Consider the following 115196-nt stretch of genomic DNA (forward strand, 5'->3'; position numbering starts at 1 on the left):
TGCACATTCATCTTCTGCACATCTATCACTCCAGTGTTTAATTGCTAAATTGTAATTATTTCGCCACTATGGCCTATTTATTGCCTTACCTCCCTAATCTTACTACATTTGCACACACTGTATATAGATTTTTCTATTGTGTTATCGACTGTGCGTTTGTTTATCCCATTTATCCCGTTTGTTAACTCTGTGTTGTTTGTGTCGCACTGCTTTGCTTTATCTTGGCCAGGTCGCAGTTGTAAATAAGAACTTGTTCTCAACTGGTCTACCTGGTTAAATGAAGGTGAAATAAAAAAAAAAATCAAATAATATAAAATAATCTAATGCACTGTGACAATTTCAGACCAAAAAAATACAAAACATTTGTTTTTTTAATAAAGAATAAAAAAAAGCCAGCATATTTTCAAAACAATAACATTGACTATGATTCTGGCCTGCTTAGTACTACCCATGTAATTTTCCAGTGAAATACAATTTTCAGGTACATTGTAACTTAAGTTGCTACAAGAGTCTGTGTGTACAAGGCTAAACAATTCACCTTAAGTCAACTGTGCTGGTTTAAAAACAAGCAACAAAATCATAAATATTAAAAAGAAGGACATAAAAAGGCATAAGGCACCAACCTTTCTCTCCAGGGGCCTTCAGGACTTAAATCAACACATGAATCATCACACATAAAAACCATGAACATATATACATAAGCAGAAGAATAAACCATAAAGGATTCAAATGAAATGAAGGCAGTATAGGCACAACAATAACTTAATATATTTCCATTCCAAAGAAGGTCAAGTTGAAAACAAAAGCTTTGCCAAAGTAAACATTCAATCACTTTCTTCCACTCCCAATGAAATTACATGTCAAAGACCAGCCTGTATTTGGATAAAATGTTCAAAACAGGGAGTAAAACCAAGCTAACCTCACATTGTGTGTACAGACAAACAGTCAAAGACATGAGAATCTATCCCTGCATTGTATCTAGCCTACGTGCTCACAACCCCTGGGTGGATGTCTGAGCAGTAGCTAAGCTAAGAAAAGTTTTCACCGAGGGGCTTTGTCCAATTTAGTCAGGCACACGCTGGAAGCCTTGACTCAAACAGATAAAAACACATGAGTGTGCTTGCATACACAGATGCTCTACACGTCACTGAGGTCAAACATTCGCCAAGTCCATCCAGAGAAGAGAAGTTAATTAAAAAGCTAAAACTTTGAGGTGAAGGCTGGGCTTTGAACATGACAGGGTTGGAGTGTGTGTGTGATACGCAAGTGTTTTATGAGCCACCAAAGGGTTGGGAGCAACAAAAAAAGAAGGATCAAATTAAAAAGAGTGTGCCCTCAATCTGCAAAACCCCAGAAGAAGAAACAAAGAAACCTCAGGCTAAAGCCAAGCCCCATCTTGAAATGCCACAGGGAGATCTCCCCCTCTTACAACCCCCTCCTCCAACAGTCAGTGTATACATGCTCCCCTCCACCCGACCAATTGACGGAAGAGATCTTTCCTTTAATGGCGAGGCTTTGGAGAGGTCACTTTGATCCTTTAGTTTCTCAGGTAGAACGAAGCTACCGGCTGAGCAGGAACAGGAAATGGAAGGTCAATACCAGCTAATGGAGATAGAATCACTGGTGATGTCAACCCTTTAGTAGCTACAACCTCATGTCATGGACTCATTCCCAAATGGAATCCTAATTCCCTATATAGTACACTACTTTTGACCACTGCCCATCCGGCTCTGTTCAAAAGTAGTGCACTATGTACGGAATAGGATGCCATTTGGGACAAAGACCATGTCATGGTGCCTGGTTGTGTACTGGAAAAACCCATCACAGATCACACTGACACACACTGAGTTTCACTCCTGTCAGCTAACACTGGACAATTGAGTAGTGAAAAAACATTGCCTGGTCCGACAAATCCCGGTTCCTATTGCGTCATTCTGATGACAGTCAGGACTATATGGGTGCACCTAATAAACTGGCCACTGAATGTATATGGAATAGGGTGCCATATGGGACACAATCTAGAATGTGCAACCAATGCTAAAGAACAATACACTGTCCTAAATAGATACAAACCTTGAGATGTATTCCTCCGATGTGCTTAAAAGAGTCTTATCACGTCCCATAGTCCTGACAGTATCACTGTACATCCTGCTCACAACATGTGGATATATTCTATCGTCATCTAGAACCATAAACTTGGCAAATTGCTCCCTTTTTGTCATATTGTTGAATCCTTTTCCCTTTCACATCTGTATAACAGTTTGAAAACTAAAATATAATCTGATTTAGGTGCTCAACAGCAACAAGCAATCAGAATGTAACCTTTATGAAAAAGTCATTTGATTACAGGCAATTGTTTTGGAAATGTCATTGAATATGAGGGGTTTGAATTGATGCAACATATGGGCAACATAGTTCAGAATTTTCAAAAGGGATAGAAATATTTCACTAATGAGGGCTGAAATGCCAGACTCATGACGTAAGACAGGTGTTTAAATACATAAAAGCAGAACGACACAAAGTGAACCACTCACATCTGTTGAAACAACATAGTACAGAGAAACCCTTGCCAAATGAACCCTAGTTCTAAAGTTAAGCGGATAATGACAGCAGATTACTGCCATTCCCAGCCTGCGATCATCTGTTGAGATGCTACGACATTATAACACACTCCATATGGAAGTCATATGGAAGTCCTTGGGGTCAGAGCACACAAATGAGCCGGGAATGTTCATTCTTGTGTAGAAGAGTCTGTTTATTGAATTGACAAATTCTCTATAATATATCTATTTCAACTCCTGTTCAATTATTGTCTCACCGAGTCATTTTGAGCCAAAAGGTATTTTCCAGCTCCCCTGTAGCTCTCAGACATACCACTCCCTGCGTGAGATCACAGACCCATCCATGTGGGACACATACTCGCTGTCTGTGCCGTTGTCATAGCAGTCCTCCGGCAGGTAGGGGGAGCCGTTGGTCACAGTGGGAGTGTGAACGAGCGGCCCTTTGGGGTGGTGGATGTTGTTGTGGTTTTCAACAGGGTAGTAGCTGCCCTCCCGGAGGCCCCTGTGGCCATCGCCCCAGTCCTCCTTGTCCTTGATGTCATTGGGGTAAATTATGTCCCCTCCCAGTCCCGGCTTGGGTTTCAGCTCCTGGCTGTCCTTGCAGGTAGAGTTGTGCCCGTCCCCGTAGACCTCCTGCAGCTCGTGGGGCTGGAGCACGTCCAGCTGGGACTCCTTCTGCATGTCGGAGGGGCCCAGGTACTGTTTGGTGTAGTAGTCACCCCTGAAGGTCCTCCGCTGGCGCATGAAGCAAGCTCCGCCCAGGATCAGCAGCAACCCCAGGAGCAGGACCCCGCCCACAGCCCCGCCCACTATGGTACCCAGGCTGCTGTCTGACAGGGAGGCCAGGGTGGGGGATGTGAAGTGGCCGCTCGCTCCTCGCCGCTTGTTGGGGGCCCTGCTGGTGTCACTGGTGTCCAGGAAGAGGGGAGTAGATGTGGAGGAGACTGGTGCCGTGGTGGGGGGAGGATCTGATGGATGGATAGAGAATGGGGGTGAAAGAGAGGGGGTGGGGGGGCAGAGATGATGTTTAATGGAGGGAGGGAATGGCATGACAGAATATATATATTTTTTAATGTCAGTTAATAATCTGTAGGAATCAATGTCTGTAGTATCTGAAGTAGTAGAATCTGATAGAATCTGATAGAATCTGTAGAATCTGATTGGTGACACAGTATAATCATTGAATACAGAACAAATAGAATACACTAATGTTTATAACCTGTTAGAAAATGACAGTTTACAAAGAAGCTTAATTGAAATTCTAACACGTTGTTTTGAAAGAGCATATTAATTAAATAAGTAAAGTGTCTGGACAAACACCAAAGGCTCTGGGCTCTGTAAAAGAGTGAGTGGCTCTGGGCTCTGTAAAGGAGTCAGTGTCTCTGGGCTCTGTAAAAGAGTAAGTGGCTCTGGGCTCTGTAAAGGAGTCAGTGGCTTTGGGCTCTGTAAAGGAGTCAGTAGCTCTGGGCTCTGTAAAAGAGTGAGTGGCTCTGGGCTCTGTAAAGGAGTCAGTGGCTCTGGGCTCTGTAAAAGAGTAAGTGACTCTGGGCTCTGTAAAAGAGTAAGTGACTCTGGGCTCTGTAAAGGAGTCAGTGGCTCTGGGCCTGTAAAGTAGTCAGTGGCTCTGGGCTCTGTTAAAGAGTGAGTGGCTCTGGGCTCTGTAAAGGAGTCAGTGGCTCTGGGCTCTGTAAAGGAGTCAGTGGCTCTGGGCTCTGTAAAAGAGTGAGTGGCTCTGGGCTCTGTAAAAGAGTGAGTGGCTCTGGGCTCTGTTTAGGAGTGAGTGACTCTGGGCTCTGTAAAGGAGTGAGTGACTCTGGGCTCTGTAAAGGAGTGAGTGACTCTGGGCTCTGTAAAGGAGTGAGTGACTCTGGGCTCTGTAAAGGAGTGAGTGACTCTGGGCTCTGTAAAGGAGTGAGTGACTCTGGGCTCTGTAAAGGAGTGAGTGACTCTGGTGGAAAGTAAAGAGAAAATGTGGATTTAAGAGGGGAAGACGAATATGTGTGTGTGTGCGCACGCGTGCATGCGTGTGATTTGTTCTTCCCCTCTCTCTGGGAAGTCATGTGAGAAGATTAAGCAGTGTGTGATCGATGTGAGGTTCCTGCCTCTGATTTGTCCTTCAGTGGCTAGTTACTGTGATGACACCCAGAACCAAAGAAGACAGCCAATAGAGACACAGAGACAGACAAAGAGAGACAGACAGAGAGACAGAGAGCGGATTACTGTGTCTGAATATTGACCTCCCTTCAGGACAAAAAGCAGCCTGTATCTCTAGAGACACATGAAGAGCCTGACTACAAAGACACACTGAAAGCTGCACTAGGACCGCATTGTATCTCCAATTAACACTGGAATCTAAGCTGCACTAGGACCTCATTGTATCTCCAATTAACACTGGAATCTAAGCTGCACTAGGAACTGCTTTGTATCTCCCCTTAATACTGGAGTCTAAGCTGCACTAGGACAGCTTTGTATCTCTCCTTAACACTGGAGTCTTAGCTACGACTGATCAAATGCAATCAGGATGGCAGCAAGCATAGCCTTCAGCTAATTACATCATGGCTGCAATTTACCTGACTGAGTGAGAATCTAACTAACCTGCAATTATAAAGCAGTGACTAAGGGACCAGTGATAATCTAAAGGGGGGAGAAGGGGGAGGGGAGAGGCAGCTCAAGGTCAGTGAGCTGATATATAACGCCTCCCCCTTAGCCTTAAGACAACCATCCCCAACCTCCACAGCTGGACCTCCTCATATCAAATCAAATCTGATTTTTCACATGCTTTGTAAACAACAGTGAAATGCTTACTTACAGGTCCTTCCCAACAATTCAGAGAGGACAAATGGATAATAGAAAAATAATAATATGAGGAATAAATACACAATGAGTAACGATAACTTGGCTATGTACCCAGGGTACCATTATCGAGTCGATGTGTACGAGGTCATAGGAAATGATGCCGAAAATATTATGTACAAAAAAAAAGTTTACGTAAAAAAACACACAAAATAGCAGAATTGGTGAGGAGCCCGTAAGACAGCAGCAATCCACTGCAGTGCCATCTCATCCTGGTAGCTAGAGAGGGACATGGTGTATGATGGGGAGCACTGAGCACAATATAGGCTCCAATAGGCACAATATACAGTGCATTCGGAGAGTATTCAGACTCCTTGACTTTTTCCACATTTTGTTACGTTAAAGCCTTCTAAAATGTATTAAATAAGAAAATCCTCATAAATCTACACACAAAGCGAAAACAGGTTTAGACATTTTTGCTAAATTATTACAAATAAAAACTGAAATGCCTTATTTACTTAAGTATTCAGACACCTTGCTATGAGACTCGAAATTGAGCTCAGGTGCATCCTGTTTCCATTGATCATCCTTGAGATGTTTCTTCAATTTGATTGGAATCCTCCTGTGGTAAATTCAATTGATTGGACATGATTTGGAAAGGCACACACACCTGTCTTTACAAGGTCCCACAGTAGACAGTGCATGTCAGAGCAAAAACCAAGCCATGAGGTCAAAGGAATTGTCCATAGAGCGTCGAGACACAGATCTGGGGAAGGGTACAGAAAAATGTCTGCAGCATAGAAGGTCCCCCATAACACAGTAGCCTCCATTCTTATATGGAAGAAGTTTGGAACCACCAAGACTCTTCCTAGAGCTGGCCGCCCAGCCAAACTGAACAATAGGGGGAGAAGGGCCTTGGTCAGAGAGGTGACCAAGAACCCGATAGTCACTATGACAGAGCTCCAGAGTTCCTCTGTGGAGATGAGGAAACCTTCCAGAAGGACAACCATCTCTGTAGCACTTCCATACGGAAGCCACTCCTCAGTAAAAGGCACATGACAGACCGCTTGGAGTTTGCCAAAAGGCACCTTAAAGACTCTCAGACCATGAGAAACAAGATTCTCTGGTCTGATGAAACCAAGATTGAACTCCTTGGCCTGAATGCCAAGCATCACATCTGGAGAAAACCTGGCACCATCCCTACGGTGAAGCATGGTGGTGGCAGCATCATGCTGTGGGGATGTTTTTCAGCGGCAGGGACTGGAAGACTAGTCAGGATCTAGGGAAAGATGAATGGAGCAATGTACAGAGACATCATTGATGAAAACCTGTTCTAGAGCGCTCAGGATCTCAGACTGGGCCGAAGGTTCACCTTCCAACAGGACAACGACCCTAAGCACACAGCCAAGACAACACAGCAGTGGCTTTGGGACAAGTCTCTGAATGTCCTTGAGTGGCCCAGCCAGACCCCGGACTTGAACCCAATCTAACATCTCTGGAGAGACCTGAAAATAGCTGTACATCGACGCTCCCCATCGACGCTCCCCATCTAACCTCACAGAGATTGAGTGGATCTGCAGAGAAGAAGGGGAGAAACTCCCCAAACACAGTTGTGCCAAGCGTGTAGCGTCATACCCACAAAGAATCGAGGCTGTAATCTCTGCCAAAGGTGCTTCAACAAAGTACTGAGTAAAGGGTCTACTTATGTACATTTGTTATTTAAGTTTATTTTTAATACATTAGTAAAAATGTCTAAAAACGAGTATTTCCTTTGTCATTATGGGGTATTGTGTGTATATTGATGAGGAAAAAAACAAGTTAATACATTTTAGAATAAGGCTGTAACATAACAAAATGTGGAAAAAGTCAAATGGTGTAAATACTTTCGAATGCACAATACACCTTCCATGGTCAAAGGTAGTGCACTGTATAGGCAATAGGGTGCCATTTGGGACACAGTCAATGAGATGCTGCTGGTGGGGAGAAACACTTGCAGCGCAATGCAGGGCACTGTGAAAACATCACAGTGTATCCGAGACAGCTACGAAGGAGAAGGGCGGGGGATGATACAACATGCTCTGCCTGCCTGCCTGCTACTGTGGCTTAGGCCTAGATGCATCCATGTCCACAGGGGCTTAGAGTGAGAGAAGCGGCATATGCCGGACTCCTCCATGTTGTTGGCTTGGAGAGGCTAGATAATTGCTCAGTGCAAGTCCTTCCTGGACAGCGTGTCAAGCAAGCTTTAGACCACGTCCCAAATGGCACCCTGTAACCTTTATCGTGCACTACTTTTGACCAAGGTCCATAGGGCTTTGGTCAAAAGTAGTGCACTATATAGCGAATATGGTATAATTTGGGGAGCACTCTTAGTTTTCGAGTGAACCAGGCCAACTCACAGATGGAGCGTGGTGTAATCATAACAACATACAGGAACTCAAGTCCTTTTGTTCACCTGACCTAGAATTCCTTACAATCAACTGCCACCCATGTTATCTCCCTAGAGAATTCTCATTGGTTATTGTCACAGCCGTGTATATCCCCCCTCAAGCAGATGCCACGACGGCCCTAAAGGAACTTCACTGGACTCTATGTAAGCTGGAAACCATATATAATGAGGTTGCATTTATTGTAGCTGGGGATTTTAACAAAGCAAATTTGAGAACAAGGCTACCTAAAGTCTATCAGCATATTGACTGTAGCACTCGAGTGGACAATACACTGGCTATGCATACATGGCCCTCCCCCGCCCTCCCTTCGGCAAATCCGACCACAACTCCATTTTGCTCCTACTGTCCTATAGGCAGAAACTCAAACAGGATGTGCCCGTGACTAGAACCATTCAACGCTGGTCTGACCAATCGGAATCCACGCGAAAGATTGTTTTGATCATGCAGACTGGGAAATATTCCTCAGAGAATAACAACGATTTATACGCTGACTCAGCGAGTAAGTTTATGAGGAAGTGCATTGGAGATGTTGTACCCACTGTGACTATTAAAACCTACCCTAACCAGAAACCGTGGATAGATCGCGGCATTCACGCAAAACTGAAAGCACAAACCACCGCATTTAACCATGGAAAGAGGACTGGGAATACGGCTGAATATAAACAGTGTAGTTATTCCCTCCGCAAGGCAATCAAACAAGAGAAAGGTCAGTAAAGGGACAAAGTGGAGTCACAATTCAACAGCTCAGACATGAGACATATGTGGCAGAGTCTACAGGCAATCACGGACACCGACGTCTTGCTTCTAGACAAACTAAACACATTTTTTCCCCGCTTTGAGTATAATACAGTGCCACCGACACGGCCCAAGGACCGTGGCCGACGTGAGACACTTAAACGTGTAGACCCTCGCAAGGCTGCTGGCCCAGACAGCATCCCTAGCCGCGTCCTCAGAGCATGCGCAGACCAGCTGGCAGGTGTGTTTACGGACATATTCAATCGCTTCTTCCCCCAGTCTGCTTCAAGATGGCCACCATTGTTCCTGTACCCAAGAAGACAAAGATAACTGAACTAAATTACCATTGCCCCATAGCACTCACTTCTGTCATTATGAAATGCTTTAAGAGACTAGTCAAGGATCATATCACCTCTACCTTACCTGCCACCCTAGACCCATTTCAGTTTGCATAACGCCCCAACAGGTCCACAAACGATGCAATCGCCATCACACTGCCCTATCCCATCAAGACAAGAGGAATACTTACATAAGAACGCTGTTCATTGACTACAGCTCAGCATTCAACCCCATAGTACCCTCTAAGCTCGCGGCCCTGGGTCTCATCCCCGCCCTGTGCAATTGGGTCCTGGACTTTCTATCGGGCCGCCCCCAGGTGGTGACGGTAGGAAACAACATCTCCACTTCGCTGATCCTCAACACTGGGGCCCCACAAGGGTGCGTGCTCAGCCCCCTCCTGTACTCTCACCTATGACTGCGTGGCCATGCACGCCTCCAACTCAAATCATAAAGTTTGCAGGCGACACCACAGTAGTGGGCTTGAATATCAACAGCGACGAGAAAGCCTACAGGGAGACAGCCACTCGGAGTGTGGTGTCAGAAAACAATCTCTCACTCAACGTCAACAAAAAGGAGTTGATCGTGGACTTCAGGAAACAGCAGAGGGGAAAAAAAACAATGTACATCAACGGGACAGTAGTGGAGAAGGTGGAAAGTTTTAAGTTCCTCGGCGTACACATCACGGACAAACTGAAATGGTACACACACACAGACAGTTTGGTGAAGGCGCAACAGCGCCTCTTCAACCACAGGAGGCTGAAGAAATTTGTCTTGTCACCTAAAACTGTCAAACTTTTACAGATGCACAATTAACAGCATACAGTCGTGGCCAAAAGTTTGAGAATGACACAAATATAAATGTTCACAAAGTCTGCTGCCTCAGTTTGTATGATGGCAATTTGCATATACTCCAGAATGTTATGAAGAGTGATCAGATGAATTGCAATTAATTGCAAAGTCCCTCTTTGCCATGCAATGGACTGAATCCCTAAAAAACATTTCCATTGCATTTCAGCCCTGCCACAAAAGGACCAGCTGACATCATGTCAGTGATTCTCTAGTTAACACAGGTGTGAGTGTTGACGAGGGCTGGAGATCACTCTTGTCATGCTGATTGCGTTTGAATAACTGACTGGAAGCTTCAAAAGGAGGGTAGTGCTTGGAATCATTGTCCTTCCTCTGTCAACCATGGTTACCTGCAAGGAAACACATGCAGTCATCATTGCTTTGCACATAAAGGGCTTCACAGGCAAGGATATTGCTGACAGTAAGATTGCACCTAAATCAACCATTTATCGGATCATCAAGAACTTCAAGGAGAGCGGTTCAATTGTTGTGAAGAAGGCTTCAGGGCGCCCAAGAAAGTCCAGCAAGCACCAGGACTGTCTCCTAAAGTTGATTCAGCTGCGGGATCGGGGCATCACCAGTACAGAGCTTGCTCAGGAATAGCAGCAGGCAGGTGTTAGTGCATCTGCACGCACAGGTAGGCGAAGACTTTTGGAGGATGGCCTGGTATCAAGAAGGGCAGCAAAGAAGCCACTTCTCTCCAGGAAAAACATCAGGGACAGACTGTTATTTTGCAAAAGGTACAGGGTACAGACTGCTGAGGACTGGGGTAAAGTCATTTTCTCTGATGAATCCCCTTTCCGATTGTTTGCGGCATCGGCATCCGGAAAAAAACTTGAGAACTTGTGGTCAATCCTCAAGAGGCGGGTAGACAAACAAAAACCAACAAATTCTGACAAACTCCAAGCATTGATTATGCAAGAATGGGCTGCCATCAGTCAGAATGTGGCCCAGAAGTTAATTCACAGCATGCCAGGGCGGATTGCAGAGGTCTTGAAAAAGAAGGGTCAACACTGCAATTATTGACTCTGCATCAACTTCATGTAATTGTCAATAAAAGCCTTTGACACTTATGAAATGTTTGTAATTATACTTCAGTATTCCATAGTAGAATCTGACAAACATATCTAAAGACACTGAAGCAGCAAACTTTGTAGAAATTAATATTTCTGTCATTCTAAAAACTTTTGGCCACAACTGTACTGTCGGGCTGTATCACCGCCTGGTACGGCAACTGCACCACCCTCAACCGCAAGGCTCTTCAGAGGGTGGTGCGGTCTGCACAACGCATCACCGGGTGCAAACTACCTAGTCACTTGAAATAATGCCACTTGAATAATGTTTACATCTCTTACACTACTCATCTCATATGTAGATACTGTATCTTATTGCATCTTGCCTATGCCGCTCGGTCATCGCTCATCCATATATTTACAGTGCCTTGCGAAAGTATTCGGCCCCCTTGAACTTTGCGACCTTTTGCCACATTTCAGGCTTCAAACATAAAGATATAAAACTGTATTTTTTTGTGAAGAATCAACAACAAGTGGGACACAATCATGAAGTGGAACGACATTTATTGGATATTTCAAACTTTTTTAACAAATCAAAAACTGAAAAATTGGGCGTGCAAAATTATTCAGCCCCCTTAAGTTAATACTTTGTAGCGCCACCTTTTGCTGCGATTACAGCTGTAAGTCGCTTGGGGTATGTCTCTATCAGTTTTGCACATCGAGAGACTGACATTTTTTCCCATTCCTCCTTGCAAAACAGCTCAAGATCAGTGAGGTTGGATGGAGAGCATTTGTGAACAGCAGTTTTCAGTTCTTTCCACAGATTCTCGATTGGATTCAGGTCTGGACTTTGACTTGGCCATTCTAACACCTGGATATGTTTATTTTTGAACCATTCCATTGTAGATTTTGCTTTATGTTTTGGATCATTGTCTTGTTGGAAGACAAATCTCCGTCCCAGTCTCAGGTCTTTTGCAGACTCCATCAGGTTTTCTTCCAGAATGGTCCTGTATTTGGCTCCATCCATCTTCCCATCAATTTTAACCATCTTCCCTGTCCCTGCAGAAGAAAAGCAGGCCCAAACCATGATGCTGCCACCACCATGTATGACAGTGGGGATGGTGTGTTCAGGGTGATGAGCTATGTTGCTTTTACGCCAAACATAACGTTTTGCATTGTTGCCAAAAAGTTCAATTTTGGTTTCATCTGACCAGAGCACCTTCTTCCACATGTTTGGTGTGCCTCCCAGGTGGCTTGTGGCAAACTTTAAACAACACTTTTTATGGATATCTTTAAGAAATGGTTTTCTTCTTGCCACTCTTCCATAAAGGCCAGATTTGTGCAATATACGACTGATTGTTGTCCTATGGACAGAGTCTCCCACCTCAGCTGTAGATCTCTGCAGTTCATCCAGAGTGATCATGGGCCTCTTGGCTGCATCTCTGATCAGTCTTCTCCTTGTATGAGCTGAAAGTTTAGAGGGACGGCCAGGTCTTGGTAGATTTGCAGTGGTCTGATACTCCTTCCATTTCAATATTATCGCTTGCACAGTGCTCCTTGGGATGTTTAAAGCTTGGGAAATCTTTTTGTATCCAAATCCGGCTTTAAACTTCTTCACAACAGTATCTCGGACCTGCCTGGTGTGTTCCTTGTTCTTCATGATGCTCTCTGCACTTTTAACGGACCTCTGAGACTATCACAGTGCAGGTGCATTTATACGGAGACTTGATTACACACAGGTGGATTGTATTTATCATCATTAGTCATTTAGGTCAACATTGGATCATTCAGAGATCCTCACTGAACTTCTGGAGAGAGTTTGCTGCACTGAAAGTAAAGGGGCTGAATAATTTTGCACGCCCAATTTTTCAGTTTTTGATTTGTTAAAAAAGTTTGAAATATCCAATAAATGTCGTTCCACTTCATGATTGTGTCCCACTTGTTGTTGATTCTTCACAAAAAATACAGTTTTATATCTTTATGTTTGAAGCCTGAAATGTGGCAAAAGGTCGCAAAGTTCAAGGGGGCCGAAAACCTTCGCAAGGCACTGTATATGTACATATTCTTATTCCATCCCTTTAGATTTGTGTGTATTAGGTAGTTGTTGTGGAATTGTTAGATATTACTGCACTGTCGGCACGAGAAGCACACGCATTTTGCTACACTCACATTAACATCTGTTAACTATGTGTATGTGACCAATACAATTTGATTTGACCGCCTGCTTTAGCTCCTCCAGCCTGCTCTCCCGCTCTCCTCTCAGTGAGAAACCAGAGAGATTGTATGCCTTGGATGAATGTGTCTAAGAGTAGCAGTCATTATGTTTGGATATAGATTAGAAGAAAGAGGAAAATGGGGAGCACAGTTCTCATGCTCCATACCTAAAGAATAATAGAGGAGCCAAACGTAAAGAGAGGAGAGGAGAGGGAGACAAGAGGAGGGAGAGGAGGACGGATGGGGAAGCTGCTGGCTGTGTGTTCTCCAAGCAGTGTTCCCTTACATCAGAACAGCCCAGTACCGTAGCCAAGTGAGGCCAAATTTATAAAAACTATGTTTCGAGAGCTTTGGGGGGGAAATCCTCTGTCTGTTTCGCGAGTCAGACATGAATTAATGTGTATTAAATTAAAGTAAATATAATTAGTAATCTCTTGATGAGAGAATGGAAACTCCATGCAGCTCTTACAGCAGAGCATGGAGCACACATCCTATTTTATGAGGAGGGAATATACTAGAGTCTGTTACTGTATCTGTATGCAATTCATTGTGTCCAACCCTGACAAATAACCTTGGACAACAAACAAGATAAACAAAAAAGGGCTAAATGTCTGCACACTGTGGTCCCATTGACAAGCAGGCATATTGTTACATATTAGTGCATACTGTGTTCCCAAAAACAAACAGCGTGAAACACTACCTCTCTTATCACAGATATCTAATGTTGTCATAACCACAATAGTTTGAACCTTTGGTGCTGATAGTGTGTGTTTATGCTGCTCTTTTCTCCTCTGGTGTCATGGTGGGAGAACTCTGTTTGAAGGGTTTAACGAAGGCCATACTCTCTCACCTTGTATCCAGACGTGAACGTCATGACTGCGTGGACCGATGTCGTTGTACACCTCACACCTGTACAGTCCAGAGTCATTTCTCTCCAGAGGACGAGTGAAACGAAAAGTGTTGTTCACTATATCCACACCGTCAGGCATCGGCCCATCCAATCTGTAAAGAAAGGAGATCATATACAAACACAGGGATACAAACATTATCTGGATATTACTAGCCAGCAATGATCACAGTAGTCGTGCGTCCAAAATGGCACCCTATTCCCATTATAGAGCACTACTTTTGACCACTACTTTTGACCAAAGGGTGCTATTTGTGATGCGGTTTGTGTATAGCATGTTGTGGGGTGTAGTGGGTGGGTAAGCTGCTAGCTAGAGGACCCTGACCTGGTCCAGGAGAAGTGGTGGGCAGGTGGGTTTGCTTTGGCTCCACAGTCCAGCTTCACATTCTCCTGACCAATAAACCAGTTCTGATCATATCCCACCACCGTCACCTCAGGAGCAACTGGAAAAGAAGCACAGTATCTATGAAAATAACTTTATTCTTTATTCTACAATCTTATTATTCTTTATTATTATTATTATTATTATTATTATTATTATTATTATTAGTTACTTACTGTAGCTACTTTGTAATAAAGTAGACTAGGGTACATACCATATAGGCCTATTGTACAAGATACACTATGATCAGGATCCTTTAATAACACAATATTCTTTCTATACAAAACACGAAATTCATTTAAAAGAAAATACCCTAGAGTGCATTGTACATTCTACACAATAGCCAATGTGACCTCTAGCAGTACAGTGATGACAAATGAGCTTTCCCCCCAGGAGGAAAAAGCAAGCAATATACAAACAAAACAAGTGATAATCAAAATGAAAAGCAGAATTGAAGAATTCTACTGCACAGAGGTTTTGTTGGCTGTGTGAAACCTAGAAAACAATCAACGCATGAGAGAGAGAGAGAGAGAGAGAGAGAGAGAGAGAGAGAGAGAGAGAGAGAGAGAGAGAGAGAGAGAGAGAGACAGAGAGACAGAGAGACAGAGAGACAGAGAGACAGAGAGACAGACAGACAGAGCCTACCTCAGACAGGTCAGAGCGTGGAGATATAGGGGTAATAATCCACTCTCTCCAGCAGCTCACAACCAGCCACTACCAGAGCTATTACAGATACCACTGGCTGTACTGTAATAACTGTAAACAATGACTCTGGTATCCAATTTCCCCTTTTTGATTTCTCTGGAGAGTGAGCAGGCAAAACGTATTACAGTACACGGTCGGGAAGGGAACAAGACGTTATCAGTGTGTCATGTTGACCTTTGCACTCTGTTCATGGTGAAATTGTGCTTCTTTGGCACTTAAAATCCCCTGCCTCTGCATTTGACACAATGTATTGAGCTACAAACCTTTCTCTTCCTAACCTCGGCTTTCTGCATCTCCACCCTTCTGCCCCCACCTCTCTTCCACCTGCTGCTGCTGAGGCTTGATCAATATTTCATACAACGCCTTCATTAGCTTGCACTCACATAGTTCAAAATAGATACTACCCACTATTCACAAGTTCAGCTTGCCAAGGAAGCATGCATCAATGATTATAAAATGAAGATGACTCCTTAATGGCCCTTTTATGAGCAAAAGGGGGAAGACAGGGAGTCAGTCCGTTCTCTGTGCAAACTGTACTGTAAATCAGGCTAGCAGTATGACTTCACTGATACATGTGGCAGTTGTCTAAATGTTTATGTAGTCAGAGAGAATATGCTGAAACAACATGAGCAGCAGCTGTCGCTGACAGACACCAGAGGCAAGACAGATCATCAACACAAAGCCCACCTATCAGCACAACAACCACTCTCAAGCAAAACACAAAGATAGCTAGCTATCCCTCTCCTTGTAATGGTGGCATCCATCTCTATATACAAACCATGAAAAAGCTGATCTAGTTGTTCTATTTCAATGACCCTACTGCTCTGCTGTCCTGTACGACCTGGTCCCCCACAACACTCACACTGCACATTGAGCACGTAGGGTATCCTGAACTCAGTCTGCAGGGCCGGGTGGCGCACCACGCAGGTGAGGGTGTGGCCCTGGGAGTGTTTTCGTGGCTCCAACACATAATGCACCTGGGTGGTGGAGGCGACATTTAGTTAGACGTGTAAATATTTAAGCATGTTTAAAGAGTGTCAGTGTGAGCTCTGCATGTCTGCTTCATGATCTCTCTCTTTCTCATATATATATATATATATATATATATATACACATACATACATACATACATACATACATACATACATACACATATATATATATATATATTCCCCCCCAAGAGGAGGGTGATTGTGTGTGAGACCATGGCTGTGTCCCAAATGGAACCCTATTCCCTATATATTTGGCTTTTGCCTAGAGCCCAAGGGCAAAACTGACCAAAACTGGTCTTTGTCAAAAGTAGTGCACTATATAGGAAATGGGCTGACATTTGGAACACAATATGTCGGTACTGTGGTGTGTTGTCAAAGCAGGAGCTCTTTTCTGTTTGTACCTGGGTGGAATAGGTGCCGTTGGGCTCGTCCTGCGTCTGGACCTCAGAGCGGCCAAACAGCTCAGTCTCCCAGGACACCTCGGCTGCAGGCCGGCCGCGCTCCGCTATGCAGGTGGCCGCCACCGACTCATTACCACCATCCACCAGGGCCATTGAGCCGGCAGAGACGTAAACCTTGGGCTCCACTAAGGGAAAGAGAGAGATGAGAACACTAGAATGTTCCCAATGTTGCAATTCATTTCGCAGCATTGGCGATATACATACAGACAACAACAACAAATTGAGAGGGAGAGGAGAGACAGTGAGACACAAAGAGAAAAAGAAAACAAGCGAGAGAGAGAAAAGGGCATGCAGAGAGATAACAAAACAGAATGGAGAATAGATTACAAAATGAGTATTGATATTTTGTATATGAAGATGAATAAATAATGTGCAACATAAAACAGGGACGGAGATGTGGACAGACAGGAGGAAGTGGCCACGGTACACACACGCTGCTGCCAGACACAGATTGATTTCCTGCATTTTACAGATATCTATTAAAAAATGATGAGCCAAGCAATCTGAAACTATATCAGCACTTTGGAGGGAACTCAACTATTTGTATTGTTATTGTGCTGGAGATGTTTGCGAGAGATGTTTGTGAAAGCAATATTATTGTGCAGCATCGACCAAGACATCTCTATTAGAGTGACTTTTGGAGCATCTCCATCAAGCTGTTTGAACTCCATTCCCTTCCTCCTAAACCAAAACAATGGATTTTGTGTTGTAAATGCTGTACTTTGAAACTGCTCCTACTACTCATGGCTTGCTAATATGGTTCATAATGACCTGGAAAACAGTTTAACACAGACCAATGTCAGACATAATACTTAGTGCTGTTGTGTGTCTCTGTTTCATTGTGTGGTGTCCTGTCCTGAGCTGGGGAGGTGGGTTGCTGTTAATGTGTGCTGATATTCAGTGCTTTAGAACCACGTGAAAGGAAAGTGACCGCTGTGATATAGCACTCGACCTGTTCCACAAAGCACTACTTGAACTCTTCTAGTGCACCGACAGACATACTAAATATTAGACACCTCTCACAATCACTAACTGTCAATGCTGACAGCCAGTAGGGGTTTCACTAGGGATTAATATTTCCTACTAAGCTTCAATACCGGGAAAAATGTATATTTATCCTGAGAGTCCCGGGAAATACCGCAAAAATCGGAAGTGCCCATTTAAAGTGTTTAAAACCAAGATATGGTCACTATGACAAAGTTCTCTCCAAATAAGAGCAAATTAAACTGATGATATTTAGTAATGATAGAGTAACTATCTTTGATCGCCAATTACGTTGTGAATTGCGAAACAGGCCGCTTATAAATTATGAGCGTTATCATGTTCCTCAATAGCCTAGGCTCTAGGACAGGAGAAGACTACATTTTCCTCATGCCTCTCTGAATTGTTAACAGACTTCATGTCTGTGACAGAGATACCCATGTAGTGAACTGTGTATATAGGCCTATCAAATTTGTGACTGTCTGAAGAGTCACAATGACTGCTCAAAGAGACACGTTCTTGGATAGTCTATACTGTAGGTGTTTCCTGTATTTTTGTTTCGTGTGCAGTGTGTCAATTATGTGTGCATTTTGAATTTATGGCGACTTTGTGTGAAGTAAATACGCTAGGACTAAAGGCGTCCATGCAACAATCTGTTTGGATAATGTGTAATTAAATGTTTTTGCTAAATTGATGCTACGCATGTTGTGTATTTGTGGAATTGCAATAGTGCAGGAAGGTGAGGGAAAGAGGCTGGAAAGCGCTATTCCACTTCACAAATTGGCTCTAGTGGTTAAATCTATGATTCAGGGAGCAGCCAGGCTGCCTTTCTTTTCCATCATTACTCATCTGAATCTATTGCCTGGCTACCCAGACACCTTGCTTCAGCCAAACGCTATGCCACACCCTCTGACGTTAGTTTCTTCTCTGCAATGAATCTGGATCTGAGACCTCCCAAACCCTTCACTGAATGTGAACACATTTGGGGGAGTTTGACTGGTCCAGAAACCAATGGGTTGGGCTAGAGCCAGAACACACGTGGATAAAGCGGTGGTTTTAAAATTTTACATTGGCTTTGATACTCAGATTGGTTAGAGACGACTTCGTTTTGTTCAAAGCCCCGGACGTGTTAATTTGGAGAGGCTGTCGGAGAGGGATGTGGGTCAGATTTATCTCGTTGAGTGCAGAGGATAATGACTTTACGTCAGACAGGCAGAGAGCAGGCAGTGGGAGCCGTGTCGGCCCCGTCCCATTAGGCTCTGATGAACACCTAGGGCTGGGCGGTATACCATATTTTACGATATACCGGTATTGATGCAAGGACTGGTTCAGATTTTTACTTTACCTTCTATAAAAATTATTTTAATGTTTGGTTTGTTAAATGTGATACGCCGTGTGTAACATCAATTTTCATAGTTTACTTTGCTACTTGAATCATCTCTCTCTGCTCTCTCTCTCCATGCCGCTTTCCACACAGACCAAGCTTTGCCCCATCCCTCAAGGAGTGCATTTATTGTTCCTCAAATGCGAGACAGACACTTGCGTTCAGTCTGCATAATCAATACAGCATATGCAACAATGTTGATGAAAACGATGCTGTTTTCACAATGCTTCCTTATATAAATCCACTAGCGTTCTATAATTACACTATTAGATTGTGTTTCTTAAATCTACAAATAGCTAGTTTGTCTTTTTTTAGCAAGTTGGGCCTAAATCTTGTTAGCCTCTAATGCTAATCGCTAGTTAGCTAGCTGGCTAATAAATGTACTGAGTCAGAACAAATGTAATTAGCTATACATACATACAGCCTGATAATACTAGTGATGGTGTAGATATAAATCAGCATGTTGTTTGTGTAACAGTATCTAAATCAAAGAGGAATATTCAAATGAATATGAATATGTTAGCTATATCAAATAGCTGTTACCAATTTATTTTGCATTAGATGGAGTTTACCACCTGCTTTGGGCTGCATGAAGTAGCTTAGAGAAAACGTTCAATAGTAGCCAAAGATTATAGGGTCCCCTAGGAAACGCTTCTAAACACTTTTGTTCCTACCCTGTCACAATAACTCCTCCCTGGCATTTTTATACATTGAATACAGTGTTGTTTGACATGACAAAGTGCCCACTATTAGATTATAACTATATAATTAGTGTAATCGTTGTATTTCCATGACTACAACAGTTCACCCAAGGGTTTTGCTCTAAATCGCAAGTCAAATAGCAATTGCAACATTTGTGTCATGCCCTGACCATAGAGAGCCTTTTATTCTCTATGTTGGTTAGGTCGGGGTGTGACTAGGGTGGGTTATCTAGGTTATTATATGTCTATGTTGGCCTGGTATGGTTCCCAATCAGAGGCAGCTGTTTATCGTTGTCTCTGATTGGGGATCATATTTAGGAAGCCTTTTCCCACTGGCTTTTTGTGGGATCTTGTTTTCGTGTAGTTGCTGTTGAGCACTGCATTTACTTCACTGCTTCATTTGTTCTGTATGGTTTTGGTGAGTTTAATTTATTAAAAGCTGGTCATACTCTGAATGATCGGCTATGAAAAGCCAACTGACATTTACTCCTGAGGTACTGACCTTTACTCCTGAGGTACTGACCTGTTGCACCAACTGTGATTATTATTATTTGATGCTGCTGGTCATCTGTGAACGTTTGAACATCTTGGCCATGTAATGTTATAATCTCCACCTGGCACAGCCAGAAGACGACTGGCCACCCCTCAAAGCCTGCTTCCTCTCTAGGTTTCTTCCTAGGTTCCTGCCTTTCTAGGGAGTTTTTCCTAGCCAGTGTGCTTCTACATCTGCATTGCTTGCTGTTAGGGGTTTAAGGCATGGGTTTCTGTAAAATACATTTGATTGATTGATGTCATGAACAGTGAGCTATGCAGAGAGATCTGGGCCGGAGTAAAAGAACGCTTATGGTTTGATGATATAATAATAACTCAGAAAGTGAAAGTGGAGCTGGGCCAGACTGTGGAGTTTGCCACAATGTCAGGCCTAGTAGCATCAGTTGGCATCTTCATTAATGCAGCTTTTTTAAGTGTTGTCTTGGTAACGCTTAGAAATCTTAGCAGAAACTCAGTTTCTTAGAAAACTGCAGGTTTCTCACTTCCTCACCAGCAATACAAATCCCAAACAAAAGGTAATTCTAATTTTCAGAGTTTCGGTGGTGGTGTATTATTCCTTTTCCATTGTTTACAGGTGGGGGCTTGGGGCTGAAGTAGCAAAGCTCCTCCTACCATTAAAACGTAACCCTGTGCCTTTTGTGTGGTTAGGAGGAAGGGGGTGGTAGAGAAAGGGGGGGGTCCTACTTATTCTTACAACCGTCAGAGTCCTGCAAAATGTTGTAAGAAAGGGAAGCATTTTTTTTTTTTTACTGCTATGAGCTTTTGGTTTTTATAACAGTGATTATTCTCAGAAGCGGAGAGTACCCACTCACAGTGTTAACAAATAAAACACCCCCAATAAACAACAACACAGTTAAGGAAGGCTGTGGAAGCCCAGGCTCAGTCCCAAATTACACTATTCCCCATGGGTCCTGGTCAAAAGGAGTGCACTAGAGAATAGGGTGCCATTTGGGAATCAAACAGAGTAAAGGTAGATGTGGGCTAATGGAAGGCTGTGGAGGCCCAGACACTGAGTCGAGTCAGGCAGCGTCCTGTCACAGCAGTACTTAATGTAGCCCTCATTAGTCATCCGAGTCTCAAAATGTCACCCTACTCCCTATATTGTGCCCTACTTTCACCAGTCAAAAGCAGTGAACTAAATAGGGAATAGGGTGCTATTTGGGACTTTGGTCTCAAGAGAGATACACATGAAGCCTGGCTGCAGCTTTCATCACTGTCCACAATCCAATCAACCATTATAGGGGTGGAAACATGCTGACCGCATAACAATCTTTAAGTTCACTTTCCACTTTCAGTAAGGTGCTACTTTAATGTTTCCAGACGAATTGGAACCTTTACGTGTGGATTTGTTTATATTAAGTCAGTAAATCTATGAGGCATTTGGCTCCTACAGTAATAGCTGTATGAATATTTATCAAGGACAAGTCTAAATTGACCTCCGATTATTCATGGGACAGTGAGAAGATTTTCTGAGAAAGGACATTCAGGTAAAATGGAGCTGGTGCTGTATTCTTCATGGTGGATGCCAAGTGTCTGAGTCCCAAATGGCACCCTATTCCCCATTTAGAGCACTCCTTTTGACCAGGGCCCATTGTGGCTGCATCCAAAATTTCCCCCTATTTCCTCTATAGTGCACCACTTTTGACCAGGGCCGACCAGTCTAAAGAGTTCCACGTACCGAGTATATTGACGGTGATGGATGCCTGCGTGTTTCCCAACGGGAAAGTCGCAACTTTACACGTGTAAGACCCAATGTCCTGAAAACCCACGCCTTCCAGGACGATGGTGGCATCGTGCACGGAGGGGTTCATGAAGGACAGGCGCCTGGCGTAGTCTGGGGAGATGGAGATGCCAAACTGGGGGTTGAAGACGGCCAGGGTGATGGTGCCTGAGGGCAGGCGACGCTCCCAGGAGCTCTGGGTGAGGCTGAGGTTGGTGCCCACCTCCACCCTGCAGCCCAGAGTAATGTTCTTCCCCAGCACAGCACTCACCCTCTCTGGGACCAGTACCGCATTACTACTCACACCTATAGACAGGGGGAAGGGGAGGGACACAGTCAGCTAGATATAAACAAACACGGTTACAGGAGAGATCCATGTTGTTGAGAACAGTCATAAAAAGAAAGACTGTAATCAGTCAAAAAGGAGAACAGCATAGTCTTACTTATTTTCAACTTTTATTACACTTTTTTTATTCCTCTTTCATGCTTTTATTCAGAAACAATCACCCCTTCCAAACCATAGAAACCAAACCGCCTTGATGAGATCTGCCTACATTATGAAACATACTATATCACGTCAATTCCCTCTCATGTTACTCTTCCTATGGGAATGGGCTGACCTGACTTCTTTCTGGAACAACTAGTTGTGCTGTATGTTTGTGATATTAAGATGGTATTTCAACAGTTTAGCAAGGGCTGGGATTTAAGCTTTTTAGGGGGTTCATCAGGGAAAGGTGTCAGGGTCTGGAACCCCTCAGTGTGTGAATTCAGCCTCCCTGTTCACCACATAACGTTCTCACTGTCCCTGCTGCTAATTGTTAGAGCACCTTGCCATATAATGTCAAAGCATTAACAAGAAAAAATAACTTATGGAAGGAGATTAAACATAACAAGCAATTTTATGTTTTTTTTCCCCTGTTTTTGAAAGTCCCTTTCATCTGTGTCTATGCACACCACATATTTATTTGGAAGTTATTTTCAGCTTGCTGTAACATGTAAACGTGGGATTTTCATGGGGGCTGGCTGGCTGGTTTGGATGCTGTGATTGAGTAAAGGTGCAGAAGGCCAATGGAGAGAGGATGAGCACTTGATTATGGCACAATGCTGTCAACAGTGGGAATCAGCCGCTTCAATGGACAGAAATTAGGCAATGAAGCCCTACATGATTCAACAGTATTGTGTCTCTCTACTTTTTGTTTTCCTTTGCTTGGAATGTAGAAGTTTAATGATACAAGCCTACTAGGCTTATTTGATTTATAGTAGATAAGACACTAGTCTGTCTAGGGGGTGTACTTGTACATCAAGTTACAGAAACATGAGATACCGGTAGGCGCCTCCTGCCCTACAGCAGGCCTACTTCTTACTAGATAGGACTAACGCCTCGTGCTGAATGTTTGCAATAACTAGCTAGTCTAACCATCAAAAAAAAATTGAGCAACACATGCCTAATGTAACATTTAGAAACACCACAGGCAGCAAAATCTGAATGCATCACTAGCCTACAACTTAATGAGGGAATATGAATTTGAAATACATGTTAAATTACTGGTTAGTCCTATATCTAGAATCATGGGCAAAATCTATTCCAAAAAGGAAAAGACCCGAGTCAAATGTCTCTAAACATAATAACACCAATGAGTTATTGATACCCACATATATATTTAAACATTAAGTTTATATGAACTTTTACAACCCGGTCGTCTGGATTGAATTGTTGGGGGCACCCCTCGTTGTAAATCTTGCACTAGCCTTGATGTTTTTACATGAACTGAATGCCATTCAAAACATTCAGTGTAAGGTCTAAGTTTTCTTAACACAATTTTAAAAGTTATATTTGGGAGATCTAAATTTCCACCTACAAATGTGTGTGGAGTAACCTAATAAAAGTGGCTGGTACTTTGGGATCCTTGGCATGAATATGAGTGGTAAACCACAGCTATGCTATCCTGGCTAAGAGGGAATATAGGCTCTTCTTCTCCCGCAATTTCAGGGATCATGTACATGCAGACGCACACACACACGCGATATCTTTCCACTATAAAAACTGCGGGTGAATGTGCGAGCAATCTGTGCATGTGTGTATGATTATTTGTTATTCTTTAATTATTTGTTATTCTTATCTCTTACTTTTTGGGGGCATTTTCTTAAAACTGCTTTGTTGGTTAAGGGCTTGTAAGTAAGCATTTCACTGTAAGATCTACCTGTTGTATTCAGCATTTCACTGTAAGATCTACCTGTTGTATTCGGCGCAAGTGACATATATTATTTTATTTTATTCAGGTATTTTGTTTAGAGGATATTTTCTTACCTTTACTTTATTTAACTAGGCAAGTCAGTTAAGAACAAATTCTTATTTACAATGACGGCCTACCCCGGACGACGCTGGCCCAATTGTACTCCCTATCATGTGATGCAGCCTGGATTCGAATCAGGGACTGCAGTGATGCCTCTTGCACTGAGATGCAGTGCCTTAGCCCGCTGTGCCACCCGGGAGCAAATGTGAATATGTGAATCATATAGCAAGCCTAGCTGGTGGGGGGGTGGGTTGTAAGAGCTTTCCATGGCCAAATAGTTGTGTGTGGGTGTGTGTGTTGCACCACAATGAGTTGTGTTGTGCTGTGTTTGTTTAGCGTCATTTTGCCGTGATGTCACAGTATCCTCTGTGTGTATTGGTGTGGTTGAGTGCCAGGGTCAGTGTAAGCTACGCAGCCAGACTCCAGTCCACTCAGAACACTGAGCCGGGACAACAGCTGCTCCTGCACTCTGACTATCCCTGGGACCAACGCACCCGGACCACGAAGTGCTTCTACTGGCCTACCAATGTCATGACACAAGTTGTAACAATGTCACACACGCACACACACACGAGCAGGAGCAATACATAACCATGAAAACCGGACCCGGACCACCAAGTGCTTCTACTGGCCTACCTACTATAACAATGTCACACACGCACAGACACAGGAGCAGGAGCAATACATAACCATGAAAAGACAAGCTACTGTAACATGGGAATACATCAGTCAAAACAGACAGGAGGACAGGAGGGTAATAAAAAGAAACGCATTGAAACATACAGCTTTTTCTGTGCAGCAGTAGTAGGAGAGTGAGTACCCTGACATGCTTGGCATGTGTGACAGGCATGTTGATCCAGGCACATGCATGACACACGTCTCAGACTGACTGGGACTGGGCCACTACGCTCCGCTAGGCTAGCAGCATGCCCCACATACTGTACCTGCCACACAGTGCCACCATTCCTACATACATAGCTAGGCTACTACAACAAGCAACCAGCAAGACAGTCAGTGTGTCTATCTGCATCTGGGACTGCCTCCAAAATGGTACACAATTCAATTCCCAATATAGTGCACTACTTTTGACCAGAGCCCTATGTGTCTCGGTGAAAAGTAGTGCACTATTGTAGGAAAAATGTTACATTTGGGACGCCACCGCAGTCCAAGCAAGCATCAAGGCAGTGTGTCTTTCGGTTTCAGCCTCTGGGTCCAGGTCTGTCAAAACACACAGGGGAACTAGACTCAATCTATGTTTGTTTTACAGAACTGCATTTAGGAGGGAGGGGAGAGTTTAGTGCTGCGCCCACCCCCCTCCTCCCACCCCCGCCACCACAGGAGAGGAGACAGATGGCTTCTGCCTGGGACACCAATACTACAGCCAGGAGAGTGTGGCCAGCTAGGCTGTCTCCCAAATGGCACCCTACCCTGTTTATAATGCACTAATTTAGTTTTTGACAAGAGCCCTATGGGCCCTGGTTAAAAGTATTATAGAACAGCTCTAAGCCCGCAATCAATACAAATAATCCAACAATGAAATAGAATATGGAAAAAAACTGGAGGTAAGTAAATGGGAACAGGGCGTTAAACAAAACAAGGCATGCTGTTCCACCAGGGAGGGAGAGAGCCTTTAAAACACAGACAACCCTGCGGACCAGACAGGAGCGGAGGCACTGTAGGCTGCAAGATGAGTTGTATCCCAAATGGCACCCTATGCCCTATGTAGTGCGCTACTTTTGACCAGGGCCCTAGTGGCACTATATAAGGAATAGGGTGCCATTGGGGAACGCATCCATTGTCTTTGTCCAATCCACTGCCTCTCTCTCTATGAAGACACAATCTGTTCACTGTTCTATTCTAGGATAAGGTAGGTAGGCTACTTTCATTTCAGATCTCACTAAAACAAAGCCATTCTCTTTATTTCTAGTCCTAGTTTTTATGCCTTACTTACAGCTGATATTTTAACGCATTCTGCATTTCACTCATTTTGATAATCCTCTGTTGTTTAATGTAGGAAGAGAATAATCACTAGTGATGCACCGATATGATATTTTTGGCCGATATCGATATGCGATATATTCCGTGCCCCCAAAAATGATACCGATATTTAACATTTTAGCGGCCATTCTAGTACAGTTAAATCCTTAACACACACACACGCAGCGGTCTAAGGCACTGCGTCTCAGTGCAGAGGCGCCACTGCAGTCCCTGGTTCGAATCCAGGCTACATCACATCCGGCCGTGATTGGGAGTCCCATTGGGCGGCGCATTATTGGGCCAGCATCGTCCGGGTTTGGCCAGGGTAGGCCATCATTGTAAATAAGAATTTGTTCTTACTGACTTGCCAAGTTAAATAAAGGTTACACACACATACAGACACACACCAAAAAGTTATTCTGCTGGTATTTATGTATGTCCCCATTACCAGTAAAACATAATCAAAACCTATTTCTTTCACTTACTTGCTGTGCTGTTTCATTGTTCATTCGTTCAGTTGTTTCATTCTCAACCAGGATTTCTAAGGAAAGCCGTTTGGGTCTTTGCGTGTCAAAAAATATACTATTTAACAATATTTAACGTGTCAAATAACACTATTTGACAGCTAGCTAGCTCATGGATGCAAACAATGTTCTTCCCCAACACATAGCAAAACGATAATCTGTTTCAGTAGATGTATAGTTAGCTAGCTAACTATATAGCTAGGTGTCATCATCTAAAATAACCCTAATTTATAAGACGGTTCTTATTTGATTAATGGTGGTCGGACCCATTTATTTGAAGCTAGCCACAATAAGGATTAGCCACAACAGTGTACTTTGCGGTTAGCCTTCAAAATAAAAGTATGGCATAATTCTACAATTTGTATTAATTTGCATCACTGTCAATGACATACTTTTATTTTCAAGGCAAACCGCAAGTTCCACTATTGTGCATAATCTTTATTGTAGCTAGTTTCACAACACATAACCCGGTCTGGTCGAGCATCACTAGCCAGATGAAGCTAGCTGGCTGCTTATAACGTTAGCTTTGGACAACAGGGTTAAGTAGCTGGCTACCTATTTATTTTCATGAACTGAAGTTCATTTTCAATTGGCGAACAACAAGTGGCAACCTAGCTAATACTTACTCACAAGGATTCCTAAATCATTGATAAAAATAATGAAAATGACTGCAGTTTCTACTGGTCATTGTTTTCAGGATGGTTGCAATAGTGCTAGCTAGGTACCAAGCTAAAGCTAGCTACCCCAGAAATTGCAGTCAAACAAATGATGCTTTATTACCAATGTGGTATTGAAAACACATCGTTCGTGGCCGGTGTTTACTTGTTTGCAGACTTTTTAGTACAGCCTTGACAGTGATACTGTATATTGTTTGACACGCAAAGACCCAAACGGCGTGCCATAGTATGTATGTCGTGAAGCTAATAGCAGTGACGCTATTACTGTGTAACTCCGGTAGGGCAACATCTGAAAAATAGCGCACTTGGTAGTGTGTACCGGTGCTCGACCAGACGGCGAAAGCCAACATCACCCAAGACAGAGAGCGGTTGATCTTGGCGTTAATGGATTTCACCTTTGGCTCGCTGAAATGTTCTTACTCTTTCAAATGACTGCTCGACTTGTTGACTGCTCGATCCACACAGCAGACATTGTGGGCTAAGTTAGGAATGCTGTGTTACACGTGTAGTGCAACATTTTACGTGGTGTCATTATATCATGTAACTAACTACATTATATTGGTATGCACGTCAGCTTTGACATCGGTTGCACATCGACATTAAACTAGACATCGGCCGATACCGATGTTGGCATTTTTAGCTAATATTGGTCGATTCCCTAATAATCACCTAGCTCTCTTGCCCCCCACCTAAATTGTTGAGTCTATTGGTTTCAATGGAATGTTTTGGAGTTTACAGCCCTGAATTAGCACGACCAAGGAAAAAGACTAGGGGAAGCACTGAAGCCTTCATGCATGGTAGTAGTCCTGGCATCAAATGAACAAGATGACTAAGGGAAAGAGGCCAAACAATCAATTGATGAATGTTATGACTACTAACATATGAGGACTCTCTCAGAGAATAGCCTAAGCCTACTAAAGACAGGATATTACAAAGCGAGGAAACAGAACTAAAATTGATATTAGGCCCCTATATGGATGGAAAACCTGAGAACCCATCAGGCAGGGTAGGAATGAACTCATGAAAAGGATATGCTATGCTGGCCCTTTGAAGTATACTTTCTGTTTGTTTCTCTCCCTCCTGACGCCACTAATTGTGACAAGCTGCTCTGATCGCTGTAATGGTAAATCAAAACCAGTTTGCTTGGCAACCAGCTTAAACATTCCTCACTGGCCACTTGACGAGCCAAAATCCCCCACCCACACAGAGCTGACCCGGCCTCGGCCCTGATTTTCCCCAAAGAACCTACATGTTCCCTGGGTTGTTGTCCTCTCCTCTCCACAGTCTGGTCTGGAGGAAGCAAGAAAGACTCGGCACAGAGACAGAGACCCAAAGCTGCAGTACAAACATGAGCAATGGGATAAACACACCACGTAGATGTGGGTAAACTCCATGAATCGATTAGCATGTGAAGTAACACTCACGCAGGACAGAACTAGATCTAAAGACCTCACAGTTGAGGTATGCAGACAAATTAAATTTGTGCAGGCGGGAGTGAGTTTAGAACAAAAACTATAGGGAACTAATGTGTGATGTGAGGATAAAGAAAGAAATAATAAATAAAGAGTGAGAGAGCAAGAGTGAGAGAGGATGAGTGAGAGAGTGAGAGCGAGGTGAAGGACAGAATTGCTGATTAGACAATACAACGGAAAGGCTATACACAAAAGGAAATAATGGAAGAGTTGGGTTAAGATTTGAGAAGAGGGGGCAACAGAGACGTGGCTTTGGCCAGGCAGTCAGGCAGTGAGTCAGAGTAGAGGAGAACAAGGTCATGGATGTGCATGGAGTCACAGGCAGGGAAGACAATAACAGTGAGAGCTTGGCCAACACATCAGTGAGTCAGCATTAGAGGTGGGGTCAAAAACAGACACCCCAAATAAAACCGGTCAGACACAGATAGACACCCGCACACGAACACACACAGGCTAGGCTAAATGGCAATGTCAGAATTACAACTTGTGTCGTTAAATCCTACAATACGGTTTGTATTTAGAACCCTTGTGATGATGAGTATAGCAGTACAGGAAGAAATTTACCAGTTTGACGTTAGAACATGCCTGCATACATTTTATGATGCGTTAACAGGTTAGACAGCTTCCAGTTGGTGGTACATGCTCTACAAGAGTGTTGAGGGGTGAACACAAGTTGAGCCCTTAAAAGGAGAATCAGTGGCAGAGCACTACCTTCCAAGTCTAACCTGGTTGCCATCATGCAATCCGGACAAAGGCAGGCCAGTTTTGCCTGTTCCAAAAGACAAAGTGCAAACACCATAGAAATAGAATCACTTGAACGTTCCACTCATTCCAATTCTATGGAGAACACAACTAAAATGGGGAACAGTAAGATAAAGATAATTCATGTCATGTGTATGTGTAAAATAAGCCTCTTCCTTCATATACAGTAGGCCTACCCCCATATATATCCTATTAAATTACTAGAGGAGTTTGTCATAAACCGTCAAAGTTCCAGAATGGGGGAAAAATGACATTGGCATTTACAACTTGTCTAAGTCCTATCATCAATTTATTTCAGCCAGTGTATGGCTGTGGATTGAACGCATTGTTTGAATGGAATGTTGGGATATTGGCAGTTACAAAAAAATCATTCCTCTAAAACTGGCTAACAAACATAAAGTATAGGACAGATACATATTTTACACAATATCTTATCACAGCCCTGCCAAGTCATGGTTGACCAACTTCCTGACCAAAATGGCTAACCTTTATCCCATCATAAGGAGGTTCATGTCCATTCAAGTATTTTAATTTCTAATTCTGTCTACCCCCACATTGTTTGCTTTGGGAGACATGTCCTCACATTACTGATGAATGACACACGCCAATAGAGACTGACACATGGAGAAAGTAATCAATTTAAGAACAACAATTAGCAGCCATTGAGCTGAGCTGCTCTACGGTCCTGATTGAATTTGTCCTCCCAAAAATCTGTATGCACACACACACTTCACACTCCCTGAGAGTTGAGTGGAGAGAATCAGAGGGACAGCAGGGTAGGGGAGTACTCAAGTTAGGCGCTCCCTTCACTCACATTAACCTGTGAGGGTACGATGAAACGCAACACAGTTTACAGAAGGCCCACTAGTAAAAAAAAAAGTTGTTTTTTTCAATAGGTTAGCTCAAATGACAGAGAGACCAATTCATTAATTAATTTAGACAAAGAATGTGAGAACTGAGAATGCTCTACTGGCAAATAAATAACTTTTACAACCGGACACCATCTGTCTGGCAGTGAGTTATTAACCAAGGCACAGAGCTCTCACGATTAATCACTAGCTCTGAGAAGCTTACATCCATTTCCAGTATACTCACTCAATTCTTAGAGTACATAATTGGCAGACCGTTGTGTAACAGTTACCACTATGCCAGCTTTTTCAAATACCATCCAATTCCCCCTTTATCTTGTTTCCTTCATTCTACCATTTTCCTATAATTTTTCATGTCCCCCTGACATAGGCCCTACACCAGGCCTAGTGCTGAAACACCAGGTGGTCACAAACAGTCACAATTATTTATTGATGTGAAGGTAAATAATTTGTTTCCACAAACTTGGGAAAGGAAGGAAATGGGACAATACAGAACAACATCTGTTTAAACAAACAATTAACCTACTGTTGGAAGGGTAGAAGGATGCACATTCTAAGATGGTGACATCAGTGCACTGTTGTCAAGGGCATGAATGTGAAGCAAACTGTTCCCATTGATCATCTACACTTAGAATCTGCTTAAATGGCTGACATGCTCTTGGTAAAACCTTCAACTGATGTTTCCAGTTTCCACCACCCTCAAATCTCTCCATGGAATGAGAGGCAGAAACGTGGGAGATATTCACTTATCTCTAAGGGTGGTTTACTGTCATCAGCTCTCTTTGTAATCCTTGCCTCATAAAACATTGCACACTCAGGAGACTCGATGGCCATTGAGTAGGCTTGGGCAGTATACCGCATATACAGTATAATGGGGTATTTGGAAAAGGCCACGGATGGTTTTTCAATACAGTCAAAACTATTTATTTAATGTTTTTCAATAAATGTGATTATTTGTAGCTCCTTTTTAAGGTAAATGTGCAATACGTTAGAGATAAAGCCGATTGCATTCTGAATTTCACATTATGAAGCTTACCGTAGTTCTCCAGAACAGTTGAGCCAGCCACGTGTTTGTTTGTAAATAGCACAACAGGAGACGGCGGGAGCTGGTGAGTCTATAGCATTCTAAATCTATTGGAGTGCCTCTGGTGTGCAGCACACGAAGTGATGAAGTTACACGTGTATGCAAATCACTACTAAATGTTTGCAATGAGATATTTAAGGGATTGTCATGAGATACAACGGGTTACCAACATATTCAAATAATTATATTTTAAAATTATATTAAAAACGTTATTTTGATTAATTTATTCATACTAATTCATCCTTCCACGAGATATAATCCTGACACAAATCTATGGTTGCTACACAAGACGTCTGGTCGCTCGTTCTATCGGTTCGGATGCCAGAGACACAACCCAGTCGTTAAGTATTTTTGTTCTGTATCTATGGACGCGACCCAGTCATTCGTTCTAAATGTTCTATTGCCATTCTGGCAGGCAACATTCATATCCCTTGCTTGATAACTAGCCAACTACGGCTAACTTACAGTCATGTCAAACAGTGCAGCCAGAATAACAGCAAAGTAGCTGCATTTGTTTATTAAGCTGTTTTCTAGTGACATTTATTTGGATACATTCATAAGAATGAGTTAATGATGGGCGATTTCACCTGGCATAGAAAATATGCTCTCTTCGTCAGGACACTGTTGTTCAGGAGTTTTTGTTTAGTTTTTATCTGTTTTCTATAGATTTTTTGTTGTTGTATACAGTGGGGCAAAAAAGTATTTAGTCAGCCACCAATTGTGCAAGTTCTCCCACTTAAAAAGATGAGAGAGGCCTGTAATTTTCATCATAGGTACACTTCAACTATGACAGACAAAATGAGGGAAAAAAATCCAGATAATCACATTGTAGGATTTTTAATGAATTTATTGGCAAATTATGGTAGAAAATAAGTATTTGGTCACCTACAAACAAGCAAGATTTCTGGCTCTCACAGACCTGTAACTTCTTCTTTAAGAGGCTCCTCTGTCCTCCACTTGTTACCTGTATTAATGGCACCTGTTTGAACTTGTTATCAGTATAAAAGACACCTGTCCACAACCTCAAACAGTCACACTCCAAACTCCACTATGGCCAAGACCAAAGAGCTGTCAAAGGACACCAGAAACAAAATTGTAGACCTGCACCAGGCTGGGAAGACTGAATCTGCAATAGGTAAGCAGCTTGGTTTGAATAAATCAACTGTGGGAGCAATTATTAGGAAATGGAAGACATACAAGACCACCAATAATCTCCCTCGATCTGGGGCTCCACGCAAGATCTCACCCCGGGGGGTCAAAATGATCACAAGAACGGTGAGCAAAAATCCCAAAACCACACGGGGGGACCTAGTGAATGACCTGCAGAGAGCTGGGACCAAAGTAACAAAGCCTACCATCAGTAACACACTACGCTGCCAGGGACTCAAATCCTGCAGTGCCAGACGTGTCCCCCTGCTTAAGCCAGTACATGTCCAGGCCCGTCTGAAGTTTGCTAGAGAGCATTTGGATGATCCAGAAGAAGATTGGGAGAATGTCATATGGTCAGAAGAAACCAAAAATAGAACTTTATGGTAAAAACTCAACTTGTCTTGTTTGGAGGACAAAGAATGCTGAGTTGCATCCAATAAAAAACACCATACCTACTGTGAAGCATGGGGGTGGAAACATCATGCTTTGGGGCTGTTTTTTTGCAAAGGGACCAGGACGACTGATCCGTGTAAAGGAAAGAATGAATGGGGCCATGTATTGTGAGATTTTGAGTGAAAACCTCAGCAAGGGCATTGAAGATGAAACATGGCTGGGTCTTTCAGCATGACAATGATCCCAAACACACCGCCCGGGCAACGAAGGAGTGGCTTCGTAGGAAGCATTTCAAGGTCCTGGAGTGGCCTAGCCAGTCTCCAGATCTCAACTCCATAGAAAATCTTTGGAGGGAGTTGAAAGTCCGTGTTGCCCAGCAACAGCCCCAAAACATCACTGCTCTAGAGGAGATCTGCATGGAGGAATGGGCCAAAATACCAGCAACAGTGTGTGAAAACCTTGTGAAGACTTACAAAAAACGTTTGACCTCTGTCATTGCCAACAAAGGGTATATAACAAAGTATTGAGATAAACTTTTGTTATTGACCAAATACTTATTTTCCACCATAATTTGCAAATAAATTCATTAAAAATACTACAATGTGATTTTCTGGATTTTTTCTCCTCATTTTGTCTGTCATAGTTGAAGTGTACCTATGATGAAAATTACAGGCCTCTCTCATCTTTTTAAGTGGGAGAACTTGCACAATTGGTGGCTGACTAAATATTTTTTTGCCCCACTGTATATCCATAAAAATTATGCTGATTAATGATTTTGACTGGCTGAGAAAAGCTGCCTGTCTGTCTTGTCCCGACCCCTACTCGCTACTAAGGGACAGCTGGAGATCGAATTTCAACATTGAAACAATGTTGCAAATGTCAGAGAGACAGACTGCAAGTTTTATACATATCTCCGCTATTGAAAACCAATTGCTAGTCTAAAAGAAATGGGAGATAATGTCTAGATGCTTTTTACAGTGGAGATCAAGATTATAAATTGTCTGGCTGGGCTGATGAGACAGTGGATTGTGCAGTAAAATGGAATAGAGTAAATAGGCATTTCAATGTCATAGATTTAACTGGTGGTAACTGGTGGAATAGACACCAGCTGGAATATGGTTTTAACCAATCAGTGTCCAGGATTAGACCCACCTGACTTATAATGGCTTTCTGCCAGAAGTCAAAGAGCTCTGGAATGGTTGTCTGTACACTTGTCAAGCCCTGTAACACTACCGCACCACACTTGGCCACTCCTGTCTCAAAATGATATCTGCCGAATAATGGACCATAAAAGATTAAAAAACTAAAATCTGTAGCTAGCTAGGCCTAGGTCTCTGACTGAATTTAGTGGACTCTAGTTTAAACAACTAAAAGTACCAGACAAATGGCTCTCAATGGTGGGCTGGTATCCAGATTTTCATACTGGTATACCTTCCTTCTCTTATCCCGGAATTTACGGTATTACCAGATTTATGGTATTAGCACACAAGGGGCCAATAAAAACGCAAGAAAAGCCCATAGGAACAGAATGTGAACAAAATTATAACGTAATCACATAGACACTGTTAGATAAATGCTAACGAGCGAACACTAACAAACTATTTGCAAAGACAGGCAAATCCAGCTCATAAAGTTATACAAGCATATCTAGTAGCTACCAATGTTATTTTCGGTCAGTGCGAACATTTACAAGCGAAGGTGAATCAGAGAAATTGTGCAAATTAACAAAGTTGTGTTGCATGCTTTTCTGATGGAAGAGCAGCCTGTGTACACGGAGCAGAGGGGAGAATAACGGAGTAGAAAAAAACACTAGTAGGAAGCACAGGGGAAAAATGGGACCTGTACAGACAATCAATCCTGGCTTTATTACAGAAATAAATACTCCTCAGTTTCATCAGCTGTCTGGGTAGCTGGTTTCAGACGATACCGCAGATGAAGAAGCCGGATGTGGAGGTCCTGGGCTGGCGTGGTTACACTTGGTCTGCGGTTGTGAGGCCGGTTGGACGTACTGCCAAATTCTATAAAACGACATTGGAGGCGGCTTATGGTAGAGAAATTAACATTAAATTCTTTGACAACAGCTCTGGTGGACATTCCAGCAGTCAGAATCAGAATTGCACGCTCCCTCAAAATGCTCCCTCAACATCTGTGGCATTGTGTTGTGTGACAAAACTGTGGCCTTTTATTGTCCCTAGCACAAGGTGCACCTGTGTGATGATCATGCTGTTTAATCAGCTTCCTGATATGCCACACCTGTCAGGTGGAGGGATTATCTTGGCAAAGAAGAAATGCTCACTAACAGGGATGTAAACAAATGTGTGCACAAAATTGGAGAGAAATAAGCTTTTTCTGCATTCAGAACATTTCTGGGATCTCATGAAACATGGGACTAACACTTTACATGTTGCGTTTATATTTTTGTTCAGTATAGCTATTTGCATGTATTGTCATTTCCAATGTCCTGAAATAACTTTCCACCGGCACGCGTATATAACAACAAATGGCCAACACGCGGTTGATACGGGTGCACAGTTGATGAAACCAATGATGCATACTCCGGTTGTGAAACACTCTCTCAAGCGATCAAAATTGGCTAGGATTCTCCTCTATTCAATACTGACCATGTAATGCTGACAAAGTTTATATTCTTAGAAAAGCCTAATTGACAAGTATGCTGTCAAGATCTCCCCTGAACACTGAATATTTTTACCTTACAAACAGATAAACATCTTAGTTAGCTGCCTTGCCATTTGATCCCTGGTTCATTGAATGAGGGAATTATTTCATAAAGACATGAAAAGTATTTGGTTGTAATTGTAATGTTGCAGGGTGGCCAACCATCCTCCATGATATTCCAGGAGAGCTACTGGGCATGCAGGCTTTTGCTCCAGCCCTGCTTGAACACACCACAATGTAAATAAATCAGCTGCTCAACAGGACCTTGATAAGCTGACTGGTGTTTCTAAGCATGGTTTGATCAAAAGCCTGCACACCCAGTAGCTCTCCAGATGGAGGGTTGATGGACCACATGTGTTTTATACAGTAGCCTATCAGTTCAGTATTTGAATTTGTGTGGGGTTCAGTGCATTCCTTGCTCAAGGCCACAATGGCAGGAGACACTGTATAATACATGAGATTAGAGACCAGTAGCCTTCCATTGTCAATACCAGTGATAATAAGGAATGTTATTTTGTGAAGTGGTTCCTTGAGTCATACAACACAATTTTCAGTCACCTTTTTTGGCCCATGGTGTTACAGACCTTTACTTTTTGGGGAGGACAAGTGACTTGAGTATTCAGACAAGTAAAACATCTGTTCTACTTGTCCAAAGGACAAGTGGCTAAAAAAGTTACTGTCAAGCCCTGCAACACTACCGCACCACACTTGGCCACTCCTGTCTCAAACAGATATCTGCAGAATAATGGACCATAAAAAATTAACCACACTAATGGACTCTAGTGTGGTGCGAAAAAACTAATTCTGATTGGCTGGTCTTGGATCCCAAGTTGGTGGGTCTAGGCCCACCCATGTCTGCCCAGTCGTAAAATCTATAGATTAGGGCCTAATGAATTGACTTAAATTGACTGATTTCCTTATATGAACTGTAACTCAGTAAACTCATTGAAATTGTTGCGTTTATATTTTTGTTCAGTATAGTTATGTCTCTCTTACTCGCTCTCTCCTTTGGCAACGGCACAATGACACACGCAGGTGATGCACACGCTATTACTTTTATTCCCCAGGATGAGCTTTAACTAGGAAAGTAACTCACTAACTAGGAATGAATATCAAAAAATGTGCACACGCAGCTCACTTTGATCTAAATAATCCATCTTGCAACTGCATGATTGAAAGACTGCTCATGCCTGTCAATGCAGGCCTACAATAATTATACTCCGATGCGCTCTGCAGAGATTGGGAGAACAATGTGCAACACATTGCATCCAGAGGACACTGATCCAATTATGATCGGAGTAGCCGAATTGTTTGATAGTGATTTTTGTGTGATTTGTTTTTACTTGTCCATTTGGACAACTTAAATCTATATTATTCTTTTCCACACAAGCGGAAAAGGGTTCATGTCAGCCCTGTGTTTCTATTGCTGCTTTTATGACCATGTCTTTATCTCGGATCATATTTGTGCAATGTGAAAAAGCCATTTGGCCCAACACTAACTGTAGTCTGCCTCCTTTCTTCCATGAATTGTAACTTGGAGAAGGTGTTAGGGTATTTCAGCCAGTTAATTCACGGCAGAAACAATCACATTGTGGAAGACAGGCCTTTCAGAGAGGTACGCTGACTCTTTCAGAACAACATTCCCAGTCAGTCCTCTCCAGGATCCTTGGATGCGTCTCAAATGGCACCCTATTCCCTTTACAGTTCACTACTATTGACCAGGGCAGTAGGGCGCTGGTCAAAAGTAGTGCACTATAGAGAATAGGGTGCCATTTAAGACACTGTCCTTTTCTCCTTGCTCCTTCAGAGCACCACGCCTGACTGCAGCCCCTCTCATCCTGCCACATTTAATTAAAAATCAGCGCTTATACAGAAAATAGAAATCAATAGTGTTAGCGTACAGAGTGTCAGGATGGGTTGCAACCTCTCGACACAGTGGACTATATACTCTCTAGGATTTCTGAAGGACGATGTCTGCCAGTGTCCTTAAGCAATCCGATACATCCCTCCAGTGCTCAGAAGTCTGGGTCGTGTGTTATGATTGGTTACAGGGAGAATGTGGGACACGTTGATGAAAATATGCAGTAACAGGGATATGAGTATAAGCCTAATTCAATTCCTCAAAGAAAACTGTCTAGCCGAATTGTTTGATAGTGATTTTTGTGTGATTTGTTTTTACTTGTCCATTTGGACAACTTAAATCTATATTATTTTTTACCACACAAGCGGAAAAGGGTTCATGTCAGCCCTGTGTTTCTATTGCTGTAGATAGCTTTTAAAGATAATATATATTGTAAGGAAACACTTGACATTTTGGCAGCTCCAAATTAAGACTAAAGAAATGACAGTTAGGGGGAGTGAAAGGAAGGGAAGAACTGAAGAAGGACGACTCGTGGTCTCGTCTCACACTCTGGTGTTTCTCAACCTGTTCTGTGAATGTGAATGAGATGGGCTAATTTGGTAGCTGAGGTGTCAGAGGGTCAGGCTAGGACCTGAGTCTTGCTCCATTAGAACACAAGTGTATTCTTATTTGTAGAACGGCGCCCGAGAAGATGGCTGACGTTTTACATGCTCCTAACCAACTGTGTTATTTTGATCATTTTTATGCATTGTTTGTACCTTCTTTTAAAAATTATTTTGCAAATAATGTTGCTGCTACTGTCTCTTACGGGGAGACAGGTAACCTCGTGGTTAGAAGATTGGGCCAGTAACCAAAAGGTTGCTAGATCGAATCCCCGAGCTGACATGGTAAAAATCTGTCATTTTGCCCCTGAACAAGGCAGTTAACCCACTGTTTCTAGGGTTAACTGGGAACAGTTGGTCAACCCTAGACCGTCATTGTAAATAAGAATTTGTTCTTAACTGACTTGCCTAGTTAACTTCTTATGGCTGGGGGGCAGTATTGAGTAGCTTGGATGAATAAGATGCCTAAAGTAAACGGCCTGCTCCTCAGTCTCAGTTGCTAATATATGCATATTATTATTAGTATAGGATAGAAAACACTCTAAAGTTTCTAAAACTGTTTGAATGATGTCTGTGAGTATAACAGAACTCATATGGCAGGCAAAATCCTGAGTTGAAATCAAAACAGGAAGTGAGAAATCTGAGCTTTGTATGTTTCACCAGAGTCCCCAATGAAATCCCCTTGAGATAGTAATGATGTTGCACTGCCTAGGGGTTCCACTAGATTTCAACCATCAATAGAAATTGTAATGAGACTTCTATGGTGTTGTGGGAGTAAATGATAGCAGAATGCATCAGGTGTCTATCAAGCAGCCATTTTCTGATCACGCTTATTCCTCATGGTACCCACTTGCGTTCCATTGCCCAAGAAGACAAGAAGGAATACTCCGGTTGGAACTTTATTGAAGCTATATGTCAAAAACATCCTAATGATTGATTCTGTAGTTAGTTTGAAATGTTTCTTCAACCTAGAATATAACTTTTTGAAGTTTTTGTCTGATGTAACGCTGACCAGAATGAGCATTTGGATATGTATACCAAACGTGCTAACAAAAGAAGGAATTTGGACATACATAACGGATATTATCGAACAAAACAAACATTTATTGTGGACCTGGGATTCCTGGAGTGCTTTCTGATGTAGATCATCAAAGGTAAGGGAATATTTATCATGTAATTTCTTGTTTATGTTGACGCCATCGTTGTGGCTGTGGTGATTTTTACTTCTGAGCGCAATCTCAGATTATTGCATGGGTTTCTTTTTCCGTAAAGGTTTTTTGAAATCTGACACAGCGGTTGCATTAAGGAGAGGTATATCTATAATTCCATGTGTATAACTTGTATTATCATCTACATTTATGATGAGTATTTCTGTTGAATCAATGTGGCTATACAAAATCACTTGATGTTTTTGGAACTAGTGAATGTAACGCGCCAATGTAAACTCAGATTTGTTGATATGAATATGAACTTTATCAAACAAAACATGCATGTATTGTGTAACATGAAGTCCTATGAGTGTCATCTGATGAAGATTATCAAAGGTTGGTGATTAATTTTATCTCTATTTGTGCTTTTTTTCTCTCTCTCTTTGGCTGGTAAAATTGGCTGTGTATTTAAGTGAGTTGATGGTGACCTAACATATTCGTTTGTGGTGCTTTCCCCGTAAATCCTATTTGAAATCGGACACTGGTGGGATTAACAACAGGACTACCTTGAAAACGATATAAGATACATGTATGTTTGAGGAATTTTAATGATGAGATTTCTGTTCTTTTGAATATGGCGCCCTGTACTTTCAGTGGTTGTTGTCATATCGCTCCCGTTAACGGGATTTCAGCCATAAGAAGTGAAATAAAAGTGAAATAAAGCAAATAGAAATTATGACCGAAAATAACTTCTGGACATCAGAACAGTGATTACTCACTACAAACTGGTAGAAGGTTTTCATTTAACGAGTCCGACGTGAAGGATATACTACTTTCCTGGGAACAGGCCAAAATCCCTGTAATTTGCGTGAAGAGAAGACAGAGAAAAAGGGGGCGGAGGTCGGGCTGCCTTCTGAGAATTCGTAGGCGAGCGAGTAAAACCCCACTGCCATCCGTTCTATTGGAAAATAAAATCGATGACCTACAAGCAAGATTAAACTACCAACGGGACATTAATAACTGTAATATCTTATTTTTCACCGAGTCGTGGCTGAACGACCACATGAACAACACACAGCTGGCAGATTTTACACTGTATCAGCAGGATAGAACAGCAGCCTTTGGTAAGACAAGGGGAAGCGGTCTGTGCATATTTGTAAACAACAGCTGGTGCACGATATCTAAGGAAGTCTCAAGGTTTTGCTTGTCTGAGGTAAAGCATCTCATGATAAGCTGTAGACCACACTATCCACCTAGAGAGTTCTCCTCTATATTTTTCGTAGCTGTCTACATACCACTACAGACATAGGTTGGCACTAAGACCACACTCAATGAGCTGTAAACCGCCATAAGCAAACAGGAAAACACTCATCCAGAGGCGGCGCTCCTAGTGGTCGGGACATTAATGCAGGGAAAGAAAGCTGTTTAATCAAATTTCCACCAGCATGTTAAATGTGCAACCAGAGGGGAATAAATTCTAGACCACCTTTACTCCACACACAGAGATGCATACAAAGCTCTCCCTCACCCTCCATTTGGCAAATCTGACCATAATTCTATCCTCCTGATTCCTGCTTACAAGCAAAAATTAAAGCAGGAAGCACCAGTGACTCAGTCAATAAAAAAGTGGTCAGATGAAGCAGATGCTAAGCTACGGGATTGCTTTGCTAGCACAGACTGGAATATGTTCCGGGATTCTTCTGATGGCATTGAGGAGTACACAACATCAGTCACTGGCCTAATCAATGAATGCATTGATGGCGTCATCACCACAGTGACTGTAAGTACATACCCCTACCCAGAAGCCATGGATTACAGGCAACATCCGCACTGAGCTAAAGGGTACAGCTGCCGCTTTCAAGGAGCGGGACTCTATCCCAGAAGCTTATAAGAAATCCCGCTATGCCCTCTGACGAACCATCAAACAGGAAAAGCATCAATACAGGACTAAGATCGAATCGTACTACACCGGCTCCGACGCTCATCGGATGTGGCAGGGCTTGAAAAATATTACAGACTACAAAGGGAAGCACAGCCGAGAGCTGCCCAGCGACATGAGCCAAATAACTTCTACGCTCGCTTCGAGGCAAGTAACACTGAAACATCCACGAGAGCATCAGCTGTTCCGGACGACTGTGTGATCACGCTCTCCACAGCCAACATGAGTAAGACCTTTAAACAAATCAACATTCACAAGGCCGCAGGGCCAGGACGGAATACCAGGACGTGTACTCCGAGCATGCGCTGATGAACTGGCAAGTGACTTCAATGACATTTTCAACCTCTCACTGTCTGAGTCTGTAATACCAACATGTTTCAAGCAGACCACCATAGTCCATGTGCCCAATAACACTAAGGTAACCTGCCTAAATGACTACCAACCCGTAGCACTCACGTCTGTAGCCATGAAGTGCATTGAAAGGCTGGTCATGGCTCACATCAACACCATTACCAGAAACCCTAGACCCACTCCAATTTGCATACCGCCCTAACAGATCCACAGATGATGCAACCTCTATTACACTCCACTCTGCCCTTTTCCACCTGGACAAAAGGAACACCTACCAACAAACTAACATGGTCCAAGCACACCAAGACAGTCGTGAAGAGGGCACATCAAAACCTATTCCCCCTCAGGAGACTGAAAAGATTTGGAATGGGTCCTCAGACCCTCAAAAGGTTCTACATCGAGAGCATCCTGCCTGACTGGTTGCATCACTGCCTGGTATGGCCACTGCTCAGCCTCCGACCGCAAGGCACTACAGAGGGTAATGCTTACGGCCCAGTACATAACTGGGGCCAAGCTTCCTACCATCCAGGACCTCTATACCATGAGGTGTAAAAGGAAGGCCCTAAAAATTGTCAAAGACTCCAGCCACCCTAGTCATAGACTGTTCTCTCTGCTACCGCATGGCAAGCGGTACCGGAGCTTCTAAACTGCTTCTACCCCCAAGCCATAATACTCCGGAACATCTAATCAAATGGCTACCCAGACTATTTGCATTGCCCACTCCCCCTTCTTTTACACTGCTGTTACTCTGTTATTATCTATGTATAGTCACTTTAATAACTCTACCTACACTACTGTTCAAAAGTTTGGGGTCACTTAGAAATGTCCTTGTTTTTTAAATAAATTGAAATATTAAAATAACATCAAATTGATCAGAAATACAGTGTAGACATTGTTAATGTTGTAAATGACTATTGTAGCTGGAAATGGCAGATTTTTTATGGAAAATCTACATAGGCGTACAGAGGCCCATTATAAGAAACCATCACAAATAACTTTCTTCTGAAACTCGTCAGTCTATTATTGTTCTGAGAAATGAAGGCTATTCCATGCGAGAAATTGCCAAGAAACTGAAGATCTCCTACAACACGGTGTACTGCTCCCTTCACAGAACAGCGCAAACTGGCCCTAACCAGAATAGAAAGAGAAGTGGGATGCCCCGGTGCACAACTGAGCAAGAAGACAAGTACATTAGTGTCTAGTTTGAGAAACAGACGTATCACAAGTCCTCAACTGGCAGCCTTATTAAATAGTACCCGCAAAACACCAGTCTCAGTTGTTTAGCTTTCGTTCTGAAGGTAGGTAAGGAGTCAAGCGCAGGAGAGCAGTGATGTCAATGTAACGTTTCTTTTAAAAGGCAAGTCCCAAAACGGTACAGGTACAATCACCAACAAAACAAACAAGACAATGGGAACTCACAGTACTCACGGAAGGAGAAATAAACCAACGCTCCTTCCTATAAATCACACACGTGAATAAACTGAGGGAAGCCTCCACACGCAACATGAAAATAATCCCACACAAACTAAAGCGGGGAAACAGGGGTAAATATACACACAGGAATTAAAGCTAATTCAAACCAGGTGTGAATGAACCAAAGACAAAATAAACTGAAAAAGAAAAATGGATCTGTGATGGCTAATAGGCCGGTGACGCCGACCGCCGAGCACCACCCGAACAAGGAGAGTAACCACCTTCGGTGGAAGTCGTGACAAACGTCAACAGGCGACTTCGGGGTGCTGGCCTTCTAGGCAGAGTTGCAAAGAAAAAGCCATATCTCAGACTGGCCAATAAAAATAAAATATTAAAATGGGCAAAAGAACACACACTGGACAGAGGAAGTGTCACGACTCCGACCGAAGGTGGCTCCCCTTCCCGTTCGGGTGGCGCTCGGCGGTCGTCGTCGCCGGCCTACTAGCTGCCACTGATTATTTTCTCCCCCTCCTTATGTGTTTATTGAGTACACCTGTTTTGAGTTGGTTATAATTAGTGAGGCTTTATTAGTCAGCAGGCCCACCTGGTTCTTTGTGCGGGATTGATTATTGTAACCCTGGTGTTTGCATTAGATGTACATGTTCGTGTATTTAGTGCTAGACTGTTTTCGTTTCCCTGTGTCTGGGGCATTTGGTTTGAGCACCGGTAAGTGGGGTGACCGTAGATCACCGTGTGTGCATTTTAAAAAAAGCACTTTATTGAACTCTGTTTCCTGCGCCTGATTTCACCCTCACGACACCCAGGACCTTACAGGAAGAATATATATTTTTTTATAAACAGACAAATCTAAGTTTGAGGTGTTCGGATCACAAAGAAGAACATTCGTGAGACGCAGAAAAAAGACGCCATCTGTCAAGCAATGTGGAGGCAATGTGATTTGTAGAGGGTAAAAGGGATCTTGAAAAAGGAAGGCTATCACTCCATTTTGTAATGCCATGTCAGCTGGTATTCTGTCTATAATGGAGTGGCCAGCACAGTCACCATATCTCAACCCTATTGAACTGTTGTGGGAGCAGCTTGACCGTAGGGTATGTAAGAAGTGCCCATTAAGCCAATCCAATTTGTGGGAGGTGCTTCAGGAAGCATGGGGTGAAATCTCTTCAGATTACCTCAACAAATTGGCAACTAGAATGCCAAAGGTCTGCAAGGCTATAATTGCTGCAAATGGAGGATTCTTTGACAAAAGAAAAGTTTGAAGGACACAATTATTATTTCAATTCAAAATCATTATTTATAACCTTGTCAACGTCCTGACTCTATTTCCTATTCATTTTACAATGCATTTCATGTATGCTTTCATGGAAAACACAGACATGTGTAAGTGACTCCAAAGTTTGAACGGTAGTGTACATGTACATATTTCCTCAATTACCCCGACTAACCAGTGCCCCCACACATTTACTCTGTACCGGTACCGCCTGTATATAGCCTTGCTATTGTTATTTTACTGCTGCTCTTTAATTATTTGTTACTTTTATTTCTTATTTCGTTTTTTTTATTTGTTTAAACTGCATTATTAGTTAGAGCTTGTAAGTAAGCATTTCACTGTACGGTCTACCTACACCTGTTGTATTTGGCGCATGTGACAAATAAAATGTTATTTGATTTGTATGACATCCCTGACATGCTTCTGGAAGTGTCGTCATTCCAAAAGGTGTTTAGCTGACCCCGTTACAGGCCCTTCATATTACATACATTGGTGGTAGGCCTACATCTTCCAGTAAATGTACAACTAGTTTCAACACAAAGTATGAGTTCTAAGCCTAATGTGTCAGGCTTAGCCTACACACAGACCATTTTTGGAAGTTGGGTTATGCTTTTCACAATCAGAAACTCAGTTGCTGACGTTACTAAGCCCCCCCCCCAAAAAAAAAAAAATCTCTCACCACTCCAGAGTCAGTCAGACAGCCATGAAATTCTTTGTAATGACATATGAGAGAACCAGTAAATTGAATTGTGTCTATTCACTCAATCTTTGTAGACAAGTGCTTTATGGTTTGTTTTTGATCAATTTACCTGAATCCATAACTGAATCATTCCCAAACATCACATTACAGAGTAGTGACAAGACAAAAGGTATGGTAAGCTGAGCTCTTTTGGGCTGTAATACACAGCTGTTGGCAAACTCATTACAATCCAGACAATCATGCAGGCTTCCATACCACAAACTGAACAACACTATACCAACCAAGCATCTCCCACCCACTACGCGCTGTGTCTCTGAATGCATCCCAAATGGCAAACAATTTTTCCTATATAGTGCACTATTTTTGACCAGAGCCACATGGGCCCTCGTCAAAAGTAGTGCACTATAGGGTTAGGGTACCATTTGGGATGCAGACTCTCTGACAATTCTCAATTGTAAATCCAGCAGTGAACCATGCCTAGAAACACACGACAGACGGATGACACTCCAGGGGACAGTATACTATCTGAGCTAACAAGGGTTGGGCACTTGATTTCCTTCCAAAATTCACACAAAGTCTCCTTTGAAGGACTAGGTACTTTCTCTGGTTCACAAACTAAGTTTAAAAATCACAACCTCAACCTGATGCACAATTACACAGACAGAAATAGACTGAAATACATCAAGCCAGAGTCTTAGGGGGATAGGTGGGGACTCACTGTCTGGGAGACAGTGGCCTATACAAATCCCAGCAGTTGGTAATTAGTTCATGTGAGAAAAAAAAACTCATCCACATCCTCAACTAAATAATGTTACTGTAGTTTCATTAATTTCTCACAGTTTCCTACATGCCACAGAGACCCTGGAGGAAATGGGATTGTTTGGCTTCTGGCTTTAAAATGATTCCCAGGGTTTTTCTTACCCTTTTCTGACTTCATGAACAGTTTTTGCCTGTATTTTTAGTTAGCAGTAGCTAACAAACTCTTTCAACAATCAGTAATCTAGCTGTCCTGACATTCCTTCAGTCTAAACTGCTACATGACGATGATGGAGGCAGTCACAAAAACAGAACGGAAAGACGTGAGAGTCATAGAGACTGAAGACATGAGATGGGGAGATATCAAATCGGAGGAAAACATGATGATTCAATCTTAAGGGGATGCAAACACTTTGGACAATGAGCGTGGCCGTTGTATTTGAGAGAGACATTTCCTGTGATTTTATTTATGAGCAAGGGGATTTCCATTTACAAGGGTGTGTTCCAAGTGGCAACATATGGTCCATTCCCTATACTCCCTCCATAGGGTACCGGTCAAAAGTAGTAGGGAACAGGGTGTCATTTAGGACTTACACCATCTTTTGTACATTATGAGCATTTATTCTCCCAGAAACATTATGCTAAACTCAACTCTTGAGAGCTGTGTCATCTGTCTTTGTGTAACGTCTATAAATGCTTTTTTAAAGGCCAGATTCTAGTCCTTTTATCCATCTCAAAGTAATACAAATGTCAATAAAGGCTACACAAGCGTTTCAACAATTACTTTAAATCGATGGTACATAGGCTAGATACAGGATGTATCAGACATGTTACTTTGTTATACAAGAAATTACCAAATTATTCAAAGACAGAATACAGGGTTTGGAGCTAGGATGATTTGCTTTCGCTCTTTCCTAATTGAAGCCTTCCAGCATGGTCATTTCAGCAGAGGAATGGGTCCTGGGAGATTGGATCTGATTTTGTGACAAGCTATAGGCTACAATTTTTACTTTAAATAATCGCTTAAATTCACAGGCCTATTAATGATGTCTGCCCTAGCAGTGCCTGGCTATAATTAGAAAGCGGTGTTTAATAATCTTGGCAATGGGGAGGGATTAGTGAGCGAGCAAAACGTTACAATCGTTCCCATGCCTGAAGTCTTATTTTGGCCAGTCAGCTTGAGCAGGAGCAGGAAAACAAGTCAGTAATCTGATTTGTGTCTATAACTAAAATGTAATTTACTAGTTCAATTTCAAAAAGGATGTAAATTAAATTCATGTCCACGCTTGTGCAGACAATATCAGAAAATAGGCTACTTTATTTCACTTCATGTCCTAAATCCATTATGTTGACAACTCTATCGTAAGGACAACAGTAGCATTCCTCAGTGGCGTGGAGGGAGAAAGGGAGCGGTCTTTTCTCTCATTGTAGTTGACAAGCATCCTCTGACTGAGATACAGAATGTATTGTTTCCTAACAGTCCAAGAAAATATTTGATCAGTACATTTAAGTTGCCTTGAGAATGCCTTGATCGTTTCGGTCAGAAAGATAGGATATAATACCATGCTTGATGGGATCCATGCAGGGCATTGCTTTAGATAAACATTTCTAAATAAGAGGATTCTAGTGAAGCTATGAACTTCTTTAAACTTAGAAAGTAAATGGTTGATATAGATCATCACTTCACTTAAGCATCAATTCCTAGCTAGCCAAGTGAACTGGACCAAAACTGCTGAGCAAAGCTGTCTATTCTTCCTTGCAAACCTCCATGCAATCACCAGTAACAATAACATGTTTTACCATCTAATTTGTCCAATAGCGGGACCATATTCAGCCACTTAAATTCTATGATTTACAGTGCATTCCGAAAGTATTCAGACCCCTTGACTTTTACACATTTTGTTACGTTACAGCCTTATTCTAAAATTGATATTTTTTCCCCCTCATAAATCTGCACACAATACCTCATAATGACAAAGCAAAAACTTTTTGCAAATGTATTAAAAATCACAATGTAAAATGTAAATCACATTTACATTAAGTATTCAGACCCTTTACTTGGTACTTTGTTGAAGCACCTTTGGAAGCGATTACAGCCTCGTGTCTTCTTGGATATAACGCTACAAGCTTGGAACACCTGAATTTGGGGAGTTTCCCCCAATCTTCTCTGCAGATCCTCTCAAGCGCTGTCAGGTTGGATGGGAAGCGTCGCTGAACAACTATTTTCAGGTCTCTCCAGAGATGTTCGATCAGGTTCAAGTCCGTGCTTTGGCTGGGCCACTCAAGGACATTCAGAGACTTGTCCAAAACCTATCAATTAGAGGTCGACCGATTATGACTTTTCAACACCGATACCGATTATTGGAGGACCAAAAAAGCCGATACCGATTAAATCAGCTGATTTTTACAATATAATTTTTATAATAATTTGTATAATATGTATTTTAATAAATGACAGTTACAACAATACTGAATGAACAATGAACACTTTTATTTTAACCTAATATAATACAAAAATAAAAACAATTTAGTTTCAAATAAATAATGAAACATGTTCAATTTGGTTTAAATAATGCAAAAACACAGTGTTGGAGAAGAAAGTAAAAGTGCATTATGTGCCATATAAAAAAGCTCATGTTTAAGTTCCTTGCTCAGAACATGAGAACATATGAAAGCTAGTGGTTCCTTTTTAACATTAATCTTCAATATTCCCAGTTAAGAAGTTTTAGTCCTATAATTCCTACTTCTCTCTATACCATTTGTATTTCATATACCTTTGACTATTGGATGTTCTTAAAGCACTTTAGTATTGCCAGCCTAATCTCGGGAGTTGATAGGCTTGAAGTCATAAACAGCGCTGTGCATTCCAGCATTGCTAAGAGCTGCTGTTTGAATGAATGCTTACGAGCCTGCTGCTGCCTACCACCACTCAGTCAGACTGCTCTATCAAATAGCAAATCATATACTTATTTATAATATAAACACACAGAAATATGAGCCTTTGATTATTTAATATGGTGAAATCCGGAAACTATCATTTCTAAAAACAAAACGTTTATTCTTTCAGTGAAATACGGAACCGTTCAGTATTTTATCAAACGGGTGGCAACCCTAAATCTAAATATTACTGTTACATTGCATAACCTTCAATGTTATGTCATAATTACGTAAAATTCTGGCAAATTAATGACAGTCTTTGTTAGGAATAAATGGCCTTTCAACAGTTCGCAATGAGCCAAGCAGCCCAAACTGCTGCATTTACACTGACTCTGCTTGCACTAAACGCAAGAGAAGTGACACAATTTCCCTAGTTAATTTCCCTAGCCTGCTAACATGAATTTCTTTTAACTACATATGCAGGTTTAAAAAATGTATACTTGTGTATTGATTTTAAGAAAGGCATTGATATTTATAGTTAGGTACATTATTGCAACAATTGTGCTTTTTCGCAAATGTGCTTTTGTTAAATCATCAAGTTGAAATAGGCGTTGATTCGATGATAAATGAGCAGGCACCGCATTGATTATATGGAATGCAGAACAAGCTAGTTAACCTAGTAATATCATCAACCATGTGTAGTTAACTAGTGATTATGTGAAGATTGATTGTTTTATTATAAGATAAGTTTAATGCAAGCTAGCAACTTACCTTGGCTCCTTGCAGCCACAAGGTCATTTTGATGCTGCACCCGCGTGTAACAGGTGGTCAGCCTGGATTGCAATGTAATCGGCCATAATCAGCATCCAAAAAGGCTGATTACCGATTGTTATGAAAACTTGAAATCGTCCCTAATTAATCGGCCGACCTCTACTATCAACCAATCAAATGTATTTATAAAGCCCATCAGCTGATGTCACAAAGTTCTGTACAGAAACTCAGCCTAAAACCCCAAACAGCAAGCAATGCAGATGTAGAAGCACGGTGGCTAGGAAAAACTCCCTAGAAAGGCCAGAACCTAGGAAGAAACCTAGAGAGGAACCAGGCTCTGAGGGGTGGCCAGTCCTCTCTGGTTGTGCCGGGTGGAGATTATAACATTACATGGCCAAGATGTTCAAACGTTCATAAATGAACGGCAGGGTCAGATAGTAATAATAATACTCCTACATTGTCTTGGCTGTGTGGTTAGGGTCCTTGTCCTGCTGGAAGGTGAACCTTCGCCCCAGTCTGAGGTCCTGAGCGCTCTGGAGCAGGTTTTCACCAAGGATCTCTCTGTACTTTGCTCTGTTCATCTTTCCCTAAAACCTGACTAGTCTCCCAGTTCCTACTTCTGAAAAACATCCCCACAGCATGATGCTGCCACCACCATGCTTCACCGTAGGGATGGTGCCAGGTTTCCTCCAGACGTGACTCTTGGCATTCAGGCCAAATACTTCAATCTTGGTTCCATCAGATCTTGTTTCTCATGGTTTGAGACCCGTTTAGGTGCCTTTTGGTAAACTCCAAGCGGGCTTTCACATGTCTTTTACTGAGGAGAAGATTCCGTCTGGCCACTCTACCATAAAGGCCTGATTGGTGAAGTGCTGCAGAGATGGTTGTCCTTCAGAGTTCCTCCACAGAGAAACTCTGGAGCTCTACTGTTGTACCTGATAATTAATTGCACCCACCTGGAGTCCCAGGTCTAAATCAGTCCCTGATTAGAGGGGAACAATGAAAAAATGCAGAGTATCTGGATTCGAGTTCCAGAGTTGAGTTTGAGGGCTCTACACTTACATAGCTTGTTTTGACACAAACTGAAATTAGGCTAACTATAAAAATTTAGCAACCAGGAAATGGCCTGAGCGATTCCATTTTGCGATAAATTGCCTGAATTGAGGCATTAACGATAAATAGAACGATAAGTTTAACATTAATGTGCACCAATTTGTTTTTAAATGATCCTTTAAACTACTACTACTAGTTTGATGGTTGTAGCCATCAATTGTCCCATTAACAATCACCCATATTAGCAAACCTATTTCATTTCAAACTTCACATTTCTCTAGTATAGGCTCCTTGTCATAATAAACAATATCAGCAAAATGCCTGCGAAGTGATTGATATGGTCGGTGTCAATAACTTTCGGCTTATCGTCCCAGCTCTACTGCAGTACACAGTGTCAATAATTTGACCAAGACCCAGGTTGGGGTTGAAACATTGTCCTTTTAAACAAGTTGGGAGCATTACACCAGTGTGCAGATTTACTTATTGTTCTGCGTCAATCACTTGACAGCAAAGCAGAGGAGTTTCTTCCTGGTGCTCTGGGCGATCTCAAACAGTCTACATCACTGCCCATGTCAGCAATCAGAACAAACAATTGAGGAGGAAGGGAAACCAAACCAAACACAACAAAAACAAAGCCAGTAAACTGCGTGTGCTACAGTGCTCCATAAAAGCACTAGTTTGGTCAGCGTGGCATCCTACCAGAGGGCGTGTACTTTCTAGCCCCTACAACTCTCTCCCTCATGCTCTCTCGGTCTCACCTCCTCCAGATTAGTGCAGTAATCTGTCTTGATACACTGAACCACCCACTTAGTTTGAACAGTTAAGACGGCTATGATTTGTTTATTCTGCCATTTTTCTTTTAAGGAGGGATGTGTAACCATCACTTGGGACACATATTAAACAATCAAAACTGTCTGGACTAAAACATTTCCAGAATGACTTCACAGGAAGACAAGTGACTATTTATTATCCTAATCTTGCTCAGCCAAACGCTTACTACTCCTCCCTTCCACAGATGGTACTATTGCCGTATCTTTCCTTTAGTTCTCCTTGACATTGTTTAGGGTGATTTGTGGATAAGCCTAATTAGAAATATACCAGCATTCCTTTTTAAACTTCAAATAGAACTGGTCAGTTGTTTTGATCCCTTGCTTTCACAATCCAGAGAGTAAAGTCACAATAAAAACCAAAGCTAACTGACAATCATGTTTGTCGTAAGACAGCAGAGCAATCATCTATCATCCATCCCCCCTGTTTGTAAAGAGTAGCCTAGTGGGGTTGTTGACAGATGGCCCTAATTCATCAACACAAGGACAGTCACAGAAGCCTAAGCCTGCACCCATGTCACCATCAAAGTCTGTCAGATTATATTCAATCAAGAATAGTCTGATGGGTGTCAATATTAGCCTATCACTTGTGAATGATGCCCAGCGTGGGTGTAGTAAGGGAAGAAACAACACATGCCTTTTTTGAGACTTTTCAAAATCATAGTCGCACACCTCATGTAGCCTAGCCTATAAACCTATACGTTTTGGCAAGGTTTGTATCACACTAAAGAGGCCAAATAACTTCTTAAAATGAAGCACATTAAAAATTAATCTGGTTTACAAACAGGTGTAGAGCCTAACTGACATACATTCGTACCGTGTGAGTTTCAAGTTTGGGGAAGATCATTTTCACTATAAAAATCCACTTTAATAATAAAAGCATTACAACAAGTTCAGCATATGTGGGAACTCCTTCAAGACTGTTGGAAAAGCATTCCAGGTGAAGCTGGTTGAGAGAATGCCAAGTGTGTGCAAAGATGTCATCAAGGCAAAGGGTGGCTACTTAGAAGAATCTCAAATATATTTTGTTTTGTTTAACACTTTTTTGGTTACTACATGATTCCATACGTGATATTTCATAGTGTTGATGTCTTCACTATTATTCTACAATGTAGAAAATAGCAAAAATAAAGAAAAACCCTTGAATGAGTAGGTCCAAACTTTTCAGACTGGCAATATATATTTTTTTCTCATCAATCTACACACAATACCCCATAATGACAAAGTAAAAAAAATTGTAGCCATTTTTGCAAACTTGTTGGAAGTGAAATACAGAAATATCTCATTTACATAAGTATTCACACCCCAGAGTCAATACGTTGTAGAATTACCTTAAAGTTGTGAGTCTTTCTGGGTAAGTCTCTAAGCGCTTTCCACACCTGGATTGTGTGACATTTGGCCATTATTCTTTTCAAAATTCTTCAAGCTCTTTCAAATTGGTTGTTGATCATTGCGACACAACCATTTTCAGGTCTTTCCATAGATTTTCAAGTAGATATAAGTCAAAATTGTAACTAGGCCAGTCAAGAATATTCACTGTCTTCAGTGTAGATTTGTCCTTGTGTTTTAGGTTATTGTCCTGCTGAAAGGTGAATTAATATCCCAGTGTCTGGTGGAAAGCAGACTGAATCAGGTTTTCCGCTTGGATTTTGCCTGTGCTTAGCTCCATTCCATTTATTTTTTTATCCTGAGAAAATCCCCAGTCCTTAACATGATGCAGCCACCACTATGCTTGAAAATATGGAGTGGTACTCAGTAATTTGTTGTATTGGATTTGCCCTAAACATAACAGTCTGTATTCACGACAAAAAGGTTAATGCTTTGCCACATTTTTTGCAGTATTACTTTAGTGCCTTGTTGCAGACAGAATGCAATATTTTTTATTCTGTACAGGCTCACTTCTTTTCACTTTGTCAATTAGGTTAGTATTGTGGAGTTAATCCATCCTCAGTTTTCTCTTATCACAGCCATTAAACTCTGTAACTATTCACACCCCAAAGTCAATACTTTGTAGAGCCACCTTTTGCAGCAATTACAGCTGCAAGTCTATTGGGGTACGTCTCTATAAGCTTGGCACATCTAGCCACTGGGATTTTTGCCCATTCTTCAAAGCAAAACTACCCCAGCTCCTTCAAGTTGGATGGGTTCCAATGGGGTACAGCAATCTTTAAGTCATACCACAGATTCTCAATTGGATTGAGGTTTGGGCTTTGACTAGAACATTCCAAGACATTTAAATGTTTCCCCTTAAACCACTCAAGTGTTGCTTTAGCAGTATGCTTAGGGTCATTGTCCTGCTGGAAGGTGAACCTCCGCCCCAGTCTCAAATCTCTAGAAGACTGAAAGGTTTCCCTCAATAATTTCCCTGTATTTAGCACCCTCCATCATTCCTTTAATTTTGACCAGTTTCCCAGTCCCTGACAATGAAAAACATCCACACAGCATGATGCTGCCACCACAATGCTTCACTGTGGGAATGATGTTCTCGGGGTGATGAGAGGTGTTACGTTTGCGCCAGACACAGCGTTTTCCTTGATGGCCAAAAAGCTAAATTTTAGTCTCATATGACCAGAGTAGCTTCTGCCATATGTTTGGGGAGTCTCCCACATGCCTTTTGGCGAGCACCAAACGTGTTTGCTTATTTTTGTCTTTAAGCAATGGCTTTTTCTGGACACTTTTCTGTAAAGCCCAGCTCTGTGCAGTGTACGGCTTAAAGTGGTCCTGTCGACAGATGCTCCACAGCGGAGATTGGAGTTTTGCAGGTCCTTCAGGGTTAAAAGAGATCTTTGGTCTCTTTGTTGCATCTCTGATTAATACCCTCCTTGCCTGGTCTGTGAGTTTTGGTGGGCGTCTCTCTCTTGGCAGGTTTGTTGTGGTGTCATATTCTTTACATTTTTTAATAATGGATTTAATGGTGCTCCGTGGGATGTTCAAAGTTTCTGATTTTTTTTATAACCCAACCCTGATCTGTACTTCTCCACAACTTTGTCCCTGACCTGTTTGGAGAGTTCCTTGGACTTCATAGTGCCGCTTGCTTGGTGGTGCCCCTTGTTTAGTGGTGTTGCAGACTCTTTGGCCTTTCAGAAGGGGTGTGTATATACAGTATACTGAGATCATGTGACAGATCATGTGACACTTAGCTTGCACATAGGTGGACTTTATTTAACTAATTATGTGACTTCTGAAGGTAATTGGTTGCACCAGATCTTATTTAGGGGTTACTTTTCCACTAAGTAATTTTTTAAATTTCAATTCACCAATTTGTACTATTTTGTGTATGTCCATTACATGAAATTGAAATAAAAATCCATTTAAATTACAGATTGTAATGCAACAAAATAGGAAAAACACCAAGGCACAGTATAATCACTGAGCGGTTTCTTTTATCTCCGGCAACTGAGTTAGGAAGGACGCCTGTATCTTTGTAGTGATATACCATCCAAAGTGTAATTAATAACTTCACCATATTCAATCTCTGCTTTTAAATGTTTTACCCGTCTTTGCAATAGGAGCCCTTCTTTGCGAGAAATTGGAAAACCACCCTGGTCTTTGTGGTTGAATCTGTGTTTGAAATTCACTGCTCGGCTGAGGGACCTTACATCATTCAAAAATCATGTTAAACACTATTATTGCACACAGAGTACATGTAAATTATTATGTGACTTGTTAAGCAAATGTTTACTCCTGAACATATTTAGGCTTCCCATAACAAAGGGGTTGAATAGTTTTTGACTCAAGACATTTCAGCTTTTAATTTTTAATTAATTGGCAAAAATGTTGAAAAACATGTTGGGGAATAATCAGAATTGATTGGTAACATAGGTAAGATGTTTTATATTCATCATATGTTTGTAAGTTACTTCTCATCAGAATTTTATTTTTGTATAATACTGTGGCGGGGTTGCAGTATCTGTTCTATGTCAAGACTAAGTTGCTTGGGCCGGAGAGAGGGGAGAGGTCAAGCATGTATCTCTTGGCTCCACAATGTCTGTGTGCCAGTCAGTGTGTCTCTGTGATCTTGTCAAGATAGGATGGATGTGATATGGAGGATTGGTTTATGGTTCTGAGTTTGAGAAAATAACATAGTTTAGGAGACAAAGCTGAACGATGAATTATGCCGATGCTGTCTTATCCTGTGTGTGTCTTTGCTATAAAGGATCTCAGTTGAAATGTGGAAGGGACTCTCAGAGAATTCATTGATAGACACGGAATTGATCTGAGAGTCACAGGGTTGTGATAGAGCTCATATAATTAAAGATGGACTTTGTGATAACTAACTTGTGTGTGGTTTGCTCTCATGATTTGGTAAATAGAGGAAATTTCCACGACAAACATAATCCCACATTGACATTATGGGGTATTGTGTGTAGGCCAGTGACAATGTAAAAATGTAAAATTCAGGCTGTAAAAAGAGGTGTGAATACTTTCTAAAGGAACTGTAATAGGCTTATGAGAAGGGGAGACAAATAGAATAATGACATTCGTCTAAACTGGAGGAGGAAATTATTGTCCAAAAACAAACTTCTTATGGCTGCCATCCCGTTAACGGGATAATTGTCATCAACAACCGCTGAATTGCATAGCGCCACATTCAAATAATATTACTGAAAATATTTATATTCATGAAATCACAAGTGCAATATAGCAAAACACAGCTTAGCCTTTTATTAATCTACCTGTCGCGACAGATTTTGAAAATATGCTTTACAGCGAAAGCAATCCAAGCGTTTGGGTAAGTTTATCGGTCGCTCGACAAAACATTATGTACACCTAGCATCTAGTAGCTTGGTCACGAAAATCAGAAAATAAATCAAATTAATCGTTTACCTTTGATGATCTTCGGATGTTTTCACTCACGAGACTCCCAATTACACAATAAATGTTCCTATTGTTCCATAGATTATTTTTATATCCAAAATACCTCCGTTTGTTTGGCGCGTTATGTTCAGAAATCCACAGGAAAGAGCGGTCACGACAACGCGGACAAATTCCAAATAGTATCTGCAATGTCCAAAGAAACATGTCAAACGTTTTTTATAATCAATCCTCAGGTTGTTTTTAAAATATATAATCGATAATATATCAACCGCAACTGTCTTTTTCAGTCGGCGCGGGAAAGGCAATGGCTGGCCAAACTCTGTTACGCTTCCAAAACGCTGCTGGCACCTGGCCATACAATGACGCAATGTTCTCTTTCTCGCTCATTTTTCAAAATAAAAAGCCAGAAAGTATGTCTAAAGACTGTTGACACCTTGAGGAAGCAACAGGAAAAGGAATCTGGTTGATATCCCTTTAAATGGAGCAAAGGCAGGCTATTGAACATGGAGTTTTCAAAATAGAAGCCATTTCCTGGTTTGATTTTCCTCAGGGTTTCGTCTGCAATATCTGTTCTGTTATACTCACAGACAATATTTTGACAGTTTTGGAAACTTTAGAGTGTTTTCTATCCAATACTAATAATAATATGCATATATTAGCGACTGAGTAGCAGGCCGTTTAGTTTGGTCAACTTATTCATCCAAGCTACTCAATACTGCCCCCCAGCCATAAGAAGTTAAGAGGCACTGACCCAACAATGATAAAGAGTGACTATGTGCAGTGCACACATAGCCAATGATCTCCTCTGGTGCCAATAAGATAGGCTATAGGCCTACTGTTAGCTCAATTAAATTGAGAAATGTAATAACTCATTGAGATTAGTATTTTCATTATCTTCTCTTTCCAGCAATAGCCATTCGCTTTCCAAACTATGTTTTCCCCCGATTTAATTTATAAATATTGTGATATGCCTAGCTGGGCCTCTCTACTTTTTACTGACAGTCACAACTCAACAATCATCTATTTGGTATTTGCAGAGTGCGTTCCCTAAATTGCGTGTGCTTGCAATTCATTTTTTTAAGGCTAGGGGAAACTAATTATCCTCTGTGGCCAAATCATGCTTTATTGGCCTATGTTGAATGATTCATTTATTCATGTATAGACTGGAGTAGGCTAATTAAGCTATATCATTTTGGCAATTAAATTTACTTAGGGAGAGCTTCCTTTAGCCGTATGGATGCGCCGCCTATGAGCATACGTCAATCTACTATCCCCCATAGTAGAAAAGTTTACCTATTCTATTGGTCAGCTGGGTAAGAAACAAATAGCTCTGGGACAGCTGTGGGACGATAGATCCCAAATTCATACAACCAGTAGGCCTAAGCTACATAAAACAATGTTTTAAACAACACTTAAAACGCAATGAATGATGCAACAGATCATAACATTTAGCTTAAAATGTTGATATACTATTATTTCTTAACATTACTAGCGCAGCAACGCGCACAAGGCAGTAGGCTATGTGCTAATGTGCATTTGGCTACTGGACAATGAAAGAAAGTTGAAAACCAATATTGGTTTAAATGGCATATGGAAGTCTAAATAAAATAATTGCCACTACAGATATGGTTGGATTTTGCCTAGGCTACTTTGAAGCAAGGTAAAATGTGCCTCATAATATGTATTAAAACTTTCAGGATTCAAACAATTAAAAAGCTATATGTTTTCAAATTGCATTCTGCCTCCACCTCATTGCAAAGTGGTGTGTGACACGCTGATGAAGCCTGTCTTCCATTGCCAAGGTATTTGAATGGCGAATGGGAAGCACGTTTCAATGACCAGTTGAGAAATAAAAATAATAACTATTTTTAATCGTGGCCAAAAAACTATTTTTAATAGGGATGCATGATATATCGGAATCGGCCGTTATTAGCTAAAAATTCCAACATCGGTATCGGTTCGACGTCTAGTTTAACGGCGATGTGCAAAACCGATGTCAAAGCTGACGTGCATACCTATATAATGTAGGTACATGATGTAATGACGCCACGTAAAATGTTGCGCTACACGTGCAACACAGCATTCCTAACCTAGCCCACAATGTCTGCTGTGTGGATTGAGCAGTCAACAAGTTGGGCAGTCATTTGAAAGAGTAAGAATATTTCAGCGAGACAACGAAAAGGCGAAATCCATTAACGCCAAGATAATTTAATTAATTGCCCTTGACAATCAACTGTTCTCTGTCGTGGGTTATGTTGGCTTTCGCTACTGGTCGAGCACTGGTACAGACTACCAAGTGTGCTATTTTTCAGATGTTGCCCTACCGGAGTTACACAGTAATTGTGTCACTGCTATTAGCTTGACGACATACTATGGAACGCAGTTTGGGTGTCAAAAAAGATACACGTCAAACACAATTTAACAATAACACTATTTGAAGCGTTAAATAACACAGTTCTATTATAGAATGTTGTGTGATCTGAATTTGCACGTGCAAGCCAAGCGCCACCACTATTATCAGTAGCATGGCCAAAGCAGTACAAAAACAAACAAACAAGCAAACAAGCAAACACCGGCCATGAACGATGTGTTTACAATACCACGTTGGTAATAAAGCATTATTTGTTTGACTGCAACTTCTGGGGTAGCTAGCTAGCTTTAGCTTGGTATCTAGCTAGCACCAATACAACCAGCCTGAAAACAATGACCAGTACAAAATGCAGTCCTGAGGATTTAGGAATCCTTGTGAGTAAGTATGAGCTAGGTAGCCACTTGTTGTTCGCCTATTGAAATTGAACTTCAGTTCATGAAAATAAATAGCTAGCCAGCTACTTAACCCTGTTGTCCAAAGCTAACGTTATAAGCAGCCAGCTAGCTTCATCTGGCTAGTGAGGCTCGACCGGTTATGTGTTGTGACTCTGGCCACAATAAGGATTAGGCACAATAGTGGAATTTGCAGTTAGCCTTCAAAATAAAAGTACCTCTTTGAAAGTGATGCAGAAGGTTACAATTGGTGGAATCATGCCATATTTAGACTAGATAATGTTAAACAAGGTTGGAATGTGAAGCAATGAAATGGGGTATCAGTCTACCCGTGACACCCACAGAACACAACTGTGAAGAGTTTACCCAAATATTTGTGTTGTAGCTCTTATCGTGGGATTGTGACTGTGTGAAACCACCTCCCCAGTCAGCCTATTGTGTGTATTGACATTCATATTGCACTGTACAGCTTTACCTAAGGATTGGGGATCAATTAGTATTGCTTTTCCTCTGGAATAGTGTTCAATACTAATGTTCTCGGTCACTAAGTAGACTGATACCTATGGATTGTGGATCAATGACATGGGGTAAGGTTGTACAGTGAAATAAGTATGCCCCCAATGCAATTCCAAAGTATAATACATCCAGTGTGATTTCAACAGATTTTTGTCAAATTAACAAATTGTCTTTTGTTGATTTTATATAGTTATTTTTTTTGTTTAACCTTTATTTAACTAGGCAAGTCAGTTAAGAACAAATTCGTATTTACAATGACGGCCTATTCCGACCAAACCTGGACGATTCTGGATTTGAACCAGGGACTGTAGTGACACCTCTTGCACTGAGATACAGTGCCTTAGTCGATTCTGTCGAGTCGAGTCCTTAGTCGAGTCGATTCGAGTCGATTCGATTTAGACGATTCTGGATTTGAACCAGGGACTGTAGTGACACCTCTTGCACTGAGATACAGTGCCTTAGTCCGCTGCGTCCATGTGTGTGTATGTGTGTGTGTGTTATTTAACTGTACTAGAATGCTTAAAAGGCCGCTCAAATTTTAAATATCGGTATCGTTTTTTTGGGGGGGGGGAATGTAATATCGGTGCATCACACATTTTTAACACATGATTGCATTTTAAATTGTTGTGCAATGATTGGGTTTATAAAAGCGCTGTCTGACAAATTTTCCGCTCATATGTATGTTGTGGGCGTGTGATAAATAAGATACACACAAGCGGAAATTTAATTCCACAAAATTATGCCAATTAACCCATAGACCGACAAGCATGACCGGTCAAATGTATTTCCATCAATGAATAGGCTAAAAAGCATAATTTCTTCTAATTTTCTTCTTCTGTTGGACAATTGGCCAGTGCCAAAAGCTGGCTATTACCGGCTATTGGAAATCCTGGTAAGCACTCACCCCACATGCCTCTACTTTTAGGTCACGAGGACTATGTATGCATCCCAAATGGCAACCTATTCCCTTTATAGTGCACTACCATTGACCAGGGCCCACAGGGCTCTGGTCAAAAGTAGTCCACTGTAGGGAATAGGGTGCCATTTAGGGGTAGAAACCACGTCAAAAGGGACCCCAAAACAAGACTGAAATTGTACCCTGCTACCCCTACAGCTCTGCTCCCCAGATAATTCCCTCCACACGGCAGCCACTCGTTAAAAACTTCCAGCGTAACTACAAAGACAAGGAGGAGCGCTGCAAACAAACAAGCTCTTTGTGTAATGTCCTTGGTGACAGGGACGAGGACACAGTAGCTCCCTCCCGAGTCATGACGAGTTTGTTTGCTTCACATGGCCCTCCAGTACTTGTGAACTAGAACTGAAGTGGAGAGAAGAGTACAATTGTCATTCATTCGCTTGGGATACATACCTCACACTTGCTAGGTCCGACGTAAACTGTCACTCAAAGGAGCTGATTACATGCGAAAATATGGAAGAAGCTAGACAACTTTTAATTGATTGAACTTTGAAGGTGTCCCAACTGACACATTCAGAGTAAAGACGTGATTATGATGTTTGGAAAGTGTCGCCTTTGTATCCCAGAATAAAATTATTTTTACTTTTGGCTTTTAGGCTATTTGCATGTGGAAATCAAATCGCTGCAAACAAAAGGTCTGTTGTTTTAACTAGCACTGTCTCCTCAAATCACATACATCAAAAGAGCATGTCTGCAGGAGTTACCGAGGTCTACGTTACAGAGTTAGCACGGTATGTGTGCGAGTTCATTACAACTGACAGTTGAGTGAGTGGTGAAAAAGGAGACGCACTAGTTTCCCATAACCCATGAGCTCCTATCCTAGAGGGACTACTCTGCTGACTGTGCACATCCTGCCTACACTGCCCTGTGCCACTCTAATACCTCACTGTTAAACCACAATGCCCCAATTGCATCAGGTGTTTGCTGTGATCTGCTCTCCCAGTGTAAAAAAATACATTCCTGACAGCGAGGCAGCAGTGGGCAAAATAGTTTTTAAAGGTTGCCTCTATTCATTCACAGTATGGTCATTAACCATGACAAATATCTGAAAGCCATTTATGCCACCCAGTTATAAATATGGAAGACTCCAAGAAGCCAGAATATAACCTAAGAAGCAATGGCAACACTTTCAGGTTGCCCGTGTGCTATCATGTAGCCTAGTTACTTTGCATGAAACTACAGTTTAGATAAATAAGACCTACATGAAAAAGCCTAATGGTTGAATTGTAAGTTACAAACTTAGCTTTGTTACTGTGTAGTTATATGCAAATAGCCTAATGCACACTACAAAATGAAGTAGTAAGACAACTAGTTTAATGGATTCTGTACAACTTTATAGAGCGACTGAAACATTCAGATTGACTTTGTTCATTCCAGAACAACAGAGTTCTTTGAATATAGAAGAAAAAAACATCACATCAAACAGTATAGCCTACTTCCTAAACAACAGCATGTTATGAAAGACATGAATTGAACATCATGTCACTGAACCTGATAGCCTTCCTTTCCTAAAAGGAAAACAGAGCTCTGGAAGAAGTGCTGTGTCACAGCTTCATAGGCAGCAGCATTGCTTACTGTTTAATCCCAGTTAGAGCCATGTTCAAGAGCGGATGTCCCATGATGCCAGGGCTGGAGGTCAATCTGTTACATTCACTAATGGACTATTACTATAGTACCGGACGGGGTGCTGCTGTACAGCCTGCATGGCTGCAGTTGCATCCCAAAAGGTGCCCATAGGGCTAGTCTAAAGTAGTGCACTATAGGGAATAGGGTGCCAATTGGGAAGCATGGCTACCTCTGATCTGACAGTCACATCTGTCAGAGGAGGAGGATGGGGGCTCTGCAGCACACTCCCCACACAGCCACCCTGCTCTCCACACAGCCAGCCCGCTCCCCACACAGCAAGCCACCAGCCGCCACTTCCCACAACAAAGCACAACACTCATCTTCTGATGGGTCTTCCCTCAAAATAGCCTTTTAATGTGATAGGGAGATTTCAGACCCGAGTCTGCTGCTGCCTCACAAGTGAGATTAAGAGAGGATCAGATGGGATACAACAGCTGCACATCATAGATGTGAACCCAAAACACAGCTTCTTTCGAAGCCTTGTATAGCTAAGCTTACCAATAGCAATTACATCTTGCTTTTCCAAAACATAGCAAGGCCAGATTTGGTTTGTTGTGTGTGTACTGTGTAGCTTCAAAATAGTTTGTTTGGCTCTGAACTTTAACCAATAAGAGGAAGAAAAATAATGGTAATTTATTAGTAACAGAGACTGATAAAGTGAAGAGAAACTAATAAAGTGCATCAGCAATGGCACCTTTTTGTAGGCACTAATGGAGGCTCACTCTGGCATGGCTCGTTGGACAAAGCCTTTGGGGAAATTAATGTTTTTTTTTGTGGGGGTTTTGGATAAACAAACAAAAATAAGGTATTCGGTAAACACAGGCTTAGGAGATCTTTACCTGTTGTTCTATGAGATCATTTTTATCAGCCAACATCCCTTTATTTATTTATTTCACCTTTATTTAACCAGGTAGGTTAGTTGAGAACAAGTTCTCATTTGCAACTGCGACCTGGCCAAGATAAAGCATAGCAATTCGACACATACAACAACACAGAGTTACACATGGAATAAACAAAACATACAGTCAATAATACAGTAGAACAAAAGAAAACAAAAAGTCTATATACAGTGAGTGCAAATTAGGTAAGTTAAGGAAATAAATAGGCCATGGTGGCGAAGTAATTACAATATAACAATTAAACACTGGAATGGTAGATCGGCAGAAGATGAATGTGCAGGTAGAGATACTGGGGTGCAAAGGAGCAAAATAAATAAATACCAGTATGGGGATGAGGTAGGTAGATAGATGGGCTGTTTACAGATAGGCTAAGTACAGGTGCAGTGATCTGTAAAATGCTCTGACAGCTGGTGCTTAAAGCTAGTGAGGGAGATGTGAGTCTCCAGCTTCAGAGATTTTTGCAATTCGTTCCAGTCATGGGCAGCAGAAAACTGGAAGGAAAGACGACAAAAGGAGGAATTGGCTTTGGGGGTGACCAGTGAGATATACCTGCTGGAGCGCGTGCTACAAGTGGGTGCTGCTATGGGGGCCAGTGAGCTGAGATATGGCGGGGCTTTACCTAGCAGAGACTTGTAGATAACCTGTAGCCAGTGGGTTTGGCGACGAGTATGAAGCGAGGGCCAACCAACGAGAGCGTACAGGTCGCAATGGTGGGTAGTGTATGGGGCTTTGGTGACAAAACGGATGGCGCTGTGATAGACTGCATCCAGTTTGTTGAGTAGAGTGTTGGAGGCTATTTTATAGATAACATCACCGAAGTCGGGGATCGGTAAGATGGTCAGTTTTACGAGGGTATGTTTGGCAGCATGAGTTAAGGATGCTTTGTTGTAGTTGTCCACGTATTCTAAGTCAGAGCCGTCCAGAGTAGTGATGCTGGACGGGCGAGCAGGTGCGGGCAGCGATCGATTGAAAAGCATGCATTTAGTTTTACTTGCGTTTAAGAGCAGTTGGAGGCCACGGAAGGAGAGTTGTATGGCATTGAAGCTCGTCTGGAGGTTAGTTAACACAGTGTCCAAGGATTTGTCATTATGAGGTATTTTATGTATATTGATGAGGAACATTTAATATTTAAGTCAAAGGGTCTATGGTCTTCAATTACAAACCTCACAGTTTGGTGGAACCACACCTGTGACTATCCCCTCCTCCCCTTAGTCGACCTCATCAGTCTTTCTATACTCTGGGAGCGCTGAAAATGACACATTCAGGAAATTTCGTCTACCCTCCAACTCTATCAAATCTGCTCTTCTTAAAATCCCCCACAGTCCATACAGTCAGAGGAATCCCTGGCACACTGTCCAACACTAGTCTACACACTACATCACCTTTTACTGAAAAAAATATAGCTCCCTAAGCACTGTTTATCTACTGTCTGATGGTCAAGATTTATGAACCCATAAATAATGTGGTCGTAAAGAGAGTGAGAAAGACAGCATACATGCAGGCGTGGTTGTGTGGAAGGGGAGTTATTACCAATCTAGGCTATAATGGGGTCATATCAGATTACTTCAGACTAAAACAACAATAATACAGATCAGTGATTTACTGTTATTTGCTTTGGTTAATGTTTTTCCTGGTTCATTTTTTACTTTAATAAACGGTAGTACAGTATGTGTTGTGTCCTGCTATGAGTATGTGGTATAGTATGGTATAGGTTACGTCCTAAATGACACCCTATTCCCTATATTGTGCATTATCTTTGACCAGAGCCCTGGCCCTGGTCAAAAGAAGAGCACTATAAGGAGAATATGGTGCCATTTGTGACCCAACCACAGAGTGGAGTATAGTATGCCTCCCTCCCCAGCTGCTCTGTTTGTGACAGCGAGACTGGAAGGTGCTCTGGAATGGAGCCCAACTGCAGGTCAATACTTCCAGACTCTGCGGCAGCAGTGCTTTTCCTCTCTCAGTCACTGAAATGTCTTCATTTCCCCTGCCGCCACACACACCCAGCCTTAAGAGGCTCCACTTCTCTCCCCTGCTCGTCTCTCCTCCTCCTGACATGTTCCATTCCTTTCTCCTGTTTTTATTTCTCAATTTCCCATTGTATACCAGCCTCCTTAGTCCTCATATCATTCAGTCTCAACTCCCTCTTTTTCCTTAAGCAGCAGCATAGGCACTGACATGTGGATTGAGATTGAGGAAATGAAAGTCTGTATTATTAGGAGATTCATGTGAAGTTAAATCAATGCAAGTCATTTAGGATATCATGATTCCAGTAGTTAGCTAAATTACTGTCACCCTTGATATCAAGGAAACATGATACAGTGACAAAATGTTAATGTGGGGAATCTGAGGGGGGATTTTATTTTTTTTACTTTGTTAACATAGAGTATTACAGTATGAGTCATGATAACCATAAAACCTAACAAGGAAATGGTTTCAATAAGACCCCAAGCCATAAGACTGCTGAACAATTAAGCAAATGGCCACCCGGACTACTTACTCCTCTTGCACTTTGATGCAGTGCCTTAGACCAATGCGCCACTCAGGAGCACACTGCTGGTACTCACTGTTTATTATCTACTGCATAGTCACTTTACCCCTACCTACATGTACCAATTACCTCGACTAATCTGTACTCCTGCACATTGACTTGGTACTGGTACTCCCTGTATATAGCCCCGTTATTTACATTTTATTGTTACTTTTTTATTTTACTTTAGTTTATTTAGTAAATATTTTCTTAACTATTTCTGGAACTGAATTGTTGGTTAAGGGCTCGTAAGTAAGTATTTCACGGTAAGGTCTACTACACCTGTTGTATTCAGAGCATGTGACAAATAAAATTAGATTTTGATTTAATTTGTTTTTCCACCATACATTTTTCCATAGAGGATTTTATAAACACTTAAAATAAAGTCTGCGTTTTGTGTGGTCTTACCCTGGATAACCTTGTAAATCTCTCTAGGACTATGTGACTTTTAATAAATATATTATTTAACCTTTATTTAAATAGGCAAGTCAGTTAAGAACAAATTTTTATTTACAATGACAGCCTAGCCTGGCGACGCTGGGCCAATTGTGTGCCGCCCTATGGGACTCCCAATCACGGCCGGATGTGATACAGCCTGGAATTGGAACAGGGATTATAGTAACGCCTCTTGCACTGAGGTGCATTGCCTTAGACCACTGTGCCACTCGGGAGCCCATCTTGCATGACGTCTACTTTTATGCTAATTAGCATTTTTGAATCAGAGAGTAAATAGAGCCAAATATATTGATAAAAGTCACCATGTCTGAGAGAGATTTACATGGTTATCAAAACGTCATGCCAGGATAAGCCTACACCTAGCAAACATTTGCCGATTTCTGTTAGGGAATACCTACTCTGAAGTGGGTGTGCGCTCTTCACAACTCAATTCGCCTTTGAGCTCCTAAACAACTGCAATTCTTCTTTTACTTTGGTAAAGGGTAAAGTCTCCAAAACTTTGTTCTCTTTTCGGTACAGATTCTTGTTTTGGGAACAGAAAACTGCATTGAGATCAAATGTGTTATTAATGAGAAAATTAGTAGAATGATGGGACCAAAATAGATCTCGTTCCATCTTCTTCCACTGACAGTGTTATGCCGAAAAGCTTCCCCCTGACAGAATTCTCCCCCCGCCTTTGCGTGAACATGGACGCACTCAATTCTTCATTGCTGCGACTTGCTTGCTAGTTGAGATTTCTGATCACGTTAGGCTGCGTTTCATTTTATTTTTTGTGTCGGTTTGATCGCAGGGGAGGCACTAGTAACGGCTGCAGTTTTCAGTTAGGCTATTTGTTTCAAGTGTATTAGTCTTTAAATAAATCTCTTTGCCAAAATGTGTCATCTCTCCCATTTCTTATTTGACTAGTAGTTCTGAAATGTTTATTGCTTGCCTAAATTTTACTCCTTCCTCTGTTTAATATAATACACATACATTACTTATTAATTTTGGTTGCCTATCCTGACGTGAAGTTTGTTCTATAGAAATGTGTGCCACAAGAAGTATTAGACTCTAGTCACAAAAGGAAGTGGTTATTTCAGCAATAAGTTTTCAGAGCCCTCTACAGTTCTCTCTACCCATCCCTCAATCCCCCATCCCATTGTGCTTTTTCCTCTAATGGCTTTTCCTAAAAAAAAATTACACTTTTTCTGTTTTACTTTTTAAGAATGTAGGTACAGTAGAAATAATAAAAATAATAAAAACAATAAATCAAAAGTGTACTCTGGGTTGAAAAATAAATATATTCAAATATATAAGTCAACATGAGTGCATATCCATAATCACAGGAAACTTATGATAATAGAAAAAAATAAATACATAATAATAATAATAATAATAATAAAATTAACAAAACTATGACTGAATGTGCCTCCGTGAAGAATCTCCTCCCCAATAGGACACCCCCAGCACCTCCGCCATCTCCATCAACCTCCCCCCACCCCCCACCCCTCAACCACAAAACACAATAATGACAATAATAATAATATAAATTAAAATCCAAAATATATATACAGTCGTGGCCAAAAGTTGAGAATGACACAAATATTAATTTCCACAAAGTTTGCTGCTTCAGTGTCTTTGGATATGTTTGTCAGATGTTACTATGGAATACTGAAGTATAATTACAAACATTTCATAAGTGTCAGAGGATTTAATTGACAACTACATGAAGTTGATGCAAAGACTCAATATTTGCAGTGTTGACCCTTCTTTTTCAAGACCTCTGCAATCCGCCCTGGCATGCTGTCAATGAACTTCTGGGCCACATCCCTGACTGGTGACAGCCAATTCTTGCATAATCAATGCTTGGAGTTTGTCAGAATTTGTTGGTTTTTGTTTGTCCACTCGTCTCTTGAACACAAGTTCTCAATGGGATTAAGGTCTGGGGAGTTCCCTGGCCATGGACCCAAAATATCGATGTTTTGTTCCCCGAGCAACTTAGTTATCATTTCTGCCTTATGGCAAGGTGCTCCATCATGCTGGAAAAGGCATTGTTCGTCACCAAACTGTTCCTGGATGGTTGGGAGAAGTTGCTCTCGGAGGATGTGTTGGTACCATTCCTTATTCATGGCTGTGTTCTTTGGCAAAATTGTGAGTGATCCCACTCTGTTGGCTGAGAAGCAACCCCACACATGAATGGTCTCAGGATGCTTTACTGTTGGCATGACACAGGACTGATGGTAGCGCTCACCTTGTCTTCTCCAGACAAGCTTTTTTCCAGATGCCCCAAACAATCGGAAAGGGGATTCATCAGAAAAAATTACTTTACCCCAGTCCTCAGCAGTTCAATCCCTGTACCTTTTGCAGAATATCAGTCTGTCCCTGATGTTTTTCCTGGAGAGAAGTGGCTTCTTTGCTGCCCTTCTTGACACCAGGCCATCCTCCAAAAGTCTTCGCCTCACTGTGGGTGGAGATTAGAGGTTGACCGATTAATCGGAATGGCCGATTTAATTAGGGCCGATTTCAAGTTTTCATAACAATCAGAAATTGGTAATTTTGGACGCCGATTTTGCAGATTTTTGTTTTTTACACCTTTATTTCATCTTTATTTAACGAGGCAAGTCAGTTAAGAACACATTCTTATTTTCAATGACGGCCTTGGAATGGTGGGTTAACTGCCTTGTTCAGGGGCAGAACGACAGATTTTTACCTTGTCAGCTCAGGGATTCAATCTTGCAACCTTACGGTTCACTAGTCCAACACTCTAACCACCTGCCTCACGAGGAGCCCGCTTGTTATGCGAATGCAGTAAGAAGCCAAGGTGAGTTGCTAGCTAGCATTAAACTTAATCAATCATAATCACTAGTTATAACTACACATGGTTGATGATATTACTAGTTTATCTAGCATGTCCTGCGTGCATTTAATCGATGCAGTGCGCATTCGCGAAAAAGGACTGTCGTTGCTCCAACGTGAACCTAACCATAAACACCAATGACTTTCTTAAAATCAATACACAGAAGTATATATTTTTAAACCTGCCTATTTAGCTAAAAGAAATCCAGGTTAGCAGGCAATACTGATGGATGCCATCCGTTAGATAAAATACGGAACGGTTCCGTATTTCACTGAAAGAATAAACGTCTTGTTTTCGAGATGATAGTTTCCGGATTCGACCATATTAATGACCTAAGGCTCGCATTTCTGTGTGTTATTATGTTATAATTAAGTCTATGATTTGATAGAGCAGTCTGACTGAGCGATGGTAGGCACCAGCAGGCTCATTAGCATTCATTCAAACAGCACTTTCATGCGTTTTGGCAGCAGCTCTGCTGTTTATGACTTCAAGCCTATCAACTCCCGAGATTAGGCTGGTGTAACGATGTGATGTGAAATGGCTAGCTAGTTAGCGGGGTGCGCGCTATTAGCGTTTCAAACGTCACTTGCTCTGAGACTTGGAGTAGTTGTTCCCCTTGCTCTGCATGGGGAACGCTGCTTCGAGTGTGGCTGTTGTCGTTGTGTTCCTGGTTCAAGCCCAGGTAGGAGCGAGGAGAGGTATGGAAGCTATACTGTTACACTGGCAATACTAAAGTGTCTATAAGAACATCCAATAGTCAGGTATATGAAATACAAATGGTATAGAGAGAGAGTCCTATAATAACTACAACCTAAAACTTCTTACCTGGGAATATTGAAGACTCATGTTAAAAGGAACCACCAGCTTTCATATGTTCTCATGTTCTGAGCAAGGAACTTAAACATTAGCTTTCTAACATGGCACATGTTGCACTTTTACTTTCTTCTCCAACACTTTGTTTTTGCATTATTTAAACCAAATTGAACATGTTTCATTATTTATTTGAGGCTAAATCGATTTTATTTATGTATTATATTAGGTTAAAATAAGTGTTAATTCAGTATTGTTGTAATTGTCATTATTACAAATAAATGTCAAAAATCGGCCGATTAATCGGTTTTGGCTTTTTTTGTCCTCCAATAGTCGGTATCGGCGTTGAGAAATCATAATCGGTCGACCTCTAGTGCCGATGCACTCACACCTGCCTGCTGCCATTCCTGAGCAAGCTCTGTACTGGTGGTGCCCCGATCCCGCAGCTGAATCAACTTTAGGAGACGGTCCTGGCGCTTGCTGGACTTTCTTGGGCGCCCTGAAGCATTCTTCACAACAATTGAACCGCACTCCTTGAAGTTCTTGATGATCCTATAAATGGTTGATTTTAGGTGCAATCTTACTGGCAGCAATATCCTTGCCTGTGAAGCCCTTTTTGTGCAAAGCAATGATGGTGGCACATGTTTCCTTGCAGATAACCATGGTTGACAGAGGAAGAACAATGATTCCAAGCACCACCCTCCCTTTGAAGCTTCCAGTCTGTTATTCAAACTCAATCAGCATGACAGAGTGAGCTCCAGCCTTGTCCTCGTCAACACTCACACCTGTGTTAATGAGAGAATCACTGACATGATGTAAGCTGGTCCTTTTGTGGCAGGGCTGAAATGCAGTGGAAATGTTTTTTGGCAAAGAGGGACTTTGCAATTAATTGCAATTCATCTGATCACTCTTCATAACATTCTGGAGTATATGCAAATTGCCATCATACAAACTGAGGCAGCAGACTTTGTGAAAATTAATATTTGTGTCATTCTCAAAACTTTTGGCCACTACTGTATATGTACAGTACATACACATAGTCACAGGACACTCAACTTATCTATTTTCCTACATCAGATATGCAGGTGACAATCCACCTGGATGACAGCACATAATCAGCAAGACAGAGATGCTCTTCGAGGGAATGCCTGCCCATTCTCAGATGTTAGATAATCCGAGATGATCACGTCATTTACATTCCAGCCATTTTCAACTCCAGATTTGACTACTTCAACTCACACCCTGCTGGAATCCCTGAATTCTCAAATGACCCCCTTATTAACCTCTGTTATTAATCTCTATATTGTAATCAATAAAGTGTTTCAAAATGCTGTACTTTTATTAACATATGTTCAGATCATTCCTGAGAGAGAAGCGGTGTAATATCTCCAGATGGGCGTGTGGTACCCTTCCTCACCCATGCCAACAAGATGTTACTTCTTGAGGGGTCTTTGTCTTGAAAGTAAGTATGAGAGTATAAGTAATGTACAATTAACCTACTGAAAGTATACTGACTAAAAGGCAAAACAGAACTGTCAAATGATATTATAGCTGTGTCGTTGTATACTTGCGAATTAGAATCTTAAGTGTAACATCATTTTGTTGGGGAAAATACATTTATTTCCCGGTTTGCTGAATGTGTTCTGAAGGAGGAGTCAATTGTCATTTCAAACAGGGACAAAGATGTTAACATCATGAGAGAAGAAATAGCAGTCACTCTCCTCCAAAACACTAGCCAACTGATCTGAGACAACTGTGCCACTTCTGTGGGGAGCTGGACAATAATGAGGAAGACACTAACTGGGTAATTGCTTGTTCACTTCTAAAGGCACATTTTTAGGAGTACGATTTTGTATAAGCAGTTGTCTGATAATTAAATAATTGTAATTCAAGAAAATGTACTTAATGATTTAAATATGAACATTTTTCATATCAATTTGAGATTGGTTGTGACTGCCCACGATGGTTCCACCAGACCTGTATGAAAACCATCCCATCATTGGAGGATTATGTCTGCGCTGCCTGTCAGAACTAGGTTAGGCTTGAGTTCCAGGCGATGGTTTCACCTGGAAAACTTTCCATAAAAAGTGGACTAAATGTTCAGTTGAGCTGGTGCAGCTTTCCAATATTTGTTTATGTTATTTATTGTCTTTTTGTATTTGATTTGTCATTTTATCTTATTATGCAAAGATTTAAATTTATATTTCTTATTTAATGTTTGTTAACAAACTTAACTTTGTCATGTTTTTGTGTGTGATAATATTTGTGTATTATCATTATTTTCTTAAACATTACAAAATGTTTCTAAAATAAAAGTTTGTTACTTTATACTCTAATTTTGCTTTCTGTTGCACACACTACTGGTCAACATGAGCCAAAATGATTCTGAAGTGTGCCAGGCCTTGCAGTCCCCCCCCCCCCCCACACACACACACAGCTATTTTCCTATATTTTGTGGCTAGAGTCAAATACTTTCTGTGGCACACATCAGAGTCAAATACTTTCTATAGAACAAACTTCACGTAGGCAACCGAAATTAATAATTAATGTGTGTGTGTGTTAAATTAAACAGAGGGAGAAAAACGTATGCAAGCAACAAACATTTTAGAACAACTACTAGTCGAATAAGACATGGGAAAGATGACGAATTTATTGCTCGAGCTTTATTTATAGACTAATACAATTGAAACAAATAGCCAAACCGAAAACTGCAGACATTACTAGTTCCTCCCCCGCGATCAAACCGAAATATAAAAATGTATATAAAATTAAATGCAGACTAAAGTCATCAGAAATCCAAACTAGCACGCAAGTCGTGATGAATGAAGAATTGAGTGAGTGCGCGTTCACGCGAAGATGGGGGGAGAATTTCTGGCACAACACCGGCCAATGCAATGTGCTACCATATCTGGCAGTGAGTGGAAACGCCAAGTGGATGCTTCACAATAGAAACAGCAAACTTAATTAAAGCGCACAACAAACGAAATGGTCGGACACCTGAGATTAGCTAACACTAGTTAGTCAGCACACGATATCAGAAAGCTTCATTTTGTTGATGTAAATTACTGTAAATAGAACCACACAATTAATCAAACAATATTTCCTTAGTTGCGATGGCAAATTTCGATTCGAAAGATGCGGGGGAAAAAGTGAACTTCATTGCATTTGTTAGTAATGACGCACAGTAGCCAATGGAGTAAATACTAGAACGTTAACTAGCCTTCTGATCATACTTTAATTGAGGGACTAAAACCCGTAACTCGCGACTGTGCACACACACACACACACACACACACACACACACACACACACACACACACACACACACACACACACACACACACACGTCGTTCCCATTCCGGCCATAGAATTAGCATTCCCGTTAGCAAAGCTAGCTAGCTACAGACAGTACTTTACCACGTAGCTATCAAACAACAACTTCAAATGCCAACTTCAATATCCAGAACTTTAAAATACATTCGTAAATACAGAAGTAAAAGAAAACTAATAACTTACAGGTAAATACATAAATGAGAAGCAAAACTGTGGCGGCTTGCAGTCCATTGGGCGGCAGAGTCTTGTGGTAATCGAGTAGCAATCTTTTCGCCATGATTTCCCAGTGCACTTTGGTTCCTTACTTCGCTCAGCTTCTACGTCTGTTCTACTGCTGATTGCTTCTCTAGCAACTCCTCTCCATAGCGACCGCCCGGGCGCGAGAGCTGTACCACTTCTGGGATTGACAGGGGCACACACCTTAATCAGTCAACAAATTCCTTTTTGTTATGCTTTGTAAATACATGAATACATTTTACAGTGTATAGCTAAGTAGTTAATGTGTCAAGACTTTATAGACCTTTATTAGACTTAAACCCCTTATTATTGACCAATGACTAAGTGAAATTGAAATGGTGCACTGTAAATCATCTTATATCAGTCATCCATTCAAGAATAGCCCTAATATAATTTCACAATTAGGCATATTTTTGTTGTGATAGTGTACTTTCACGGGGTATTTCATTTCTGTCAATTGTGTAATGTCGATCCTGTGTTTGTGATCACTTTGAGAATGATCCCTTGTCTGAAAGACATGAATCAAATAAACATTTAGGAGAGTGCAAGACCTGAGTCAAGATCCCTTAACCAGTGTTAATTAAGTCTAAAAACAACTGTTGGGATTGTTTACAGCCCCTTTAAAGAAAACACAGCAGGTCTGGAGTTAACATTGCATCCAACCAAATAGCATAGCACCATTGCCAGGTTACCACTAAATGAACACTGAAGTCTCCATTTGGATGAGGTCTGATAATCTTCTCATCAATTAGACTGATGGTTTTATCACATACAGTGACTTCAGAAAGTATTCACACCCCTTGACTTTTTCAACATTTTGTTGCCTGAATTTAAAATGGATTAAATCGAGATTTGTTTAAATTAATGGCCTACACACAATACCCCATAATGTCAAAGTGAATTCATTTTTTTTTTTTACAAATGAATTAAAAATGAAAGCTGAAATGTCTTGAGTCAATAAGTATTCAACCCCTTTGTAATGGCAAATCTAAATAAGTTCAGGAGTAAAAATGTGCTTAACAAGTCACATAATAAGTTGCATGGACTCACTCTGTGTGCAGTAATAGTCTTTAACATGATTTTTGAATGATTGCCTCATCTCTGTGCCCAACACATACAATTACAGTGGGGCAAAAAAGTATTTAGTCAGCCACCAATTGTGCAAGTTCTCCTACTTAAAAAGATGAGAGGCCTGTAATTTTCATCATAGGTACACTTCAACTATGACAGACAAAATGAGAAAAAAAATCCAGAATAATTTTTTATGAAAATATTTGCAAATTAGGATGGAAAATAAGTATTTGGTCAATAACAAAAGTTTATCTCAATACTTTGTTATATACCCTTTGTTGGCAATGACAGAGGTCAAATGTCTTCACAAGGTTTTCACACACTGTTGCTGGTATTTTGGCCCATTCCTCCATGCGGATCTCCTCTAGAGCAGTGATGTTTTGGGGCTGTTGCTAGGCAACATGGACTTTCAACTCCCTCCAAAGATTTTCTATGGGGTTGAGATCTGGAGACTGGCTAGGCCACTCCAGGACCTTGAAATGCTTCTTACGAAGCCACTCCTTCGTTGCCCTTTCATGCTGAAAGACCCAGCCACGTTTCATCTTCAATGCCCTTGCTGATGGAAGGAGGTTTTCACTCAAAATCTCACGATACATGGCCCCATTCATTCTTTCCTTTACACGGATCAGTTGTCCTGGTCCCTTTGCAGAAAAACAGCCCCAAAGCATGATGTTTCCACCCCCATGCTTCACAGTAGGTATGGTGTTCTTTGGATGCAACTCAGCATTCTTTGTCCTCCAAACACGACGAGTTGAGTTTTTATCAAAAAGTTATATTTTTGGTTTCATCTGACCATATGACATTCTCCCAATCTTCTTCTGGATCATCCAAATGCTCTCTAGCAAACTTCAGACGGGCCTGGACATGTACTGGCTTAAGCAGGGGGACACGTCTGGCACTGCAGGATTTGAGTCCCTGGCGGCGTAGTGTGTTACTGATGGTAGGCTTTGTTACTTTGGTCCCAGCTCTCTGCAGGTCATTCACTAGGTCCCCCCGTGTGGTTCTGGGATTTTTGCTCACCGTTCTTGTGATAATTTTGACCCCACGGGGTGAGATCTTGCGTGGAGCCCCAGATCGAGGGAGATTATCAGTGGTCTTGTATGTCTTCCATTTCCTAATAATTTCTCCCACAGTTGATTTCTTCAAATCAAGCTGCTTACCTATTGCAGATTCAGTCTTCCCAGCCTGGTGCAGGTCTACAATTTTGTTTCTGGTGTCCTTTGACAGCTCTTTGGTCTTGGCCATAGTGGAGTTTGGAGTGTGACTGTTTGAGGTTGTGGACAGGTGTCTTTTATACTGATAACAAGTTCAAACAGGTGCCATTAACACAGGTAACGAGTTGAGGACAGAGGAGCCTCTTAAAGAAGAAGTTACAGGTCTGTGAGAGCCAGAAATCTTGCTTGTTTGTAGGTGACCAAATACTTATTTTCCACCATAATTTGCAAATAAATTCATTAAAAATCCTACAATGTGATTTTCTGGATTTTTTTTCTCATTTTGTCTGTCATAGTTGAAGTGTACCTATGATGAAAATTACAGGCCTCTCTCATCTTTTTAAGTGGGAGAACTTTCACAATTAGTGGCTGACTAAATATTTTTTTTGCCCCACTGTAACTAAGTTTCCTCAGTTGAGCAGTGAATTTCAAACACAGATTCAACCACAACGACCAGGGAGGTATTACAATGCCTTGCAAAGAAGGGCACGTATTGGTAGATGGGTAAAAATAAAAAAGCAGAGATTGAATATCCCTTTGAGCATGTTGAAGTTTTAAATTACACTTTGGATGGTGTATCAATACACCCAGTCACTACAAAGATACAGGCATCCTTCCCAACTCATTTGCCAGAGAGGAAGGAAGGCCAATGGACTTTAAAAGAGTTACAGAGTTTAATGTCTGCGATAGGAAAAATATCTAAAGATTGATCAACAACATTGTAGTTATTCCACAATACTCACCTAATTGACAGAGTGAAATTAAGTAAGCCTGTACAGAATAATAATATTCCATAACATGCTCAAGTTATTCAGGAAAAAAAATAAACGTGATGGAGCTAAGCACAGGCAAAATCCTAGCGGAAAACCTGGTTCAGTCTGCTTTATACCAGACTCTGGGAGAGGAATTTACCTTTCAGCAGGACAGTAACCTAAAACACAAGGCCAAATCTACACTGGAGTTATTACAAAGAAGACGGACAGAGCTTGAAGATATTTGAAAAGAATAATGGTTAAATGTTGTGCAATCCAGTTTTGGAAAGCTCTTGGAGATTTACCCAGAAAGACACACAGCTGTAATTGCTGCCAAAAGTGGTTCGACAAAGTATTGACACAGGGGAGTGAATACATACATAAATTTGACATTTCTGTATTTAATTTTCAACACATTTGCAAACATCTGTAAAAACATATTTTCACTTTGTCATTATGGGGTACTATGTGTAGATGGGTGAGAAATGTATTTAATCCATTTTTTATTCAGACTTAAACACAACAAAATGTGGAATATGTCTAGGGGTATGAATACTTTCTGAAGGTACTGTATACCCCACACGCCCTGAAAATGAATGTTGGGCTACCACCCACCTTGACTACCAACACATTTCAGAAGGTGTTTCTTCAAACAATGTTTCTGTGGCATTTTCTTGTCTGTTTTCCTGTGTGCATTCCTGTGTTGTAAAAATACCAAGATAACATAAAAAAAGTGGCAAATCCAAATGTTTGTCAGGGAACACCAGTTGTTTGACAAATAAGGAACAAACAAACCCCAATGATTCCTAGTCATATGAGCAAAATAGTTTGAATACTTTTATTGAGAGAACAATATCAGCAAGTAATTGCTTCATAGCATTGGGCTGCAGTTATAAACAATGACATAATTCTTTCAGACCAACATATACCCAGAAAGTCACAGACTGAAAACGAACACTTGTGTATAGGCTCGAAAACACAGACATTCAATTCCAAGGCAACAATGGGGGAATGTAAGTGACAGAGTTAATATTAACCTCAAAAGGCAGTTCAACCTCCCAAGGTGTCACAGAAGAATTAGAGCAGTAAACTGGTGTAGTGTCACAGTGCCAAGCAAGACAGGCAGAGAGAACAGTCACATGTCACAAAGGCATTCCACACACAGATGAAGAATTGCTGTAACTGATACACCAGTAAGGCCTTCACCCTGCACACTCACTAACCAGTAACATAAACATACTGGAGCACAGCTTCTCTGTGACACACAGCAAATATGTCACTTGTTAGTTTTTAGCATCAGAGACATTTTAGGGATCCATAAGAAAACAAATAGGAAGCTGAGCTATAATGTTGTTGCAGGCTGCATCTATAAATATGTCCATTCTACCTCTGTATGCACTGGGGCATGTATGACATCTCCATAGCGAGGCCCTACAACAGCTGTATCTGAAAAATAATTTGTTCTCTTAGATCTTCCCATTTATCCTAATCAATCACTCTCCCCAGACCACTTCAGAAATGAATTGTATGTTATGTTAATGTTGCTCGGTGCAATGGAAATACTTAAAATAGTAGCTTCTTGATGGGATTATTAATCAAATAATCTATTTCCGTTTAATTTTATACTAAGATTATAGGATTTGGTAGCTGTATAGCATAGATCTGGTCAGAATGTGGGACCATTGGCAGCGTAGTACTTTTCCTATGGAAAATATCAACATAATAAGGAACTCATGTGCTATAATCAAATGGTTTATTGAGCCTTTATGGTGTGTGACCTTGGTAACAGTGGTGACTCACGGAGAGACCTCTAGACCCCACTAAACATTTAGTCTGATTGTGTTATTACAATTCCTCCCTGGCAGTCAGAGCTGTATTGGCACCACCTTCCCTGTGACCAGTAGTTGCACATCCACAGACTGCTGTTCGAGGCACTTGGTTTAACAGTCTGTAAAAACAACCTTTGTTAAACTTGACATTCCTCCCCAGTTGGTCGCATTGGAGATTGCCAGAGAGCCAGCCCTAGTACACCTCAAACCCCCATGTCCCACACCCGCCACCCCGCTGTTCCTTCTCCTTCTAAGGCTTGGCCATCTAAGAGCAGCCTGGGGAGGATGGAGGTCATCCGAGTGCTGACGCTGCACACTGTTGTTTACAGCTTGAGTGGTGCCTCCCTTATAATGAACTTTCTCTGCAGCATAACTTGACCTTAGGGGACGCGAGGGAACACAATTAGACTAATATACCTCAGTCACTTTACAGATATGCATTCTCACAGATTATCACTAAAAGGATTTTGTACTGTAAATCATTATCATCACTGACTATTCAGCTGGCTTACTATGAGCAGCTACAGTGCATTCGGAAAGTATTCAGACCCCTTGACTTTTTTCACGTTTTGTTACGTTACAGCCTTGTTCTTAAATGGATTACATTGTTTTATTCTCCTCATCAATTTACACAAAATACCCAATAATGACAAAGCAAAAACAGTTTTTGTTTTTTAAATGTTTGCAAATTTATATAAATATATTTTTTAAATGTAATATCACATTTACATACAGTGGGGAGAACAAGTATTTGATACATTGCCAATTTGCATGTTTTCCTACATACAAAGCATGTAGAGGTCTGTAATTCTTATCATAGGTACACTTCAACTGTGAGAGACGGAATCTAAAACAAAAATCCAGAAAATCACATTGTATGCTTTTTAAGTAATTAATTAGCATTTTATTGCATGACATAAATATTTGATACATCAGAAAAGCAGAACTTAATATTTGGTACAGAAACCTTTGTTTGCAATTACAGAGATCATACGTTTCCTGTAGTTCTTGGCCAGGTTTGCACACACTGCAGCAGGGATTTTGGCCCACTCCTCCATACAGACCTTCTCCAGATCCTTCAGGTTTCGGGGCTGTCGCTGGGCAATACGGACTTTCAGCTCTTTCCAAAGATGTTCGATTGGGTTCAGGTCTGGAGACTGGCTAGGCCACTCCAGGACCTTGAGATGCTTCTTACGGAGCCACTCCTTAGTTGCCCTGGCTGTGTGTTTCGGGTCGTTGTCATGCTGGAAGACCCAGCCACGACCCATCTTCAATGCTCTTACTGAGGGAAGGAGGTTGTTGGCCAAGATCTTGCGATACATGGCCCCATCCATCCTCCCCTCAATACGGCGCAGTCTTCCTGTCCCCTTTGCAGAAAAGCATCCCCAAAGAATGATGTTTCCACCTCCATGCTTCACGGTTGGGATGGTGTTCTTGGGGTTGTACTCATCCTTCTTCTTCCTCCAAACACGGCGAGTGGAGTTTAGACCAAAAAGCTCTATTTTTGTCTCATCAGACCACATGACCTTCTCCCATTCCTCCTCTGGATCATCCAGATGGTCATTGGCAAACTTCAGACGGGCCTGGACATGCGCTGGCTTGAGCAGGGGGACCTTGCGTGCACTGCAGGATTTTAATCCATGACGGTGTAGTGTGTTACTAACGGTTTTCTTTGAGACTGTGGTCCCAGCTCTCTTCAGGTCATTGACCAGGTCCTGTCGTGTAGTTCTGGGCTGATCCCTCACCTTCCTCATGATCATTGATGCCCCACGAGGTGAGATCTTGCATGGAGCCCCAGACCGAGGGTCATTGACCGTCATCTTGAACTTCTTCCATTTTCTAATAATTGCGCCAACAGTTGTTGCCTTCTCACCAAGCTGCTTGCCTATTGTCCTGTAGTCCATCCCAGCCTTGTGCAGGTCTACAATTGTATCCCTTATGTCCTTACACAGCTCTTTGGTCTTGGCCATTGTGGAGAGGTTGGAGTCTGTTTGATTGAGTGTGTGGACAGGTGTCTTTTATACAGGTAACGAGTTCAAACAGGTGCAGTTAATACAGGTAATGAGTGGAGAACAGGAGGGCTTCTTAATGAAAAACGAACAGTTCTGTGAGAGCCGGAATTCTTACTGGTTGGTAGGTGATCAAATACTTATGTCATGCAATAAAATGCTAATTAATTACTTAAATATCATACAATGTGATTTTCTGGATTTTTATTTTAGATTCCGTCTCTCACAGTTGAAGTGTACCTATGATAAAAATGACAGACCTGTACATGCTTTTTAATAGAAAATAGAAAATCTTTGGAGGGAGCTGAAAGTCCGTATTGCCCAGGAATCAGGAGGATTGTTGTGGTCGGATTTACCAAATGGAGGACGAGGGAGAGCTTTGTATGCGTCTCTGTGTGTGGAGTACAGGTGATCTAGAATTTTTTCCCTTTGGTTGCACATTTAACATGTTGATAGAGATTTGGTAGAACTGATTTAAGTTTCCCTGCATTAAAGTCTCCGGCCACTATGAGCGCCGCCTCTGGGTGAGTGGTTTCCTGTTTACTTATACAGCTGACTGAGTGCGGTCTTAGTGCCAGCATCTGTTTGTGGTGGTAAATAAACTGTCGCGAAAAGTATAGCTGAGAACTCTCTAGGCAAGTAGTGTGGCCTGCAATTTATCACAATATACTCTACCTCTGGTGAGCAAAATCTAGAGACCTCCTTAGATTTCGTGCACCAGCTGTTGTTTACAAATATGCCTGCCGGGTGTTTGGAGAATATCATGTGAGTCTTGCTTGTTGTTCAAAAAATCTTTGTCTAATCTGAGGTGAGTGATCGCTGTCCTGTGTTCCAGAAGCTATTTTCTGCCGTAAGATACGGTTGAGGAAACATGACGTACAAAATAAGTTACAAATAACGCGAAAAAAACACATAATAGCACAATTGGTTGGGAGCCTGTAAAACTGCTGCCATTTCTTCCGGTGCCATTTTACTGTGGTGGAGTACTACAGAGATGGTTGTTCTTCTGGAAGGTTCTCCTATCCTGACAGAGGATCTCTGGAGCTCTGTCAGAGTGACCATCGGTTTCTTGGTCACCTCCCTGACCAAGGCCCTTCTCCCCGATTGCTCAGTTTGGCCCGGCGTACAGCTCTAGAAAGAGTCTTGGTGCTTCCTAACTTTTTACATTTAAGAATGATAGAGGCCACTGTGTTCTTGGGGACATTCAATGCTGCAGACATTTTTTGGTACCCTTCCCCAGATCTGTGCCTCGACACAATCCTGTCTCGGAGCTTTATGGACAATTCCTTCAACCTCATGGCTTGGTTTTTGCTCTAACATGCACTTTTAACTGTTTGACATTATATAGACCTGTGTGAGCCTTTCCAAACCATGTCCAATGAATTGAATTTACCACAGGTAAAATTGTAGAAACATCTCATGGATGATCAATGGAAACAGGATGCACCTGAGCTCAATTTCAAGTCTCATAGCAAAGGGTCTGAATACATGTATACAAGCTATTCTGTTTTTTTATATTTAATACATTTGCAAACATTTCTAAAAACCTGTTTTCGCTTTGTCATTATGGGTGTAGATTTATACTGATTTTTTTTATTTAATCCATTTTAAAATAAGGCTGTAATGTAACAAAATGTGGAAAAAGTCAAGGGGTTATACTTTCTGAATGCACTGTATTTCTGATCTCTAACAATTGATTGTCATGTTAAAAAGTGTTATGTTAGCTTTGGCTCCATAAGTACGTTATCCAGTCATATGAATGTCTCTCTGTCCAGAGCTTAGTGTGCAGCTTTCTACTGAGGTATGAGAAAGTATTGTCAAACTACTATGTAATTACAGTTTTTCTTAATCTCATACAAGCAATTTTGTGATCTATGTTGAAACATATCTATAGCGGAACGCAACGACCAAATGCTTAACTTTGATAATTTACTTGCTTTGTACCTGACTTGCATATCTTTTAATACAAATGTCATCAGTGAATTCAAAATTCATTGTTAAGTGTTTTGTTTAACGAAAATGAACACATTGTTTTCATCAGAAGAAAAATGTGAGAAATTGTGTTCACTGTCTAACTCCAACTGTCATCATCTCCAACATTGAGACCTTCCATTTTAGAGCTTTGCTTTGGTGTGGATTGCGGCCTATACATTCACATCAGTTGTGTTCCTCCATTGTATTCACCTTTCCTTATTTCTTTTATGGACTGTGTTTCTGGGCACCAATGGAACGTCTACAAAACTATGAGCAAACCAGCCTATGTATTGAGTACATGGATTTGGATTGTGATGAAACCGATTGAGGAATTCTGCACACAATATGCTTATTGGGAGTAATTGGCCATAATTCTGTCCGTAATAGTTATACTTCCATTTTTGATCCTCTTGATTTAGTCAAATCAAAGTTAATTGGTCGCGTACACAGTTTAGCAGATGTTATAGCGGGTTCAGCGAAATTCTTCTGTTACTAGCTCCTAACAATGCAGTAAAATGGCAAACAAGTGCACAAATAATAATACTTTTTAAAAATTATAAAAATCCTCAAGAAATCAATCAATCTTGTAACATATCAAATTAACAAACCAAATAGCACTGTAACAGTAATACAAATACAATCTATACGTATATACACCAGATGAATTTACACAAGATATACAGTAAGAATGATATGCAGTAGACATACAGTACAGTATAAAGTGGGAAAAACGGTATGTAAACATTATTAATAAAGTGACCAGTGTTCAATGACTCTATGTACATAGCACAGCAGTCTCTAACGTTCAGGGTAGAGTACTGGGTGGGAGCTGTAAGAATATAGAGCCGGGACACCATATTGTTAGCTTTAGGAAACTGTTTAGTAAGTTAACACCGGATGTCGTTACAGAGCATTATGTGTCCTGTAGTTCATCACGCTACAGTAGGTGGCTACTGACGGAGTCTGGCTAGTGGTGACTGTTTAACAGTCTAATGAACTGGAGATAGAAGTCTCTCGGTCACAGCTTGGATGCTCCTGTTCTGAGACTCTCCACCTTCTAGAATCTAGATGGTAGTGGGGGGAACAGGCTATGGCCAATGTCCTTGATGATCTTTTTGGCCTTCCTTTGACACCGGGTGCTGTAGTTGTCCTGGTGGGCAGGCAGTGTGTCGGGCTGAAGGCACTACCCTCTGGAGAGTCCTGCGATTGCAGGCGGTGCAGTTGCCATACCATGCGGTAATACATCTATACAACAAGCTCTCAATGGTGCATCTGTAGAAGTTTGTGAGGTCTTAGGGGCCAAGACAAATTTCCTCAGCCTCCTGAGTTTGAAGAAGTGCTGTTCCACCTTCTTAACCTTGCTGTTGGTGTGAAGTGACTGCAAAGAAAACGTATTGATCTACTAGGAGTTTAAAGACAGAGTTCTGTCATTGTTCCAAAAAAAATGCTCACACCCCATTGAGAAAAACAGAAATACTGGAATTTAGGTTTGATTGAATTGAGCCTTTTATTGTATTTTATTATAGATTTAGACCGCCATCTACAGGTACATTTTTACACTAAAACAATATTACACATGAAGGTCAAACAGTAAAGAACACACAGAGCATGCTATACAGTTATCTATGTTTGGTGACTTTCTGTTTCAGTTCCATTTGATTCCATAAAACCTCATAAAGATAGTTATATCAAGTATTAAAGAAATCCACACAATTACCACACAATGAGACAACGTAAAACACTAAATGTCTATTCACAGAGCAATCCGTAAAGCTGCTCAAATGTTTCACACAGCCCAAAGAGCTCTTTCATAGTCAAGTGAGTTTGCTTTGAACTGCCTCCCACATCATGAACTTTGACAGCTGACACAAGTTGTCTTCAGCTCATTCGTTCACATGTCCCCCCCCCCAGCCTTCTGTGTGTCTAATGGACAACATATTACACTCTCATAGATTGAAAATTGTTTTTGTACCATTTCCTTTCTCTTCTTCACAAAAAAAGAAACAGTACCAGACATTACACACATGATCACTGGTTTGCCTTATGTTCAAGGTAATATTAAAAACTAAATAAACATGTCAAATAAACATAAACTGACCTAAAAGAGAAGCCAATTCAAGTATCAACCGGTTTTCCAAACCCATTGACCTCGTATCTTAATGTTATTTTGTGTGTTGTCAGAGCCCTTGGTTTAGGTGACATGGTGGATTGGGTGATGACAGCAGAGGTTAGCAAAATAGACTAAAAGCTGTGAGGAGGAAATGTGTGCGGATTATTAGCAAAGAATAAAAAGTGTTGAGTGAAAGGGCAGACATAACTAACAAAGACATGGTAGAGGGGCAGAACCAAGTACCAAGAAACATTTTGATATTTCCTCTTTCAGAAATCCTGAGAAATTAGTGAGGAAAAAAAAACAGCACTTTGCCATCAACTACTAGAAATGTATATAAAAAACATTTTTCTGACAACACGCAAAAAATTAAGTTATTCTTGGCATAAAAAGTACCTGAAACCCTAAACATAGTTGGCACCTCGTTTAGATTGGTCAATGAATGTCTCAAATGACATCACTGGTTTTATGCAGAGTTAAGAGGGAAAAACAGCCCAATTTTGTTAACAAAATATGTCCCAAGAGGACCACAAGTGGTAATTTTCTCTCCTGGTTGGCAGAGACACAGTTCCCAGCTATGACATCTAGTCTCACCCACAATTAACAGTAAAGAAGAAAAATCCTTACTGCCAAATACCACATTTTTACATAACTCACACGGACTCTCAGGCAACCCCATAACATGCAGATAAATATTAACTTCTCTCTTTCTCTGTAAAAGTTAGACAATTGTTTTATTTTTTATTCTTCAGCTGAATTGTATTGTAAACTTTGAGTATTCAAATCCATACTGACAAGTACATTCACTCTGAGAAAATGTCCAATAAACCAAAAGAAACAGAATACAATTCAAACAGCTATATGGAAAATATACTTTTTTATTATAAAGTTATTTAATTTACATATCATAAAATACAAATAAACAAATGCCACCATACTGTACTGCTATGTTGACCATAGTCCATACAATTCACTTAGGATACCCTGATTGTCAATTATTATTTTCAGTTTAGACTTGAAGTTGTTATTCAAAGCTGTATGAAAATAAATATTATAATTTAGTGTTACGAGTTCAAATAAGTGCATGAAATTGTAATCAACTCAGCTTTATAAACAAGGAAGCATGACATTACATCCGCTAAAATATAGGAACTTTGTGTTATTAAATAAGATTGGCGTTATTCAATTCACCACTAAATTCTCTACATGCTTTTTGTTTATCATAATATTTTTTATATAAACAACAACCCCAATGACACAAAACTCCTGAACTTCTCAAATGATGGACTGTGTACTGTCTACTTGTTGAGGATTTAAACCACAATAAATGACTCAAACTTGTTTTACTCTCAGGATTAGTCTTAGTCCTCTCTGAGGTAAGCCTCATGCACGTCATCACTGCCACTCTCTATGAAGGCATACTCCGCCATCCTCTGGATCTCCTCGGCCTGGGTCTCAGTCAGCTTCCTCTCAGCATCCACAGATATCTGCCGGACCTCCTCCACCTGAACCTTGGCCACCTGCAAATTGGTCTTGGCTGTGACAGATGCATGCTCAGCTCCTGGGAAACAAACATAAGACAGTGGTCTTAGTCAAATTTCACCATAACAGAGAAAGTGGCCAAAGATGAAACCTTCAATCCATGATGATAACAGGTGACACTGAGCAGGTGCCCTTGTCCATCATTTCTCTATTGTGCTGCATCATGGGAATTAGAGTACATGGTGACCTGGAGGTTTTAGTCTTCTTTACCATCACAAAGCTGTATTCACTGACAGCTACTGATCCATACGTTGGCCAAAGTGTGAGACTGACAGGTCTTGAAAAATAGGGGTGCAAACAGCAAACTACAAAGTAGTGAGACGGAGAAAAACAAACGTTATGGGGGCGTTTATTGGAGCTCGTAAGTTTATTACTGCACTGACAGGTTAACGTCTGTGTGAGAATAATAGTAATGACTGAATGCTAACTGTCATGGGGAGCAAGGAGCATCAGGTTGTCGTTAAGTTCCTCAATTTAGTGGTAAACAGGTTGTATTGGTTTATTCGAACCCCTTTGTCTTTTGCCGAAGCAGGAGCTATTCTTCCTCGGGTCCAAACAAAAACATGACAAGTAACAAAACACTGATGGACAGTCACACACATGTTTAACACAGCCTTTTCAGTAATGTCACTGGTAATAAACACACCTGTGTTGTACGCTGCCTCAGCTGCCATTTCACAAAGGTTGACGGCATTAATCCAGTTTGACTCGAAGCGGTTGCATTCATCTAGTCTGTCACCAACCTGACAGAACAGAGAGAAACCCATCAGAACATTTCATTACATTCTTGAGAAGTTTATAGAACTCAAACCATATTTACTTGTAGAACATCAATGACAAACATTGAAAGGCAAACAGGAGTGACTAAACCGTTTACTATTTTAGATTGTAAATCAAGTTAAAAGTTATTTGGAAATAAACAAGACACCCTAAAGACATAGCTTTTCCAGATGTCTGGATACAAAAATACAGGAACATATATTTTTTCTGAAAGATGACTTAATACAACAGTGTATTTTTGGTTTATTTTGAGTACACATTTCACACACCTACTTCAACACGCTGGGCAATGATCACTTGCCAAATGGCATCCTCCTCAGCAGTGGAGAGTTTTTCCAGTGAAGCCAGATATCTCCTTTGAAGGGAGATGAGGGTATGGAGAGCCTGAGTACAACGCAAACAAAACAAACGGTCAAAAACACGAAGGGTCATTTAGGTAGCATGGTGCCATTGCCTTACTGGTTAAATTAGCATTGGATATTTATGGATATAGTTATCACACTGTACATCTTAGCATACACGATAACAAAAATCCACTATGACCCCTTCAGGTACTTACTTTGGAATATTGTGTGATGGAGTCTACGAGAGCCTGAGTGGTCTGGGAGAGGTAAGTGTTTGCACTGTCTGTAACCATAGAGGATGCGCTTCGGATCAGGGATTCATGAGAGAGGTTCTCCACTTGCTGGATAGGGAGAGAAACAGTTTAATATATGAGCTGAAAGGGGGGATTTTTACGATTAAGGCATTCATGTACAGTGCATTCGGAAAGTATTCAGACCCCCTGACTTTTCCCACATTTTGTTACGTTACAGCATTATTCTAAAATGGATGAAATTGTTTTTCCCCCCTTTTCAATCCACACACACACAATAGCCCATAATGACAAAGCAAAAACAGGCTTTCAGAAATTAAAAATAAATAACGGAAATATGACATTTGCATAAGTATTCAGACCCTTACTGAGCACTCTATTGAAGCACCTTTGGCAGGGATTACAGCCTCAAGTCCTCTTGGTTATGACGCTACAAGCTTGGCACACCTGTTTTTGGGGAGTTTCTCCCATTCTTCTCTGCAGATCCTCTCAAGCTCTGTCAGGATGGATGGGGAGTGTCGCTGCACAGATATTTTCAGGTCTTGTGGGAGCAAGATGTACATATAGGGAGAAACATAATACTGTACCACAAGAGAAAGATACACTTAGAGTGCATTTGCCATTCTGGTAAAATGCATTGTCTATTGTATAGGACAGGAAACCAAAGTAAGGCCATGAGAGCATAGGACAGCTGGACATACCAAGGTCAGAGGGACACACAAAGGAGGGGGTCAGCCAAATGACCAACTGATGGACTATAGACATAGGGCATATATTTTTAGGACATGAAGAGAAGAGACACATAGTCTACTAGTCCTAATAAGGACAGACATACCAAAGAACACACCAAGCAAAACTTAAGGATAAGATAGGATAAGATGGGCATGTAATATTTTTGGGACATGAAGAGGTCCTGTCACCATTATAACTTAACTGAAAGCAGATATGGGCGTTATTGGGCGTGAACAAGCAGGATGCACAGATTGGGATATAATGGTGGCAGATGGACTGAGGGAAGTAACTTAATTTGCATGTGGGATGGACTCATATGTTGTATGTGTATAAAAACAGAGCCAGAGCTCTGGGGTGTGTTCCGCGGACCATCTAGGCTTCTGATATGTTTGCATTAAAAGCCTATATTGAATTCACAAGTTCTTGTAAGTGTTATATTTTGTAACGATCCTCCACGACAGTCTCTCAAGAGATGTTCAATCGAGTTCAAGTCTGGGCTCTGGCTGGGCCATTCAAGGGCATTCAGAGACTTGTCCCGAAGCCACTTCTGCGTTGTCTTGGCTGTGTGTTTAGGGTCGATGTCCTGTTGGAAGGTGAACCTTCACCCCAGTCTGTGGTCCTGGGCGCTTTGGAGCAGGTTTTCATCAAGGATCTCTCTGTACTTTGCTCCGTTCATCTTTCCCTCAATCCTGGCTAGTCTCTGCCAATGAACGACATCCTCACACCATGATGCTGCCACCACCATGCTTCACCGTAGGGATGGTGCCAGGTTTCCTCCAGATGTGACGCTTGGCATTCAGGCCAAGGAGTTCAATCTTAGTTTCATCAGACAAGAAAATTTGTTTCACCTGGTCTGAGAGTCTTTAAGTGCCTTTTGGCAAACTCCAAGCGGTCTGTCATGTGCCTTTTACTAAGGAGTGGCTTCCGTCTGGCCACTCTATCATAAAGGCCTGATTGGTGAAGTGCTGCGGAGATGGTTGTCCTTCTGGAAGTTTCTCCACAGAGGAACTCTGGAGCTCTGTCAGAGTGACCATCAGGTTCTTGGTCACCTCCCTGACCAAGGCCCTTATCCATCGATTGCTCAGTTTGGCAGGGCTGCCAGCTCTAGGAAGTCTTGGTGGTACTGTTCTTCCACTTAAGAATGAAGGAGGCCACTGTGTTCTTGGGGACCTTCAAAGCCGCCGAAATGTTTTGGTACCCTTCCCTAGATCTGTGCCTCGACACAATCCTGTCTTGGAGCTCTACAAACAATTCCTTCAAACTCATGGCTTGGTTTTTGCTCTGACATGCACTGTCAACTGTGGGACCTTTAATAGACTGGCGTGTGCCTTTCCAAATCATGTCTAATCAATAAAATGTACCACATGTGGACTCCAATCAAGTTGTAGAAACATCCCAAGGATGATCAATGGAAACCGGATGCATCTGAGTTCAATTTCAAGTCTCGTAGCTAAGGGTCTGAACACTTGTGTAAATAAGGTATTTAATGTTCATGTTTTTGTACATTTGCAAAAATGTCAAAAAATCCCTTTTGGCTTCGTCATTATGGCTTATTGAGTGTAGATGGATGAAGATTTTTATTTATTTAATACATTTTAGAATAAGGCTGTAAAGTAACAAAAGGTGGAAAAAGTCAACTTGTCAGCCTTATTCAAGTTGTTCAGCATTATTCAATGACACTAATATAAAGTGATGAGTGACCCGCGCGCATGCGCGAAAGAGAGAGAAAATGGTCCTTTACCTGCATGAAAGGGACAGCGCTCAGTCCACTGCCAACACTCAAAGAAACCAAGCTCGTTCTGGTAACATCTCTCAAACGCACGAGCCTATGGCGCAAGGGTTTCCTACTGTTGAGGACACTCGCTGCTGTGCTCCTGCAAGGTAATGAGTAAACAACAACACCGATATTAGCAAGCTATAGTGATTACAGCAATTCGATATTTATCTAAGACGAAACATTATCTGTTTGCGTACGAATACAATGCATTAGGGTGCAATGATGCAGTTGTTATTATAAAGATATTTACCTGAAGAAATTGAGACATGCAATGCTTCTTCTGAGCGCGGCCATATTGGTCAGGAGCAAAAGGAAGTCCGTCCTCCAGTAGCACAAACAGAGCATTGTCTAATAGCGTGCATTTTACTTGTAATGTCGTTTATTACTCTTCAACTAAAATAAATTATATGAGGTTACTTTTGTGATGTATTAAAGTCTGAAAAATAATTTTAAAATTTACCACAATTCTTTACGACAAAAAGTAAGTCTCTGTCGTCACCTAGTGGTAAAATAGGCTCAAATTTGTATGTTGTGTTTCTGCTGTAGTCTTGTATTCCTTTGCTCAACTATAATATATTGTGACAATGAACATTATACTGGTTTTCAAAAGCCAGAGATAATGGTTAAACATGTAGGCTGGAAGGAGAGTCATCTTGTTTGTGTTTGAGATATTTTCTAATTTGCTAAATTAAATTGAAATGCCCTTTTGGTCTTATTCTGGTAATAATTTCTCAATAGTTTGATCTACACACATCGTAGATCAAACTATTGATAAATGATGTGACTACACTCAACAATAATAATAAGAAACTGTATTATGAATAAATAATGATGGAAAACATTTTTTTTGTGCTTTAAAGGTAATTATGGGCAGAAAGACAAACTCAGCTCCATCTTTCATCAAATCAGATGCCTTATTCATCACAAAACCATTTGATGTTGCCAATTATTTTAATGATTTCTTCATTGACAAAGTTGTAAAACTTAGGCAGGAAATGCCATCAACGAACAGTGAGCCATCATATTCCTATCTGTCATATCTATTTATTTATTTATTTTTACCCCATTTTTCTCCAATTTAGTGATATCCAATTACGATCTTGTCTCATCGCTGCAACTCCACAACAGGCTCGGGAGAGGAGAAGGTCGAGTCGTGGGTTCCCCGAAACATGACCCACCAAAAACCACGCTTCTTTTTCATTTTTTTAACCCCTCCACCACCCCCTTCTTCAGAGGACAAATATCTTGGTTTTTTTTACAGCTTTTTTACTACATATAAATACATTTTAAATATGAGCTTTTCATAATAATCTACTGGAGAACCATTTTGGGTTTAAGAATAATTTTTGTATGAGTGAAGCTTTTTGTGAGAGGTTTAAAGCTTTAATGTTGAATAATTTAGGCCCCTCATATTCATTATATAAATAGGCACATTTCATTTTGTCTGGTTTAGCATTCCAAATCAAATGAAATATTTTTTGCTCATATGATTTAAAAAACAGGTAAATCTGGAGTAGAGAGTGCCTACTGTAAGTAAACTGTGATAAGACCAAAGACTTTCCATAAATAGACAAGTATATACCTCTCCATGGTTGTAGAATCTTACCTATTTTTGCTAACTTTCTATTGAAATGAATTGTGGTAAGTTCATTTATATTTTTTGAGATGTGAATACCAAGTATATCTACTTAACCATCCACCCATTTTAATGGTAAACTACAAGGTAGTGTAAACACTATTTTTGTAACGATCCAATGCGTAATATGGTTCACTTGTCATAATTAGGTTTTAATCCAGAGAGGCTAGAAAAGTTATCAAGATCTTCAATGAGACAGTGCAGGGTTCCAGATTGCGGACTTAAAAACTAGAGTTATCAGTATACACTGACACTTTTGTTTTTATCCCCTGGATTTCTAAATATGTAACAGGAACCACAGCTGCTAAGAAAATGATTGTACAAAGGTGGGTTCCACCTCATCAGTTACCATTGCGACAATGGCCGCTCACATTTAAGGGAATTGTATTTATGGAGCTCTCCACGGCCAGGATCTACAGGGCCAAGGTGTCCACTCTGGACACATGGCAGTAGTGGACATTTCTGAACTCTTAACCAATGGGCCTTTACACCTTTACATCCATGAATGTGTATCAATAATGTTTCACTATTTCTGAGACTATATGATGTATTGTTCAGTAGATTAACTATGTAATATTTATGTTTTTCTCATTATTTATTTTACATGCTATCAGATTGCTGGTGGGGGGGGGGGGGGTGGGGTTAAAAAATCTATTAATAAAATGTATTGCATGAATCCTATGAATTGAAATAATAAAAACTTGATGTAAAAATAAAAACTGTACAAGGCTATAAACGAGCAGGAAACCATGTGCCCAGAGGCTGCTTTTCTGGTTGCCTGTGATTTTAATTCCACGTCACTAAGACACTAGGGGTGATAAAGTCCTAGAGAGCTGTTACTCTCCCCACAAGCAAGCATACAACGCTCTACCTCATCGCTCCTTCGCCAAATCAGATCATGACTCTATACTCCTGCTTCCTGTCTACAAGCAGAAGCTCAAACAGGAAGTACCCATGATGCACTCCGTAGAGAAATGGTACTCCGAATTGCCTACAGCAGTCCTGTAGGCAATGCTACAGGACTGCTTTGCTAGCGCAGACTGGAATATGTTCTGGGACTCCACCGATATCATCCACGAGGTAACTACTGCCGCCACAGGCTTCATTAGGAAATGCATAACTGACTTTGTCCCCACAGTGAAGGTTCCCTGCTTCCCCAATCAAAACCCCGGATTAACACATAGGTTGGCGCTACTAAACTAAAGGACAGGGCTATCGCACACAGGGCTATCGCAGCCAACCCAGAGGCTACAGCTGAGGACACGAACAAGTACAATAAGTCCTTCTATGACCTCCACAGAGCCATCAAACAAGCAAAAGGGAAATATAGGAACAAGGTGGAATCCGATTACACAGGCTCCGCCGCCCGTCACATGTGGCAGGGGCTACAGTCCATTACAGATAACAAGGGATGTGATCTGTCCAAAGATGCCTCTCTACCAGACAAACTCAATGCATTTTACGCACACCTTGACAGAATATCACAAGGCCGCTCGTCGACCCAGAGGACTGGGTGATCTCAGTACTCTGAGGCTGACTTGAGTAAGATTTTTAATCAGGTCAACACTTGCAAGGCCGCAGGGTCGGACGGGATTCCGGGCCACATTCTTAGAGCATGCGCAGAACAGCTGGCAGGCATGTTCATGGTCACTTTCAACCTCACCTTGTCCCAGTCTGTAATCCCCATGTCTCAAGCTGACCACCATCATTCCTGTTCCCAAAACTCTAAGGCTACCTTCCACAATGTCTACTGCCCTGTAGCACTCACATCTGTAATCATAAAGTGCTTTGAAAGGCTGGTTATGGCACACATAAACTCCATCATCCCAGACACCCTAGACAAGGGATGGGCATCTCCAGTCCTCGGGGGCCTGATTGGTGTCACACTTTTTCTCCAGTTGATACATCTGACTCCAATAATAAACTAATCATGATCTTCAGTTTAGAATGCAACTAATTTAATCAGCTGTGTTTGCTAAGGATGTTGAAAAAGTGTGACACCACTTTGGCCCCCGAGTGAGTACTGGAGTTGCCCATTCCTGGTCTAGACCCACTCCGATTTGCATACCGCCCAACAGATCTATAGACAACACAATCTAATTTGCACTCTACACTGGCCTCATCCACCTAGATAAGAGGAGTACCTATTTAAGAATAATGTTCATTGACTACAGCTCAGCGTTCAACACCATAGTCTCCTCCAAGCTCATCACCAAGCTTGATGGCTATATGAAAATCTCAAATATAAAATATATTTTGATTTGTTTAAGACTTTTTTTGTTACTACATCATTCCATATGTGTTTTTTCATAGTTTTGATGTCTTCACTATTATTCTACAATGTAGAAAATAGTACAAATAAATAAAAAACCCTTGAGTGAGTAGCTGTGTCCAAACTTTTGACTGGTACTGTATGTAAATGTGATTTCTGTTTATTTCATTTTTTTATCTGCAAAAATGTCTAACAACCAGTTGTTGCTTTGTCATTATGGGGTATTGTGTGTAGATTGATGAAAAAATCAATTTAATCAATTTTAGAATACGGCTGTAACCTAACAAAATGTATATAATTTATAGTAATATATATTGATATTGGTGACTGCATTGTTGGGAAAAGAGCTCGCAAGAAAGGCATTTCACTGTACTTGTGCATGGGACAATACAACTTGAAACTTTGGGACTCATTAAAACACAGATGCATGCTCTCGTCCCTTTCATGCAGAATGTATTGTAGGATAAGTGTGATTTATGGTTAATGAGGAAAGTGCAAACTATAGATATTCTCAGTAGGCTTTAAAAGTATAGGCTATTCCAACTTGCTGTTATATTTCTTGCTGTGAAGCCTACTCCACTTCTGAATGGATTCATATGACAGCCTTTTGGAATTTTAGTTGGAGAACACACGACGGCCTATGACATCATTCTCAGGAACTAATGTAGTTTGATGGGAATTGGGAAGACGACCCAGTGAGTAATAGATGCCCAAGAGTTTGTCACAATAACTGTTGAGTGAATTTCAGAATCAGCAGAGTTGAGTATGAGCTCATACTTTGTTACTGTAATTTTTCAAATCTGTCTCTATATCTCCTCTTTGCAGGTTTTCACAGGTCTGTTTAGATGCATTTACTGGCACACAACAGTCAAAGTTCATGTCATTGATACAGTTACTGTACATTTCCTGGAGCTAATCACAACTGTAACTCACTGCAAATGCCACTTATTACAGAATACATTTTTTTGAAACTTTGCTTGGGAGGTGGAAGGAATGTTTTATTTCTCTCAATCAGGTCATCTTTGAAATTACACACATGGTTAATGTTGTTTGAGACGTTTACATTTTTTCTAATTAGAAGATGCTGCAATGCATATACTATAATTAGCTTAAACACATAAGCATATGTAACATAGCTCATTAAAATATACCTCAAGATTAACACAATATATCATTGTCTGTGGTCTTTGAAAACCAAAGTGCTTTTCAATACCACAAAATCATGTGATTAAATAATAACAATACCAATGGCCTTGCCTGTTATGCAAGTGTTATGTTTTCATATGACCAGTAATTAAGTTATCAACAAGTATTGGGGAAATGTTCTTATTCACCCCAAAAAATACATAACATTTAATTGCAAGGAAAAACTTTTCATCCCTTAGGCCATAGACAAGTGGACAAAGACATCGCGGGGCCAGAATAAAAACAATGTAATCAAAGAATCTCACATTGTACAATTTCAAATGAATTGGCAGGATGGCAGCCTCAATGAACGGGCACCACAGCTGGATCAGACACAGGAACAACTGGATAGCGTGGAGAATCACCGTTTTACGACATTTAGATAAAGATTTCTTATTGTCCGAAGATTCTTTGGCCACTGCAATTATTCTAACATAGGTAAACACAATGGTGATGGACATGGCCAGAAAGTAGAACTGACCTATAACTGATCTAAGGTGTCTCTGCCACTTGTGTGCAATAAACATATCTGCTGAACACAGCTTATACTGCGTGTAGAAGCCCAGAGGGACTGAGGCAAAGAAGATGGAGACAATTATGATGGGCTGTATGGCGCTGATGCTGTGGATGAGTAGGATGCAGTGAATGGCTCTGCGTACAGTGGAGAGCTCTCCATGGCGCAGGGGCATGCAGATGGCCACATACCGCTCCAGGCTCATGGCTGTCAGTGTCAGCGGCGTGACAAAGGTCAACTCACAAAGCAACACACAGAAGAAAACACACACAGCAGCTGGCATGGTGACACTAAAGTAAGTCAGGAGGAGCAAGTTATTAGTCATGATTAGGTACAGACAGTCAACTAGCAGTGTGTGAGCAAAGAAAATATAACGTGTGTTTGAGAGAAAGGTGTCCTTTTTGAAGAAGGTGAAGATGAGCAGGCAGATGATGTAAATGAAGATTGCATTCATCACCTGGACTATTATGATCATGTCATTAACTTGTTGCAGAGAGGAGCTGCTACCACCATCTGCAGCTGTTGTATTGTTGTCAGCCATAATCACACAATGAAATAGCCAATAACAAGAAGTTATGTACAGTAATTGCATTTCATAAACATGTCACAAAGGATGACATTTAAACATGAAATCATGTTAACTTTCGAGCAATAGATAACATATTTAAATATATTTAAAAGCTTAGATGAAATTAAAAAAGCAGAAGCACATTTCCAATATAATACTTTGTTTCTTCTTGGTTGTAGGATATAGATTTAAATATGGCAGGTTGTCTTAGAAAGGAATCATGCCATTGAAGCAGCACAGTACAAACAGGTATTCTCTCAGTCTCCTCTTGAATCCCCAGGCAAAGATCTACTGACAGAGTGCTCTGGATGAAGCCTTTATAGAACATTTTATTTATGGAGGATTTCTCAAAGGAATGTTGTCATGAACCTTGAGATACACCTCATTCCTATATTTAGACCAACCATATAATTACTGTAATGCACAGTAATCTCATAGGATTATAACATTTCAACATGTTTTCAGGATATATGACTATGTGTGGCATTCACGAGGAGTAACACACAGATTACAGTAAACATTTTTCATCAAATGTAGTGATATTTCTGACTGAGATGTGTAAATAGGCCTACATGTGAGTGTTAGCAGTGTTTGTTGTGTAGCAGTACAAGTGGCAGCATCATATCACCCAGCCTACCACTGCTGGCTTGCTTCTGAAGCTAAGCAGTGTTGGTCCTGGTCAGTCCCTGGATGGGAGCCCAGATGCTGCTGGAAGTGGTGTTGGAGGGCACTCTTTCCTCTAGTCTAAAAAATATCCAAATTCCCCAGGGCAGTGATTGGGGTCACTGCTCTGTGTAGGGTGCTGTCTTTCGGATGGGAAGTTAAACGGGTGTCCTGACTCTCTGAGGTCATTAAAGATCCCATGACACTTATCGTAAGAGTAGTGCTGTTAACCCTGGTGTCCTGGCTAAATTCCCAATCTGGTCACCTAATAATCCCCATCCTCTCCTCTGTAACTATTCCCCAGGTCATTTGCTGTAAATGAGAATGTGTTCTCAGTCAACTTACCTGGTAAAATAATGGATACATTTTTTAAAAAGTGCAGTTGTACTGTAGATACTATTGATGTGTGAGTTTACTCATAACCTGCAGTCATATCTGTGGGTTTAGGGTCATGAAATATTGTGCGGATGAAGGGCAGGTGGGAGGCTGGCTGGTTGAATAAAGTGAAAACAATGCATTAAAAATCCATAAATGTATATTTCTTCTGCAATTCATTACTATAGGCTACATTGAGGATTTTCTTTCATTATTTTAATCTGGTGTTAGTGCGTAGCCTAAGCCTAAACTTTAGGCCATAACTGTAGGTAAGCTGTGCTTGCCAAATACATGCCAATTGTTAAATGCTTTTGGGAACTTGGACAGAAAGTTCATGTCGATCCACTGAGGCAAAAAGGACAATGTCATAGTTTAATTCAAAAAGAGAAAAGCTGCGAAATGGAGGGTTGAAAATAAATAGCAGGGAGGGCCAGAACAGTAGCCTAATGTTTGTGAAATATTTGGTGAAAGGCTCAAATTTGTATGTTGTGTTTCTGCTGTAGTCTTGTATTCCTTTGCTCAACTATAATATATTGTGACAATGAACATTATACTGGTTTTCAAAAGCCAGAGATAATGGTTAAACATGTAGGCTGGAAGGAGAGTCATCTTGTTTGTGTTTGAGATATTTTCTAATTTGCTAAATTAAATTGAAATGCCCTTTTGGTCTTATTCTTGTAATAATTTCTCAATAGTTTGATCTACACACATCGTAGACATCAAACTATTAATAAATGATGTGACTACACTCAACAATAATAATAAGAAACTGTATTATGAATAAATATAGATGGAAAAAAATGTTTTGTGCCTTAAAGGTAATTATGGGCAGAAAGACAAACCCAACTCAACTATTCATCACAAAACCATTTGTTGTTGCCAATTATTTTAATGATTTCTTCTTCTGTCATATCTATTTATTTATTTATTTTTACCCCATTTTTCTCCAATTTAGTGATATCCAATTGCGATCCAATTACAATCTTGTCTCATCGCCATAGTCTCCTCCAAGCTCATCACCAAGCTTGAGACCCTGGGACTGAACATCTCCCTCTGCAACTGGATCCTGGACTTCCTGACGAGCTGACGTGATGAGAGTAAGCAACATCACCTCTGCCAGCTGACCCTGAACACTGGGGCCCCACAGTGGTGTGTGCTTAGTCCCCTCCTGTACGCACGACTCCAACATCATCATCAAGTTTGCTGACGACAGGTCAGTGGTAGGCCTGATCACCGGCGATGATGATACAGCCTACAGGGGGGAGGTCAGTGACCTGGCAGTATGGTGCCAGGACAACAATCTCTACCTGAACATTAGTAAGACCAAGGAGCTGATGGTGTCCCGTCACCCACCACCCGCCAACCCCTCTTTTACGCTACTGCTACTCTCTGTTCATCATATATACATAGCCACTTTAACCACATCTACATGTACATACTACCTCAATCAGCCTGACTAACCGGTGTCTGTATGTAGCCTCGCTACTTTTATTGCCTCGCTACTGTATATAGCCTAGCTACTGTTTTTCACTGTCTTTTTACTGTTGTTTTTATTTCTTTACTTAACTATTGTTCACCTAATACCTCTTTTGCACTATTGGGTTAGAGCCTGAAAGGAAGCATTTCACTGTACGGTTGTATTATACCTGTTGTATTCGGCACAAGTGACAAATAAACTTTGATTTGATTTGGACTACAGGAAACGGGCGAGCATGCCCCCATCTAAATCGATGGGGCTGTAGTGGAGCTGGTCGAGAGATTCAAGTTCCTCTGTGTCCAAATCACTAAGGACTTAAAATGGTCCACACACACACAGTCGTGAAGAAGGGGAAAAAGAGCCTATTCCCCCTCAGGAGGTTGAAAATATTTGGCATGGGCCCTCAAATCCTCAAAAAGGTCTGCAGCTCCACAATTGAGATCGTCTTTACTGGCTGCATCACTGCTTGGTATGGCTTGTTATGGTAACTGCACCACCCTCGATCACATGGCGCCATATAGGGTGGTGCGAACAGCACAGTACATAACTTTGGCCGAGCTCCCTGCCATCCAGGACCCCTATATCAGGCGGTGTGAAAGGTAGGCCTGGAAAATTGTAGCTAAAATTGTACCTAACAAATAGCTAACAAAATGGCTACACTGACTATCTGTACTGACTCTTTTATTTTATTTTTATTTTTGCACTGACTCTATGCACACTTACAGAACTCTACACACTCACTCACTCACTCACTCACACATACACACTTAATTTGCTCACACATATATAACTCGCACACACATTTATACTGACTCTACACACACACATACTCAAATACAATCATCATATATGCTGCTGCTACTCTATTTATCATGTATCCTGATGCCTAGTCACCTTAACCCTATACAGTACCTTCGAAAAGTATTCAGACCCCTTGACTTTAAAAGAAACTCCTCAGCAATCTAGGCACACTACCCCATAATGTCAAAGAGAAACAAGTTTTTTAGAAAAACAGAAGTACCTTATTTACATAAGTATTCAGATCCTTTGCTATGAGACTCAAAATTGAGCAGGTTGCAGCCCAAAGAAATGCTTCACAGAGTTCAAGTAACAGACACATCTCAACATCAACTGTTCAGAGGAGACTAAGTAATTTCAGGCCTTCATGGTCGAATTGCAGCAAAGAAACCACTACTAAAGGACACCAATAAGAAGGAGAGACTTGCTGGGGCCAAGAAACATGAGCAAAGGACATTAGACCGGTGGAAATCTGTCCTTTGGTCTGATGAGTCCAAATGTGATATTTTTGGTTCCAACCTCTGTGTCTTTGTGAGACGCAGAGTGGGTGAACGGATGATCTCCGCATGTGTGGTTCCCACCATGAAGCATGGAGGAGGAGGTGTTATGGTGTGGGAGTGCTTTGCTGGTGACACTGTCTGTGATGTATTTAGAATTCAAGAGTACACTTAACCAGCATGACTACCACAGTATTCTGCAGCGATACGCCATCCCTTCTGGTTTGCGCTTAGTGGGAATATCATTTGTATGAACCAACACATCTCCAGGCTGTGTAAGGGCTATTTGAACAAGAAGGAGAGTGATGGAGTGCTGCCACAATCACCCAACCTTAACCCAATTGAGATGGTTTGGGATGAGAGTGAAGGAAAAGCAGACAAATGCTCATTATATGTGGGAAATCCTTCAAGACCGTTGGAAAAGCATTCCAGGTGAAGCTTGTTGAGAAAATGCCAAGAGTGTGCAAAGCTATCATCAAGGCAAAGGGTGGCTATATGAAAATCTCAAATATAAAATATATTTTGATTTGTTTAAGACTTTTTTTGTTACTACATCATTCCATATGTGTTTTTTCATAGTTTTGGTGTCTTCACTATTATTCTACATTGTAGAAAATAGTACAAATAAATAAAAAACCCTTGAGTGAGTAGCTGTGTCCAAACTTTTGACTGGTACTGTATGTAAATGTGATTTCAGTTTATTTCATTTTTTTATCTGCAAAAATGTCTGCAATGTGTGTAGATTGATGAAAAAATCATTTTAATCAATTTTAGAATACGGCTGTAACCTAACAAAATGTGAAAAAAGTCTAGGGGTCTGAATACTTTCCAAATGCACTGTACATATCTACCCTTACTCCTCCAGTATACTTGAACATTCTAAATATGGTATTGGCACCGCTCTGGAACTGATGCTGTATATAGCTTACTAGCTTTCTCATGTTCCTCTTAATGTCTATTTCTCATGTGTTGTTGTTCTACTTTCCTTTATTTATAGTAATATATATTGATATTGATGACTGCATTGTCGGGAAAAGAGCTCGCAAGAAAGGCATTTCACTGTACTTGTGCATGGGACAATACAACTTGAAACTTTGGGACTCATTAAAACACAGATGCATGCTCTCGTCCCTTTCATGCAGAATGTATTGTAGGATAAGTGTGATTTATGGTTAATGAGGAAAGTGCAAACTATAGATATTCTCAGTAGGCTTTAAAAGTATAGGCTATTCCAACTTGCTGTTATATTTCTTGCTGTGAAGCCTACTCCACTTCTGAATGGATTCATATGACAGCCTTTTGGGAATGTTATTTGGAGAACACACGACGGCCTATGACATAACTCTCAGGAACTAATGTAGTTTGATGGGAATTGGGAAGACGACCCGGTGAGTAATAGATGCCCAAGAGTTTGTCACAATAACTGTTGAGTGAATTTCAGAATCAGCAGAGTTGAGTATCAGCTCATACTTTGTTACTGTAATTTTTCAAATCTGTCTCTATATCTCCTCTTTGCAGGTTTTCACAGGTCTGTTTAGATGCATTTACTGGCACACAACAGTCAAAGTTCATGTCATTGATACAGTTACTGTACATTTCCTGGAGCTAATCACAACTGTAACTCACTGCAAATGCCACTTATTACAGAATAACATTTTTTGAAACTTTGCTTGGGAGGTGGAAGGAATGTTTTATTTCTCTCAATCAGGTCATCTTTGAAATTACACACATAGTTAATGTTGTTTGAGACGTTTACATTTTTTTGAATTAGAAGACGCTGCAATGCACATACTATAATTAGCTTAAACACATATGTAACATAGCCAGCCGTTCATTAAAATATACCTTAAGATTAACACAATATATCATTGTCTGTGGTCTTTGAAAACCAAAGTGCTTTTCAATACCACAAAATCATGTGATAAATAATAACAAACCAATGGCCTTGCCTGTTAAGCAAGTGTTATGTTTTCATATGACCAGTAATTATTGGGGAAATGTTCTTATTCACCCCAAAAAATACATAATATTTAATTGCAAGGAAAAACTTTTCATCCCTTAGGCCATAGACAAGTGGACAAAGACATCGCGGGGCCAGAATAAAAACAATGTAATCAAAGAATCTCACATTATTGTACAATTTCAAATTAATTGGCAGGATGGCAGCCTCAATGAACGGGCACCACAGCTGGATCAGACACAGGAACAACTGGATAGCGTGGAGAATCACCGTTTTACGACATTTAGATAAAGATTTCTTATTTTCCGAAGCTTCTTTGGCCACTGCAATTATTCTAACATAGGTTAACACAATGGTGATGGACATGACCAGAAAGTAGAACTGACCTATAACTGATCTAAGGTGTCTCTGCCACTTGTGTGCAATAAACATCTCTGCTGAACACAGCTTATACTGCGTGTAGAAGCCCAGAGGGACTGAGGCAAAGAAGATGGAGACAATTATGATGGGCTGTATGGCACTGATGCTGTGGATGAGTAGGATGCAGTGAATGGCTCTGCGTACAGTGGAGAGCTCTCCATGGCGCAGGGGCATGCAGATGGCCACATATCGCTCCAGGCTCATGGCTGTCAGTGTCAGCGGCGTGACAAAGGTCAACTCACAAAGCAACACACAGAAGAAAACACACACAGCAGCTGGCATGGTGACACTAAAGTAAGTCAGGAGGAGCAAGTTATTAGTCATGATTAGGTACAGACAGTCAACCAGCAGTGTGTGAGCAAAGAAAATATAACGTGTGTTTGAGAGAAAGGTGTCCTTTTTGAAGAAGGTGAAGATGAGCAGGCAGATGATGTAAATGAAGATTGCATTCATCACCTGGACTATTATGATCCTGTCATTAACTTGTTGAAGAGAGGAGCTGCTACCACCATCTGCAGCTGTTGTATTGTTGTCAGCCATAATCACACAATGAAATAGCCAATAACAAGAAGTTATGTACAGTAATTGCATTTCATAAACATGTCACAAAGGATGACATTTAAACATGAAATCATGTTAACTTTCGAGCAATAGATAACATATTTAAATATATTTAAAAGCTTAGATGAAATTAAAAAAGCAGAAGCACATTTCCAATATAATGCTTTGTTTCTTCTTGGTTGTAGGATATAGATTTAAATATGGCAGGTTGCCTTAGAAAGGAATCATGCCATTGAAGCAGCACAGTACAAACAGGTATTCTCTCAGTCTCCTCTTGAATCCCCAGGCAAAGATCTACTGACAGAGTGCTCTGGATGAAGCCTTCATAGAACATTTTATTTATGGAGGATTTCTCAAAGGAATGTTGTCATGAACCTTGAGATACACCTCATTCCTATATTTAGACCAACCATATAATTACTGTAATGCACAGTAATCTCATAGGATTATAACATTTCAACATGTTTTCAGGATATATGCCTATGTGTGGCATTCACGAGGAGTAACACACAGATTACAGTAAACATTTTTCATCAAATGTAGTGATATTTCTGACTGAGATGTGTAAATAGGCCTACATGTGAGTGTTAGCAGTGTTTGTTGTGTAGCAGTACAAGTGGCAGCATCATATCACCCAGCCTACCACTGCTGGCTTGCTTCTGAAGCTAAGCAGTGTTGGTCCTGGTCAGTCCCTGGATGGGAGCCCAGATGCTGCTGGAAGTGGTGTTGGAGGGCACTCTTTCCTCTAGTCTAAAAAATATCCCAAATCCCCAGGGCAGTGATTGGGGTCACTGCTCTGTGTAGGGTGCTGTCTTTCGGATGGGATGTTAAACGGGTGTCCTGACTCTCTGAGGTCATTAAAGATCCCATGACACTTATCGTAAGAGTAGGGCTGTTAACCCTGGTGTCCTGGCTAAATTCCCAATCTGGTCACCTAATAATCCCCCTCCTCTCCTCTGTAACTATTCCCCAGGTCATTTGCTGTAAATGAGAATGTGTTCTCAGTCAACTTACCTGGTAAAATAATGGATACATTTTTTAAAAAGTGCAGTTGTACTGTAGATACTATTGATGTGTGAGTTTACTCATAACCTGCAGTCATATCTGTGGGTTTAGGGTCATGAAATATTGTGTGGATGAAGGGCAGGTGGGAGGCTGGCTGGTTGAATAAAGTGAAAACAATGCATTAAAAATCCATAAATGTATATTTCTTCTGCAATTCATTACTATAGGCTACATTGAGGATTTTCTTTCATTATTTTAATCTGGTGTTAGTGCGTAGCCTAAGCCTAAACTTTAGGCCATAACTGTAGGTAGGCTATGCTTGCCAAATACATGCCAATTGTTAAATGCTTTTGGGAACTTGGACAGAAAGTTCATGTCGATCCACTGAGGCAAAAAGGACAATGTCATAGTTTAATTCAAAAAGAGAAAAGCTGCGAAATGGAGGGTTGAAAATAAATAGCAGGGAGGGCCAGAACAGTAGCCTAATGTTTGTGAAATATTTGGTGAAAGGCTGAAATTTGTAGGTTGTGTTTCTGCTGTAGTCTTGTATTCCTTTGCTCAACTAAAATATATTGTGACAATGAACATTATACTGGTTTTCAAAAGCCAGAGATAATGGTTAAACATGTAGGCTGGAAGGAGAGTCATCTTGTTTGTGTTTGAGATATTTTCTAATTTGCTAAATTAAATTGAAATGCCCTTTTGGTCTTATTCTTGTAATAATTTCTCAATAGTTTGATCTACACACATCGTAGACATCAAACTATTAATAAATGATGTGACTACACTCAACAATAATAATAAGAAACTGTATTATGAATAAATATAGATGGAAAAAAATGTTTTGTGCCTTAAAGGTAATTATGGGCAGAAAGACAAACCCAACTCAACTATTCATCACAAAACCATTTGTTGTTGCCAATTATTTTAATGATTTCTTCTTCTGTCATATCTATTTATTTATTTATTGTTACCCCATTTTTCTCCAATTTAGTGATATCCAATTGCGATCCAATTACAATCTTGTCTCATCGCCATAGTCTCCTCCAAGCTCATCACCAAGCTTGAGACCCTGGGACTGAACATCTCCCTCTGCAACTGGATCCTGGACTTCCTGACGAGCTGACGTGATGAGAGTAAGCAACATCACCTCTGCCAGCTGACCCTGAACACTGGGGCCCCACAGTGGTGTGTGCTTAGTCCCCTCCTGTACGCACGACTCCAACATCATCATCAAGTTTGCTGACGACAGGTCAGTGGTAGGCCTGATCACCGGCGATGATGATACAGCCTACAGGGGGGAGGTCAGTGACCTGGCAGTATGGTGCCAGGACAACAATCTCTACCTGAACATTAGTAAGACCAAGGAGCTGATGGTGTCCCGTCACCCACCACCCGCCAACCCCTCTTTTACGCTACTGCTACTCTCTGTTCATCATATATACATAGCCACTTTAACCACATCTACATGTACATACTACCTCAATCAGCCTGACTAACCGGTGTCTGTATGTAGCCTCGCTACTTTTATTGCCTCGCTACTGTATATAGCCTAGCTACTGTTTTTCACTGTCTTTTTACTGTTGTTTTTATTTCTTTACTTAACTATTGTTCACCTAATACCTCTTTTGCACTATTGGGTTAGAGCCTGAAAGGAAGCATTTCACTGTACGGTTGTATTATACCTGTTGTATTCGGCACAAGTGACAAATAAACTTTGATTTGATTTGGACTACAGGAAACGGGCGAGCATGCCCCCATCTAAATCGATGGGGCTGTAGTGGAGCTGGTCGAGAGATTCAAGTTCCTCTGTGTCCAAATCACTAAGGACTTAAAATGGTCCACACACACACAGTCGTGAAGAAGGGGAAAAAGAGCCTATTCCCCCTCAGGAGGTTGAAAATATTTGGCATGGGCCCTCAAATCCTCAAAAAGGTCTGCAGCTCCACAATTGAGATCGTCTTTACTGGCTGCATCACTGCTTGGTATGGCTTGTTATGGTAACTGCACCACCCTCGATCACATGGCGCCATATAGGGTGGTGCGAACAGCACAGTACATAACTTTGGCCGAGCTCCCTGCCATCCAGGACCCCTATATCAGGCGGTGTGAAAGGTAGGCCTGGAAAATTGTAGCTAAAATTGTACCTAACAAATAGCTAACAAAATGGCTACACTGACTATCTGTACTGACTCTTTTATTTTATTTTTATTTTTGCACTGACTCTATGCACACTTACAGAACTCTACACACTCACTCACTCACTCACTCACTCACTCACTCACACATACACACTTAATTTGCTCACACATATATAACTCACACACACATTTATACTGACTCTACACACACACATACTCAAATACAATCATCATATATGCTGCTGCTACTCTATTTATCATGTATCCTGATGCCTAGTCACCTTAACCCTATACAGTACCTTCGAAAAGTATTCAGACCCCTTGACTTTAAAATAAATTCCTCAGCAATCTACGCACACTACCCCATAATGTCAAAGAGAAACAAGTTTTTTAGAAAAACAGAAGTACCTTATTTACATAAGTATTCAGATCCTTTGCTATGAGACTCAAAATTGAGCAGGTTGCAGCCCAAAGAAATGCTTCACAGAGTTCAAGTAACAGACACATCTCAACCTCAACTGTTCAGAGGAGACTGTGTAATTTCAGGCCTTCATGGTCGAATTGCAGCAAAGAAACCACTACTAAAGGACACCAATAAGAAGGAGAGACTTGCTGGGGCCAAGAAACATGAGCAAAGGACATTAGACCGGTGGAAATCTGTCCTTTGGTCTGATGAGTCCAAATGTGATATTTTTGGTTCCAACCTCTGTGTCTTTGTGAGACGCAGAGTGGGTGAACGGATGATCTCCGCATGTGTGGTTCCCACCATGAAGCATGGAGGAGGAGGTGTTATGGTGTGGGAGTGCTTTGCTGGTGACACTGTCTGTGATGTATTTAGAATTCAAGAGTACACTTAACCAGCATGACTACCACAGTATTCTGCAGCGATACGCCATCCCTTCTGGTTTGCGCTTAGTGGGAATATCATTTGTATGAACCAACACATCTCCAGGCTGTGTAAGGGCTATTTGAACAAGAAGGAGAGTGATGGAGTGCTGCCACAATCACCCAACCTTAACCCAATTGAGATGGTTTGGGATGAGAGTGAAGGAAAAGCAGACAAATGCTCATTATATGTGGGAAATCCTTCAAGACCGTTGGAAAAGCATTCCAGGTGAAGCTTGTTGAGAAAATGCCAAGAGTGTGCAAAGCTATCATCAAGGCAAAGGGTGGCTATATGAAAATCTCAAATATAAAATATATTTTGATTTGTTTAAGACTTTTTACTACATCATTCCATATGTGTTTTTTCATAGTTTTGATGTCTTCACTATTATTCTACATTGTAGAAAATAGTACAAATAAATAAAAAACCCTTGAGTGAGTAGCTGTGTCCAAACTTTTGACTGGTACTGTATGTAAATGTGATTTCAGTTTATTTCATTTTTTTATCTGCAAAAATGTCTGTAATGTGTGTAGATTGATGAAAAAATCATTTTAATCAATTTTAGAATACGGCTGTAACCTAACAAAATGTGAAAAAAAGTCTAGGGGTCTGAATACTTTCCAAATGCACTGTACATATCTACCCTTACTACTCCAGTATACTTGAACATTCTAAATATGGTATTGGCACCGCTCTGGAACTGATGCTGTATATAGCTTACTAGCTTTCTCATGTTCCTCTTAATGTCTATTTCTCATGTGTTGTTGTTCTACTTTCCTTTATTTATAGTAATATATATTGATATTGGTGACTGCATTGTCGGGAAAAGAGCTCGCAAGAAAGGCATTTCACTGTACTTGTGCATGGGACAATACAACTTGAAACTTTGGGACTCATTAAAACACAGATGCATGCTCTCGTCCCTTTCATGCAGAATGTATTGTAGGATAAGTGTGATTTATGGTTAATGAGGAAAGTGCAAACTATAGATATTCTCAGTAGGCTTTAAAAGTATAGGCTATTCCAACTTGCTGTTATATTTCTTGCTGTGAAGCCTACTCCACTTCTGAATGGATTCATATGACAGCCTTTTGGGAATTTTATTTGGAGAACACACGACGGCCTATGACATCATTCTCAGGAACTAATGTAGTTTGATGGGAATTGGGAAGACGACCCAGTGAGTAATAGATGCCCAAGAGTTTGTCACAATAACTGTTGAGTGAATTTCAGAATCAGCAGAGTTGAGTATCAGCTCATACTTTGTTACTGTAATTTTTCAAATCTGTCTCTATATCTCCTCTTTGCAGGTTTTCACAGGTCTGTTTAGATGCATTTACTGGCACACAACAGTCAAAGTTCATGTCATTGATACAGTTACTGTACATTTCCTGGAGCTAATCACAACTGTAACTCACTGCAAATGCCACTTATTACAGAATAACATTTTTTGAAACTTTGCTTGGGAGGTGGAAGGAATGTTTTATTTCTCTCAATCAGGTCATCTTTGAAATTACACACATAGTTAATGTTGTTTGAGACGTTTACATTTTTTTGAATTAGAAGACGCTGCAATGCACATACTATAATTAGCTTAAACACATATGTAACATAGCCAGCCGTTCATTAAAATATACCTTAAGATTAACACAATATATCATTGTCTGTGGTCTTTGAAAACCAAAGTGCTTTTCAATACCACAAAATCATGTGATAAATAATAACAAACCAATGGCCTTGCCTGTTAAGCAAGTGTTATGTTTTCATATGACCAGTAATTATTGGGGAAATGTTCTTATTCACCCCAAAAAATACATAATATTTAATTGCAAGGAAAAACTTTTCATCCCTTAGGCCATAGACAAGTGGACAAAGACATCGCGGGGCCAGAATAAAAACAATGTAATCAAAGAATCTCACATTATTGTACAATTTCAAATTAATTGGCAGGATGGCAGCCTCAATGAACGGGCACCACAGCTGGATCAGACACAGGAACAACTGGATAGCGTGGAGAATCACCGTTTTACGACATTTAGATAAAGATTTCTTATTTTCCGAAGCTTCTTTGGCCACTGCAATTATTCTAACATAGGTTAACACAATGGTGATGGACATGACCAGAAAGTAGAACTGACCTATAACTGATCTAAGGTGTCTCTGCCACTTGTGTGCAATAAACATCTCTGCTGAACACAGCTTATACTGCGTGTAGAAGCCCAGAGGGACTGAGGCAAAGAAGATGGAGACAATTATGATGGGCTGTATGGCACTGATGCTGTGGATGAGTAGGATGCAGTGAATGGCTCTGCGTACAGTGGAGAGCTCTCCATGGCGCAGGGGCATGCAGATGGCCACATATCGCTCCAGGCTCATGGCTGTCAGTGTCAGCGGCGTGACAAAGGTCAACTCACAAAGCAACACACAGAAGAAAACACACACAGCAGCTGGCATGGTGACACTAAAGTAAGTCAGGAGGAGCAAGTTATTAGTCATGATTAGGTACAGACAGTCAACCAGCAGTGTGTGAGCAAAGAAAATATAACGTGTGTTTGAGAGAAAGGTGTCCTTTTTGAAGAAGGTGAAGATGAGCAGGCAGATGATGTAAATGAAGATTGCATTCATCACCTGGACTATTATGATCCTGTCATTAACTTGTTGAAGAGAGGAGCTGCTACCACCATCTGCAGCTGTTGTATTGTTGTCAGCCATAATCACACAATGAAATAGCCAATAACAAGAAGTTATGTACAGTAATTGCATTTCATAAACATGTCACAAAGGATGACATTTAAACATGAAATCATGTTAACTTTCGAGCAATAGATAACATATTTAAATATATTTAAAAGCTTAGATGAAATTAAAAAAGCAGAAGCACATTTCCAATATAATGCTTTGTTTCTTCTTGGTTGTAGGATATAGATTTAAATATGGCAGGTTGCCTTAGAAAGGAATCATGCCATTGAAGCAGCACAGTACAAACAGGTATTCTCTCAGTCTCCTCTTGAATCCCCAGGCAAAGATCTACTGACAGAGTGCTCTGGATGAAGCCTTCATAGAACATTTTATTTATGGAGGATTTCTCAAAGGAATGTTGTCATGAACCTTGAGATACACCTCATTCCTATATTTAGACCAACCATATAATTACTGTAATGCACAGTAATCTCATAGGATTATAACATTTCAACATGTTTTCAGGATATATGCCTATGTGTGGCATTCACGAGGAGTAACACACAGATTACAGTAAACATTTTTCATCAAATGTAGTGATATTTCTGACTGAGATGTGTAAATAGGCCTACATGTGAGTGTTAGCAGTGTTTGTTGTGTAGCAGTACAAGTGGCAGCATCATATCACCCAGCCTACCACTGCTGGCTTGCTTCTGAAGCTAAGCAGTGTTGGTCCTGGTCAGTCCCTGGATGGGAGCCCAGATGCTGCTGGAAGTGGTGTTGGAGGGCACTCTTTCCTCTAGTCTAAAAAATATCCCAAATCCCCAGGGCAGTGATTGGGGTCACTGCTCTGTGTAGGGTGCTGTCTTTCGGATGGGATGTTAAACGGGTGTCCTGACTCTCTGAGGTCATTAAAGATCCCATGACACTTATCGTAAGAGTAGGGCTGTTAACCCTGGTGTCCTGGCTAAATTCCCAATCTGGTCACCTAATAATCCCCATCCTCTCCTCTGTAACTATTCCCCAGGTCATTTGCTGTAAATGAGAATGTGTTCTCAGTCAACTTACCTGGTAAAATAATGATACATTTTTTAAAAAGTGCAGTTGTACTGTAGATACTATTGATGTGTGAGTTTACTCATAACCTGCAGTCATATCTGTGGGTTTAGGGTCATGAAATATTGTGCGGATGAAGGGCAGGTGGGAGGCTGGCTGGTTGAATAAAGTGAAAACAATGCATTAAAAATCCATAAATGTATATTTCTTCTGCAATTCATTACTATAGGCTACATTGAGGATTTTCTTTCATTATTTTAATCTGGTGTTAGTGCGTAGCCTAAGCCTAAACTTTAGGCCATAACTGTAGGTAGGCAAATCTTGCCAAATACACGCCAATTGTTAAATGCTTTTGGGAACTTGGACAGAAAGTTCATGTCGATCCACTGAGGCAAAAAGGACAATGTCATAGTTTAATTCAAAAAGAGAAAAGCTGCGAAATGGAGGGTTGAAAATAAATAGCAGGGAGGGCCAGAACAGTAGCCTAATGTTTGTGAAATATTTGGTGAAATGGTAATAGAGCATGATAGCAGTGCTGTGGCTATGTTATGTGTACATTTGGAGAAATATATATATATTTTTCAGCATCTTGAAAGTGCACAGTTAGCGACGTCTGTAAAGGTGCTCTCTTTATTAGCATCATAAAATCAAATAGTATTTCAACTACATAAAATATGCATCCAAGCCATACTGAAATCTTATCAGAAACATGTTGGGTCATTTTAACAGGTTTCAATTTTCTTAAATCCATGCTGATGTCATTTGAAATTATTGAATTTTCCCCTCCACCCCTAGATGTCTTCGGTGCATGAGAGAAGCAGAGATGAAAGAGAACTTTACCGACGTCAACTAGATTAAAGCAATAATTCTAGCGAATTATGATATTATTCTGATGAGCAATAGTTTATTTAATATTTTAGGGCAACAGGTAATGACAGAAGAGAAGCTGCATTTGTCTAATTATAGAGAGAGAGGAAGAGGCAAAGCGAGAGGTCTTACTACGCCCAAAATCTGTCAAAGAAAATAATACGTTCACAAAATGACGAATTGTTGTATGTTGTATGACAGTGTCGAAATTAGGCGTGAAAACCCCAGCAGCGTTGCAGTTCTTTACACAAACCAGTCCGCCTGGCATCTACAGTTGAAGTCGGAAGTTTACATACAATTAGGTTGGAGTCATTAATCCTCATTTTTCAACCACTCCACAAATTTCTTGTTAACAAACTATAGTTTTGGCAGTCGGTTAGGACATCTACTTTGTGCATGACACAAGTACTTTTTCCAAAAATTGTTTACAGACAGATCATTTCACTTATAATTCACTCTATCACAATTCCAGTGGGTCAGAAGTTTACATACACTAAGTTGACTGTGCCTTTAAACAGCTTGGAAAAATACAGAAAATTATGTCATGGATTTAGAAGCTTCTGATAGGCTGATTGACATCATTTGAGTCAATTGGAGGTGTACCTGTGGATGTATTTCAAGGCCTACCTTCAAACCCAGTGCCTCTTTCCTTGGCATCATGGGAAAATCTAAAGAAATCAGCCAAAACCTCAGAAAAAGTCTGGTTCATCCTTGAGAGCAATTTCCAAATGCCTAAATGTACCACATTAATCTGTACAAACAATAGTACGCAAGTATAAACACCATGGGACCAAGTCTCCTAGAGATGAACGTACTTTGGTGCGAAAAGTGGAAATCAATCCCAGAACAACAGCAAAGGACCCTGTGAAGATGCTGGAGGAAACGATACAAAAGTATTTATATCCACAGTAAAACAAGTCCTATATCGACATAACCTGAAAGGCCGCTCAGCAAGGAAGAACCCACCGCTCCAAAACCGCCATAAAAAAAGACAGACTACGTTTTGCAGGAAAAATGTTTGGGTCATTTGGCAAAGGTGTATGTAAACTTCTGACTTCCATTGTAGATGGGTCCGACCACCATTAATCAAATAAGATCTGTCTTGTAAATTAGGGTTATTTTAGATGGGTCATTGTCCTGTTGAAAAACAAATGATAGTCCCATTAAGCCCAAACCAGATGGGATGACGTGTCGCTGCAGAATGCGGTGGTAGCCCTGCTGGTTAAGTGTACCTTGAATTCTGAATAAATCACAGACAGTGTCACCAGCAAAACACCCCCACACCATAACACCTCCTCCCCCTTGCTTTACGGTGGGAAATACACATGCTGAGATCATCTGTTCACCTACTGTGCATCTCACAAAGACACAGCGGTTGGAACCAAAAATCTCCAATTTGGACTAAAGACCAAAGGACAAATCTCCACTGGTCTAGTGTCCATTGATCGATTGGCTCAAACGCATTAAGGAAAGAAATTCCACAAATTAACTTTTAACAAGGCACACCTGTTAATTGAAATGCATTCCAGGTGACTACCTCATGAACCTGGTTGAGAGAATGCCAAGAGTGTGCAAAGCTGTCATCATGGCAAAGGGTGGCCATTTGAAGAATCTCAAATATAAAATATATTTTCATTTGTTTAAGACTTTTTTGGTTACTACATGATTCCATATGTGTTATTTCATAGTTTTGATGTCTTCACTATTATTCTACAATGTAGGATGTAAAGAAAACCCCTTGAATGAGTAGGTGTTCTAAAAGATTTGACCGGATGTGTAGCTTTGACCATGGGTTGATTAGTTGTTTTGGTCTTTGGCTGCTTTAACACAATGTCTGTACCATGCTGCTCTGGGACCAGGTTTGGTGACAACTACTATGCACATGTTGTTGATTATCATTTCTAATACACAGCTAGATGGCTTCCCATCCATCTTCCCATCAGCCAGCAGGGAAGACTACCGGCAAAACAACGTCTGACCAAAACATAGCCTGCTGTACCTGACTGTTAGTAGCCAAAAGGCAGACATCATACTGTGACTGACCAAATCATAGCCAAAACATATCCTCTCTGGGCCTGACTTTTGTTATCTTCACTGTTGATATGTTTTTCTCCATGCTGGTCCCTCATAATGAGAATGGTGATGAAATACTTGCTAGAACTCCTTTGTGGGGTAATTAGCTTTTTTTGAAAGTCATTAAAAATTAACATTAATTATTCATCATTCTGCAGTGCTTTATGATCATTGTTTGTTTTGAAAAGCAACAACAACCCGTTGCTGTACAGGGAGAGCCGGGGCTCAGTATTTTCTCTCTAATATCAGGTTTAATTAGGTGAAAGTTAGAGAGAGATCTGAGTTGTCCTAATGAGCCCCTCAGCCCCTAACCAGCTGGTGGTGATGATGCTCAATGGGCACACGTCTGATGCTCCTTCTCAGACAATACGTCTCAATGATAGACTGTATATCTCTATAAAAAAAAATTCAACAACTACTAGGCCGCTACTGTACGTCCCATAATATGACCTCATACCATAGAGGTCAAGTTGCATTGCTCTTTTATGTGCCGCCCATGTATGGCAAGCAAAATTACGTTGAAAAAACATCTTCTCCAGATGAAGTTAGGTTCATTTTAGGTTCTGAATTAAAAGGTGAAAAGATCTATTTTCCGAATGTTTAAAATAGGTATTTTTGGACATTGAAAATACATATTTTCCAGATGTTTCAAATAAATAGTTTCAGAACGTTGAAATTAGGTTAATGTTCAGTTCTGAATGAAAGTTGAAAATACGTATTTTCCCGACGTTGAAAATACATATTCTCCGGACATTGAAATCCGGCTCATTTTCAGGTCTGAATGAAAGTTGAAAAGACGTCATTTACAGACATTGAAAATACAAAATGTTTTGGTCATGTAATGCGTCTGTGTGTAGCTGGTGAGATGAGTTAGGCGCAGGACAGCAGATATGAGTAATGAAAGCAATTTTACTCAATAATATAACAATACACGTCGTAATAAATACAAGGCCACAAATGCGGACCGCATTACAATAAACAATTACTCAAACTGACAAACATGGGGGAACAGAGGGTTAAATAATGAACAAGTAATTGGGGAACTGAAACCAGGTGTGTAAGACAAAGACAACACAAATGGAAAATGAAAAGTGGATCGGCGATGGCTAGAAGGCCGGTGACTCCCGCAGCAACGAAGGGTCCAAGACGTCCTCCACCCAGAATGTCTCCTCCGGACCGTACCCCTCCCACTCCACGAGGTACTGAAGACACCTTGAGTCCAGGATGGCTCGAACAGCATACGCCGGGGCCCCCTCGGTGTCCAGAAGGGGTGGAGGAACCTCCCGCACCTCAGACTCCTGGAGTGGACCAGCCACCACCGGCCTGAAGAGAGACACATGGAACAAGGGATTAATATGGTAATCTGGGGGAAGCTGTAACCTGTAGCATACCTCGTTCAGTCTCCTCAGGACTTTGAATGGCCCCACAAACCGCGGACCCAGCTTCCGGCAGGGCAGGCGGAGGCAGGTTTCGAGTCGAGATGTTGAGTGCCCTTGTCTATAAGCATGCTGAAAGTCTGTTGTTAATGTGTTAACAGAGAAATAGCATTGTATTTGGTCAAACACCATTTTTTCCAACAGTTTGCTAAGAGCTGGCAGCAAGCTGATAGGTCTGCTGTAAAGGCTGCTTTACCATTCTTGGGTAGCGGAATGACTTTGGCTATCACTTTCTCTAGGCTCAAATGAAAGATATGACAGGGGCCTCCCGAATGGCACAGCGGTCTAAGGCACAGTGCTTGAGGCATCACTACAGACCCAGGTTCGATCCCAGGCTGTGTCGTGACTGCGAGTCCCATAGGGAGGCTCGTACGGTTTGGCCAGCGGAGCTTTACTTGGCTCATAGCACTCTAGGGACTCCTTATGGCGAGTGGGGTGCCTGCAGGCTGACCTCGGTTGCAGGCTGACCCACACATTGGTGCAGTTGGCTTCCGGGTTAAGAGGGCAGGTGTTAAGAAGCGCGGTTTGGGTTTCGTGATCAGGTGGCAGCGTGGTAGGCACAGCTTGTCCCATGAATGAATCACAAAAATTGAGGATTACCTGACAACTACCTGACAACTACGAAAAACAAACATTCTGGATAATATAGAGAATCTGGAACTGTTTATTGATCAGCATTTTGATATGCTCGAAAAAGAAACAAGAGAATACCTTTCCTCGAGTTCTGGAGCGAAACGGGAGGGAAG

At 41.0% G+C, this 115196-nt stretch overlaps 4 protein-coding genes, 1 long non-coding RNA gene and 1 pseudogene across 7 annotated transcripts; 1 reads left to right on the forward strand and 5 right to left on the reverse strand.

Annotated features, from left to right (window-relative positions):
- Window positions 1-2737: 2737 nt before the first annotated feature.
- Window positions 2738-73179, reverse strand: LOC110503901 (nectin-3-like protein). Its single transcript, XM_021582532.3, has 7 exons — window positions 72943-73179; window positions 21692-22039; window positions 16336-16520; window positions 15805-15919; window positions 14181-14298; window positions 13799-13950; window positions 2738-3529 (listed from the first exon to the last, which is right to left on the reverse strand). Exons 1-7 carry the CDS (start codon window positions 73034-73036, stop codon window positions 2865-2867), a joined length of 1677 nt encoding a protein of 558 aa, XP_021438207.2. The 5' UTR covers window positions 73037-73179; the 3' UTR covers window positions 2738-2864.
- An 11638-nt stretch (window positions 73180-84817) lies between these two features.
- On the reverse strand, window positions 84818-89826 carry LOC110503902 (diablo IAP-binding mitochondrial protein). 3 transcript variants are annotated; one of them, XR_016491346.1, is made up of 6 exons: window positions 89632-89736; window positions 89346-89478; window positions 86837-86962; window positions 86547-86661; window positions 86144-86240; window positions 84818-85516 (listed from the first exon to the last, which is right to left on the reverse strand). XR_016491346.1 is itself a non-coding variant. In XM_021582533.3 (6 exons), the coding sequence occupies exons 1-6, from the start codon at window positions 89724-89726 to the stop codon at window positions 85317-85319; spliced, it is 762 nt and encodes a 253-aa protein (XP_021438208.1). In that variant the 5' UTR covers window positions 89727-89826; the 3' UTR covers window positions 84818-85316. The 3 variants fall into 3 exon arrangements, 2 of the variants coding, with proteins under 2 accessions (XP_021438208.1, XP_090074659.1); XM_021582533.3 differs by having other exon boundaries at window positions 86551-86661; window positions 89632-89826; XM_090218533.1 differs by lacking the exons at window positions 89346-89478; window positions 89632-89736 and adding an exon at window positions 87261-87360 and having other exon boundaries at window positions 86551-86661.
- On the forward strand, window positions 89382-91736 carry LOC149972386 (uncharacterized). Its single transcript, XR_016491347.1, has 2 exons — window positions 89382-89485; window positions 90464-91736. It is a non-coding gene; the product is annotated as an uncharacterized LOC149972386 (long non-coding RNA).
- A 2824-nt stretch (window positions 91737-94560) lies between these two features.
- On the reverse strand, window positions 94561-95193 carry LOC110503459 (odorant receptor 131-2 pseudogene; annotated as a pseudogene).
- Window positions 95194-101329: 6136 nt separating this feature from the next.
- On the reverse strand, window positions 101330-101950 carry LOC118943999 (odorant receptor 131-2-like). The gene has a single exon (XM_036961081.2). It carries the CDS (start codon window positions 101948-101950, stop codon window positions 101330-101332), a length of 621 nt encoding a protein of 206 aa, XP_036816976.2.
- A 6144-nt stretch (window positions 101951-108094) lies between these two features.
- LOC118944000 (odorant receptor 131-2-like) lies at window positions 108095-108715 on the reverse strand. The gene has a single exon (XM_036961082.2). It carries the CDS (start codon window positions 108713-108715, stop codon window positions 108095-108097), a length of 621 nt encoding a protein of 206 aa, XP_036816977.2.
- Between the last annotated feature and the right edge of the window lie 6481 nt (window positions 108716-115196).

The sequence above is a fragment of the Oncorhynchus mykiss genome, chromosome 24 (assembly GCF_057628025.1).
Source record: "Oncorhynchus mykiss isolate SJ-2025 chromosome 24, ASM5762802v1, whole genome shotgun sequence".
In the NCBI taxonomy this organism is placed as follows: domain Eukaryota; kingdom Metazoa; phylum Chordata; class Actinopteri; order Salmoniformes; family Salmonidae; genus Oncorhynchus; species Oncorhynchus mykiss.

Bases quoted from the DNA above. Each gene is read 5' to 3' on its own strand.
- LOC110503901 (XM_021582532.3), bottom strand. From the start codon at position 73,036: ATGGCGAAAAGATTGCTACTCGATTACCACAAGACTCTGCCGCCCAAT. The intron at 15,920-16,335 runs GTACAAACAGAA...TCCACCACCCAG, and splicing joins ACGGCACCTATTCCACCCAG to GTGCATTATGTGTTGGAGCC. The intron at 13,951-14,180 runs GTCAGGGTCCTC...CTTTCTTTACAG, and splicing joins CACCACTTCTCCTGGACCAG to ATTGGATGGGCCGATGCCTG.
- LOC110503902 (XM_021582533.3), bottom strand. From the start codon at position 89,726: ATGCTCTGTTTGTGCTACTGGAGGACGGACTTCCTTTTGCTCCTGACC. The intron at 86,662-86,836 runs GTAAGTACCTGA...CGTTGTACTCAG, and splicing joins CCATCACACAATATTCCAAA to GCTCTCCATACCCTCATCTC. The intron at 86,241-86,550 runs GTAGGTGTGTGA...CTGTTCTGTCAG, and splicing joins TCATTGCCCAGCGTGTTGAA to GTTGGTGACAGACTAGATGA.
- LOC118943999 (XM_036961081.2), bottom strand. From the start codon at position 101,950: ATGAGCCTGGAGCGATATGTGGCCATCTGCATGCCCCTGCGCCATGGA.
- LOC118944000 (XM_036961082.2), bottom strand. From the start codon at position 108,715: ATGAGCCTGGAGCGATATGTGGCCATCTGCATGCCCCTGCGCCATGGA.